Source organism: Equus przewalskii, chromosome 3, assembly GCF_037783145.1.
Source record: "Equus przewalskii isolate Varuska chromosome 3, EquPr2, whole genome shotgun sequence".
Classification (NCBI taxonomy): Eukaryota; Metazoa; Chordata; class Mammalia; order Perissodactyla; family Equidae; genus Equus; species Equus przewalskii.
The window spans coordinates 87,549,209-87,656,246 of record NC_091833.1 but is presented as its reverse complement, the minus strand read 5'-3'; the positions used below and the strand labels follow the sequence as shown (position 1 = coordinate 87,656,246).

Genomic DNA, 107,038 nt, shown 5'->3' with positions numbered 1-107,038 from the left:
TAATGTACAGCATGGTGATTATAGTTAATAATACTGTATTATATACTTGAAAGTTGCTGAGAGTAGATCTTAAGAGTTCTTATCACAAAAAAGAAATGGTAATTATGTGACTGGATGGAGGTGGTAATCATTTTGCAATATATAAATGTATCAAATCATCACATTTGTACCCCTTAAACTTACCCATGTTATATGTCAATTATAACTCAATAAAACTGGGAAAAAAGGCCTCCATTTTAACAATAAAGTTGTTGAATTACTGTCTGAAACTCTATATTTTAGAGGAAATCTTGTAAATAGGGTACTTTGTAGTTATTATTTGTTACATAAGAGAACAGCCAGCTATAAAAATTCTTTGGAATAGGTAAAATATTTTTAAAAGCAAGGTTTTGTACTAAATTCTCTATGATATATTTTAATAAATTAATCCAAAAATACTAACTTGTAATCATAGTGTTTAATAGCACTGATAGATAAAGGTAATGTCAGGAAAGTTGATGTTCTGAGCAAGAAGAACAGGGAACAGAAGGTGTAGTGACAACAGATGACAGAGAAAAAAGCAGAATTCATCAGCTCCCACTTTGCTTCCATTTTCCATCACCAAGAATTATCCTCAAATTAGAAAGAGTAGGACCTACAAAAGAAAGAGAGAATTTAAGTCCAAGGCAGTAAAGACGTAAAACAGCGTCCAGGTCCTTAACACAACTTCACCTGTCTGGTTTACTGAAAGAGTTTGAAACGTGGTGGTAACTTTGTTGGGAACAGAAGAGGTGCCAGAAGCCTGGAGATGGACAAATGTCCTCGTTTTCTAAAAGAAGAAACTGCAAGCCTGTAAGCACATTTTTCCTTGGCAAAATTCTGGAATGGATAATTAGACAAATGGCTTGTGAATCTTTAGAAAAGTGGCGAAAACAAGGCACAGCATGAATTCACTAAAAAATAAATGGATCTAAATGAGGCATTCCTCCTTTCTGATAGGGTTCCTACTCTCCCTGGTTTGACCCCTGCAGCGTCACGCAAGGGAAGAGAGCGGGCCTTGGAGTGGGAGGAGGCTGAATTCTAATCCCAGCTCCACCACTTACTAGAGGTGAGACTTGGACACTTGACTTCTCGGAGCCTGTGATGTAACCCAAATGTGATGGAGCTTCATTGGGCCAGCTCTGCTCTTACCCAGGGCCTTCCTTGAGATCAATCTCACACACGTGGGCTTATTACAAAACACCAACAATTCAAACTTTGAAGTCATTGAGAAATAATGGGGACTATGTTATACACGACACAACAAAAACTTCATAAAAATCCTCTTATCTAACCTGGCTCTTGCCTAAAATTCCTCCCCTAGGGAATCTGCGTCATCTCCTTCACCTCTCACTTCCTCAAAAAAACAAAACAAACAAACAAAAAAAACCCCCACCACTTTCCCCACAGCTTCTCCAGGCATTCTTCTGCTTTTCCACCAGCCAGTAAAACAACAATATTTAGAAAAATAAATATGTGGTTAGCTAAAACCAGACTACACTCATGTATGCCCTAGGGAGCCCGAATTTTTCTACTATGGCAATAATTAAAATAATAACACCTACCTCAGAGAGTTTTTGAAAGGACTAAATTAAAAATAATATGAATATTATTTTTGATATGATAATTTTTCATGTGATATTCATATTTTTCATATGATAATATGAAACAGCGTGAAAAAGTTTTGGTCACTCAATAAGTAGTAGCCATTATTATTCATCACTACTCTTACTACTATGGTAGATCAAAAAAATGGTGTAGACCTTGCATATCCTTTTTTTGAGGCATTTGACAAATCTTCATGGACAAGGCGGATTGGATGATAGTACAGTTTGTTAAAAGTTGAAACGATTTATACAAAGGTGAAATAGAAATCTAGCAGTTTGTCACAGGCCTCTGGCCATATCCTGTTAAACATTTTCATGAGTCACTTAACATGAATGAGCATATTGGAAGCATGCTTATCAAATTTGCAGATAATACAAAATGTGGAGTGATTAATAGGTGATAAGCTGAATGTCAAAATGAAGATTCCAGAAGATCTAAAAAGGCTGATCCAAAAAGTAATTTGAGTTAATGTAAAACTGAGTATGTGTGCTTAAAAAAATAACTGCTGCTCAAAAACAGAATGGTGAGACTTGAATTTACTTGTATTTCAAGTGAAAAAAAACTGAAACATCTTCTTGACTACAAGCTCAAAATAAGCATTCACTGTTGTCTGAAAGTTAGACAGCAATCACAACAACTAGAAATAGAACTCAGAGAGAGAGGTGTCTGGTTTTGATTTATGTTCCCATTTCTCTACAGCATAGGGTAGTAGGGGCATAGCCTCAAGATCCCAGGTTCTAGTCTTGGTTCCAACACTAATTTGCTACATGACTTTAGCAAGTTGGTGAACTTTTTGGGAGCTTCTTCATCTTAAAATTCCAGAGAGGTGGGGAGGGAAGTTTGGACTAAATTAATTCTAAAAGAACTTCTGGCCATGAAATTCTATTTCAATTATTTAACTCGAGGCCACTACCTATGTTATTTAGCTTAGCAGATTAACTAACTGTCACTTTAGATATGAGAGGTATATTTGGTTGTAAATGATGTAAACTCAATTCAAATTATTTTAAGCAAAACAGAATTTTGATGTCCACACAAAGAGACTTTGGTTCCGAGGGAAGTAGGATTTAGAACTGGTTACTTGATTTAGATGGGAAAGCCAGCCTGGGGTGATGACTTAGGGAAACAGCATAGGAGCTAAGCTTTGTGGAATGTCTACTATGTGTCAGATTCTGTACTAAGCTGTTTCAAGTCTGCTATCTCCTTTAATCCTTACCCAAAAGTACAGAAACCAAAGTTCAGAGTAGTTTAAGAAACTCACCTAAAGTTAAATAATAGAACTGAAGAAATGACCATGGCAAATATAATTTTCCATGGTTTGGCCTAAGGATGCTTGACTAATAATATGCTTGCAAATGTTACTTAATAATGGTAGCTAACACAGTTATAGTACTTACTGTGTAACAGGAACTATTCTAAGTGCTTTATATATGTTAACTTTTTAATAACTTTTAATTTTGAAATAATTATAGACTCACAGGAATTTGCAAAAATATTACAAAGAGGTTCCACATACCCTTCATCCAATGGTTACCTCTTACATAATTATAGTACAATAACAAAACCAGGAATTTGACATCAATATAATTCATGTGTATAGTTCTATGTGATTTGCTCACATATGTAGATTTGTGTAACCACCACTACAATCAAATTTATTGGTGTTGACATTTTACCTTACCTCCCTTATGTTCCTTTACCCTCTCGCATTTATAATATAACTGCCTTAAATATTTCTTCTACATACATGGAGAACCACATTAGACGATGTTATAATTTTTGTTTCAACTGTCAAACACATAACTTAGAAAACCCAAGACAAGAAAAGTCTATTATATTTACCTACATTTTTGCTCTTTTCATGTTTTCTTCCTTCCTGATGTTCCAAGATTCTTTCTTTTATCATTTCCTTTCTGTTTAGAGGAGAACTCCCTTTGGTCATTCTTTTAGGGTAGGCCTAATTTGGTGAATTTGGAGTCATATTCTCCTAGTCTTCCTTCATCTGAGAATGTGTTTATTGATCTTTCATTTCTGAAGGATATTGTCTCTGGATATACAATTCTGGATTGACCGTTCTTTTCTTTCAATACTTCAAAAGTGTGCCACTTCCTTCTGGCTTCTGCAGTTTCTGATGAGAAATCTGCTACTCTTCTAATTGTTTTTTCCCTATATGTAATGTTTCATTTCTCTCTGACTGTTTTCAAGATTTTTCTTTGTCTTCAGTTTTCAGAAGTTTGGCTATGATGTGCCTTGACGTGGATTTCTTTATGTTTAGCCTGTTTGGAGCTCAGTCAGCTTCTTGAAACTGTGTGTTTATGGTTTTTGCCAAATTTGGGAAAATTTCAGCCATTATTTCTTCAAATACTTTTTCAGCCCTTCTGTCTTCCTCCTCTCCTTCCAGGACTCTGATGATGATAGTCCCATAGGTCCTCAAGATTCTGCTATTTTTTTAAATCCATTTTTTCTTGTTTGTTCAGACTGGATCGTTTCTATTCTTCTATCTTCAAGTTCACAGATTCTTTCTTCTGTACTCTCCATTCTTCTGTTGAGCTCATCCATTAAGATTTTTATTTTGGTCACTGCATTTTTTAGTTCTAAATTCCCATTTGATTCTTGATGACATATCCTATTTCTTTTCTAAGACTTTCTATTTCTTGCTGAAACTTCCTATTTTTTCATTGGTTTCAAAGCATCCTCATAATTGCTTGTAGAAACATATTTATGATGGCTGCTTTAAAATCCTTGTCAAATAATTCTAACATCTGTGTCATCTTGTTGTTGGCATCTGTTAATTGTCTTTTTCTCATTCACTTTGAGATCTTCCTGGGTTTTGATACGGTTAGTGATATTTTATTGAAACCTGGACATCTTGGGTATTATAAGGCTCATAAGTCTTTAGATCTTGTGTTTTAGCAGGCCTCCTCTGACATGGCTCTGGTGGGTAAAGGGGGATGCTACCTCATTACTGCCAGGCAGGGGTGGAAGTCTTGGTTCTCCTCTGTGATACCCTGGGTAGGAGAAGGGGCATTTCACTCCTGTCAAGTGGAGGCGGGAGTTCTGGCTCCCTATGGGGCCTCTGCTGACACCATGGAGGCATATATGGCATTGTTGCTCCTGAGAGGGGATGAAAGTCCTGGCTCTCTACTAGGCCTCCTCTGACACCACTCAGCAAGGAGGAGGAGGTGTTCTATGGGTGGAGATGGAAGTCCAGGTTCCTCATTTGATCTCCACTGATAGCATGGAGGATTCGGTACTGTTTACTACCAAGCAGAGATGAAAGTCATGGCTCTCCATCAGCCTTCTCTGACACTTACCCTGGCAGAAGGATTGAGATGACTCATTCCAGCCTGGAAAGAGTAGAAGCCTAGGCTCCCCACTGGTGATTGTGTGGGTGGAGCCACGGTTATTTTCTGTGATGTTTGCCTAGAGTAGAGCAGTTATTGTTTAAAGGTTTTCTGTCTTGCTAGACTAATCCTTTCCTGGTTCTTTGGCTAAAGACAGAAGGCTTTTCTTAGGGGCATTATTTTTTTAATCTGTGTCCATTGGTATTTCCAGGTTTCTGGCTTCTCCAGTAACCAGTGTGGAATATACACAGTGAAAAGAAAACCTAGGAACTTGCCATCACTTATTCCTTGGGTCCTGACATCATTAGCTTGTCTGCTTCCTCCTCTCCACTTTTCAGAGTCTTCTTGTATTTTATTTTATATAGAATATCCAGGGATTTTAGATGCACTTAGTGGAAGGAACAATGAAAACTACATCTATTCCGTTTCTTCCTGGAAGTAAAAGCCTATACTAACTTTTAAAATCCTCATAACAATCCTATGAGGTAACTTTTAAAATCCTCATAACAATCCTATGAGGTAACTATTATTATAGCCGTTTCATATGGAGAAAGTGAAGTACAGAGAGGTTAAGTCATTTGCCCAAGATCACACAGCTAGTAAGTGAGGAGATGAGATTCAAACTGAGGCAATCTGCTGTCAGAGCCTAAGCTCATGACCACCATCTGGGCTTATGACAGCCATCTATTTATTCATCACTTCATTTTAGTCAAAGTACTGTCACATTTCATTTCATTCATTAATTTAAAAAGTATTTCTTGGGTACCCATTATGAAGCATGTTGTACTAGATATGAAGATACAACATTGAGAAGACATGATCCCTGGCCATAAGATGCTCACAGTCTAGTAAAGAGTATAAAAATATAAATAAATTATCATAATAGAACGTCACGAGTACAATAGTAGATATAAGTGGTAGACATAGTGACTGGCTGCACAAAAGAGGGTATAAGTCTGTTTGAAGAAGGAAGGAAAATTTCACAGATGTTTAATTTGGCTCTTGAAGAATGGGATTTCAGTAAGTGGATGAGACGGGGAAGGAACTCTAGGCAGAGAGGACAGCATATGCAAAGTCAAGGAAGCATGAAAATAGATAGCATCAGGGGCTGGCCCAGTGGCAGAGTGGTTAAGTTCACATGCTCTGCTTCGGCAGCTTGGGGTTCATGAGTTCAGATCCCAGGCATGGAACTACACACTGCTCATCAAGCCACGCTGTGGTGGCATCCCACATACAAAATAGAAGAAGACTGCCACAGACGTTAGCTCAGTGACAATCTTCCTCAAGCAAAAAGAGGAAGATTGACAACAGATGTTAGTACAGGGCCAGTCTTCCTCACCAAAAAAGAAAAGAAAAGAAAAGAAAATAGATAGCATCTCTTGCTTGAGAAGCAGTAAATAGAATGACATAGCTGTTGTGCATGGTGTATGTGGAGGAGTAGAAGATGAGATTGTTTTCCCCAAATTATTCTAACACTGCTCATTAAACAATTCATTATTTCTCTACTAATTTGAAATGCCACATTTATCACATACAAAATCTTTATAAATGGTTGAGGTGGTCTATTCTGGCTATACTGTCTGTTCAGAAAATTGGTTTGATTCTTAATAGCTTTAAAACACTTTAATATCTTAGTGTCTTTCTTTTTCAAAATATTCTTAGATTTAGAATGAAATGGTTTGGTTGCAAAAAAAAAATCCCCTTGGAATTTTAGTTGGAATAGCATTAAATTTATGTTATTTTGAGGACATTTGGAAATCTTTACCATTTGAGTCTTCCAGTACAGAAATGTGTCTTTTAATTCAAGTGTTCTCAGTAAAGTTTTATGCTTTTTAAAAGATTTATGTGCTATATAATTGTAATGTTTATTGCTAGATAATTATTTTAGTTTTACTTTGTGAAAACATAATTCTTAAATTGATTTTTAAAACTATTTTATACACAGATAGTGAATTCATGTCAAAGCTTTATTTAATTCATTAATGAGAAAAATCAGTAAAATTCTGAGCTCCTTTGGAAAAGGAGAACTAGAAGTATATAGTTAGTGGGAAAGGAATGCTGAAATAAGATTGCTAAATGAGATACAAAACTGGTCAGTGTCCTAAGGGACTATAAAATATAACCTTTGGGCTTATCCTCACTTCCAACAGAAAGAAAAATATATCATTGCATCCTATTCATTTCTATAAATTAAATCCAACTGTCATAGGATTGGAAAACATCTGATCCCTAATCGATTATTGGTCAGAATTACAATTTCTGAGTCAGAAGATCTTTGGGCAGGTTATTAAAAAATGCTCTTAATAAAAAGCTCTAGCACAGAATAGCTAACACAATACTGAAAAAGAGCAAAGTTGGAGGATTGACACTAGCTGACTTCAAGATGTACTATAAAACTACAATAATCAAGACAGTGTGGGGGGCCAGCCCAGTGGCCCAGCAGTTAAGTTTCCACGTTCTGATTCTCGGCTGCCTGGGGTTCACCGGTTCGGATCCTGGGTGTGGACATGGCACCACTTGGCAAAAGCCATGCTGTGGTAGGCGTCCCACGTATAGAGTAGAGGAAGATGGGCATGGATGTTAGCTCAGGGCCGGTCTTCCTAAGCAAAAAGAGAAGGATTGGCAGTAGTTAGCTCAGGGCTCATGTTCCTCAAAAAAAAAAAGAAGTAGTGAAGAAAAATAAATTAAAAAAAAAAAAAAGAAATAGCTATTAAGCCAGGAAGAGACATAGAAGAATCTTAAATGCATACTGCTAAGTGAAGGAAGCCAGTCTGAAAAGCCTACATACTGTATGATTCCAATTATATGACAACCTGGAAACAGTAAAAAGGAGACAGTTAAAAAGACCAGTGGTTGCCAGAGAGAGTAGGAGGGGGTGGAGGAGGGGTGAATAGGTTGAGCACAGGATTTTTTAGGTCAGCGAAACTATTCTGTATGATATCGTAATGGTGGATACACGAAATTATGCATTTGACAAAACTCATAGAACTATACACAAAGAGTGAACTCTAATGTAAACTGTGGACTTTAGTTAATAATAATGTATCAATATTGGTTCATCAGTGATAACAAATGTGCCACACTAATGCAAGATGTTAATAGTAGAAACTGTGAGGGGCAGGGACAGGGTATATGGGAACTCTCTGTACCATTTACTCAATTTTCTGTAAACCTAAAGCTGCTCTAAAAAACAAAGCATTAACTTTTAAAAAATGCTTTAGTGGGGCTGGCCTGGTAGCATAGTGGTTAAGTTTGCATCCTCCGCTTTGGCAGCCCGGGTTCCCAGATTTGGATCCTGGGTGCAGACCTAGCGCTGCTCATCAAGCCACGTTGTGGCAGCGTCCCACATAAAACAGAGGAAGATTGACATAGATGTTAGCTTAGGGCCAATCTTCCTCACACACACACACACAAAAGCTTTAGTATATTAAAAGGCCATGTAATCATCTTTTTGCTTTATTTCGAGGTTTTGGATAATTTTTCCTGAATAGACTGCTATGTGAACAGAATTTTTTACCTACTATACTCTCTTTTTCTTTTAGAAAGCCAATTTTTTTCAGCTTTATTGAGGTATAATTGACAAATCCTACTATACTTTCTAATTGGTTATTTTTTGGTGAAGGAACAGTTATTTTATATAATCTCCTTGTAATCAGCTACCTCACTGAACTGAATATTTCCAAAAATTTTTCAGTTAATATTTTTTCTCTCTTTTGTAAATAGTCATAGCATCCACAAATGATTGTAATTTTGGCCCCTATTTTCTGATCTTTGTAATTTGAACATTGATGTTAAGGGTGTAGGCTCTGGAGTCAAAAGACCTGTGAGAATCTTGTCTCTTTCATTTCCTCGTATTTAACTTTGTGTTGGACAAGTTACTTGCCATGTTTCAATTTCCTCATCTGCAAAATGAGATTGTTGTGAGATTAAAAGAGTTAATTTACATTTTAATAACTTAATCATATGTGTAAAGCACCTAGAAGTATGCCTAACACAAAGTGAGCACTGAAAATGTTCCCCTTTTTTCTCGGGATTTTGAACTATTTAGAACTTCCATTACACTGTTAAATAGTACCCTCCCTGCCATAAGATAGATGGCTGCTGCAGTTCCAGCTCAGTGATATTCAGAGGCAGGAAAAAGGGAACGATCTTGCTTTGTGTCCTTTCAAAGGATTCCCCTTCTTCCATCTCAGACCCCCAGCAGATGTCCCTCATTGCTCACTGGCCAGAATTATGGCACATGCTTATGCCTAACCTACTTAAGACAACCATGATTATTAGGCCAATCAAGAGTCACCTTTTGGGTTTGGGGAGGGCCCCAGACTCCCTTGGCTACATGGCCACATGGAGGATGAGTACAAAAGGGATTCTGCTAAGAAGGAGGGTGGGGCAGGTGAGGGCAATGGATTTGGGTAGGCAATTAATAGTGTCTGCTTCATAAATCAGCTTAGAATGTAAAAAATTGAACTCAATATCTTTCTTTCTATACCTGAACCTCTTCCTATTTTCCCTATTTCTGTTTATAGTAACATTTTTTTTGAGGAAGATTAGCCCTGAGCTAATATCTGCCACCAATCCTCCTATTTTTGCTGAGGAAGATTGGTCCTGAGCTAACACCCGTGCTCATCTTTCTCTATTTTATACATGAGATGCCTGCCACAGCATGGCTTGATAAGTGGTGCATAGATACACACCCGGGATCTGGGCCTGTGAACCCTGGGCCACTGAAGCAGAACGTGCAAACTTAACTGCTGTGCCACCAGGCTGGTCCTATTTCTGTTAATGACACTAAAGGAAATCTGAGTTTTCTTTGCTTCCTTCCTTCCTCTCATCTTTTAAATCCAAATTGTTTGCTGGAAATATTTTCCCTACACGTGTAAGCTTTTCTCCAGTCCCATCATTACCATCCTCTTTCAGATACACATTGTTTTCTCCTAGAGCAATGGTTCTCCTATGTTCTCCTGCATCAGAATCACAGGGAGGATTTATTAAAACAAAGATTGCTGGACCCCAGTTCAGGGTTTTGATTCAGTAGGTTTGGGGTGAGAACCAAGAATTTGCATCTAACAAGCTCCTAGGTGATGCTGATGCTGTTGGATACCACTGTTAGGAACCACTGTTCTAGAATATTTTAACAGCTACCCAGGTAGCTTCCCTCTTCCAGTCTCTCTTCATTTCAGTCCAGCCTACTGAAAGCTGCCAGTATTAATCTTCCTAAAACACAATTTCAATATATAACAACCCTAATTTAAAACTTTCACTAATTCACTGTTGCCTCAGATATTAAAAAATCATACTGTTTTGCATGGCTTCAGATAGGATTCTATAAACCTAGGAGAAACAAGATGTCTGCCCCAAACAATAGTTCCTTCTGGATTAATGATTGGTATCTTTTCTTTTCTTTCTTTTTTAATGACGGCTTTACTGAGATGTAGTTCACGTACAATAAAACTCACTTTTTTTTAGGAGTGATGGGGCTGGTGAGGCTGTCTATTTTTATTTATTTTTTAAATAATACCTTTATTGAGACACAATTTACATACCATACAATTCACCCATTTAATGTGTACAACTCCACGGTTTTTAGTGTACTCGCAGAGTTGTACAACCAGTTTCAGAACATTCTCATCACCCCAAAAAGAAATCCCATGCCCATTAGCCATCACTTTCCATTCCTCCCTCCTCTCTTCCTCCTCTCCCACCTAGACTTAGGCAACCAGTAAATACTTTCAGTTTTTGTGGATTTCCCTATTCTCGGCATTTCATATAAATGGAATAACACAATATGTGGCCCTTTGTGACTTCTTTCACTTAGCACGTTTTTAAATTTCATCCATGTTGTAGCACGTGTCAGTACTTTCTTTGAATTGCTGAATAATATTCAATTGTATAGATATACCACAAATTGTTTATCCATTCGTCAGTTGATGGACATTGGCACTATTTCCATTTTTTGACTATTATGAATAATGCTGCTATGAACATCTTTGTACATACTAATTAGTATCTTAATATTTAAAATCTATTCCTAAAACACAACATCTGAACTGCCAAACATAAAATTTCTGTGCGACTTATTTTAAAATTATCATATGCTATCCTCTATTTGTATTTGTCTTTTAATGAAACATTCTATGTCCTCCAATAAATTGGTCATTTCATGAACAAAGTCCCTATCTTATTCCTGTGTAGCCCTAGCATCTAACATAGTTACTTGCACACCCATAAATGGTGATATTAATAGTGGCTTTTCTTCAATGTAAAGCTTGGCCTGGGAAAGATAAGAATTACCTTCTGTGGTTAAAAGCTTGAGATGATCCCTCACACATATGGTCAAATGATTTTCTACAAGGATGCCAAGACTATTCATTGGGGAAAGGACAATCTTTTCAACGAACGATGCTAGGAAAACTAGATATCCATGTGCAAAAGAATGTAGTGGGACCCTTCTCTTACACCATATACAAAAATTAACTCAAAATGGATCAAAGACCTAAACATAACAACTAAAACTATAAAAGTCTTAGAAGAAAACATGGGGGCAAATCTTCATGACATTGGATTTGGCAATGATTTCTTAGATATAATGCTAAGAGCACAGGCAACAACAACGAAAAATTAATTGGACTTCATCAAAATTAAAAACTTTTTGCATCAGAAAACACTATCAGGCTAGTGAAAAAGTAACCAAAAAAATGGGAGAAAATATTTTCAAATCATACAGCTGATAAGGGATTAATAGCCAGGACATACTTTTTTTAAAAAAAAAAAAAAACCTCCTACAATTCAACAACAACAAAACAAACAATCTGATTCAAAAATAAGCAAAGGACTTGAATAGATTTTTCTCCATAGAAGATACAGAAATGGTCAATAAGCATATGAAAAGATGCTTAACATCAATAATCATTAGGGAAATGCATATCAAAACCACAGTGAGATACCATCTCACACCCATTAGGATGGTTATTATCAAAAAAAAGCAATAAGTTGACAAGTGTGGGAGAGGATGTGGAGAAATTGGAACCCTTGTGCACTACTGGTGGGAATGTAAAATGGTGCAGCTGCTGTGGATAATGGTATGGTGGTTCCTCAAAAAATTAAACGTGGAATTAACAAGTGATCCAGCAATTTCACTTCTGGTTATATACTCTAAAGAACTGAAGCAGGGACTTTTTTTGTTTTGTTTTGAGGAAGATTAGCCCTGAGCTAATATCTACCGCCAATCCTTTTCTATTTTGCTGAGGAAGACTGACCCTGAGCTAACATCTGTGCCCATCTTCCTCTACTTTATATGTGGGACGCCTGCCACAGCATGGCTTGACAAGCAGTGCATAGGTCCACACCCAGGATTCGAATCTGTGAACCCCCGGCTGCCAAAGTGGAACGTGTGAACCTAACTGCTGCACCACCGGGCCAGCCCCTGAAGCAGGGTCTTGAAGAGATATTTGCACACCCATGTTCATAGCAGCATTATTCACAGTAGCCAAAAGATGAAAACAACCCAAGTGTCCATTGATGGGTGATGAGTGGATAAACAAAATGTGGATACATACAATGGAATAGTATTCAGTCTTAAAAAGAAAGGAAATTCTGATATATGCTACAACATGGATAAACCTTGAAAACATTATAAGTGAAATAAGCCAGCCACAAAAGGACAAATAACATATGATTCCACTTATAGGAGGTACTTAGAATAGTCAAATTCATAGAGACAGAAAGCAGAATAGTGGATACCAGAGGCTGAGAGGAAAAATGGGGAGTTATTATTTAGTTGGTATAGTTTCAGTTTGGGATGGTGAAAAAGTTCCAGAGGTGAATGGTGGTGATGGTTACACAACAAAGTGAATGTGCCCAGTGCCGTTGAACTGTACACTTAAAAATGGTTAAAACGGTAAATTTTGTTATGCATATTTTACACAATTTAAAAAAATAGAAAGCTTGAGATGAGGTGTTGTAAGGAAGCCTAGGGAGAGCCTGTACAGAAAGCCTTGGTACTCAGTTTTATTAAAGACAGAAATCTAAAAATCTAATTGTCTAGTGTGGTGAATAAGGTTTCATTGTTTTTAAAAAATAATTCTATTTAGGGGGCCGGCCCCATGGCTGAGTGGTTAAGTTCGCATGCTCTGCTTTGGCAGCCCAGGTTTTTGCCGGTTCAAATCCTTGGCGCGGACATGGCACTGCTCATCAGGCCATGCTGAGGTGACATTCCACATAACACAACTAGAAGGACCCACAACTAGAAATACACAACTATGTACCAGGGGGCTTTGGGAGAAAAAGGAAAAAATAAAATATTTAAAATAATAATAATAATAATTCCATTTAGCAGTAAGTGTGCTTAGTTTACATACCAGTCTAGACATCCTTAAGCTCTAATTGTTGTAGTATCTAAGTGCTTTCCTGAACTTTTCAGATGGGAAATATGAGGATGTACCTTCCCTAATCAAATAAACAAAATTGTGGAATAATAAATTACCAAATGCTATTTAAACTATTTTTCTTTAAAATTAGCCTCCTTCCTAATGTTAACTTAAGAAAATATTATGCTGATAGGTTAAAGATGTGTAAGAATTCATACTATTGTGAATAAATCAAAATCATAAAAAGGAGGATAAAATAGAATTGCATCAAATTCTGATCACAGTGCTTTTGCTGAGATGTTTGTATGATGAGTATGTCTTCTGCTACTTTGGAGTATGCTTTTCGTGACAGCTCTCTTATCCTGAGAAGCCTGGCCTCTGTAGGGTCTCCTGAAAGTGCCTAAGTGATGGTGCTGGCTCACTTCAGAGAGCACAGGGGAATTTCTTGTGCATATTCTTCCCTAAGCCTCTGGGAAGAGGGACTTAAAGCTAGATTGTTACCCTGGAAAGGAGCCATTCCTTAGGATAGTACAGTTGAATGGTCATCTATAGAGCCGTGAAAGTCGGCATGAATCTCCACTCCCGGCAGCACCAAGAAAGGGAAAAATATTTACCTACTCCTCATAGGGCAATGTCTTCAGTGGTCACTCTCAGGTGGCCCTTCAGAGCTTGATCTTCACTCTAGTGGGGAAAGTTGTTAACCCTGAGCTCCTTGAGTAATCCTGATGAGGAAGCTGCAGAACAGTAGAGACAGAGTCGTAATTTTCCTCAATAATAGCAACACCCAAGAGAGTAAGAAATTATGGTTGTACCTTGGTGTATCAGACAGGGTCTTGGAGGGAAGCAGGTGGTTAATTAGAAGAGTTTGTTGAGGAGACTATTTTTAAAAAGTTAAAGGAAGCTGACAAAGACTAACAACAGCAGGGAGCTCTTGGCACCTCCAGGCTTGAGGGGGTAAAGGGAACAAGATTATCAGAATCCGGAAAGAGCTACAGCAGTAGCCGTAGCTACAGCTGAAGGGGAAAGCTATTGGACAGGATGTGTAGCCTTTGGTAGGGAAATACTGCATTGTTAACCCTTAGCCTCATCTCCTGCCAGTGCCTCCCACCGGCCACACTCAACTAGAATCCAGAAGGTAAGGAAGTCTTGTTGATTAGAAACAACATTGTGGATCATACTTCCAGTATCTAGAGGCACAGAGTAGAGAATGTTGGAGAGTGGATTTGGAGGAGCAAAATGAAGATTATCTGGCTGACTTAATGAGGCTTACATAATTTAGGAAAATCTGTATTCTAAATAAATGATAAATAATTGACATAACTGAGGGGTTGAGTAGGTAGAAGCTAGTTGTGGATTTTAGTTAGTGAAAAGTTCCCATGTTGATGAGTTCATGGCCTTTGAGATGACCAAAGGAAGAGGATTTTGAAGAGGAGCTTCTGAAGGATTGGGATCTTTGCATTGGGGCCCCAGTGATTCTAGGCTCTAAATTAGAGGACTCTGGTTTAGAGGTCAGAAAGGAATTAACCAATCCAGCAAAAACAATTGGGATGGTCATCAGAGGGCAGTCTACCGGAAAGGTGGCTTGTGTCGTGAATGTGAAGTGTGAAGGCCATATAGCCATGTCCCACTTGTAGCTTCATATTCTTTGGACAAAGTGGGATTATGAGGTCCTTTCCTTAAAGAACTCCCACCTAAAGAACCTCTGTACCTGATAGGAACCTAATCAGTAATTTAAGACAAGAAAATATATTCTGTACTGTTAAAACCAGCATTCCACTCATGCTGCAGATACTTTGAAAGCCACAGTGGTGGGGGTTCTGATCTAATCTCTAAATTTGGAATAACATAGTGTGCATTACAATCCATCCTGTAGTGCCCACTGGCCTGGAGCTAAGTTTAGAAGTTCGGCTGTGGATCTAAATGCTGCTTTCCACTCTTGCTGCTCCAGCTTCTCACCCCAGCTGGGGCAGGTAGGGGAGAGGAGTTAACAAGATAGGAAGGGCAGAACTCAGTGAAAGAAAAAAAAAAGGCAGAATGATCTCAGAGTTATAACTGGGTGTTTCAAAAAGAGAGTTAAATGAGAGGCTTAGGTAGAATAGGCAGTGGTGAGAGAAAGAAAGGAAAAAAGTCTCACAAAGCAGGCAAAACACAAGGTCAGGAAAGAGCTGTAGAAAAAAAAAATCACTCTGCATTCAGAAGAACAGGAAATTTGAATCTGAACAGCAGTAATAATAACCAGCAAGAGCTACAAAAAGGAAGACTTGCACATTTCTAGCGTTGGCAATTATTATCAGGGGTCAGCAAAGCCCTATTACGCCTTGCTGCATTTTTTTTAATGTGAATCAGCACATCCAAACACATTGTTCTGTTAGGGGCAAGAGAAGAGTTACCAGATTAACTTTCCTCCATCATCTAAAACCAATTTTACAACTTCACATGTATAATGTTCATGTAAATTATATATTCTGAAAGTGTGTGACTTTTCGATCTAATCCTCGTGTTTAAGCAGTACTTGTACGCTCAAACATACTCAGGACTCCTTCATACTCTTCAAAAATATTGAGGATTCCAAAGCGCATTTGTTTATGTGGGTTAAACAACATTGTGTTAAAAATTAAAACTGATAAATTATTGAAACATTTATTAATAAATAACTATAATAAGCTCATTACAGGCTCACATAAATAATATATCTTTAGTGAAAATATATCTTCCAAAACAAAATCTCTTTAATGCCTCACTTAATAGAACACAGCTGGATTTTCGTATATGCTTTTGCATTCAACATGTTGCATATGTTGTTTTTATTGAAGTATATGAAGAAAATCCAGCCTTCAACATAGATGGAAAGGGAAGGAATATTTTAATAACTTTTTCAGATAATTGTGGATATTCTTCTTTAATATTACATTAAATCTAGACAAATGGTAGTTTTGTAAAGCTTAGTTGCAATGTGGAATCTAAAATGTTATCAATGAACTTTTTGTATTCTTTTACATTAAAATCCATTGGTCTATCTTGCACCTTGAGTTGATGTTTTACCCATGTGTGATTTTGCAACATCGTGTACTGTACATTTGGAAAATATTGATTCACAGATTTATGCAGGTCTTCCAAATGTTGACACATTTCATTGTATAATTCCAAGCAATCACATTTGCTGTTATCACCACCAATTTAATCAGAAACGCCTTTAAGTGTATTGGGACGTTGCCAAGTTACAGTGGCAGATATGTTTTCTAAAACTAATTTTCAGTTGCAAGTTTGAATGTTATCATTGGCAACAAATTCTGCCAGTTGTTTTCCTTGAAGTGTCAGGCCCACGTGTTCATTTTTGATAAAATGTCTGCCAAATAGCCAACCCTTAATAAACATAGTTTGTCTCAATCATTAAGTAAAAATGGTGTTCCATGAAAAAAGTGGCTAGTTCAGCTCACAACTCAACCAACTGGACAAGTGCTTTCCCAGGTACTTTGGTAGGCAGCAGAAGGCTATTTATGTATCCTTCCCATGCATCACACAGACTATTAAGAAGACATACTCAAAAGTTGAGGTTTAATAAAATCAGTAATTTCTACTGCTTCATCAAAGACATTTTAAAGCGGAACTGGAATTTTTTAATAGTGAGTGTGTGGCATTAATAAAATTATTACTAGTACAGTAATTTTTTTGCCCACTATAGCTTTTACATCATCAGTGCAAGGGTCAACACAGTAAAAAGGCAAATAATGTCTTAGTTTTATTATGATAATAGTTTGGGCATTGCAGACTGACCTCTGGAAACATCTCAGGGACTCCTAGATGTCTGCAGACTATATTTGAGATGAATTCTCCCCATCCCTGCTAGAATGTAAAGCCTACAATTTCAAAAGTTTGTCTCTTGTTCACTGATATGCCACCAGGGCCTAGAACATTTCTGGCACATAGTAGGCACTCAATAATTAATTAAGTAAGCAATCAATCAGAACTAGATCATAATAATCAAGAGCTTATAATCTGCATTACTAGAAACTCATTTTTAAAAATTTAGGTTTTTTTGAGGAAGATTAGCCCTGAGCTAACATGTCCTGCCATCCTCCTCTTTTTGCTGAGGAAGACTGGCCCTGAGCTAACATCCATGCCCATCTTCCTCTACTTTACATGTTGGATGCCTACCACAGCATGGCTTGCTTAACAGTGCTATGTCTGCACCCGGGATCCAAACCAGTGAACCCCGGGCCACTGAAGCGGAACGTGCAAACTTAACCGCTGCACCACCGGGCCAGCCCCTAAAAATTTAGTTTTGAATAGGTAAAATATACAACAGGATACATGGTGAAAAGTCTCCCACTTTGCCTTCTCCAAGGCACTTAAGTTGCTTTCTCAGAGATAATCACTGTTGTCAGTTTCTTATGTATTTTTCCAGTGATATTTTATGGATTCACAAGCATTATTACACAAGCATACTCCTTTCTTCCCTCACACATATGGTGGTATACTATACACATTATGGACTGTATAGTGCTTTTTTAAAAGTAAACTTTTTCTTTTGGAATAATTGTAGATTTACAGAAAAGTTTCAGAGATTTTTATATACTCTTCACTCACTTCTACTAATGTTAACATCTTACACAACCATAGTACCATGTCAAAACTAAGAAACAAACATTGGTTCAATACTGTTAACTAAATTTCAAAACTTGTTCAGATTTCGCTAGCTTATGTCCTTTCAGTTCTAGGGTCCAATCCAGGATACCACATCGCATTTAGCATAGTGCTTTTTTCCCCTTAAAATGTATTTTGAGGATTATCTCATATCAGTTAATATGCAGTTGCCTCATTTTCTGGAAGGACTGCAGAATGACTCCCTAGAAGTAGAATTTCAGGGCCAATAATATGTGCATTTAAAAATTACCAAACTCGTCTCCCCCAAAGAAATTACCATACCCTTCTTAGCAATTTCCCTGTGATTTGAGTGTTGCAAGTTTCTTTGAAGTTCGAAGATTAAGGCTGGGAACTGAATGAAGGTTATAAATGTAAAGTATTCAAAAAAATTTGGCACGCTTCGAAATAATCATTTTTACTGTACTAGCACCAATACACATATGTAGCATTGCATGATTTACATTATACCAATAATTCACTGTATGACCCACATATATAGTTGGTTCCTGTTAGGACCACTAGGGGGCTCTGCTGGAGGGTTTTTATAATTTATGTTAGTCCGGTTAGAGAAATGTTTCGAGATAATGCTTTAGAAATCTGAACTCTTAAAACTTGAAAGAGATCATCTACCTAACCCAGCTTCCTTATCATGCAGATGAGGAAACCAAGGTTGGCCAAGAGAGCTGGCATGGAGGAGAGCTGGAATCAAAAGTCCACGCTCTGTGCCTGTGACAGGAATTCAAGAAATTCTTTTTTGCCGTATGCCTCCACTGAATGAATCACACCAGGGGCTATTTCCTTTTTTGCTGCCACAATTTTAGTAAGCTTTGCTAAGACCGTAGATTTGCGATATTTTTCTAATAGGATATTTTACCGATGGGTTAGTGTGAAAGAAGTGCATGAAATATAAACTTTATGACTCATTCCAAAATATTCTATTCAAAGTACCTCTCAGCACCAAAATCATATTACTTACTGTAGACCTTGGCAACTACTTTCCAATTGCCTTTAAAACTTACTTTCCACTTAAAACATTTTACTTTTGTCTTTATTCATTTATCTTCATTCATTTTATCCATTCAATATTTATTGAGTGCTTATTAGCGCCAGACACCGTTGTAGGCCCTAGGCTTCAGAAGCGAAGCTGCCCTTCTCCCCAAAGAAGCACCTATTTCTCCATTTTTCACTTTAATACATAAACTATTTCCACAGGCCTTTGTTCAGTGGTTCTCATAGTGTGGACCCTGAACCAGCAGCAGGAGCAGCAAGCATCTGGGAACTTGCTAAAAATGCAAATTATTAGGCCCACTTCACACTCCAGGGATGGGGCTCAGCAACCTGTTTTTAAAATAAGCTCTCCAGGGATTCTGATGTACACTCAAGTTTAAGAACTACGGTTTTAGTTCCACGACTCGGTATTAACTAAATAGGTCAAAGATCAACATCTGGCTTTTAAACCCACCTCAGGCATCTCCATGGAATACCCGTCCCAAATACACCTGACAGGACCCAGCAGTGACCATGCTTAATTCAAAGATCTGTAGTACCTGGAATGATCGTAACAATAGTGACACTATAATGGCTTCAGAACAAAACCTGACTGCAGTGGATTTTCTGGGCCTATCCCAACAGAAAATGGGCCGGACTGAGTTCTGGGATAGTGTTTTCATAGGCTAGACACAGCCGAGCACATCAAGCCCGGGGTTCTGGGTCTGGCTGAGTCAGGCGGCGATCCAAGCCGCGTGGGGCCGCGTGAACCCGTCAGGGTGGACTCGAGCCTTCGGTCAGAGGTTGGGGGCTGGAAGCCCGGCCCATACCACACTGGCTGGAAGACGGGCGGAGGCGCAGAGACGCCCCGGGAGGCCGGGCAGCGCTGGTCAGCACGCAGGCCGCACCCTCCTGCCCCCAGACGCCGGCAGGGCGGAGCCACGCGGCGGCAGCTCGGGCAGCGGCGCGCGGCGCGGGCTCGCGGCTGAGGCGTATGGGGCTACAACGGGAGCGGCTGCGCCGCCCGGCCGGGTCAGCGTCGTGCGCATGCGCGGACCCGGCGCCATTTTGGTGGCCGGGCGCGGAGGTGATTCCACACTGAGGGGAGCGCGGCGGCCAGGGTGGCAGTGGCAGCGTTCCTGGGCTCGGGTGTGAATCGCCGAGGGAGGAGGCGGTGGAGGAAGAGGTGGCAGCGGTGGCGGTGGTCGTAGCGGTGGCGGAGGAGGCGGGTACGAATCAGCTGCGGGCGGAGACATGGCCAACATCGCGGTGCAGCGAATCAAGCGGGAGTTCAAGGAGGTGCTGAAGAGCGAGGAGGTCAGAAATGAACTCCCGGACATCCCCCACCTCAGCCCAGGGCGGGAGGGCCCTTCCAGCCGCGATCCCGCTGTCCCCGGTAACCCCCGGGTGGCGCTCCTTGCGGCCGCCCTTCTGCCCGCGGGGAAGCAGCAGTCTCCCCCTCCTTCCGCCGCCTTCCCCTCCCCTCGCCGGGCCCTGGGATGGACGGTCTCGCGGGCGGGTGGTCTGGAGAGGAACCCGGTTGGAGGGGCAGATGGAGAAGGGGGCACTTCTCGACGGGGTGTGAGCTCTAGAGAGAGCCCCGAGGCTGTGGCAACAGCTGGAAGTGTGGCTGTAGGGTGGGGAGGGAGCAGGCCGAGCCTGAGAAAACCCGGGAAGTGGGTTGGGGGAAGGGGAAAGGTGGTAACTGGATCCGGAGAGCCGCGCTGCTCAAAGGCCCACACTTTTAAGGGTATTCTGGGTTATACCCTGTCTGGCCTCCCCTGTCCTTTCCTTAGGGAAGGGGCGATGAGAGTCCGTAGGTATTGATGAAAGGAGAAGGACGTTCAGAGTTACTCCCTCTTAGTTGGATGTTGGGAGAGAAGGGGAGACATAATGGGATACTATCTTATTTGGGTGGTGGTTAAGGGAATTTTCACCTGGCATAGGAAATTAATTCCTAATTAGACCATTATTTCATTTTCACTTTACGCCCATTCCTAGGCCTCTTTTCTCTTGACATCTAGAGCTTTTTGACTGGGTAAAGGCAAGTAGTTTGATGTGTTAAAAACGTTTAAATATTTTTAGCTAGGAAAAAATAATAGAGTTTGTGAGTAGCTTGTTTCAAAATGTTGTTTACAAGTTACAGATCTGAGAGTCTTTCCTAAGACAATGCCTCTGACTCTGTTGTGTTGTACCATGAAACTTCATTATGATGTCCCTCCTAGTTAACTTGATTCTTACTTTTGAAAAACAGCCCTATTAAAAACATGGGGTTTCACCAGATTAATACATTGTTATATCTTTTTATTAAGTGAGTAGGTTTATCCCAAAGTACCGTATTTGAAATGGTTAAAAAATATTTTGTCTCAAGCTGCTCTTGAGTCCTGCAGTATTTAAATACTCTAGTGCTGACCACGTCTTATTTATATAAGATATTCAAAATGTTCTAGTAATTTGATTCAAAACTGTGGAAGTATCCGTAAAGTTTTTCATACCGAAATCAACAAGAATGCTAGGTTGTTTTTCCTCCTTGGATTTAACAAAGATTAAAAAGTAGTACTGAAAAGGTTATTTTTTTTAAGATGTCACATACCATTATTGAATGTTATCATTGCTATTTGTATTTTTCTGTTATGTTGGTGCTTTGATAATCTTAGTGATTTGTGAAATTCAGCATTCTAAGTATGTCATGAGTAATTGACGTAAGTCTGATAGCACTTGAGGTTTATTTGTGCCACTGAATCCACAGTGATTATGTATCTTTCTAATTAGAATGATTCTTTAAAAATGTTAAAAAGTGACAAATACTAACAGATTTATTGAATGTAGTAGTATGTAAGTAGTGATCGGTTTTACAGAGCATGTGTATGAACTCTGAGTTGTGTATTTGTTCAAGTGCCAAAACTCTGAATGGAAGGATGACTTTGTATTTTTGTGATACAGTGCAGAAATAGTCATAAATGTCTGTACTGATAAACAGTGAAACAATAATTCTAACTTTTTATTTAATAAGAAAATATATTCCAGGATAGTTGACATATAGATTCTTAATGAGAGATTGCAGCTCATATTGTTACCAAGAGACTAAAACATTTCTTCTATAATATGGTTATACAAGCCCAAAACTTAAAATAAGACTTCTAATGCCTTATTTTCTATTCTTAAAAGTGGTAAGTTACTGTTCTTGTAATTCATATGGTCTCTGCTTTTTGTCAGGTGGCTTTTCACCATGATATTCTTATAACTTAATTTGAAGCTTAAGAGATATCTTGTATTGCTCTAGTAATGCATATTGTTAAAATAATACTGCTTTTAATATGCGAGAGATGATGAAGCCTTGTTTCAAGTGTCAGTGTTTTTTAGAGGAAGAAAGAGGAAATGCAAACAAATTATTTTAAGAACAGTACCTTTATAAATCTGGAAGGAAACTTCTTCCAGAAAGTAAGTTGAAAGAACATTTAGGAATGGATCAGATAATTTAATCTTGGGATATAATCAGTAAATACCTTTATTTTCACCAATATTTTATTTCATCGCTGTTTTAGGAGGCCAGGTTCTATAAGTGGATTATGTTTATTATTTTCACCTCATTGAAGGACTTGTAGTACAGTCCATGTGTTTTCTTTTTAAGTGTGTAAATGCAGTATTTTGAGTGGCTGGTCAAGTAATCAGGTATTTCATCATGTCACCTATGTAAATCTCCAGTTTACCAAAGTTTATTTCATACGCTTGTGTTTACTAAGAATACTGGTTGATTTATGGACTTTTTTTTTTGGCCTTTTAAGTGCCTTTGTAAAGATAGCTGATATTTGCTGAATTCTAGCCTAAGAAGTTAGAAGTAGCCGTTCTGGGAGTGTGGAGTTAATTGAAATATAGCTTCAAGATAAATCAGATGTGAGAAGCAAGGTACAGAATAGTGTGGAGGAGGCCGCCATTTGTGTCAGAAGTGGGGAAATACGTGTATTTGTATAGGTGAAAAATTTAGTGAGAAATTGGTAAAATTGGTTGCTTCTGGTAGGAAGTTAGGGTGTCCAGGGCAACAGGCATCAAAAGATCCCTTTTGAATTTTGAATCATGTGAATATGTTATTTACTCAAAATCATAAGTGAGGCCCCATCTTGGCCGTTTTTTCCTTGAGACTGTCTTGGGAAATCTGTTCTATATCTGTCAGATAATAATTTTTAAATCTGAGTGTGAATTTTAAGTAATGTTTCAAAGTTGCTAGGAAAGGAAAATTGATTTAAAGTAGATTTCCTAGTTCTTTTCTGAGTTGAATTACATAAGTGAATTGATTGGGAGGATATAATAAAACCATAATCTGTATTCATGGGTTCTGTTATTTACTAGTATTAATTATTACTGCTGTTGACTAACAACTGTTTGTAGAGTGGCTCTCAGTACCATTTGTTTATACAGTATTGCTAATTCTCAAGAACAGGTCTTTGAATTAAATTTCTTATTTCTTAGATGGGGAAATTGAGATTCACAGAAGTTAAATTATTTCTCTACAAATATATAGTTTTGGATTTGGATCTAAGTTTGCTTGTGGTTATGTTGTACCACACTGTTATGACTTGCCAAGGATAGGCATGGTTTTAATTGTTTCAAAATATTTGAGCCTGGTTTGTATTGCTGGTTAAAGGATTTAAACACAACTAATTTGTTAGTTTAAACATTAAAATAATTATTACCTGTAATTAACTTAAATATTTACTTGCATTTCAATATGTAAAATATTTTTAAATTTAAAGCTCAATGAATTAAAATACCATTAAATCAGTGTACAGACTCTTGCTTGTTCTTGTTCTATGTGGTACCTGTAGTTTTTTCATATTGTAGCTGCACTTTGCTAACATTTTCTAGGATTCTCATAGGGAGTATTTAAATCCATGGCATTAACAAATTGGTTTTATGAAAACTGCTATTGTGTAAGTTTTCCTTAAGCATTTAGGTGGATTTTTGTATCTATTGTCATTTTAAATTTAATATATTTGATTAAGCTTGATCTAGATTATTCTTTGTAGAACTAGTTGCAAATCTTTAGAAGATAGTCTCTTGATTTCTGTAGACCATGATTTTTCAGCCTTGGCACTATTGACATTTTGGGCAGATAATGAATTCTTTGTTATAAGTGGCTCTCCTGTGCATTGTAGGATGTTTAGCAGTAACCCTGACTTCTATCACTAGATGCCAGTAGCACAGCCCTCCCTCTCCTCACCTCCTTACTCTCCCTGCCAGTTGTATCAACTAAAAATGTCTTCAGACTTAACCAAATGTTGAGAACCACTGTTGTAGATGAAACTCACTAGAAGAACGTTTAAGACTATTAACTATGTAAGATGTATAGTATAATTTATCTCAAAGGTGAATGGACAGTAAAGGTACAAAAATTATATAGCATGGCTACTACTAGCTTTGAAAGTTCTGGTTTTGTTTTTAAGACTTTGTTTCCCCTTTATAAACCACTGTTTATCTTTTTCTTTTAAACCTTATCCTTTTTGGTTTAAAGAAAAAGGTGATGAAATTGCCTGCTAAAAACTGATATAACCAGAATTTGAACAGTTATTTAACAGTTTTTAAGTGGCTTGTTTTTACAGTTATGTAAGTTATAGTTCTGTGTAACTTATTTAAGTAGTGTGCCTTATGGGGTTCTGGGTGTGGGTTGAGCAAGGAAAGCTTATAGATTGAGGGGGAAAAATATCAAAACCTGTCCAAGTAATAGTGTTAGAGGTGCATTTCTTGTTTTACTATTATAAAGACACTGCTCTCTGTCCATCAGGCATAGATTTAGACACATCTGGGATCCCCTGGCATGTCATGCTTTGTAAAGTACATATATTCTTATTTTCCGGTAAATATGTTAACAACAGTTATTGAACGTATTAACCATAGCGTGAAAAGACTTACCTGTTTGGAGAGAGATAAAAATGTCAGATGCAGAGAGTAAATGCTGTAGGAGTTCTGAGGGTATGTGTATGGAGGGAGGTTCTTGAGCTATGTTCCAAAGGAAAGTTAAGACTGACCTCAAATTTCAGAAGACAATTCCAAAAGAATTAAGGAATACTGTAATTTATAAGTGAATGATCTCTTCCGTAGGCACCCGAATTGGAACCAGGGATCAGAGATTATTGATAAAATTGGGCAAGAAACACATTTACATATTTAGAACAGAAAGGTTGCACAGCTCTGATATACACATACATAGTTGTGGAGTTAGAGCAGCTTTCTAAGTTTCTTCACTATCTTTGGGAATAAATACCTTTTTTCATATCAAAGTAAAATGTACATACAATAAAGTATGACCAGCACCCATATCAAGAAACAGTATTACCAAAACCATAGACACCACCTAACTCACCCCTTTCCAGTCACTTTCCTTACTTCTAAAGCACAGATTAGCTTTGAGTATATTTGAGTAAAAGAATTGCCATAGAAGTATATAATATATGATTTTTTTAATTTTGAAAGTTTTCAAAAGATTCCTTCAAAATCTTTGTTCAGGGCCAGCCCAGTGTCATAGTGGTTAAGTTTGTCCACTCTGCTTCAGTGGCCTGGGGTTCATCCGTTCAGATCCCAGGCGTGTACCTACACACTGTGTATCAAGCCATGCTGTGGCAGGTGTCTCACATATAATGTAGAGGAAGATGGGCACCGATGTTAGCTGAGGGCCAGTCTTCCTCAGCAAAAAGAGGATTGGTGGCAGAATGTTAGCTCAGGGCTAATCTTCCTCAAAAAACAAAAACAAAAAACATAAAAATCTTTGTTCACAAAGTGAATTAATAATGTTTTAGAAAATGTGTTAAAATGCATTGAATATTAGAGTTGAAAGAGACCTTAGATCTAGGCCAAACTCCTCATCTTAAAAATCAAGAAACTGAGGCCTGGAGAGATTAGTTGTTGCTCAGTGACACAGATCTGGTTAATGATGAACCCAGGCTTTTTGCATTCCTGGACTCTCCAACCATTATATATGGTTGCGTTATGGGGCTATCTTTCTCATAAATGATACTATAAAAGCTGAATGCTAATAAAACTTTTAAGTACAATTTGTGACAGTTTCATGTTGATTGTTGTTTTTAAGTGGTATTTTGCTTTTCTTTCTTGGTGTGAGAACTTAAATTTACCAGGAGGCAGAGATATTTAACTCCTTAAGCATAGTACAGTAACTTAGTGATTAAGAATGTGGACTTGGCAATTAGATTTGCTTTGAGTACTGGCTTTTTTCTGTTTAACACCTGCAGCACTGACTCTATCTCAGTTTTCTTATCTGAAAATGTAGAAGATTAAGAGAATCTTTACAGTACTTAGAGCAATGCCTGGGACGTATTAAACATTTAGTAAATGTATAGCTGTTAGGATATCAAAATTAACTACACTTTCATATTCTGCTTATTGTTCTTGAATCCTAAAGGTTTCCTTCAGTGGTTTAGTGATAGCTATGTGTGAATTTGCCTGAAGAAAAGACGTAAGATGAGGGGCTTTAGTGCTTCTGATGATGTTTCTTTGTCATCTGTGTGCAAACAACCCGTGGGACTGGTGGCCAAAGGGAATACAAAAGAAGACATGTGGGCCTTGTTCTCAAGGTGTTGGTTAATCATTTCTTTAGGAGACAAAGATAAGTTGGAGAAAAGTTTGTGTTAAAATGTGACCTTTCTAAGTGAAAAAAGTAAATTATTTGGAAGCCTTTCAGATAATAATAGAGTTATGGGTTATTTTGGATTTCTTGAAATGGCTCTGATCTCCTTGAACTGGACCAAGGAATCCAGATTCTAATCCTATGACATGTAAAGTAATCTTAAATCCCTTTGTAAAATTTATTTTAAAATTGTATCTTGGAAGCTAGAAAGTCGTGGGTCACATCCATCTGACATCCATGGTGTTCATTTATGTAATTCTGAAAAGGTGAGAAATGAACTTCATTTCATTCAAAACTGTGTGCTTTCCCTCTCTTTAGTTCTTTGCTTCTATGGCAAATTTAAAGTATTAATTACCTATAGTTGAATGCCTACTGACATTTTATATATATGGCAGCCTTATGAGATTGATGTTATTCTATTTTATTACAGATTAGAAAGTTGCAACTCTGAAGAAATTAACTTTGTTTCTCATATCAAGTAACTTGTTGATGGAAGAGGAGTTTGAAACTAGGTCTCTTGACTCCAAAACATTTACAGATCATGGTGGAAAGAATAGTGTACAATTATATCTGCTGCTTGCTTCCTGTTCGTTATTTTTAAAGATTTTTTTGAAAATTATGAAATATTTTACACTTAGTTTAGAAAATAATATAGGAGCACCTTTATATCCATGGTCCAGATTTAACAGATCTTACCCCTCTCATACTGGGTTAAGTCCCCTCCCCCAAGAAATAAAACAAAACATACAGACAAAGCTCACTTTGCAACTTTTCCCTTTTCTCTTCTCCTCCTTTCTTGGAAGTAACCACTATGCTGAAGTTGGTATATATCCTTCTCATTCATATTTTTGGTTTTACCATTGATAAACATAAACATAGTATTTTGAGTGTTAAAACACTTTGCAGTATTTTAAAACTTTATTTAAAAAACTTCATAGATGATTATAATATTCTACATTTCCTGCAGCTTTTCTTCTCAGCATTGTTTTATTGAGATTTATGCATTGTGACAATGCGTATTGCTCTATTTCTTTAATTTAAACTATATAGTATTCCATGTCACAGGTTTTTTTAATTCATCCTACTGATGGTATGTAGTTTCAACTTTTAGCTATTATAAAAAAAGGATGCATTGAACATTATTATGAATGTTTTCTTGGGCACATAAGAGTTTTTCTAGGAAGTGGAATTGTAGTTTCTGAGTGTGTTTGCATCTTCTGCATGACTGGACATTGCTTCATTGTACTCCTGATGATTGTATCAGTTTACACTTCCAGTAGCAGTGTTTAAGAGTTCTAGTGACTTGATGTTTGTAAGACTTAGATGTTTGTCAGTCTGATGGATGTGAAATGGTAGCTTATTTAATTTTTATTTCCCTGGTCAGTGGAGATATTAAGCATATTTTTGTGTTTATTGGCCATTAGGCTTTCTTTTGTGAATTTAGTGTTTGCATTCCTTACCCACTTTTAAAAATTTGGATGGTTTGTATTTTTCTTATTGATTTATAGGAATTCTTTATGTATTTACATAATTTTGTCTGCTTACGTTATGTGGCTTGATTTTTAACTTTGTCTTATTTTATGCTCTTTTTTTGAAATTGTGGTAAAATACACATACCATAAAACTTACCGTGTTGTATATTTTTAAGTGTACAATTTCAGTGACATTAAGTACATTCACATTGTTTTGTAACCATTACCACCATCTATCTCTAGAACTCTTTTCGTCTTGTAAAACTCTTTTCATCTTGTAAAACCTATAAACACTAACTCCGTACTTCTCCCATGCCCAGCTCCTGTCAATCATCATTCTACTTCTGTCTCTCAATTTGACTACTCTATTATACATTGTTTGTCCTTTTACGACTTGCTTATTTAATTTAACTTTGTTGTATCTTTTGTCTTGCTGAATTTAATCTTAAAGTAGCCACATTTTTCTATCTTTTCCTGTATGGTGTGCTTTTTGATTATCATAAAGATATTCTTCTATATTTGGTTCTTAAAAGTTAATTCATTCCTTAACTTCTGTGCTCAAGCTTTTATCTCTACCATATTGTATCAGCAGTGATAATAAAACATTTGTGCTTCGTTTTTCTTAAATCATTCTGTAGTAGTTACTTCATTAAAAAAAAATTTATATAGAATATATTGCAGTTTATGCATTTGTCTATTGGACATTTGATTACTTCAGTTTCTTGCTGGTGCACATGTGAAGGATTTTGGGTGTATATCTGAAAGTGGTATTACTAGGTCATCGGGTGTTTGGATGAGATTTTAGGTGGTTATATATGTCAGACATTTTTTTATATCTGTGGGCTTGACCATACTTTGATTATATCCTTAGGGTTTACTTAGGTGCTTTATCTCCATCTGTCCATAGGAACTGTAAGTGAGGGTAGAGACCTATTTTACTGATTTTCAGTTCTCCATTGCTTAGCACATTGATTGGCAAGCGAGAGGCACTTGTCTTCCTGAATGAGTTTAAGGATTTTCTTAAGCTCCAGGGAGCTCACCTCCAACCACTATGACAGTAATACCTTTTGTCCTGCTTCTGGGACTAGGAAGAGTTGAATGTGTTGATAAAGGTAGGCTCCATGTGAAGTTGGTGTTCTTGTTCCATGTAGGTGTTGATAAATCAGTCAAGTCCTCAGTTGGGATGAATATAATGTCCAAGCCAAAAACTGGGAAATAAGATGGTGGGAAGGGACTCCTTTTGGTTTATTTTGTAGTTTTCCCCTTTCAAGATCTCAAGAGGCGTCTGTTTAATATTATATGTGACGTCATCTGGATCCCTATGGTTTAACTATTTAGTTTAATTCTATATTTTTCTTAATTTATTCAACAAATATTTATTGAATGCCACCTGTGTTGTTAATAAGATAGACATGGTCTGTGCTGTTATAAAATAAATTATGATCTGGTAAGGCAGTGAGACATTGAACGGCTAATTATATGCGTGTGTTGACTTTAAGTAAGAACTGTGGGGGTGGAGTAACCTGACCTGAGGGAAAGAGTTCCTTGGGGATAACCCTTAAACTGATTCTTGGGTTGATAAATTGGAATTTAGTCAGTCATACATTAGGATGATCAACTCTTAGATGCAAATAGAAAGCTAGTAATCATTATATAGTCAAGAATGTAGAACCATTTAATTGCTTTTCCTTTTTAAATAAATAGCCAATTTCTGTGAATATAAAAGTTAGAAATGGGGGCCGGCCCCATGGCCGAGTGGTTAAGTTCGCATGCTTTGCTTCAGTGGGCTGGGGTTTCGCCAGTGTGGATCCTGGGCGCGGACATGGCACCGCTCATCAGGCCATGCTGAGGCGGCGTCCCACGTAGCACACCCAGAAGAATCTACAACTAGAATATACAACTATGTACTGGGGTTCTTTGGGGAGAAGGAGGGAAAAAAAAAAGATTGGCAACAGATGTTAGCTCAGGTGCTAATCTTTAAAAAAATTAGAAAAATAAAAGTAACATGTTCACTTACTGTTGAATTTTGGAGAATACAGGAAACTATATTAAAGTAAAAATTATCTGTAATCCCACCCTCAGGGATAATTTTTTTCTTTAAAATGTTTTTGTCTATGAAATATTTCAAATATACAGAGATACATCTTAATTTTGTTATTTCCATCCATTGTTTTTTCTTTGTACATATAAGAGCTTTGAATATAATTCCCATGTAACTGTAAACCCAAATCTGTAATTTTTAATATTTTTTAGTCATTTGAAGCTGTTTTTCCCTACTAGATCTGAGCTCCTCAAGAGTAGGCATCATGGTTCATCCATCTTTGTATCATCAGTACCAAGGGCTCTTTAATTTATTTAACAAATGGTTGAGGGCTCCTTCTATGCTAGGCACCATGATATGTGCTGGGGATATAATGATGAGTTGGGGCAAGGGAAGACAGACAAATAAACAAGTGATAAATGCAATGCAGAGAAACAGAATAATATTGTACACATGAAAATAATTGGTTGTTTTTGACTGAGTGTTCAGAAAAGGCCTTTCCTAGGATTTTAGACTTAAATTGAGATCTGAATGATAAAGCCATCTCTATAGAGGAAGAACATTCCAGATTAGAAGAAACAGTTAATGTAAAGGCCCTAAAGTAGGAATGAATTTGCTATGTTTAAACAACCAAAAGTAGGTTATTGTGGCTGGAGTATTGTGGGTAAAGGGGGAGAATGCTGCAGGATGAAGTTGGAGATCTAAGCAGGAGCCAACCACATAAAACTTCCTAAGTCCAAAGTAAGGAGCTTGGATTTTAAATTACTCTGGAAGCCACTTGAGGGTTGAAAGCAAAGGACAAAATTTTTGTTTTTAAAAGACCACTTTGGATGTTGTTTAGAGAATGAATTGAGATTGAAGATGTAAGGGAAGAGAATTTAGAAGTTAGGGGTTGAGTTTGGCTGGACGTACCAAAAGAAATGGTAGTGGGGGTTTAAACAAATGGGAAAAGTCTGACGGGCAGTATCCCAGATTTGCTTGGGTAGCAGCTTTACGATGTTAATAGACTACTTCTTTCAATTTGCCGTTCTTAAGAGTTTGACCCTTGTCCTTAAATTCTCAAAATGGCTATTAGAGGTCCAGACAACATGTCTGAATTTCAGAAAGGGAAAGGCATAAGGCACATGCCAACTGAGTTCACTCCCTTTACAGAACTTTCTGAGAAGCCTCATTCAGTGAGCTCTGTTTTTATTTTTTTATCCAGGATTGTCATAATCTGTGCTTGGTTTAAGGGTGGCTAGGAAATGTATTTTATAGCTGAGCACATTGTTCCCCAATTAAAATCAGGATTTTGTTAGTAAGGAAGAAAGAGAAAGGAAATTGGTTAGGCAGCTTGCCGTGTGGCAGTGGGGAGGTAGGAATGAATTCAGGAAGATCATTTGGGAAGCCTTTCTAGATAGCCTAGGCAATAGATGATTATAGTTTGGGGTTAGGATTGAATAGGGGACTGAAGAGAAGTAGAAGTTTTTTTAATATGTTTTAAAGGTGGAGTCACCAAAGCCTGCTGATGCTACAGAGGAAAAGTGAAAAAGCTGGAAAAAACATTTAGATTTTTGTCTTTAGCAACTAGTTAGATGGTGGTGCTAATTTCTGAGGTGGGAAAGAGCAGGAGGAGCACATTGGGGATGTCAAGGAAGATTAAGAGTTTTCCTTTGTTCTTGTTAGGTTTTAAGGTGGGGAAATAAACAATTAAATATTGTGAGTCTGGAGTTCAGATGTGGAGAGAGATTTGGGCATCATAGATTGTCTATTTAAAGTTTAGACTGAGTGACTTAGCTCTAGGAGAGTTTGGTTTGAAAAGGAGGGGGCCTAGGGCAAAGTCCTGAGTCCCTAGCACATTTTAAAGTTGAGCAGATGAGAACCAGCAAAGGATAAGGAGAGGGAGCTATTAGTGATCTATTAGGAAAACAAGGAGAGTGTGGTGTCATTGAAGCCAAGAGAAGACGAGTTCCAAGAAGAGAAAGTGGTCAACTTTGTCATGCTGCTGAATGAAAGAAATGACCATTGAACTTGCAGTGTGGTAATCATTAGTGACCTTGACTAGAATATTTTCATTGAAATGGTGAAGATGATTGTTGATTCAGGTGGGTTGCTAAAAGGAAGTTAGGTGAGGAACTGGCAACTATGGTCAACTTTTTAAAGGAATTGTGCTTTGATAGAGGAATAGAGAAGAGGGGGAGCTGGAAAAGAAAATGGCTTCAGAGATCTTTTAAAAATTTTCTGTTGGGTATTAGAGTACGTTTGTGTGTTGATGGATGGGAAAAATTGATTATGCTAGAGAGAGGTGGAGTTGAAGGTCCAGAGTCCTTGGGAAGAACAGAGGGGTGGTATTCCTAGTGTAAGTGGAAGGGTTAATCTTTAATAGGAGCAGAGACACTTGGGGCAATGCTGTTTCCATTGGGATTTGTTGTCTTCACTTGAACGTGAGACCAATTAGTGATGGTTGTGTTTTTTCCCCAGCAATGTTGCTTGGGCCAGACACAGGAAGATAGATTTTTTTTTTAGTTAATTGGGGAATGAGTTTAGCATTGGGGCTTTGCCATGTGAGTACATTGAAGGAAGAAAAGCATCAAAGTTGTCAAGAGTATTTGCAAGGGAGTGATTATAATGAATGCCCGTGGAATCTAAACTGGTTAAGGAGGGAAGTGAGGTCGTTAGAGGTGATTGATAATGAAGAAAAGTGTTGATGTTTCGATGAAGCCAGCTAACAGCTGGGTTTGGAGTACTAAAGTGAATTTAATCTGAGGAAGTTGAGAATCTGAGAAACTGGAAATGGATTTCGGAAAAGGTGCAGTTTTGAGTAATGACAAAATCAAGGGTATAACCATGGGGATAAGAGCTTACTACTACTGTTTATCAGGAACACAGACAGTTCTTGTCGTCTTGGTCTTCTATGAAAATTTGGAAGAAATGTGCAAAGATGACAAATGTAAGCAACGTTCTCTCATCAACCACAGATAGCTTTTGATATTAGCATTCTTTTTTTCTTTTTACCAAATAAAGATCTTAGTATGTATACGGTTTTGTATCTTTTTTCTCTTAATATAGCTTGTGTTTTCTTCATGGCATTAAATATTCTTTTAAAGTTCTTTTAAATATTAAAATTAAATTAAGTAGTATTTATATATTTAATATTTAGTATTACCTGACTAAACCATTCTTTTGTTGAACACTTGTAAGTTTCTGTTTTTTCCCCACTGCATATATGCTGATTGGAATTATCTTTACATAATAATTTTTATCTGAGTTTATTTCTTTAAGATAGATTTCTGGAAAAAAGTTATGGGTCATAGTGTCTGAACTTTTCATGTTCTTGTGATCAAAGTGCTTTCTAGAAAGGTTGTTGGAAATTACTCTAGCAGTGGCACTGCATGAGACAGCCTGTTTCATCATATTTTCACCACTAATACAATCTTTTTTTTTTTTTTTTTTGCTGAGGAAGATTCGCCCTGAGCTAACATCTGCTGCCAATTTTCCTCTTTTTGTATGTGAGCTGCTGCCAAGCATGGCCACTGACAGACGAGTCGTGTAGGTCTGTGCCCGGGAACTGAACCCAGGCCGCCAAAGTGGAGTATACTGAACTTAACCACTAGGCCACTGGGGTATTTTTTTAAAAGAAAGTCAAATAAAAAAATTAACTGTCCCATTTTATCTGTTCCTTTTATTTAATTTTTTCAGAAAGTTTTCAAAGGAAAAGTTGAAAGAACAGTATACTTGTGTCTCTACTACCTACATTCAGTAATTGTTAATATTGCTATTATAAAAGTAATTCACTATGAAAATCTTGGGCATCCTTCTCCTAAAGATAACATTCTTTTACATAACCTATGTATGATTATCCTACCTAAGAAAATTGTTAATTCCTTAATGTCTAATACACATATTTCTCCAGTTAACTAAAAATGTCTTTTATAGCTTTTTTCTTTTGTTTTCTTTTTTCAAAGCAGGCTCCACTTAAGGTTTACAAATTGCATGTAAATGTAATTTTTAGTCTTTTAAAAGTTACAGTGGTTCTCTCACACCCGCCCTTCTTTTTTTCCTCACTGTCTCATTAGTGCCGAAAATCCTAGAGAATTCCTCATAGTAGTGCTTTAACTTATATTTCTTTTTTTCCCCTAATATTTTATTTTTCCTTTTTCTCCCCAAAGCCCCCCGGTACATAGTTGTGCATTTTTAGTTGTGAGTCCTTCCAGTTGTGGCATGTGGGACGCCGCCCCAGCATGGCTTGACGAGCACTGCCATGTCCGCACCCAGGATTCGAACCTGTGAAACCCTGGACCGCTGAAGTGGAGTGCGTGAACTTAACCACTCAGCCATGGGGCCGGCGCCTGACTTACATTTCTTATAAACTGAAAGTTTAGATGTATGGTTTTGACTAGATTCAGGTTAAACATTTTTGGCAAAAATACTCCAAGTGTGATGTTGTAGACTTGATATTGAATCCTCTTTATAGATGTGAAATATCAGGTTGTTTCACTGTTAATTATGCTAGATCATTTGTTTAATTGCTTGATTAAGATGGGAGCTACAAGATCTCTTGGTAAAGGTATGTTTTATTCCTTTTGCAATTAGCAAGTAAATTGTGAGTTAATACTTTGGTATCTTATTCTCCACTTCTCCAACGTCCTTTCACCTGATAAAGATCATCATCCACCATGATCCTTGCCTGAATCAGTTATTTCATTAGGGGTTGCAGAAAGTTGATTTTCCTAATTGTCAACTTTACATTTACTTAGCTGGAATTCTCCTAAACAGGAGAGCGTTCTATCATCAACTGGTGTAATAGTCATCTCCAATGGTGACAGATGATTTTCCCCTTTCTCTTTTATTATCATTATCAGTGTGTGGATGTCTTAGTCAGCCCAGGCTGCCATAACAAAATACCACAGACTGGGTGGCATAAACAGTAGAAGTTAATTTTCTTACGGTTCTGGATGCTGAGGACTTCAAGCCTCAGGTTTAGAAGTAATTTGAGATTTATCCCTGTTTGAAATTCTTGTGGTTAAAATAACATTTATGAAAAATACATTTGTCTTTGTTAGATTTTATAGAAGTTTATCTTTAGGTGGAAGGATTAAGTGGTAGCAGTGATGGCCGATATTCTTATCTTTTTCCTTTTTTAAGGAAAATATAGTTTTGTCTCAATTTTAGATACATGTTCTTTGTCAAATTAAGACCTGTATTTGTCAAATTAAGACATTTCCGAATATATATTTTGATAAAAGTTTTTATAGAATTAAATCATTCTTAAATTCTTGAAATAAACCCCTCTTGGTCATAGTGAATAGTTTAGATTTGTTATAGTATGTTAACCAGAATTTTGTTTAGAATTGTGTATCTTTTTAGTGAGACTAGCCTCTATTCAGAATGTGCTGGGTAAGTTTGGGGAATCAAAGCCATATTTGCTTATAAAATGTGTTTATAATAATTCTATCCCTTTTATTGTTTTGAAACAGTATGGAATTATTCTTTGTAAGTTGGGATATATAAGAGGTGGCTTATTTATTTATTTATTTTTTTGTGAGGGAGATTTGCTGTGAGCTAACGTCTGTTGCCAATCCTCCTCTTTTTTACTTGAGGAAGATTAGCCCTGAGTTAACATCTGTGCCAGTCTTCCTCTGCTTTGTATGTGGCATGCTTCCACAGTATGGCTGATGAGTGGAGTAGATCCACACCTAGGATCGGAACCCACAAAACCTGGGCTGCTGAAGTGGAATGTGCGGAACTTTAACTACTTGGCGATAGGGTGGGCCCCCCCAGGTGGCTTTTTAGAGAGTGATTGCTAAAAGACATTTTTTGTGGATTTTTCTTTTTCTGTCTTAATGTTGTGTTCATGTTAAAAATTTTTGTCAGTTTAGGTGTTGTAAAAAAATCTCTTGGGGCTGGCCCGGTGGCAGAGTGGTTGAGTTTGCAAGCTCTGCTTCAGCAGCCTGGGGTTTGCAGGTTCGGATACTGGGTGCAGACCTACCCACCACTCATCAAGCCATGCTGTGGCAGCGTCCCTTATACAAAGTAGAGGAAGACTGGCTCAGATGTTAGCTCAGGAAGAATCTTCCTCAAGCGAAAAGGAGGAAGGTTGGTAACAGATAATAGTTCAGGGCCAATCTTCCTCACACACACACACACACACACACACACACACACACACAAATCTCATAATACATTACATTTATTATTTATGATCTGTTTTTAATGAGGAGTAAATAGAGGGTACCATGTACCTCATTTTTAGATTTTCTTTTTCCTGCCTTTAATTTACTTATTCTCTGTTTTTTGTCAGTTGAGCCCATGATGACTTTTCTATTTTATTTTCTTTAATTTTATTTCAGTGGGTCACTGGTTCCATTGCTTTTCTTACCTTTTGTTTGTTTCAGTTCTTTAGTTTTATTAATTAATTCTTTCTTTTTTTTTGCTTTCAGTACTTTGTACCCTTTTAAATTCCTTCTTAAATTTTCTTAGGTGATATAGGAAGTTGGAAGATTAAAAAAAAGTTGTTTTAAATTACTTAAGGATACAGAGTCTCATTGTTAAAAATTTCCAAATATAGGAATATACAGAGTAAAAGTTTTTGACACCCATCCACCCTTTTCTTTCTCCTCTCAATCCTAATACTCTCTTCCAGAGAGAACCTTTAACAACTTTTTCTATGCATTTATATATTTAGAAAATATAGGAACTTTCAGGTTATGAATTTTCATAAATACAAACAAGACAACAGCCACACTAAAAGTATTTTAGCTCTGTCTGATGATAGTAGTTGTAAAGGAAAGTTTTTGCAGTATCACAAAACTTGTGAACAAAGAGATCTAAGAACAGCCTTTTGGCATGCAATGAGTTTGTAAGAAATGAGTTTGAATCATTTAGATTTTTTTTTTCCAAGATTTTTATTTTTCCTTTTTCTCCCCAAAGCCCTCCGGCACATAGTTGCATTTATTTTTTAGTTGTGGGTCCTTCTAGTTGTGGCATGAGGGATGCCACCTCAGCGTGGCCTGATGAGTGGTGCCATGTCCACGCCCAGGATCCAAACCGGTGAAACCCTGGGCCACTGAAGGGGAGCACATGAACCTAACCACTCGGCCACGGGGCCGGCCCCTAGAGTCGTTTAGATTTTGACAGGAAATTGTCATTAACTTTGATTAATAAAAATTAAAAATATATATCAAAAATAAATTTTTAGTTTTGATTTTGTAATGTTTTATTATGCTATTTCTGAACAAATTACTTGAGTATTTTTATATGGCCATATACTGACTTCCCTCTTCTTTTTTTTAATTACCCTATGGTATGGACATGTTTTGTTGCCCGTTTTATTTACAAAGTAATTTTGTATTCCCCTAGGAGATGCTCACTTATTTTGCGAAAATGTATATGTTTGGGGCTGGCCCTGTGGCGCAGTGGTTAAGTGTGCACGTTGCATGTTCTACTTTGGTGGCCTGAGGTTCACCGGTTTGGATCCTGGGTGCAGACATGGCACCACTTGGCAGGCCATGCTGTGGTAGCCGTCCCACATATAAAGTAGGGGAAGATGGGCACAGATGTTAGCTCAGGGCCAGTCTTCCTCAGCAAAAAGAGGAGGGTGGGCAGCAGATGTTAGTTCAGGGCTAATCTTCCTCAAAAAAAAGAGAAGTGTTTGATGAGCTGTCCTTTTAAATTATCTTAGTGTACCTGCAAGCTTTTCTGTTGTATTAATTAATACATTGCTTATTAATTCATTGGTTATTTGTTCATTTTATAAAGAAATGTTGACGTCTTTGGTTAAAATTATGTTTACCTTTTGTATTTCTGCTTGTTTTTCTGATGTTAGCCAAGGTATTATAGTATTTTTGATGTGCTTGTTGTTTCTCAGTGCTTTTTTAGAAGATATGAAATCAGTGCTTTTTAGAAGATATGAAATATGAAAGCTATTCTTCTCCTCAGACTTGTTGAGTTATTACCAATTCTTGTTTTTTAGACTTAAGTGTGTATTCCTTGTATGGAATGATTACTTGACTTTGTTTTTAGTATATGTAGTGACACATTTGAAGAGTTCAGTGACACGTAAATTTATTGTTGAAATTGGTAACTTTGTGCTTCTTTCATTCTATCTTCTTTTTTTTTTTAAAGATTGGCACCTGAGCTAACAACTGTTGCCAATCCTCTTTTTTTACCTGCTTTTTCTCCCCTAATTCCCCCAGTACATAGTTGTATATTTTAGTTGTGGTTCCTTCTAGTTGTGGTATGTGGGACGCCACCTCAGCGTGGCCTGATGAGCAGTGCTGTGTCTGCACCCAGGAGCTGAACCGGCGAAACCCTGGGCCACCAAAGCAGCGTGCGCGAACTTAACCACTCAGCCACGGGGCTGGCCCCTATCTTCATTTTTGTTCTTCCCGTAAACTCTTTGTTTCTATAAAAACAAGTTGTAAGGTAACTTTATGTTAACAGAATGCATTTTATTTCTCTGAAGTAATTAAACTTTTAGTTGTTTAGATATATTAATATCATTAGGTAGTTGTCAGTATTGTAATATACTTGTCCTTCGAAAACTTATTTCACGCCTCTCTTGTGTCTGTAGATATGGTAATTGATTGGTGAATAATTTCGGATCCTCCAGATCTTGAAAATATTTTAGTGGCCAAAGGATAATTTTCATCTTGGCATTTTCTTTACTCAGGAATGTTAAATCATATCTTGTCTCTTTAACCTCACATATAAATGTCTTTTGTATTCTCAGTACATGTGAATCTCTTAAAAAATATTTTCTTATGCAAAAGTACCATCATTATTAACAAAATTCACTAAAACTCCTTGGTGTCATGTAATAAAGTCCGTATTCACATTTCTCCGGTTGTTTTAAAGACATGCAAAAGCTTTCTTGCATTTTCATAATCTCCTTTCTAATTTTTATTCTTCAAATTTATTTTGTGTAGTTATAATTATAGTATAAATATGGTGTCCTGTTTTTTTCCTTCTCCCCAAAGTCCCCCAGTACATAGTTATATATTCTAGTTGTAGATCCTTTCTTTTAGTTCTGAACTGTGGGACGCTGCCTCAGCCTGGCTTGATGAGCTGGTCTGCGCCCAGTATCCAAACTGACAAATCCCTGGGCTGCCGAAGGGGAGTGCACAAACTCAACCACTCAGCCATGGGGCCAGCCCCATGTCCTGTTTTTTCTTCTGAACACTTGGAAGATTGGCCCTGAGCCAACATCTGTGCCAGTCCTCCTCCACTTTACATGTGGGATGCTGCCTCAGCCTGGCTTGATGAGCGGTGCACAGGTCCACGCCCAGGCTCCAAACCTGCGAACCTCAGGCCACCAAATTGGAGTGCACAAACCTAACCACTACACAACCAAGCCAGCCCCAAAAGATTTTTTTTTTTTTTACAACAGTCTTAGGTCTACCACAAAATTGAGAGGAGGGTAGAGAGGTTTCCCATACTTCCTGCCCCCACACATACATAGCCTCCCCCATTATCAACATCCCCTACCAGCATATAGGTAGATTAATTACAATTGATGCACCTGCATTGATACATCATAGTCACCCAAAGTTTATAACTTACCTTAGGGTTCCCTCTTGGTGGTGTTTATTCTGTAGATTTGGACAAATGTATAATGACATGTATTCATCATCATGGTATCATACAGAGTATTTTCACTGCCCTAAAAGTCCTCTCTGCTCTGCCTACTCACCATCCCCCAACCCGAGGCACAAACTGATCTTTTTACTGTCTCCATATTTTCCTTTTCCATAATGTCATATAGTTAGACTCACACAGTATGTAACCTTTTCAGATCAGCTTCTTTCACTTAGGGAGGAAACTTAAATGCATATTACTATCTCTTCATGGCTTGATAGCTATTTTTTGTTGCTGGATAATATTCCATTGTCTTGATGTACCACGGTTTATTTATCATCCATTCACCTACTGAAGGATATCTTGTTGCTTCCAAGTTTTGGCAGTCATAAATAAAGCAGCTGTAAACATACATTTACAGATTTTTCTGTGGACATAAGTTTTGGACTCCTTTGAGTAAATACTAAGGAGTGTGCTTGCTGGATCGTATGGTAAGAGTATGTTTAGTTTTATGAGAAACTGCCAAACTGTCTTCCAAAGTGGCTGTATAATTTTGTGTTTCCACCATCAGTGAGCAAGAGTTCCTGTTGCTCCACATCCTCGTCAGCATTTGGTCTTGTCAGTCTTCCAGATTTTGGCCATTCTCATAGGTATATATTGGTATCTTGTTTTAGTTTGCATTTCCCCAATATCATATGATGTGGAGCATCTTTTCATCTGCTTATTTGCCATCTCTGTATGTTCTTTGGTGAGGTGTCTGTTAAGGTCTTTGGCCCATCTTTTAATTGGGTTGTTTTCTTACTGTTGTGTTTTAAAACTTGAGGAAGATTGGCCCTGAGCCAACATCTGTGCCAGTCCTCCAGTGTATTTTTTATTGCAGTCCTTTATCAGATATGTCTTTTGCAGATATTTTCTCCCAGTCTGGCTTGTTTTCATTCTCTTGGCATTGTCTTTCACAGAACAATTTTTTATTTTAATAAAGTCTTACTTATCAATTAGTTCTTTCATGGATTGTGTCTTTGGTGTTATATCTAAAAAGTCATAGCCATACCCCAGGTTATCTAGGTTCTCCCCTGTGTTGTCATCTAGGAATTTTATACTTTTGTATTTTACATTTAGGTCTGTGATCTGTTTTGAGTTAATTTTTCTGAAGGGTGTAGGGTCTGTGTCTACATTCTTCTTTTTTTTTTTTTGGCATGTATAAATCTAGTTGTCTCAGCACTATTTGTTGAAAAGACTATTTTTGCTCCATTGTATTGCCTTTGCTCCTTTGTCAAAGATCAATTGACTATATTTATATGGGTCTATTTCTGGGCTGTCTATTCTGTTCCATTGATCAGTCTATTCTTTGGCCAATACCAAATTGTCTCTTTTTTTTTTTAAAGATGTTTTCTTTTTCTCCCCAAACCCCCTGGTGCATAGTTGTATATTTTAGCTGAGGGTCCTTCTAGCTGTGGCATGTGGGACTCCACCTCAACGTGGCCTGACAAGCAATGCCATGTCCACGCCCAAGATCTGAACCAGCGAAACCCTGGGCAGCCGAAGCCGAGCACGGGAACCCAGCCACTTGGCCACAGGGTCCACCCCCCAAATCGTCTTGATTACTGTAGCTTTATAGTCTTGAAGTTGGGTAGTCAGGCCTCCATTTTTTTTTTAGTTCTTTGATATTCATCAGAGTTTTGTAGTTTTCCTCATACAGTTCTTATACTTGTTTTGTTAAATTTATACCTAAGTATTTCTCTCTTTTTGGTGCTAATGTAAATGGTATTGTATTTTTAATTTCAAATTCCATTTGTTCATTGTTGGTATATAGGAAGGTGATTGACCTGTATAATAGCCTTGTATTCTGCAACCTTGCTATAATTGCTTATCAGTTCCAGGAATTATTTTGTCACTTCTTTCAGATTTTCTGCTTTGATCATGTCATCTGTGAACAAAGACAGTTCTATTTTTTAAATGTGTACAGATAGGGAAGGAAAAAATAAAACTTCCTTATCTGTACAGCTTTTATTTCCTTTTCTTGTCTTATTGCATTAGATAGAACTTTCAGTATGTTGTTGACAAGGAGAGAGAAGAGGGGGGTATCCTTATCATCTACCTGATCTTGGTGAGACAACTTTGAGTTTCTCACCATTCTGATGTTAGCTGTCGGGTTTTTTGTAGATATTTTTATCAAGTTGGGAAAGTCCCACTCTGTTCCTAGTTTACCAAGAGTTTTTATTGTGAATGGGTGTTGGATTTTGTAAAATAGTTTTTCTGCATCTATTAATATGATTATGTGGTTTTTCTTTTTTAGCCTGTTGATGTGATGACTTACATTAATTGATTTTCGAAAGTTGAACCAACCCTGTATACCTAGGATAAGTCCCACTTGGTTGTGGTGTATAATTCTTTTTGTATGTTGTTGGAGTTGATCTCCTAATACTTTGTTGAGGATTTTTGCTGTTTATCAGAGACGCTGATAACAGTCTATCGTCTTTTTTTTCTTGTCATTCGTTTGTCTGGTTTTGGTATTAGGGTAATGCTGGCCTTATAGAATGAGTTAGGAAGTATTCCCTTTGCTTCTATCCTCAAAGATACTGTCAAGACTTGGGATAATTTCTTCCTTAAATGTTTGGTAGAGTTCACCATTGACACCATCTGGGGCTGGTGCTTTTTTGAGGGGAAAGTTATTAATTATTGATTCTGTTTCCTTAATAGATAGAATCCTAATGGGATAGTCTCTTTGTCTTTGTGTGAGTTTTGGCAGATTGTGTCTTTCAAGGAATCCATCCACTTCGTCTCGGTTATCAAATTTGTGAGCATAGAGTTGTTTGTAATATTCCTGTATCCTTTTTATGTCTATGGGATTAGTAGAGGCAGCCCCTCTTTCATTTCTGCTATTTAGTCATTTGTATCTTCTTTTTTCTTAGTTAACCTGTCTAGAGGTTTATCAATTTACTTGATTGTTTCAAAGAAACAGCTTTTGGTTTAGTTGGATTTTTTCCTGTTTATTTCCTGTTTTCAGTTTTATTGATTTCTGATCCAATTTTTAAATTATTTTTCTTTTCCTGCTTTGTGCAGTTATGCATCACTTAATGATGAGGATACATTCTGAGAAATGTGTCATTAGCTGATTTTGTTGTTGTGCGAACATCATAGAGTGTCCTCGCACAAACCTAAATGGTGTAGCTTCTACATATCTAGGCTGTATGGTACTAATCTTATGGGACTACCATTGTATATGTGATCCATCGTTGACTGAAACATCGTTAAGCGGCACATGACTCTGTTTAATGTGTTCTTTTTCTAGTTTTATGAGATGGAATCTTAGGTTATTGATTTTGGATTTTTTGTTTTCTAATATATGCATTCAACGTAAATTTCCCTTGAAGCACTATTTTTACTGCATCCTACAAATTTTGATAAGTTGTATTTTTGTTTTCATTTAGTTCAGAATATTTTAAAATTTCCGTTAAGATGTCTTCTTTGACCCTTGTGGTATTCAGAAGTATACTGTTTAGTCTCCAAGTATTTTGAGGTTTTCCATCTATCTGTCTGTCACTGATTTCTAGATTAATTCCATTGTAATCTAAAAGCATGCTTTGTATCATGTGTTCTTTTGAATTTGTAAGGTGTATTTTATGGCCCAGAGTATGGTTTATCTAGTGATTGTTCTATGTGCGTTTGAGAAGAATGTATATTCTGCTGCTGTTGGATGAAGTAGTCTGTAGATGTCAGTTAGATCCAGTTTGATTGTTGATGTTGATCAGTTCAACTGTGTACCTTGATTTTTTCCTGGTGGATCTGTCAAATACTGGTAGAGGGATGTTGGAAGTCTGACTATAATAGTGGATTCATCTATTTCTCAGTGTAGTTCTATTGTTTTTGCCTCATTTATTTTGAAACTGTGTTGCTATGCTTATACACTTTAAGGATTTTTAGTGTCTTCGTAGATAATTGACTTCTTTATCATTATGTGATGCCTGTCTTTATCCCTGGTAGTTTTCCTTTCTCTGCAGTCTGCTTTGTCTGAAATAAAATGACCACTTCAACTTTCTTTTGATTAGTGTTTGATTAGCATACTTTTCTCTGTCCCTTTACTTTTTATCAAAATTGTGATAAAATACACGTAAAAGTTACCATCTTAACCATTCACATTGTTGTTCAACCAATCTCCAGAATTTTTGCATCTTGTAAAGCTTAAACTCTGTACCCATTAAACAATAACTCTCTATGGTCCTCTCCCCCAAGCCCCTGGCAACTGCCCTTTTACTTTATGTCTCTGTAAGTAGAATCATACAGTATTTGTCTTTTTCTCACTGGCTTGTTTCACTCAGCATGATGTCTGTAGGGTTCATCCATGTTGTAGCATGTGTCAAATTTCTTTCCTTTTTAAGGCTGAATAGAATAGTATTCCATTGTATGTATATACTGTGTTTTGTTTATTTATCTGACAGTAGACACTTGGGTTGTTTGCACCTTTTGGCTATTTGAATAATGCTGCCATGAACATGGATGTGCAAATTATCTGTTTGAGACAGTGCTTCAGTTTTTTTGAGTATGTACCCATAAGTGGCATTGCTGGATCATATGGTAATTCTGTCTTCAATTTTTTCATGAGACAACACACTGTTTTCCATTGTGGCTGCACCATTTACATTCCCACCAACAGCGCACAAGGTTTTCAATTTCTTCACATCCTCACCAACATTTGTTCTTTTCAGTTTTTTTGATAGTAGCCATCTCAATGGGTGTGAGGTGGTATCTCATTGTGGTTTTGATTTGCATTTCCCTGATGATAGTTACGTAGTGATGTTAAGCATCTTTTTATGTGCTTGTTGACCATTCGTATATCTTCTGGAGAAACGTCTGTTCCAGTACTTTGCCCATTTTTAAAATTGGGTTGTTTGTCTTTTGTTATTGACTTTAAGTGCTCTTTACATATTCTGGATATTAACCCTTTGACGTTTACATAATTTGCAGATAGGTTCTCCCATTCCATAGGTTGCCTTTGCACCCTGTTGATTGTGTCCTTTGATGCACAGAAGTTTTTCATTTTGGTGTACTCCAATTTATTTTTACTTTTGATTCCTCTGTTTTTGGTGTCGTATCCAAGAAATCATTGTTACATCCAATGTTACACAGCTTTTCTTTTATGTTTTCTTCTTAGAGTTTTATAGTTTTCTGTACCTTTAGTGTTAATATATCTGTGTCTTTATATTTAAAGTGGATTTCTTATAGACAGCGTATAGTTGGATCTTTTTAATATTTGCTCCAACAATATCTGTCTTTTGTTATATTTAATATTAAGATTGGTATAGTTGGATTTGTTTCTACCATATTTTTTTTTATTGTTTTCTATTCTTTGCCCTTGTTGTTTCTTTCTCTTTTGTCTTCTACTCTTTTTCTGCCCTATCTTTCTTTTTTCCCCCAGTTATTTTAATGAGGTCCTATTGTGACCATATAACATTGTGTAGTTTCAGGTGTACATTATTATACATCTGTTTCTGTATAGACTACATTGTGCTCACCACCAGTAATCTAATTGTTATGCGTCTCCGTACATATGTGCCCCTTTACCCCTTTCTCCCATCCCCCCTTCTTATCTGGTAACCATTAACCTGTTCTCTTTATTCATGTGTTTATTTATCTTCCACGTATGAGTAGAATCATAGTGTTTCTTGTTCTCTGTATGGCTTATTTTGCTTAATGTAGTACTTTCAAGATCCATCCGCATTGTTGGAAATAGGATGATTTTGTCTTTTTTATAGCTGAGTAGTATTCCATTGTATATATATACCACATCTTCTTAATCACTTCATCAGTTGATTCGCACTTGTGTTGCTTCCATGTCTTGACTATTGTGAATAATGCTACAATGAACATGGGGTTGCGTAAATTTCTTTGAATTGGTGATTTCATGTTCTTTGGATAAATAGCCAGTATTGGGATAGCTGGGTACTAGAGTATTTTTGTTTTTAGTTTTTTTGAGAAATGTCTGTAGTGTTTTCCATAGCGGCTGCAGTTTGCATCCCCACCAGCAGTGTATGAGGGTTCCCTTTTCTTCACATCCTCTCCAACGTTTGTTATTTTTTGTCTTGGTAATTATAGCCATTCTGAAGGTGTAAGGTGATATCTCATTGTAGTTTTCATTTGCAGTTCTCTGATAATCAGTGATGTTGAGCATCTTTTCATGTCCCTGTTGGCCACCTGTTTATCTTCTTTGGAAAAATGTCTGTTCGTATCCTCTGCCCATTTTTTATCGGGTTGTTGGTTCTTTTGTTGTTGAGTTCTATGAGTTCTTAATGTATTTTGGAAATTAACCCCTTGTTGAATATATGATTTGCAAGTATTTTCTCCCAGTTGGTGGATTGTCTTTCCATTTTTTTCCTGGTTTCCTCTGCCTTGCAGAAGCCTTTTAGTCTGATGTAGTCCCATTTGTTTCTTCTCTTTTTTTTTTGGAAGATTAGCCCTGAGCTAACATCTCTGCCCATCTTCCTCTATTTTATATGTAGGATGCCTGCCACAGCACCACTTGACAAGCAGTGCATAGGTCCACACCTGGGATCCGAACTGGTGATCCCTGGGCTGCCGAAGCAGAACGTGCAAACTTAACTGCTGCGCCACCAGGCCAGCCCCTGTTTATTTTTTCTTGTGTTTCCCTTGCCCGAGTAGACATGGTGTTCAAAAAGATGTTGCTAAGACCAGTATCAAAGAGTGCACTGCCTGTATTTTCTTCTAGGAGTTTTACAGTTACAGGTCTTACATTCAAGTCTTTTATCCATTTTGAGTTAATTTTTGTGTATGGTATAAGATAATGGCCTACTTTCATTCTTTTGTGTGGGGCTCTCCAGTTTTCCCAACACCATTTATTGAAGAGACTATCCTCTCTGTCCTCTCTCCTTTGTATGTTCTTGGCTCCTTTGTCAAAGGTTAACTGTCTGTAGATGTGTGGTTTTATTTCTGGGCTTTCAGTTCTGTTCCATTGATCTGCATGTCTGTTTTTGTACCAGTACCATGCTATTTTCATTACTATAGCTTTGTAGTATATTTTGAATCGGGGATTGTGATGCCTCCAGCTTTGTTCTTTTTTCTTGGGATCGCTTTAGCTATTTAGGGTCTTTTGTTGCCCCATATAAATTTTAGGATTCTTTGTTCTCTTTCGGTAAAGAATGTCATTGGGATTCTGACTGGATTGCATTGAATCTGTAGATTGCTTTAGGTAATATGGACGTTTTAACTATGTTTATTCTTCCAATCTGTGAGCATGGAGTATCTTTCCACTTCCTTATATATTCTTCAGTTTCTTTCAATAATGTCATACAGTTTTCAGTGAAGAGGCCTTTCACCTCCTTGCTTAAATTTATTCCTAGATATTTCATTCTTTTTGTTGCTGTTGTAAATGTGATTGTATTCTTGAATTCTCATTCTGTTAGTTACTTGTTAGTGTATAGAAATGCAACTGATTTTTGTAAGTTGATTTTGTACCCTGCAGTTTTGCTGTAGTTGTTGATTATTTCTAATAGTTTTCTGGTGGATTCTTTAGGATTTTCTATGTATAGAATCATGTCATCTACAAACAGTGAGAGTTTTACTTCTTCCTTTCCAATTTGGATACCTTTTATTTCTTTTTCTTGCCTAATTGCTCCTGCCAAAACCTCCAGTCCCATGATGAATAGAAGTGGCCAGAGTGGGCACCCTTGTTTTGTTCCTGTTCTCAGAAGGAAGGCTTTCAGTTTTTCCCCATTGAGTGTGATGTTGGCTGTGGGTTTGTCATATATGGCCTTTGTTGTGTTGAGGTGCTTTCCTTCCATACCTGTTTTATTGAGAGTTTTTATCATAAATGGGTGCTGGATCTTGTTAAATGCTTTCTCTGTCTCATGAGATGATTATGTGATTTTTATTCCTCATTTTTTAAATGTGGTTTATCACACTGATTGATTTACTAATGTTGAACCATCCCTGCATCCCTGGTATAAATCCCATTTGATCATAGTGTATGACCTTTTTAATGTATTGCTGTAGTCAGTTTGCCAGTATTTTGTTGAGGATTTTTGCATCTATGTTCATCAGTGACATTGGGCTGTAATTTTCCTTCTTTGTTGTCCTTGTCTGATTTTGGTATCAGGGTGATGTTGGCCTCATAGAGTAAGTTAGGAAGTGTTCTGTCTTCTTCAGTTTTTTGGGATAGTTTGAGAAGGATAGGTATTAAATCTTCTTTGAATGTTTGGTAGAATTCTCCAGAGGAGCCATCTGGTCCTGGACTTTTGTTTTTTGGGGTATTTTTGATCACTGTGATGACTGCCTCTGTGTTCGACAGGACTGGCTGATATGTTGTGTGCCAGGCGAGAAGGGTGCCCATGTGGGGGCTGATCAGCCCCTTTGACCCGTGGGCTGCTGTGCTCCTTGGATGGGCTGCCTTCTGAGCAGGAGGGTCACCTTCTCACCTGTGCTGTGCTAGGGGGAAGGGGCACCCACATGGGGGCTGAGCTGCCTCTCAGTGGATCCCATAGGCTGCTGTGTTCTGTCAGCAGCAGTGCCTTCTTAGCAGGTATGGTGCCTTCTCACATGTGCTGTGCTTGAGGCAAGGGGCTGCCACTTGGGCGCTGAGCTGCCACTTGGTGGATCCAGTGGGTTGCTGTGCTCCATGGGCTGGGGTGCCTTCTTTTTTTGTTTGTTGTTTTCTTTTTTGTTTTTTTGAGGAAGATTAGCCCTGAGTTAACATCTGCTGCCAATCCTCCTCTTTTTGCTGAAGAAAACTGGCCCTGAGCTAACATTCGTGCCCATCTTCCTCCACTTTATATGTGGGACGGCTACCATAGCATGGCTTGCTAAGTGCTGCCATGTCCGCCCCCGGGATCGGAACGAGCGAACCCTGGGCCTCCGAAGCGGAACTTAACCGTGCACACTTAACCTAGGGGTGCCTTCTTGCCTTTGCTGTGCTCAGCGAGCAGGAGCTAACATGGAGGCTGAACCACTGCTACTTGGTGTAGAGTGTTCCCACCACTTGCAGGCCGGGCTGCAGCTGCAACTCTGAAAGTGTTCACCCAGGCCGATGTCACTGCCTCCTCTTATAGTCATGCTGGCTGCTGTGTGAGGATATGCAACATTACTCGCTGCCACTGGGGAGGGAGGGGGTGCACTCACCTATTTCCACTGCCTCCTGGGGATCCAGTCCTACTACCTTCAGATGTATAGCTGCGTGGATCTCTTGAGACGTCCCATTGTGCTGTGCATGGAATCCTCTGCTGGTTAATGAATGTCCATTTAGTTGTTCTGAAAGGGGAGAGTCTAAGGGAACAACTCACTCTCCGTCATGATGCTGACGTCACTCGCTCCCTTATCTTTTTTGACTGAGCATTTTATGATTCCGTTTTTTTCTCTCAGCATATCAATTGTGTGTGTGTGTTTTTTTTTAACTTATTAGTTGCCGTAGAATTTGCTGTACACACTTACAAGTGCTCTTTCAAATTACACTATACTATTTCATGGGTAGTGCAAGTACTTTGTAGCAGAATTCACATTTACTCCCTCTCTTCCCTTATTACATTTCTGATGCTTATTTCACTTATGCATAAGGTATAGTCATCAAATACTTTGTTGTTATTTTGAACATACGGGTATCTGTTATATCAATTAAGGATAAGGAAAATTAAAGATTTTATTTTAGCTTCATTTATTCTTTTTCTAATGCTCTTCCTTTCCTTATGTAAATTCCAAGTTTCTGATCTATATCATTTTCCTTCTTGGGAAGAATTTTTTAAATGTTTCTTGGAAAGCAGATCTACCGGCCACACATCCTCGATTTTTGTTTGTCTGAGAAGTCTTTATTTGTTCCTCATTTCTGAAGGATAATTTTGGTGGATAGAGTTCTAGGTTGTTGGGGCTTTTTCTTTCAACACTTTAAATATTTCACTCCTTTCTCCTCTTGCTTCTCTGGTTTCTGAAGTGAAATTTGATGTTATTCTTATCTTTGCTCCTCTATAGCTAAAGTGTTTTTTTCTTTGGCTTCTTTCAAGGTTTTTTCTGTTTTTTATTTTCTTCAGTTTGAATTATGATATGTGTAGGTGTAGTTTTTTTGGGATTTATCCTGGTTTCTACTCTCTGAGCTTCCTGGATCTGTGGTTTGGTGTCTTTCATTAGTTTATGGAAATTCTTAGTCATTATTACTTGAAATATTTATTCTTTTCCTTTCTTCTTCTGGTATTCCTATTACTTGATGTTACACCTTTTGGATATTTGTTCTTTTTTAATTGTTTTTCCTTTGCATTTCAGTTTTGCAAATTTCTGTTGACTTTTTTTCTAGTTCATTGATTCTTTGTCTGTGTTCAACTACTAACGAGCCTGTGAAAGGCATTTTTCATTTCTGTTACAGTGTTTTTTATTTTCTAGCATTTCCTTTTGATTCTTAGAGTTTTTGTTTCTGCTTACATTACCCATCTCTTCTGGATGTTGTCAACTTTTTCCATTAGAGCACTTAGCATATTAATCATAGTTTTAAATTTTCAGTCTAATTTCAGCATTTCTGCCATTTCTGATTCTGGTTCTGTGTTTTTTTGTCTTTTGTATGCCTTGTCATTTTTTTCTTGAAAGCTATGCATGATGCCCTGGATAAAAGGAACTGAAGTAAGTAGGCCTTTAGTGTGAGACTTTACATCTGTCTGTCTAGGGATTAGGCTATATTTACTGTTTGCTGTAGCTGTAGGTGTAGAAATCTCTGATGTCCTTGTTTTTTGTTTCCCCTGTTGTTTTAGGAACTTAGAGACATCTTAAATAAGATCTGAGACATGAAGTTTTTTGAATTGTAATCTCTTACTATACAGGAGCCTTACTGATGTGTAGGTAAGGTTTAGGGGGAAGGGAAGTGTTCTGTAATCCTCTAATTGGGTCTCAGTCTTTTGGTGAGCCTTTGCCTCTAAGCTTTGGACTTTAAAAGTGCTGCTCAGTCTCCTTAGTCTTTAGATGAGATTGAAGGCTAGAGGGGGCTGGAGTTGGGTATTTCCCTTCCCTTGGGTCAGTTAGATCTGTTAAAATCTTAGTCATTTATGCTCTGGTGAAATAGTTTCTCTTGAGGGCAGGCTTTATTAAGAACAGACAACTCTGGGCTTATTTCAAAATAGCTACTTCCCTCCTCCTGCTGCCAGAAGCATGAGGGCATTTTTCTCTGATCTTTAATGTGAAAACCTGGTAAGGATCCTGGAGGTAAAAGCTCACAAAAGTGGGAGGGCCCCCTGGAAGTTTTTCACTCTGAAAATTCATCCCCACTGAGCCTCTAGCATTTCATCAGTTCCAGTTTAGGTTTTCCTACACAAGTAATGGTTCATGCAGAGGTGCTTTTGAGCTTTTGGTCCGGTAAGGTTTGATTCTCTTTTTCTGCCCTGTCTCTCCAGTTTGGGGGGCAGCAGTTTGCCTTGTGGCATCAGTTCTCTGGTGAATCTAAAAGTTGTTGAGTTTTCGTTTGTTCAGCTTTTTTCTTTGTGCATGGGAGCGACGACTTCCAAGTTTTTACATGCTGTATCAGAAACATGAAGTCTAGTCATTTATTTTTGTTTGTGGTATTCTATTAAATTGCACCATAATTCTTGTAGATCTCCCTCAATTGTTCAGTAGTTTATTGTCTTTCATTTATGTAATGCTTCAGTGATTTCTGTTATGATTATAGTTCTTTTCTATCTGTAATGAAAGATTTCCTTAGGTAGTTTCTGGGAGTGGGAATACTCGATTAAAGAGTATGGCGAATTTTATGGTGTTAATACTTTTTGCTGTATTACTTTTAAAAAAGGGTTGGTTAGCTTTATTGGTGTCACTTCGACAATACTAGTTATTGAGTATTAACAATTTTGCCAGTTTAGAAAATGTAATAAAAGTTACTTTGCACGTGGATGTCCAGTTTTCTAGCACCAGTTGTTGAAAATACTATCCTTTTTCTCCATCAGCTTACTCCTTTGTCAGAGGTCAGTTGACTGTATAATTTTGGCCTGTTTCTGGGCTTCCTTTTCTGTTCCATTGGTCTCTGTGTCTGTTCTTTCAGCAATACCATGCTGTCTTGATTTCAGTTGCTTTAGAGTAGCCCCATCAGAAGTAGGGCTTACTTCAGCGAACAAATGGAAAAGGGAAGGTGATTGCTCTCATACAAGATGAGGTGAAGTAGTGTACAAATGTGGTTTTGGGTGTCATTCTTGCTGTACATAAACTGATGTAATCGTGAATGTTAGAAAATCTTAATTCAGGCACATTACTAATCTGGGCATGTACTTCTTTTACAATTTAGAGTTTACTTAAGCCAATTTTCCAAAGTATTGTTCTTAGAGAGTACCAGGTACTGAATTAAATTTAGAGCCTGTTTTTAAATTGGTAATCTCTCTCCCAGTAAGTGAGCCTTAAAAGACTCACTCACTCAGGATGATTATGACAGGGGTCACAATTAAGACTTGATTCCTGAAGACTTAAATAGCCCACACTAGTAGGGTGGAAAAAAGTTCAGAGTTTATCAAGGGTAGAAAAGCAAGAAACCTACACAGCTACATTCACCTGCATCTATTTTTTTCTCTTTCTTTCCTGATATAGTTTGTGTTCCATTCTCTTACCTAATGCCAATCATTTATTCTTTTCATTCTGGATCTCACCCATTCTACCCCCATTCCATCTTGTTCATTACATTATCTGCAGTCCTTTATTTTTGACCTCTCACTTACCATAGCTATCCCACTAGCATTTAAACATACTGTTTAATGGCTATGTTATAAAAAGAACCAGTCTTTTAGTCTCATTCTTCCTTCAGCTACTGCCCTATTTTCTCGCTTCCCTTTCATAGCCAAAATTTGGAAGAGTTATCTCTCATCGTGGTCTCCAGCCCCTCACCCTTCGTGGACTACTCAATTACAGTGGGTGCTTTTACCTTTTCACTTTGCAAAGACCTCCCTGTTGCTCAGTCACTTTAAATCATCAGCCACTTTAAAGTGTTTTACAGCAAAAGTTATATATGTATGTGTTTAAAATAATTTTCAAACACTGCCATGATCTCCCATCTACTTCGGATCCCTAATTCTTAGTTTTCCTACCCTAAGGGAACCACTGTTGCCAGTTTCTTACATATATATATTTTGGAAGTATTCTCTGTGTGTGTGTATACACACACTCACATATTCAGGGCTTTCACTGTGAGGAAAATAATTGTTTTGCTTATTTTTTCTTTATACAATCTTAAGAGTGATGTATGTAAAGTCTAAAAGTCTCTTTGAGTGAGTAAAATAAAAAGTTTAAATGATAAAATATTGTGTCCCAGTGTAAGTGGTGGTGTTTTTTTCTTATTGGCATACATTGGGGCAGCCTGTAATTGATAGTGTCTTAGAGTCATTGAAATGGAATGTATATGTCTTGGCTCGTAAGTCACTTTTGAAACTTGGCTTCACTAGTTATTAGCTGTGTGACCTATTTGTATCTCAATTACCTTATTGTTAAATGCGTTAAGATTGTTATGAGGGCTAAGTGAATTACTACGTATAAGTCAGAATGCTGTTTATGAGGTGTTCTGTAAGTTTTAGCTATTATTATTAATCTCTCAGCAACATTAGCTACTGTCTCCTTAAAACATTTTCCTTCCTTTGGTGCCCGTGATAACAGACTGTCCTGACTTTTCCCTTCTTGTTCATCATATCTTCAGCCCAGATCACTCCTGAACTCTAGACCTGAGTTTTCAATTGTCTGCTTGGCACTTTGGATTTTCATTAGATACCTCTTCTCAACGTGTCTAAAACTGAATTTTTTTTCCCTCCCCCCCCAAACTCTGATCCCTCAGTTTTCTTATTATCTTATCTTCGTTTATTGTACTATCATCCACGCAGTGGAAAATCGAAACTATGAGAGTGATCCGGGGCCAGCCCTGTGGCCGGGTGGTTAAGTTCACGCACTCCCCTTCTGTGGCCCAGGGTTCTCTGGTTCGGATCCTGGGCGCGGACCTTTGCAGACATCAAGCCATGCTATGGAGGCATCTGACGTGGAAGAACTAGAATGACCTACAACTAGGATATACAACTATGTACTGGGACTTTGGGGAGGGGAAAAAAAAAGAGTGCTCATGTTCCCTCAAGATCCTACAACTTTTAGTATGTAATAATTAAGTCCTACAAATTTTACCTCCTCTCTCCCTTAATTCATCTACTTGTCTTCATCTCAGTGGACTTTCTAATCATTCTCGCTGAATTTCTAACTTTTCTCTCTATATCTCCTTTAATTTCCCTCCATGCATTTTTCTCCCTCGCTAGAGCCAGGTTGTTCTTTAAAAGACCCAAATCTGATTATCATGTCACAACTTTAAATGTTTCTCATTGTTCTTCATGACTCTGCATAATTTGGCTCCTGCCTACTTTTCCTGCCTCATTTCTCTTCTTTTAGTCTGTGTATTCTAGTCACATTGGTGGCTTTTCAATTCCTAAACATGCCAAGCCCTCCTTTGCTTCTATTTTGCACAGGGTTGACTTTCTGCCTGAAATGCTGTCTTTGGCTTTGCCTCGTTAAGTCTTTTAAAGATAGTTTCCTTGGAGAAGCCTCTTCTTACCCTCCAGATTCTCTCTCTGTTAAATATTACTCTTATGATATCCTGTACTTCATTTAAAAATTATGTAATTTGTTGTTTAATACCTTAGAATGAACATTTCTGGTTGGTCATTTTACAACCAGTATCTATTTGCTTTGCAGATAGTGAGTACTCAGTAAATATTCATGGAGTTAATATGTTCAGAACTTTAATTATTCTGAGTTGTTGATTGTGTCAAGTATGATGACAAAAGCAAAATTTTAATGGCACACTTTGCTGTAATTGGAAAGGCTTTTATTTCCTGATTCTCTAGAGCTGCACGGTCCAATACTGTAGCCACTAGTAACATAGGACATTTTTTCTTCAAGTTTTTAAAAATTATTTTTGATTTTTAAAAGTGTACTATTCAGTTAAGTCTGTTTACAAGGTTGTGCAACTATCACCACTAATTCCAGAACATTTCATCACCATAAAACGAATCTGTACCCATTAGCAGATCCTTTCCATTTCCCCCTCGCTCCTCCTCCCTTAACAACCAATAATTTCCTTTCTATATCTGCAAATTTGCCTATCATATGTGGCTTTTGAACACTTGAAATGTGCTATAATTATAAATTACACACTGGACTTTGAAGACTTTATATTAAAAAAAATGTAAAATATCTCAGAAATTTTAATTTTGATTACATGTTAAAATGATAATGTTTTATATATTGGAGATGATTAAAATTAATTTGTTTCCTTTTACACTTTTTTTTTTAATGAAGATTAGCCCTGAGCTAACTACTGCCAATCCTCCTTTTTTTGCTGAGGAAGACTGGCACTGAACTAACATCCATGCCCATCTTCCTCTCCTTTATACATGGGACGCCTACCACAGCATGGCTTTTGCCAAGCGGTGCCATGTCCACACCCGGGATCCAAACCAGCGAACCCTGGGCTTCCGAGAAGCAGAATGTTCGAACTTAACCACTGTGCCACCAGGCCGGCCCCTCCTTTTACTCTTTTTAATGTGATTACTAGAAAATTTTAAAGTACGTTTGTAGCTTATGTTTTATTTCTTTGGACGGCACTGGTCTAGAACTTGTTTTAGTGAGGACCATAAGTGTGTTCTCATGGTCTCAGTTTCCCATTATCCTTCTAGTCTCTTAGTTGCTATCTCAACCCTGCTTTGGGAATGTGACACACGCCAAACTCCAGAATTTTTTTTTTTTAATTGCTTAGAATGTGAAATCTTGGGCTGGCCCCATGGCCGAGTGGTTAAGTTTGTGCACTCCACTTCGGCGGCCCAGGGTTTTGCTGGTTCGGATCCTGGGTGCGGACATGGCACTGCTCATCAAGCCATGCTGAGGCAGCATCTCACACGCCACAACTAGAAGGACCCACAGCTAAAAAGAAAATATACAACTATGTACCAGGGGGTTTTGGGGAGGAAAAGGAACCATAAAATCTTTTTTTTAAAAAAAAGGTGGAAATCTTTCTTATTTCCTGGGCCTTAGTAGGGGAAAGATAAGTCATTTATATTAAATTATGAGAAAGTAATGGCGACTGTTAAATCTTTTAAGCCTCATTTCCAGCAAATTAGGAAGAACTGAATTTCACATTTATTTGCATAATAATAATGAGCAGTGCTGCTAAATTTTGATAGTTGTGATTTGACTAGGAAACAAATTAATAGTTTCTGTATAGCATATGAGAATTATCTATACCTATAGGTCTCAGAATTATATTTGTCTTGTCTGAAATTTGGATTTAAATTTTATTTTAGAACAAATTTTCCAGAATAAATAGAAGTGAGACTAATGTGATAAATTATCCTTTAAAAAATACAATATTTGCTTTAGGTGGAAGTTTTCTGTTTTAGCATCGTTATCAGAAGTCAACATATTACAGTGTTAAATGGGTACTATATACACTCAGCATTCACTGTGTGGCAGGCATTGTTCTACATACTGTATTAATTCATTTAATTCCCCCATGAACTATTTGTGGTAGGTACTATTATAATCCCCAACTGACAGAGGATGAAACTGAGGTATGGAGTGGTTAATTAACTTGCACAAGGTCACATAGGAAGTTTTAAATAAGTTAAATAACAATATAATTTATACTTATTGCTTATATCATAAATCTTTCAATTTTTAGTTTTTCTCACTAGAATGTAAGCTCAAAGTGGGCAGGGGCTTAGTTTTGTTTACTAACAGTAGAGATTGCTTTCTGGCATATAGTAGACCTTGGGAATTATTTGAAAGAATTCTGTGGTGATAGTATCAATTCACCAAGAGAGTTGGCCTTGGACATCTATTAGAATTGCTATAAATTTTGCACTGTTGCTTGTTAGTAATAATCTTTGTTTATTTACCACATCCAAATTAGCTTTAACATTTTGTGCTATTTTGCATACTTTATATATATCTTAATAAAATAGTTGAGTTAAGAAATGTTTACTAGGAGCTGTAGCTTCTATTCATCTCTTTACATTTTATGTATTAGATATGTATTGGAAGAGGCCAGCTGGGTAGCGCAGTGATTAAGTTTATTTGCTCTGCTTCAGCAGCCCAGGGTTTGCTGGTTCACATTCCAGACGTGGACCTATGCACCACTTATCAAGCCATGCCGTGGCAGGCGTCCCACATATAAAATAGAGGAAGATGAGCACAAGTGTTAGCTCGGGGCCAGTCTTCCTCAGCAAAAAGAGGAGGATTGGTAGCATATGTTCGCTCAGGGCTAATCTTCCTCAAAACAAAAAAAAAAGGAAAGGAAAGAAACACATTGGAGCCACAAGAGAGCATCAGAAAAACCAAGACTACCGGAAGTCCCACTGTGTGTTTAGCTGAATTGGAAGAAGAAACTATAGGAAAGCAACTTTGCAGTGTCCCCACAAAAAATGTAGTGCAGTGATAACACAATTCTTCCAGGTTTCATCCAAAAGCCTTAGCCTCCCTTGTTGTTGTAGTCATTAAAATGAATAACACATTGTTTTGTTATTTATTTTTAGAAATTACATTTCCATTCTTAGACTGGAAATAGAACTGTTAAATAAATTTTATAAAATAGGGCTTTGAGGGCCAGCCCTGGTGGCCTAGTGGTTCAGTGCGTTCCACTTTGGTGGCTTAGGCACAGACCTACACTGCTCTGTTAGCAGCCATGTTGTGCTGGCAACCCACATACTAAAAAACATAGAGGAAGATTGGCATGGATGTTAGCTCAGGGCAAATATTCCTCAGCAAAAAAGAAAAAAATAGGGCTTTGACATCAAAAGTTTTTGTAATTAATATTTTTAGGGGAGGAGTACCTATTGCTACTTCTCTCCTAGAGATTCTCATTTAATTGTGAGGTATATATTCTCGTTTTATAATAATAAAATGAAGAGTTAGATGTTAAGTGACTTACTTGAATTAGCACCACAAGTAAGTAGCAAAACTAGGATTGAACTCACATTTGTCTGACTCCAAAGGCCATTCCTTTTCTAATACTGTCTGTCATCTTTTGCCATTTTCTGTGTCTTCCTTACAATTCTTGAGTCTTAAGTGGGATTTTAAGTTAGTTTGTGGGGACACTGGGATTGGAGTTTTGGATTGTGGAATAACTGGATGTTTGAATTAAACTGTGGAGGTAATAAAGGATAATTGTTGTGTGATGGAAAATTTAAGCTATGAAAAATCTTTAACTTTGGTTTTTTTAAAAAAGAAGAATCTGGGGCTGGCCCCGTGGCCGAGTGGTTAAGTTCACGGGCTCCGTTTCCAGAGCCCAGGGTTTCACCAGTGCCGATCCTGGGTGCGGACATGGCACCACTTATCAAGCCATCCTGAGGCAGCATCCCACATAGCACAACCAGAAGGATCTACAACTAGAATATACAACTGTGTACTGGGGGGCTTTGGGGAGAAGAAGGAGGGAAAAAAAAAGATTGGCAACAGATGTTAGTTCAGGTGCCAGTCTTTAAAAAAATTCTAAAAATCTTTGGCTGTATGCAGATAAAGACCACTCTAGACCATATAGAATGCTTCTTTATAAAGGGATTCATCAGGTGATTGTATTTTCTTGAGCTGATTTAGTAAATTTTTCATATACTAATAGTGCTCTTTTTCTAGAGTGAAAAAAATAAGACCCATTTTTCTCTGAATTATAATTTGGAGTTAATAAGGACAGAAGTATGAAAATTAATAATAGATTATTTAGAATTTTACTAACCAGACAGTTGAGGGCAATCTAGAAAGCAGCTTTTCTAATTTGTTACCTCCTTCTGCCCTCCCCAAAACTGTAGTCTACTCACTTCCCTTAGTATCCTTACATTTTAGGGTTATTTACGTCTTTTTGGGAAGCAGATATTGTGGGAACCTATAGAGAACTTTGAAAGCATTGATGTTTGCAAGATGCAGTTACTTGTTTTACTTAGAAATCTTAGGGGGAGAAATGGAAGTCTGTAGTTAAACTTGTGGCTTCTTAAATTGGTCAGTCAAAGTCTGATGCCTCTGATTTTCATTTTAATTATTCATTCTTCTGCATACAGGACAAAGTATTTTACCATTGCTAAAATTGTACATTTCATCCTCTACCACAAGTACTGAGGAGGATGATGATTTTTTAAGGCGCAGAAAGAAGTTTCCCATGATGCATATTTATAATTAATTTTATTTTGGAGGTAAAATTATCTTCAGAAAAATATGAACTACTTTAATACCAAATGTAGAAAGGTTGTGAAATAAACCAGTTTTTAAAAAATACATAAAGTGGGGCCGGCCCCGTGGCCAAGTGGTTAAGTTCACGCGCTCCGGTGCGGTGGCCCAGGGTTCGGATCCTGGGCGCGGACATGGCACCACTCATCAGGCCACGTTGAGGCGGCGTCCCATATGCCACAACTAGAAGGACCTGCAACTAGGATATACAACTATGTACCGGGGGGGATTTGAGAAGATAAAGCAGAAAAAAAAAAAAAAGATTGGCCACAGTTGTTAGCTCAGGTGCCAATCTTTAAAAAAAAAAAAAAAAGTAATTTTTAAGTTCTCTGTTCTTACTAAAAGATGTTAAGAGTAATTCGGAGTCATATGACATCCTTGAAATTTGTTTTTTATTTATTTTTTCTGTACTTAACATTCTGTAGTAAAACTGTTTAGTACAGAAAAAGAATAAAAATGGTATCTTCTGTTAGGGGTGGGTGGAGGAAGCTGAGGACCTTAAAACAGTAATTCTTACACTGTTCCATCCAGTAAAAGTTTAAGAAGTTTGGTTCTAAAGCAAAAATTTAGGCTTTCTCTCATAAGAGTATACATATGTTTTGTTACTTAGGTAAAAATATGAATTCCCAACTCAAAATTGAAAACATAACTTGTGTATTAAGGATTTTTGTTTTTAAAAATTGAGAAAAGGAGAGGACTTACTGTATTAGGAGTATAGCCCAGTAAGCTACTAGTGTAGGTTAGAAAACATAAGTGGGGAGCCCATTTTCAGACAGGTACTTGTGAACGTTAATGTGAATCCCACTGGAGGGTTTTCTAAATCATTTAAGATCTCTGTTGACTCTGAGAATGGATTGAGAGATTGAAGTGATACTGTAGATATGAAAGTACTTTGAGAAGTGTAAAGTGCAAAATAAATAGATGTAGATAAATTTAAAGTAAAAATCTGTTTTGAAAAGTAGGTAGTTATTATTGAAGTAAACTAAGCAGAAAAACTAATTGAAGAAGGCATTAAAAGATTCCAGTGAGGCATTTAGGCTTCAGGAATTTTCATGGAAAGGGAAATTAGATGCTTAGAACTTTCACCATCCTGGTGGATGGTGTAGTATTTCACTTAACCTAAAGTTTATCTAGAATTGTCATGCTTTAGTTCAAGTGACAGCTTATAGCCTAAATGGCTTTTAATGACCTTGAATTTTCTGTTTATATGGATAGAACCCATATAGCCTCGGGGTATGGTATCTACAGATGAATAGATTTATCACTTTGGACCTAACATACATGAAGTTAGCAAATATAAAATAGGTGCCTGCTATTTTTCTCTAAACATTCCTCTAAAGTCAACAAGCTGTTGTATTATTGTTCAAAGTGGTGTTATCTCATTAAAAACATTGAAGTGAAAATTTCTTAGTTTTATTGTTTTTAAATATTCTTAAAACTGGCTAATTAAGTCCTAGAAAAGCAACGGACTGTTATTTTTACTAGAGCAGATAATCAAGCTTATGAAAGAGGGGGTTTCAAGATTTTTTTATAGGTGATTCTTTAAAATAGGCTTTTTTCTTGCTGATATAACTAACATTTATTTTCTGTTTATTTTTAAGACGAGCAAAAATCAAATTAAAGTAGATCTTGTAGATGAGAATTTTACAGAATTAAGAGGAGAAATAGCAGGACCTCCAGACACACCATATGAAGGCAAGTACTTTTTTCTGTATCAAAATATTGTGCGTATTAGAACTTGTCTGAAATATTAAATCAGAATAATCTTAAGCATCTGTAAACTACGTGGAAGGTAACTTCATCTGGCTTAGGATATATAGCAGTTTTTAAAAAATAAATTTAGATACTTATCAAGACTGATTTTTCTTACTGAATTTTAGCTAATTTTTTTCTTTCTCTAAAATAGGTTTAGTAGAGCCAAGTTAGAGGTTATATAGGTTAGAATTTAACAGTATAACACATCTAGCTTGTTAAGCTTCTAGCTTATATGGACGATAGACTCTTAGTTACCCTTCATATGATATCTATAATAAACCTTGCCTGAAATTTCTGACTGATAAAATGTTAATTATTTTGAAAAGCTCCTCTCCCGTTTGTCATTTAGCATTTCATTCACTCATATGTCTTCATACAGGCTGTATTCCAAATATTTAATTTTCTTTATTCAGGAAAGCTTTGAGTGATCATTTCAAGAAATATAGAAAAGAAAAGAGGCAGCCTTGCTGAACTTTGTGTTCATAAACTAAGTCTGTAGCTACTTTAGATCACGCAGTTGGGTGGTAAGATACAGAAAGAAGCTTTATAGCTTTTTATTTCCTCATTACACAAATCTTCAGTAATGAATATTATCGTAAATGTGGGTTATGTAGCATAACCGAGGTTCTTGCGTATAATAAGCATTCAAGTATTTGTTTAATAGAAGTCATATAACAGAATATGTAGTAGTAGCATTTATTGAGTTTTTGCTTATTAGAGCTTTACATGTATTTTCTCATTAAAGTCCTTACAACAAATCTTATGAGGTAAGTACAGTTATCACTGTTTCATAGATGAAGAAATTTAAGTTCAGAAATTAAATAACTTGTCTAAGGTCAAACATCTAAGTGGAACAGCTGGGATTTGAGACCTAACAGCCTTTGACTTCAAAGCCTATGTTTCTAATCACTTTCTCCTTTTGAATAAATCAGGAGTAACTGAATATTGAAAGTGGTGGTTATGTCTACTTTGAATGTGGGGATTCTATAATTCTGTATTGAATAGTTACCCAAAAATTTTCAGAAAAATCCAATATTCTAGAATATTTTTCTGTTTTCATTCAAATTTTTAAAAACACTAGAATGTCTTTAGCATTTCCTACCAAATCTTAAATGATAAAATTTTATATTCTGTTTTGTAGTTCATATGAGCCACTTCTAGACATCATTTAATTTTTTATACTGTTTCCTGAGTGCTTCCCATTTGCCAGGCCTTGTCTGAATGCTTTCATGGGTGCTATTCATTTAGTCCTTTTGACAGTCATTAGATGGAGAAGAGAACTTTAGTTATCTTATAAAAAACCAAGTTCTTGTGTTAAAAGCAGATGTATGTAATGATATACTAGCTTTTTCTTGAAGGCAGACGTTATAAATATTCTTAAATAACTTTTTTCGGTTGTTTAGATGTATTTTTAAAAGACAGTAGGGCAGTAGCATCATCATTCTAGAGCTCTTCCAGCAAATTGATATTTGTAAACAAGGCATCTCCTGAACTAGGATAGGCAGAATATTCGTTACCTTCTTAGAAACCCTTAATAAAGATAGATGAATTCTTAAAAATTGGATAATATACACTTATTTATATGATGATTAAATTACAGATATTCCATATTTGTTGATTAGAAACAAGTTTGGTAATTTTAAGTGCTTATTTCTGCTGCTGCCACTAAATGAGACATTAATCTTTGGTAAGATTAGTTTTAATATGCTTTTGGGGTATATATTTGAGATAGATTAACTTAAATTGTATTCTTTCTTCATAAAACAATTGAAGAGAAGTTGTTTGTTTTGTTTAGGAAAAGCACCATTCAAGGGCATAAACCTAAGATAGTCTTTTTTTGAAATATGGACATGGGTAAAAATATTTTGGTAATATTTATGGGAGGGTTCTTTCTAGTTTTTGAGGATTTTTTTAAAATCTCAATAGCTAAGGTAGAAGTTTACATGTGAAATGTTAAACTGTTTATAACCATCACTAAGCAATGAGCTATTTTATGTAGTGTTTAAAGTAATCAGATTGAGAAGTAGAATATCCATGGAAAATTTACCATATTGCACATGTTACTTAACTCAATTTTCTTCTTTTGCCTTAATAGCTCAGTGGCAAAGGAATAATTTAGTTCTTGAGCCTTTCTTCCTAAGAGTTGTTTTGAATTTGTGGAATCATTCTTGTTAGGTTTTAAAATCTCATCCCTTCCCCAACTCCCCTTTGGATTAAGTTAAATCTAAAGATTATAAATTTTTGATATTAAAAGTTGTTCTTCAAGAAGTAAATGTTTTATAGTGAAAGCCATTTTAATATGAGTAAAATAGTTATAAAGCTCCCTTAGTTGTGTTGCTCTGATATATATCAAATAATGCTATGGTTAATAACGCTAGTGGTTATGTATTGAAAGTTGTCAGATAATAATGCAAGACAGAGCATATTAATAGCATATGGAGTAGAAATAGGATTTGCGGTACTCTAGGGTCCAACATTTGTATAATATCTCTGGGCTCTCACACTGCTCTTGAGAGATTGTTTTGGACATACAAAAAGGAAGAACTTTATATGAAAGGTTAGAGACAGTAATCTGGAATTTAATCAGAAAAAGTAAGATTCTTAGGAAGGAATAAGAAGAACCTACATATTACTCAGCCCAAATTTATGATACCTATATTTGAAGCTAGCATTTGTAACTGAACATAAACAGTTATCTCTGTATTCCCCCCAAATTTCCTCAGGTTCTCTTCTCTCATCCGTCTTATTTTTTTGTTTTAACGACTTCCCTTTATATTTCAGTGCTACCATATGCTCTGTGGTTCAGGCATCTAGTTCAATTTATGCATCATGCTCTATGAGATTCTATTAAAAATAATTAGGAAGAAAAGAAGAATTAGAGAACCAAAAAGGACTTGAAGAAAGTGGTACCAAGTGAATTGCTCATTTGTTTTTCTCCCAGATTCAAATTCATCTATTCCTAGCAATGGAGGAGTGGATTTGAGAGAATCCAGATATACTGAGAGTTGAATGTATTGAATTTTGAAGTTAATAATGCTCCTAGCACACAGCTTTTGTTTTATTTTACTTTTTATTATGGAAAATTTCAGGTATATACAGAAGGCGGCAAATGATATAATGAAACTTCTGTGTACTCTTCAGCCAGCTTTAATAACTATCAACCCATGGCAGGTCTTTTATCTAATTCACCCCTTACTTGTTTTGAAGCAAATCCCATAAATATTTCATATGTAAATGTTTCATTAGCACAATTTTATTTGTTGTATTTTGGAATAGTGAGTATTCTATGTTAGTAAGTCATAAAATCTTAGAATTTGAATATTTCTTAGAGTTAGAATTCAAATCCAGCCTCTCATCCAGTGCAAGACTTTCCCCTTCAGAATTTCCTGAGAGGTAGTTATCCTCCCCTTGAATACCCCAGTCATGGCAAGCTAGATAAACTTTTTAAAAATACATATTTAGCTGCTAGTTGTTCAAGATAACTTCAAACCAAAACAGAATGTTGCTTTCTATTTATATAATAATGGTTAGAACAACCCCTTTGTAAAATTTGCATTTTGTATACCCATTTTGAGGAAGCAAATAGTTTTTTTATCTTTATGCCTACCTCTGGTCTTATTGTTTAATTTTATTTTTAAATTTTAACAAGAAATGTTAGCATTTAATTTAGGGCACAAGTTAAAAGTTTGGGACATTTTTGCATTTGAGAGAACCAGTTAGTAGTAGATCTTTTTCAGTTTATGGCATAATCTGTATATCCTTTTGCTGTGTATGCCTTTATGCCTCCCTGCCTTCTTTCTTGTTTTCTTTCCATTTTTCTTTATTATTTAGCAAATCTTTATCAGTGTGGACTAGAGGAATCAAAAGGAGATGGAACCTACACTACTCAGTTGTCCCAATGAAATCTTTGGCATTGGATTGTCTATGGATTTAATGTATTCATCTATCTCTAGCCCTATTATTTACTGATAAACTAATACAGTTGTATAACATGAGTATTCTGTATGCTTTAAAAAAGCTTTAAATTAAAAACCTAGTACTTTTGATTATTTCCTTTTTGGATTTCAATTTTAAAATGAATTTGTTGTAATTGAATATGAAATAGTGCATGTTTTGTCAAGTTCTATCACTATATTTTGCTTCACATATTTGAGGTGAGCAGCATTCTTAACTTTCTGTTTTCCCTGTTTTTTAGGAGGAAGATATCAACTAGAGATAAAAATACCAGAAACATATCCATTTAATCCCCCTAAGGTATTGTAAGCCTAATCTTGTGCATGAACTTCTAAAATATATTTCTTGGTTCATTTAATTAATATATTTTAGTGCTTATTAAAATTATAGCTTTTTGAGTTGTTGACTGTAAATAAGTGTGGATAACATTTCGGGTAATGGCAGATGGTTTGCTTCTGGAATTAGAATGAAAAGCAGGGTTACTCAGAGGCAACTGGTAGTGGCTCTAGACAGGATTAGGATGTGCTTCTGACAATGGCTTAAATTCTAGGTCTAGAAAAACTTGCAGTATTCCCAAATTTAGAGAACTCTTATAAAAGTTCTTTCTTGCCTCAAAGAAATACATTTTTTAGGGAAGAATGTGTTCTGAATTCATTTAACAATTAGAGTACTGTGTGCCAATATAGCAATAAATAAGACTTATACTGTCTTTGATTTCATGGAGCTTACGTTCCAGCAGGAAAAAAAAAATGAACAAGTAATTACAATTGTGATGAATGTTGAAAGAGGAAACAGCATGCCCTAGGATCATGTATAGCAAGGGGAACTAAGCTAAACTTATTTTTGACTGAACAGCTTCCTTTATGTCTGTACTTTTGCTGTCATCATTGCTTTAGTTTAGGCATTCAACTTTATTACTTCCCTGTTTTGCCTATTATTTAATCACCCTTCCATCTTTGCCACTCCTCTTCATTCTTTGCATTGCTGTTCTGTAAATCTTCCTAAAATGCAGTTTTAATCATGTTTCTTTTCTTTCCTTGTTAATAATGTCTAAACTCCTTAGCTAGGCATTTAAAATCTCCTTTAACCTGATGCCAGTCTTCTTTTCCACCCTCACCTTCAACATGGGTCTTATTTTCCACTCTGTATTATTTGCTATTTGTAGATGATGCTTATTCTTTCACAGTTTTCTGTCATTTTCGCTTGGATCATTGTCCCTATCATTTAAAATTCTAGTTTTCTTTTGAGGTCTGGGTTAAGTAATACTTTCTCCATTAAGTTGTGCCCATCAAATTGTTTCTCCCTCTACTCTCAATAGCATTTTATATAATTTATATAGTACCAACACAAATACAATACCAATTAATGTATTCTATTATTTGGGTATGTTTCTTTCACTTTCTTTTATACTTATGAGGTGAAGGACTATGTCTTTGTATTTTCTATGGCTCCTAACAGTATAGTGTCCCTTCAGCTTATGATAGTAGTTACTGAGAAAATGTTCTGGAATTCATTCATTCAACCTATGAGTTGTTTGCATTTAAGAATAGACATGGTGGGGGCCGGCCTGGTGGTGCAGCGGTTGAGGGTTGAGTGCGCAAGTTCCGCTTCGGCCGCCCAGGGTTCACCGGTTTGGATCCTGGGTGCGGATATGACACCGCTTGGCAAGCCATGCTGTGGCAGGCGTCCCACATATAAAGTAGAGGAAGGTGAGCACGGATGTTAGGTCAGGGCTAACAAAGCAAAAAGAGGAGGATTGGCAGCAGATGTTAGCTTAGGGCTAATCTTCCCCACAAAAAAAAAAGAATAGACATGGTAATGGAAGTTCCAGGGTGATTTGAGTCACCTACCAGTTTGGGGTGCCTGTTATGCTGTTGTTTATGTGTATCTATTTTCTCATAAGCCTGGTAGATTTTTTAAAATTATGTTAAAATATATATAACATAAAATTTACCATTTTAACCATCTCTAAGTGTGCAGCTCAGTGGCATCAAGTACATTCACCTTGTTGTGCAACCATCACCACCAACCATCTCCAGAGCTTTTTCATCTTCCCTGTTAAATAATAACTCCCTGTTACCCCATGCCCCCAGCTCCTGATGACTACTGTTCTACTCTCTCTGTGAATTTGACTAATCTAGGTCCCTTATTTAAGTGGAATCATAACAATATTTGTCCTTTTGTATCTGGCTTATTTCACTTAGCATAATGTCTTCAGGGTTCATCCATATTATAGCATGTGTCAGAATTTCATTCCTTTTAAAAGCTAAGTTGTATTCCATTGTACATATCTTCCACATTTCGTTTATCCATTCAGTCATCGATGGACATTTTGGGTGTTTTCTACTTTTTAAGTCTGGTTGTTTTTTTTTTTTTTGGTATTATAAAAGTAGTTTGTGTTTTTTGTAGACAGTTGAGAAAGTTATATAGTGAAATATAAAAATAAGAAAACATTTTTTCAATACAACCACTTAGAGATGACCACTGTTAAGCTTTCATCTTACATCTGTGACTTAATTTTAATTGTTATCCTGGTTACCTTCTACTGGATTCAGTCGAGGTGGTCAGTGTTATCATTAGAATGAGTAGTCATTTGAGAGTACTTTAATTGTAGAATACCATGAATGTAAGAAAAGATTTTTAAATGTTTAGAGATAAGGATGACCTCATAGGCTAAAAAATTTTTTTAATGGAAATAAGAAAGAAAAGACCTTAAGAGAGACTACTTTCAACCACTACATTTTTATAATTAAATAATAATTGTAGCAGCCGTCACTTGCTTTGTGCTAAGAATTTAATATCCCTTTCCTGAAACAGTTTTTATAATAATTGAGGGAACTGAGGCTTTGAGTAAATAGAACCCAGATCCCATAAGGCCCACTGTGTTCTAACTTTCTTGATCCTGATGAGGAAGGAGTGAGGATCTCTGAAAAAGTGAATATGACTCTACCAAGAACAAGAACAATCAACCACAGTTCAAATCTTCTGCCATTTAACTGGCTTTGTGATTTTAGGCAACCTATCCAACTGCTGTGTGCCTCAGTTTTCTCATCTGTAAAATCCTCTCAGGGTTGTAAAGATTAAAGGAGTTAATCCATGTAAAGAACCATATTTCAATACTTCTATGAAACATTTTTTCACATTTTTAACATCTCTGAAATCGGGATACATCTTTGAATGGATGGTGTATTATAATTTAATTGGCAGACTTTTTTTCTTTCTCAAAGGTCCGTAAAATAATGGTGTATTGAATAATTGATGGTACCTGAGTTTTAATGAAATATGATACTTAGAATACTGCTTGCGCAGAGTAAGTATTCTGTAAATATTAGCTAGCACTAACCAATGACTACCACCTTAAGAGGCCCTTCTTGAAGTAGTCTGTTGGCTTCCCTCTGCAACATCATTTTAAAATACAGTAGCATTGACAATTAAACTTTCTCTGTAAATTGAAGTTCTCATACAGTGCTGGTGGGAATGTAAAATGTTGGAGCTGCTTATGTCCACACAACAACTTGTACACAAATGTTCATACCAGCGCTATTCATAATAGCGAAAAAGTGGAAACAACCTAAATGTCCCTCCTCTGAATGGATAAATAAAATGTGGTATACCCATACCATGAAATATTATTTGGTTATAAAAACAAATGAAGTATTCATCTGTGTTATAAGATAGATGAACTTTGAAAACATCATGCTGAATAAAAGAAGCCAAATACAAAAGGCCACACTTTGTATGATTTCACTGATATGAAACATTTGAAGGAGCAAATCCATAGAGACAGAAAATAGATTGGTGGTTGCTTAGGACTGGGGGAGTGTGGGGGAATAGGTAGTGACTGCTGATGGTTATGTGGTTTCTTTTTGAGTTGATGAAATGGTTAGAAATTAGATTGTGGTGATGGTTGTACAACTCTATGAATATACTAAAAACTATGACGTTCTGTACTTTAAATGGGTAAATTATGGCCTCAATAAAAGTGCTTAATTATTTCTGTCTAACGACTGTGTTTAGCTCTTCAGTGATTGTATAGTCCTGGCTCTGTTTTATGCACTTGATATATTATTTAATCCTTGAAATCACTGTCTTATCACCACTACCACCACCTCTTATTTTTAGTACAATGAGAAAAATAGACTTGAAATATAAGAACCGAGGTCTGTCTGATGTTTTTGCTACTAGTTTGCATTGCTCTTCAGGCCACTACTATCCTAATTCCAGCCATTCTATATTGAGGTAGCTTCAGGCTTTAGAAAGATGTTCCTTCAGTCAACCCAAATTTGTCTCCCTCTGGCTTAGTCGTAGTTGGAATTTAGAGTTCTTTTAAATATGGCACTAATCCCATTTATGGCATTAAGCTTTTGCAGTAAATGTTAATGAACATATGATAAATATGTTCTAGATATGTACTATATTGATTTGAAGTTTTACTGATTGGTTAATATAATGGAAAGATTGGGGAATATTTGTGCGAATTTCTTGCTGTATTATGTTCACATTTAATATATAGGTTTAATTTTACTCCTTATGAGGTAAAAGTATTGAAGTTAGCTGTTATATCCTCTTCTCATTACTGTGCAGCTAAAATTGCACAAGATTGCAAACTTAGATGGATTTATATTAACATGGCCACACTGTACTTTCTGTTCATTATCCTGCAATAAATTATTGACCTAAAGAGCAGAAGGTTAACTTCTAGATAGAGAAGATATATCTTTGAATCAGCTGAATATAGTGTAGAAGGAATTTGATTCAATGCATACAACCAATGTTATTTCTAGAGTAAATTATAATATATATTCTGTTAATGAAAAAAAACCATTAAGTTAGGAAAACTCTAGGGGCCGGCCTGGTGGCGCAGCGGTTAAGTTCATACAGGGTTCACCGGTTTGGATCCTGGGTGCAGACCTACGCAGCACTTGTCAGGCCATGCTGTGGTAGGTGTCCCACATAAAATAGAGGAAGATGGGCACAGATGTTAGCTCAGGACCAGTCTTCCTCAGCAAAAAGAGGAGAATAGGCAGCAGATGTTAGCTCATGGCTAATCTTCCTTAAAAAAAAAGAAAAAAATTAGTAAAACTCTAGCTCAGTGATTTGTCCAATTAAGTATTCAAGGTTAGGTTGTGAATTTTTCTCTTTTTCCTCGGCATAATAAACATACTTTTATACGTGAAATTGAGTACAGTCACGTGCCACATAATGACATTTCAGTCAGTGATGGGCCACATATATGATGGTAGTCTCACAAGATTAGTACTGTGTAGCCTAAGTATGTAATAGGCTGTACCAGCTAGGTTTGTACAAGTACATCCTGTGATGTTCACACGATGACAAAATCGCCTAACGACACGTTTCTCAGAATATATCCCCATCATTAAATGATGCATGACTATATAAATAGCAATAGTAATAACCTGTAATGAGTCTGTCCCTCTGCGCATGCATATTTAAAATAAAATAGCATTTTCTTTTGTACAGTAAATTAGTTAAAGCTCGTTTAGCTATTGTAACATTGAGTTCCAAGCTTGAAACTGGAAATTCCCAATGGAAATATGAGCTCACATTTACTATGAAATAGTTGCTGAAATGTTTGTTGAACTAAAGAGTGAATGAACATAGGATGCATCCTGTAGGAGGAGATAAAATTACTGATGATGGTGTGCCCATATAGGTAACTAAAAATAGTCCCCTTCCTTCATTTCGGTCTGGTAACATTGTTAAGATTTTTGATTCTATTCTTTGAGTGCTCCTCAAAGCTAATGGATGTTCTGATGTTACCTAGATGGTGCTAGTGTGAGTTTCATTTGTGAAAAAGAGACTTGAATTGTTGTTAGTAAGTGTTTTAGTACTATAAACCATCCCACATCTGTTTTGTAATCGGAGTCAAATATGATTCAAATAGGTCATAATAAATGTCATTGTATTTTTACTTAGACTTATACTTCATCCCTTCCAAGTTCTTTTGATTCTTCATTTTTGTCGATATATAGGAGAAGGATGATAGCACTATGGGAGAAAGTGACAAACACAATGGACATGAATTGGGTATAGAATAATAGGACCAAATTCTGGGATACATGTGAGTAGTACTGGTGATATTAAAGCTTGAGGAAGACAAAGAAAAAAGTGAAAAATGTAAGAAAGGAGGTAGTTGGTGAAGAATAACAAAGAAGAGAGAAATAGGAGATAGAGTGGTAGACCATACAAAGAACTACTTATAAAATAGTTATTTATATCTATAGTGGTGGATAATGGAGTGTTCTCTTGAAAACTAATTTCTTTATTAGATCATCTGCAAATTCAAAAATATTTATTCCTAACTGTAGATTTAGTACAAAGTATGAAAGAGTTTAATAATTTCCTTGGTCCTGCATATGTGCATATTTGTTTTCATGTCGAGTCTGTGGAGAATCATGTATTGAAGACTCTTTAAAAAGCAAGTTACAGTTCGCACAGCCTTAGATCACCTGCCTAAACCATAAAACTTCTGACATCTTCAGTAGTAATTTAAAATTCTGATTTCCAATCTTGTTGAAAATATTGAACCAACTTTTGTTTTAAAGTCACAAAATGCTGTAATGTCCTCAGATTATGGAAATTATGGTGTATGGTTATTTTGTATCTTTATGCTTTGAACTCAGTGGTAAAAATTAAGATGTGAATATTGTCTTCTGTCTCTTATAAAGAAATGTTTGTTGTACATAAGCTCTATATGCCTGTCTTATTTGACCTGCACTATATTTGAGAGGGATACTGTTTAGCCCTATAATAACAGGTTTGTCATAATGTTAATTGCATATTCATTCAATGTAAGTCTCTCTAGATACTTGGGGTGCTCTGGTAAGCAGGATAGATACTGTGCCTTTCAAATAAGAAAGAGATTAAAGAAGTGTGATCAATACTATGACATAGGAAAGTACAGGGTGCTGTGGGAACTAATCAGGAAGAAGCAATATGGAAGCTGTAACTTGGAAGATAAGTTACGAGTTAGCTAGGAGAAGAGAGCATCAAGACATGTTATTGAAAGAAAGAAACACATCTGAAGGCCCTCAGGCAAAAAAAATTTCTTTTGAGTATGACTTACTGAGCAAGTGCAGGGAATGTAGGGTAGAAGTGAGGTTTGAGAGGTAGGCTAGGGCCAGTTTAAGAATGTGGGCTTACATAAAGGGAATGAGAAGTCATTAAAGAGCCTTAAGTAGAGTAGTGACATGAATGAGATTTGTTTTAAAGGGTTCTCTTTCATTTTAGTGTGGAGAATGGATTGTTGGAGGGAGCAAAACTGAAGGCAGTAATGTCAGTAGACTGTTCAGTAACCCAGGTGGAGAATGATAGTCTCCTTTAACAAGATGATGGTTCTGTAAATGGAGAGAAGTAGGTATCATTGAAAGCAGAAAGATTATTTTAAGAATAAAAAAGGATCCAGGAAAGTACATTATTAGCGTTTTGAAGTCATTGGGGACTTAAAGTGCTTTTTCAGATGGCATATAAGTTAGTGAGTAGTTGAGGAGGAAGTAGAGACAGGTAGTATAGACAAGTCACAAGGAGAAAAGTGGAAGCTATCAGTTTAGCTTCTTCCCATAAATAGTTTAGATTTGAAGCATATATTGATAAATTATTTTTTGTAAAGCACTTAGAACATTTCTTGGCTTAGAGTAATAATCTATTGATTGTTAAAAGAATTTTGACTTAATACTATCATATGTGTCAGATATAGTGATAATAATAATAATAATGGTCTTCCAAAAGCTCATAAGTAAGAGTTGACGAATTAGATTTTATTTCATGGTGATCTGATACAGTTGGCATTATCACTTTGTTGGTTTCTTATTCTTCCATGCTAAGACAAATGGTGAGGTGGGTAGAGATTCAGAATCTGAAATCAGATTGTATGAGTTTACATTTTGTTCTGTTGCTAACTAGTTATTTGATTTTGGATAAATCTCTTAAACTCTAAGCCTCAGTGTCTCCTTAGTGCCAGGCATATAATAATAAGCCTTCATGTGGAATACTACTCAGCCATAAAAAAGAACAAAATCATCCCATTTGCAACAACATGGATGGACCTTGAAGGAATTATGTTAAGTGAAATAAGCCAGATAGAGAAGGACAATCTCTGTATGACTCCACTCATATGAGGAATTTAAAAATGCAAAGAGAACAGATTAGTGGCTACCAGGGGAAAGGTGGGGTGGGGGTGGGCACAAAGGGTGAAGGGGTGCACCTACAACACGACTGACAGACAATAGTGTACAACTGAAATTTCACAAGATTGTAACCTATCATTAACTCAATTAAATAATAATAATAAGCCTTCATGTATTTGTTAAATTATTTTTAAAAACTTTGAGAAAAGAATTGTTACAGAAAAATTAGGATCAGTCTTATAGCCACGTCCTACTTGTGCTTCCATGTACTGATTTTGCTTACTTTTTCTTTCAAACCTATTCTACACCTTACTTCACACTAAAAAAGTTGCCATTTACTGTCAGTATTTTGACTTATGTACTACTTTATCTACCTAAATGAATTTAAGTCCATGTTTGTATTTCTCATAGCATCTAACATTATGCTGGGTAAATTATACACACCTAGTAATTGTTGGGTTTCTTTAAAGGCAAAGCATTTATTAAAAGATTTAAAAAGAATGCATGTCAGTGACAACATTTGGCTTACTGAATTCTTCTACACTCCTCTCTTCATCTAGGCAAAATGATGTGATGTGTAAATACAGACATTCTTTTTAGATCCGAGGGTTTCATTTTACTTGTAGTTCTACTTAAACTATATGTGTTTTATTTATTTTACATAAAAACTCAAGTGTGCTTTATATTCTAGGTCCGGTTTATCACTAAAATATGGCATCCTAATATTAGTTCCGTCACAGGGGCTATTTGTTTGGATATCCTGAAAGATCAATGGTAAGAGATTTTGAATTCACTTTCTCCCCTTTCTCATATGAATTCCAAGACTATATTTAGAGTGTTAAATGTCTGATTGCCTCAAAACATAAGCATGTATTATACTTCCTCTTCTTTGGATAATAATTTTAAAACTTTATGAAAGTGTGTTATAATTGAGATCACAATCTATTTTTAAATAGTGACTTATTAGGTAATGTCAGATGCTAGCTTTACATCTTGAAAAGTCTTGGATTTCATTTGTTATTTTCATAAATTTGATTCTTTGCTGTCTCAGGAAGATATTTGTGAAAGAATAAAAAACGTTTAAGTATTGAAGTAATCAGCTCTGACTTGGATGGAATCTAGGCAACAAGAATGTTATGCAAGTTGTGTTAATTGCACACAGTAAGGTTCTCAGATTCCAAGAACGAATACCTTTTTACGTAATACCTTCATTTGCACAGCCCTTTATAGTGCTTTCACATGTTCTGTCTGATTTGATCTTAGCAGCATATTGTTTTAAGAGTTCTTACTCTAGAGCTGAGGGGTTTGAATCCTGGCTCTGCCATTTACTAAGCTCTGTGATCTTGAGCAAATTACCTAGTCTTTGTGCCTTAGTTTACTCATCTAAAAAAATGAGGTTAATACCTGCTTCATAGGGCTATTGAGAGGATTAAATGAGTTGCTTTATGTAATACTCTTAGAGTAGAGCCTGGAATATTCTAACAGTATGGATGGAAAAACAAAGACAAGAGGTATAAAAAGATATTGGAATGGAGGAAAATAGTAGTAAGTTATGTGTTTGATTTGTTAAGAAAGGGAGAGAATTGAACCTGAACAAGGTAAAACAAGAGTGACAGCATACGGTGTATGAGTGATTTGGTTTATTTAGTAGTAACTGGATAAACAGATGAGAGTTGCTGGTTTGGTTTTGTTTTCTTTTTTCCATTCTAATAGCATATCTGAGTAAAGACTCTCCCTGAGTAGATCATCTCGTGGAACATGGTTTCTTGATCTGTATTCCATACTGTTAAAAACATTGAACAGTGTAGAACAGACCTAACTTTATCTTCTGTCATTCTTTTGATTTCTGACTTTTCACAATTTATTGAATTTCTAGGCCTCAGTGTTTTTATCTATAAAATCATCTCCAAGGCCCCTTACAGCTCTGTCATTCAGTGATAGTAATGAATAGTTGCAGTATTAGAGACATCGTACTTTTTTTGCTTGGTTTCCAGAACATCACTTCTCCTCCCCTTCCTATGCCCACTCCCACACTCCTTAACCATGTAGTTCCTGCTGCATCTCCTGGAGCTTTGCACATGAGAATGCCTCAGGGCTATCTTTTTCTTTTAAGATTTTATTTTTCCTCCTTCTCCCCAAAGCCCCCAGTACATAGTTGTGTATTTCCAGTTGTGGAGCCTTCTGGTTGTGGCATATGGGATGCCACCTCAGTGTGGCCTGATGAGTGGTACTACGTTCGCACCCAGGATCCGAACCAGTCAAACCCTGGGCGCGCGGTAGCGGAGCTCACCAACTTAACCACTCGGCCACGGCGCCGGCCCCAGGGCTAAGTCTTTACCTCTGCTCCTTTCCATCTATATTCACTTCCTTGGTAAGCTCATCTGATTTTATAACTTCACTGTTTATATACTAGCAACTCACACATTTTATCTTTACTGAACTCCAGACTCATGTCCTGCTGCCTGCTTAACATCTACATGTAGATGTAATGGACATGAATATGTAATGGACATCTCAAACTTAAATGTGTTGAAAACTGAACTAATATTCCCCTAATCCAAAACCTGCTTCATCCCATCTAAGTTATTGGCAACTATATTCTTGCAGTTGTTCAGGCCAAAACCTCATCATGATCCTTGGTTCATCTTTCTCTGGTATCCTCTGCCCTGTCTACAAATCCTGTTGGTGAAACCTCCAAAACCTCAGCAGCTTCACTACTACCACCTTGGTCCAAGTCACATTACCTCTTGCTTCGATGACTACAGTAATCTTGCCCCGCTGCTTCTGACTTTGCCCTCCTCAGAGTATCATTTTTCAGCCAAAATGATACTCTGCCTCCCCCGACTCCCCTTTAAAAACAAATACAGGTCCAGACTAAAATCTTCCACTGACTTCCCTTTTTGCTCTGAGTTAAACCAGCAGCACTACTGCTTCTGATTATCTCCCTATAGGTACTTGAAAGATTATGGTGTGTATATAGGGACAGAACTTGAATTTTTGTACCAAAATGCCTTTTATCAGCTATTCTCATTTCCTAAGGCAGGTGAAATAACTGAATTTAGTCTTGTTTCATATCTATATAATCAAAATATTAAAAGACACATCAGATAAAATAGTTGAGATTGGATATACATGGATTTGTTCCCTCCCACCCCCAGCTTTATTGAGAATTAATTGACATTCAGTGGATATCCATGTTTAAGAGTGAATATTTAGGCTTTAGAACTGGAATTTGATAAAACTACAAGATAGTAATCTTAGGAAAAATAAATTGAATAAACATTGAATAATTTGGGACAGGTATGCTAGAAAACAGTTTGTTAATCTTGGTCTTTTATTAATACATGTGGATGATGATTTACCTTTAATATTTAACAACTTATGTTAGTATGGTTTATTTCTTAACTCCATTAACTCACTCTATGTGGAAACTATTTTCTAATGTTTTCCGCTGACACCCATTGTGACTAAAGGTGTCTGTTTACCTGGGGAAGAAAATGACAACACGAACAAATTGCACTCAGTGATACTGCCTTTCCAAAAGACTCGAACAGGCGGAGAGAATATCTAGATGGCTTATAAGCTATGCTTAGCATCATTAGTTATCAGAGAAATGCACATTAAAATCACATTTAGATACTACTACACACTTGTAATGGTTCTCATGCATTGCTGGTAGGAATGTGGTTCAGCCACTCAACCAGCAGTATCTACCAGAGCTGTACACACCTTTGATATGGCCCAACAGTTCCACTCCTAGGTTTAGAAGCCAAGAGAAATCCAAGAGAAATGAGTGCACATGTCCGCCAAAAGACTTGTACAAGAATATTCATAGCAGATTTATTTAAACTGGAAATAACCTAAATGTCAACAACAGAATGGATATATAATTGTATAATTGTACAATGGAGCACAGCATAGCAGTGGGAAAAAAAAGGAAAAAGCATATTGACCCAAACAACATGGATGATTCTCCCAGACATGTTGAGTGACAAAAGCCAGACACAAACGAGTACATAATGTATGATTCTGTTTTTATGAAATTCAAGGTAAATCAAAGCTAATTTATGGTAATAGAAATTAGGACACTGGTAGGTGAGGGTTGTGAGTGGGAGGGGCAAGAATGAGGCTTTTTGAATGGTGGTAATACTCTATTTTTTGATCTAGATGGTGGTTATGTGAGTGTATACATATCTAAAAACTCATCCAGCTGTATGGCATTTTACTCTGCTTATTTTACCTTAATAAATTATAACAGAAAAGCTGCCGTTATCTTTAAGTAGCATTGATTGTGTTTGAATAGATAATTTGTTGGTGGTCTTCTGGAAGACCCTTAACAGCAAAGTGAGTCCACGATACACAGACCTACTGAGTCCATATGGATAAGCATTTAATCAGGCGCACTAGCTGTGCTCATGGATTTGAGGTCTGAGCAAAATTAATTTACTGAAGACAGATTTGTAAGACTATCTCACTTATTCATATCATCCACTGATTAATTAAAATTAGCTAACACATTTTGAAATTTCATACTCCTGTTTGCCTGTTACGGTTTGTTTTTAATTTTTTAATTTTACACACTAAATCCTAAAAATCTCAATGCAATATAAATGCAATCAATACTTTGTGAAAAGAACAATGGAATAAAAGATTTTATTTTCAGTTGTATACTTTTTTACATTACTAAATTTAGATTTAGAAATTAATGTAGAACAGTCCAAAAATGTACATTTCTTTAAACCATCAAAGATGTTATAATTTCTGTAGTATTTAGGGCCAGAAGAGTAGGTTTTGTTTTGGTATTAATTTAATTACAACTAATTATTAAAATAATGTCATTGTTTACCGTTAATTGTATGTTCAGCTTCTTAAAACTTTGCATTTAGGTTTCTTTTTAGCCAACTAATTCTTAATGGTTTATAAACACCTCCTCAGCATTTTGTTAAGAAAATTTTCAAGCATACAGAAAACTTAATAACTTTTTCTCATTGAGATTGTTATGAATTGAATCTAAAGTTCCAGATTTTTCTATGAGTTTTGAGGGCAAACTATTCCTTTTAACATGTTTAACTTTAGGTCCTTAGTTTCTCATTTTTGAAGTGGTTAACTCTAGAGGTCTGTAGTAGTTTGTGTCTTCCCAGTAAAGACCCTGCAAATGAAAGAAATAGACATTTTTTATGCAATTATAAAATAGATGTGACATAAAGTTTGCCATCTTAAGTGTTTTTTTAAGTGACATATAACATTGTAATCTTAACTGTTTTAAAGTGTGCAGTGAGTAATATTGTGGTGCAACCAATCTCCAGAACTTTTTTTTTTAATAAGACTTTATTTTTTTAAAAAAACGGTTTTAGATCCACAGCAAAATTGTGAGGAAGGTACAGAGATTTCCCATATACTCCCTCCCCCTACAGATATAGCGTACTCCATTATCAACATCTTCCACCAGAGTAGTATATTTGTTACAGTTGATGAACCCTACATTGGCATATCTCAATCACCTGAAGTCCATAGTTTATATCTAGTTCACTCTTGGTGTTATATATTTTATGGGTTTGAACAAATGTGTAATGGTATATATATATATCATTATGGTATACAGAATATTTTCACTGTCCTAAAAATTCTCTTCCTCTTCATCCCTCTATCCTACCCCCCAGAACTCTTTTCATCTTGCAAAACTCAAACGCTGTACCCATTAAACAATAACTTCCCATGCCCCCCTCTTTCTAGATCATGATAATAACCACCATTCTACTTTCTGTCTCTATGAATTTGACTATTCCAGGTACCACATGAATCATAGTATTTGTCTTTTTCTTCCTGACTTCACTTAACATAACGTCCTCAGAATTCATCTATGTTGTAGCATGTGCCAGATTTTTCTTCCTTTTTAAGCCTGAATAATGTTCCATTGTATTTATTTATTTATTTATTTTAAAGATTTTATTTTTCCTTTTTCTCTCCAAAGCCCCCCAGTACATAGTTGTATATTTCTAGTTGTGGGTCCTTCTAGTTTTGGCATGTGGGATGCGGCCTCACCATGACTTGATGAGCGGTGCCATGTCCGAGCCCAGGATTCGAACCAGTGAAACACTGGGCCGCCACAGCAGAGCGCACTAACTTGCAAAGTTAACCATTCGGCCACAGGGCCAGCCCCTCCATTGTATTTAAATACCACATTTTGTTCATTCATCGTTTGATGGAAACTTGATTTGCTTTCACCTTATGGCTGTTGTGAATAATGTTTGTTAAGAGCATGATGTACAAAATACCTGTTTGAGTCCCTCCTTTCAATTATTTTGGGTGTATATCCAGAAGTGGAATTGCTAGATCATTTGGTAGTTCTGTGTTTAATTTTCTTGAGGAATTACCATTGCTGTTTTCTGTAGAGGTTGCTCTGTTTTTCATTCCCACCAACAATGCACAAGAACTCCAGTTTCTCCACATCCGCACCAACAACTGGTATTTTCTATTTTTTTGATAATAGTCATCCTAAAGGGTGTTGGTGGTATCTCATTGTTTGATTTACAGTTCCCTAATGATTAGTGATGTTAAGCATCTTTTCGTGTGCTTATCAGCTATTTGTATATCTTCTTTGGAGAAATGTTTGTTCACGTCCTTTCTTGTTTTTTAATCGGATTTGTTTTTTGTGGTTGAGTTGTAGGAGTTCTTTATATATTCTAGATAGTAACCCCTTACCAGATAAATGATTCGAAATATTTTCTCCCATTCTGTAGGTTGCCTTTCACTCTGTTGATTGTATCCTTTGCACAGGAGGGGTTTTTTTTTCTCTCTCCCTCTATGTAGGAGTTTTAAATTTTGAGGTAGTCATAGACCAGTTTCTCTGTTTTTTCTTTTGTCGCCTGTGCGTTTGATGTCTTATCTGAGAAATCATTGCCAACTCTAATGTCATGAAGCGTTTGCCCTAAGAGTTTTGTAGTTTTAGCTCTTACATTTAGGTCTTTGATCCATTTTGAGTTAATTTTTATATATGGTGTAAGGCAGGGGTCCAACTTCTTTCTTTTGAGAGCTCATCAAGTTTTAAAGAAAAAGTTTATTGCCTTGTTGAGATATAAATATATATATAGCTACCTATGTGATGTTATTAAGATTTTGCTAAGATTTACAGGATTTAGATGGCTTTTACTTTACATGCTTTCATGTTTTTATTGAAGGTTAAAATAATTATTGTGAGTTTAATAATCATTTTAGTATGAAATACTTCTTTGAAGATTTTTCTTCAATATTTAGATAAATTTTCTTGATGGAAATAATTGTATTAATTAAAAATTACGTAATTTAAGGTTTTGTTTACAGTGATGTCATGGATTTTTAAATTAGCATGCTTAAACAAGTCCATTGGGATATTAGAGTAGCCAGCTTAACTTCATATATTCTATTTCTGTGGTATTTTATCTTTTTCCTTTTGTTGAGTTGTCAGCTTCATGCTGATACGTCTAGGCAGCTTTTGATGTACGTGTGCCTTTAAACATTCTCTTTAAAATTACCCAACATAAAGTGAAATAACAGTAGTGTACTTATAATTAAGAAAGATTAGTCACCTTGTTATGGTGATAATGAAAGCACCGGAATGAACATTTAAGGTCTAAATTTGGATTTTTATGCTTTGACTCCAGTCTTAAAAAAAAGAATATTGTCCGTTCTAAAGGTATTACAACCGTTGGTTGAAAATAACTTGTGTAAGCTCAGGAAATTTAGAACCTTAGTCTAAAAAATAATATGTTTTCCTAGACCTATTTCAGAATTAGAAATTTTCATTACATAAAACTATATAGCAGTTAATAGCTTTTAAAATTCTTTTCTCTTTTTAATGCTAGTTTAGCGTTTCAACTAACTTTTAAATCTCATGACCAATTTTTTCCTATTCTTGTAGCTTCTCTAAGAGGATAAATTGATCAAGAAAGACTTTTATTCTGATAGCATTTTAGATAAATAACCATTTGTAGTGTAAATTTTCTCAAATATGTAAAATACCTCCAGATGTGATACTGATTTTGTTGTAATGGTTTATAGCAGCCTCTCTCAATTAGCTTAAGTTGCAATGCACTAAAGTGGTATTTCTCAAACATTAGCTTGCATTAGAATCGCTTGGAGGACTGGTTAACCCACCCCAGAGTTTCTGATTCAGTACGTCTGGGATGAGGCTGAGAATTTTCATTTCGTACAAGTTCCCAGGTGATGTTGGTGGGGAAACCACACTTTGTGAGACGCTCTGCCTTAAGACATCCATTGCTGGTAATAAATTAACTTTTCTCCTAAGCATCTAGGTATCTATTTATAGACCATGCTTGGGAAAATTGAGAGAGTAGTCACTCAGTAATTTTCACTGTTCTGTGGTTAAAATGAGGAACCAGGTTGAAAAGGACTGGATTGAATCAAATTTGTATGGTAAAAATGGGCATATTGTTTAACATTCTTGAACATTTTAAATATTTCACTATTATGCTTATTATATTTATAAATATTGTATATTAATTGGTCAGTTTTTTAACAGAAATGCTAAGAATCTTTGCTGGTTAGGTAGATACCAATTCCCAGATAAATATTTGCTTTATAAATACATTTAGAAGCATCAAGTGATATATTTTAAGCAAAAAGCTTGATGTTAAGGAATGATTTCAGGCTTTCTTGAAAATAAAGGATATTTGCTTGATGGTATCTTATTTGTTTTTACAATGTCATTGAAAGAAAGTTCTACGTATTAGTTTATCACTTTATTTTAACTTTATGTCTAGAGAAATGGATAGAAAGTAAGTCAGTGAATAAAGCTGACCACGAGGATATTGGCAACAATGAAAAGAAAAACAAGACCAGTTCAGGACAGTTTGTATTGTCTTAAGAAATAGAAAGACACTTTCATTGTAAAATAAAGAAGAAAAAAAATATGATAGGCAGATATATAGTTATAAATTTCTATAACTTAATTACATGATTAGGGTAAAATCTAGCTAATTTTTAGCTCCAGTAGATTTTGTTTTATTCAGAAAACATCCACTTTGCTTTTGTTGTGCAGAACATTCTTAACTGGGATATTTTCCTATTTTGAATTTTAGGGCAGCGGCAATGACTCTCCGCACGGTATTATTGTCATTGCAAGCACTGTTGGCAGCTGCAGAGCCAGACGATCCACAAGATGCGGTAGTAGCAAATCAGGTAAGACAGCTGCTTTTGAAAGTCTTTCTGATGCTTACCTATGAGTCTCTACTTTAGTGGTTTGCAATGTTAACAAGAGTGTACTTCTGTCGAAACTAAATTTGGAAATGGCTTGCTTTCTTGCAGTAAGATTTTTTGTGAGAGGTAGTAGTGAAAATTTACTGAGTTTTAACATACTCGTTTAATTGGATATATGGTAGATGCTTTTTTTGTAATGTATTAGGAAAAATTTCAAACACACAGTGTTGAAAGAATTACACAGTGAACACCCATATAGATTGTATAATTGACATTTTATTAGACGTGCTTTATCATGTGTGTATCCCATCTGTCTATCCCTTCATTCAGTGATGATCCCTCTTGATGATAATTTAACCAGCTTCTGCTGAAGTGGCATGGTAAAGGTTACCAAGGACCTTATAATTGCCAGATGGAATAAATATTTTTTACTTCTGATCTTTGATCTTGAAGGCAGAAGTCAGCAAATTATGCCCAGACTGACTGTTTTTGTAAATAATGTTTTATTGGAACACAGCCACACCCTTTTGTTTACCTTCCAGCTACAGATGGCAAAGTTGGATAGTTGCAACAGAGATGAAATAGTCTGAAAGCCTGAAATAATTATTATCTGGTCCTTTAAGAAAGTTTCCCAACCCCTACTTTAAGCCATTAGGATTTATTGAGCATTCTTTTTTTTTTTTTCACCTAGAAATTTTTTCTTCCCTTGACTTCTGAGATGCTACTTTCTTCTCTTCCTATCTTCATAGTTGGAGTTGTTTCTTCTTACTTCCTACAGTTATTTCTCTTTCTCCTCCCTTTTAAATGTAGTTCCTTGGTTCTGACATCATTTCTTTTATTTTCTATTATATACTCTCACGTGGATGATCATATCCACACTGCTGTTACCACCTCTGTGTTGATAAAGTGTTCAGGCTTGACCTCTCTCCTGAACCCAAGAGCCGTTTTAGAACTGAATAGCTCTGTATGAATGTCCCATGGATACCTCAGCACAATATTTGCCAAACTGAATGCAGAATCTTAAATCCTACAAAACTGTCTATCCTTCTGTGATGCTATCATCAATTTAGTTAAATATCTAAGTTACGGTCTTGGAGTTCTTCTCTCTCTCTCCTTTTCTCTTGTTAATTGCATTCCCAGTATCTTTCTCTCATCATACTTCTCTGATTGCCTTAGATCACATTTTTAAAAATTTCTCATTTCACCTGCTCTGATAGAGCTCCCTTCTTCAGCTCTTCCTTCCCTCACCTTGTATGTTGATACCGGTTAGCTTTATAAAGTGAAAACCTTATTTTACTGTACTACTAAAAACCTATTAGTAGCTCTGCTATCACCTACTTGGTAAGTCCAAATTCTGAAGTTTGCAGAGTTCCTTCATGATTTGAACTGTATGCAAACCCAGCTTCATCTCGAGATCTTAGCGTTCCTCAAACTCATGCTTTTTCAAGAGGGTGTTCATGTCTGCAGGTCCTTTCACTCAATATACCATGTTTCCTGCACCCAAGGAAACTTCCTCTTAGCAAACTTCTTCCTTTCCCTTGAAAAGCTGTTCATGCCTTGTTTTATGTATATTTTTTTTAATATGTCCTATTCATCTCAGAGTGCTTAAAATTATGGTTTTCCATGTTTTATATATATATGTGCTGTTCATTCATTTTTTGCTAGTCAGAAGCACAGCTTGAGTCCCAGCTTTGATTTCCTGTTGAGTTCTGAACCTCAGAGGTTGAGATTGGACTCACAGGTTTTTCTAGCTCCTAAAAACAGTTCAATAATTTGACTTATTTCTTGTTAAAATTAATGGTGGAAACTAGATTTGTTGTTTTAATATATAATGAAAATTCGTCAGTCTTAAAATATTCAGTATGTGTAAAATACTTTAGGAAGTACTACAGTGAATTGAACAGTTATTTTAAGTGTATACTTTGCTTTATATTAAGTAATACTGCCCCGAGAATATTTGAGAATAAAATTACCTCTTTCCAATGCATATGGGAATTCTTACCTTTTAAAAGTATCGTATGGTGTGTTCATAATCATCTTAACACATATGCTGTAAGTTTGCATATAGAGTGTTCTTCAATCACTGTACATTAATACAGCTCTAGCAAAACGATGAAGTCTAGTTGTATTCTAGCCTAGCTGTGGTTAGTACGAAAGTTGGTCACATTTATTAGTTAATGTCCACATAATTTTAGAAGCTAGTAATTCTGTTTAGTTGTATGATGTTTGCCATTGCACAGTGTTTAGAAACATCTCTAATACCTCACTTCACTTAGTATTCGTTTTCTGCCAGATTTGTTGAAATTGGAGATTAAAGTTGATAAACATTATTTGTCTTTGTTTTTCTTTTGTCAACGCAACTTGTGAATCACAGCTTCACAGGTTAAACAGTCCTTACTTCAGTGACACAGTTTGTTTGCAATGGAAAGTGAATTAATCACATTTTAAATGTAAATTAGTTTTATTTACAAAAACCAGATTCTTAGGCAATTAAGAGCTTAGCCACTGTATTGACTGTTATAACTCTATTGTCACGTCAATCAATTTTTTTCCCCATATAGTACAAACAAAATCCAGAAATGTTCAAACAGACAGCTCGACTTTGGGCACATGTGTATGCTGGAGCACCGGTTTCTAGTCCAGAATACACCAAGAAAATAGAAAACCTATGTGCTATGGGCTTTGATAGGGTAAGTATGTAAAGGCATGTTGATTTTGATATGTTTATTGATTTTAAATTATTCCTGCAAATCCTTGGCTGAGCAAAGTAGTTCAAAAATACTCTAAATCTAATTTTGATGAACTTTGTTATTAAAATTAGTGATTTTTCTTTTCCTTTTGCTTTTCCAGTCATTGGTTTTAGAAGCTTTTTATGCACAAATGCAAGGCAACTTAAAAAAACAAGGTGTGATTTCTCAGTATAATGACAGTGAGTGATTCAGTATTTTAGAAATATTTCCTTGAGGGACCGGCCCCATGGCTGAGTGGTTAAGTTCTCTCGCTTCACTTTGGCGGCCCAGGGTCTTGCTGGTTCAGATCCTGGGCACGGACATGGCACCGCTCGTCAAGCCATGCTGAGGCAATGTCCCACATGCCACAACTAGAGGGACCCACAACTGAAATATACAACTGTGTACTGGGGGGTTTTGGGGAGAAAAAGCAGAAAAAAAAAAAAAAAGAAGATTGGCAACAGTTAACTCAGGTGCCAGTCTTTTTAAAAAAAAATTCCTTGAGATTTGATTTTTTTCTTCCCTTTTCCTCTCTGCAGAATGCTGTAATAGTGGCCTTGTCTTCAAAATCATGGGATGTAGAGACTGCAACAGAATTGCTTCTGAGTAACTGAGGCATAGAGAGAGAGCTGCTGATATTAGTCAAGCTTGCCCCTTCTTGAGGAGCATCAACATCTGTTATTTTTAGGATTCTGCATAGATTTCTTTTAAACTGGCATTCTTGCCTAATGATGTTATCTAGGCACCATTGGAGACTGAAAAAAATCCTTGCTCTGTAAATAAAGCTAATTAAACGTCTGTGTAAATTTAAAAAGGGGAAATACTTTAATTTTTTTCTTACTTAATAGTGTAAAAATTCTTTGAGCTAAGCTAAAACCATGGAAAAAACATGCTACTTTAGTGTTTAGCAGTGTACCAAGACTAGCGAGAGTTTGCTTCAGGATTTCGTTGAATAATTAAGATAATATTTTGAGTGTGTCAGGGCCATTTAAATTGTTGGTGTTGCATCACAGCTACCTTAACTGTTTTTAACATGGATCCTCTGTGCCTGTGAATTTACTTGCATGCTTGTACTTGACTTCTTAGGATGGGTAGCTGAAAAGACCACCATTTTAAGCATTTTGAGAATTCTTAAATATGAGGTTTATCCAGAATTGAAGATGGTGACCTATTCAGAGCCTTTTTGTCCTTGTCAGCAGACTGGGGCACCATATCTGTTTTTCCCCTCTTGCCACACAAAGCTAATACTCTAATAGTAAACTTCTCTGTATTGGTGGGGAAATGTGCTAAGGGGCAGTATCCCTTGCTACACTTTTAGGTCATCCATTCGGAATGTTTTGTCACAGTTCTTCACTCTGAACACTTTCCTATGTAAGCAAGTAATAATGTAGAAATGGAGCTGCCAATTTTGTTTCTCTTACAAAAACAGTCAATACTTGATGTTGCAGTATTCCTAAGATTTAATGAAAGAACCCAACTTCATATTTCAGTGAATTTGACATCTTTCTATTTTCAAGCTGATGAAATTTTTCTTTGAGAACTTGCAAGGATGAAATCAACTATTTGCAATTTTTTAGCCTAATTTTTGCTTTATGGAGATTGCTTTATCAAATACTTTAAAAGTCACTCTTGCTTACATTTCCCCCTATTAATACATGAAAGCTGTGTTGGCGTTTTACTGTACATACTTCAAATGCACATAGGAATAGAAGTGTGTTATAAATCTAGCTTTCTTTATGATGTTTCTGATAAATATAAGAATTGAAAACTTTACCTTCTCTTGTACATAGTCAGACTTTCTATTTGTATTAAAGTTACATTTCATTCTAAGTTCAAAAGTTTGAAAATTATTAGTTTTGTAAGCTCAGACATTAATGTGACCATTTTATGAAGGTTGAAATGGATTTATGCAGGCAGTTCTATACATAGAGACACAGTTCTTATTAAATTTTCAGGACCAATGCAAAATAACAAAAATGTAATGGAATCAGAATGAATTAAAGTAAGGCTGTATATTGAAACTCATATTATAAAAGATTTGCTTTCTTCAAGTGTTATTTATCCTAAATTAGAATCATTAAGTGTTTGGAAAATAATTTTGAACCATAAATTTAGCATAATTTCATTTGACTTCTCAATAATCTTAGAAGCAATAAAAGAACCGTTATTAAATATATTGTAATGTTAAAGATGTGAAGGTTCTTCCAAAAACTTGTCTTTCCTAATCAATAGTAAACTCTTGTAGTTGATGTTTTTGCATACTAAACACAAATTGCTATGTTTTTTCCCCCTATATGTTTGCTTAAGCATAAATTTCTTTATATAATCACCTCCTTTAATTGTTGTAGTTTAGTTACTTTCTAAAGATGCCAAAGGAAACATGATTTTTCTTTATTTATTTTAAATAGCTAAAACCTTGTACTTTTGTTTATATTTTGAAGTAAGGTTGGAATTGTGTGAAAATGTGGACAATTTGTTCCATTGTTGGTTAGAATTAATTTTTTGTTTTTACTGGAGGGCAGCTTGGTAATATTAGGATTATTTTAATTATCAAACACATCTACCCAGTTTTACTATTTGCCTATGTTATCAGGGTATATTTAATTGTCCTGTGGTTAGACAAAGGCGAGAGAGAACTCAGAGGTTACTAAAGGTCAAGCATTACGTACTTAGCTCTTGGAGACAGCTATACCTTGCCTTTGATTTTTATGTACATTAGCCCCATAGAGTGTCTACTCATCTAACTGTAATTAAATATCCCCAGTGCCCAGAAAATCGAAAGGTAAAATATTTGGTATGAAAGGTTTTTCATAATGGATTTTTGTTTCAAAAATTTATTTACCTCATTTACATTTAATGTGATAATCCCTCTTTCCTTTCTGGTACATTTCCCACTGTCCTCCTGTTTTTTGTTGTTTTTCACCTCTCCACAGGTAGATTCATTTCTCCAAACAAAGAAATTAAAGGAATTCCTATTTTCCTCTGGTCTTATGTATGTTTGGAAAAAAGACACTAAAAGTGCAGGTCTAGGAAAAAGGTACCCTGGTGGAAGTTGTTTTTATAATTCTCAATTGTTTGTGATTTGTCATTTTTAAAGACCTCAGAAATTATGGTGTGTATATATATATAGTGATATCCCATTTAGGGCAGGCACATTTGCTACAAGTCACTGATACTCCAGTAGGCTTTTAACTGTAATTGGGTCCATTTCCTAGCATGTGCCTGACTTTTGAAAGAACAAATAATTAGTTGTATAGTAGTTCAGTACAGATTACTGACTGAATGAATAGCAGTTTGTGACCCAAGTAAGTATACAGGAAGTAGTATATATAAATATTTGAGGAACTGGATACTAAATTAGATGCTCTGAGTTGGCTCCCCCAAATGTTGTGACTATGGTTTACTTAAATACGTAACATGTTTAACTATATATATATATATATATGTTTGGATTCTGAGTATTTTGCTTTTGAGGAGAGTAATCTATGAAATGAAAGTAAGATCGATTTTTTTTTTATTTGGAAGTATTTCACATTTGTGATTGTTGGTAGCGCTTGAAACTATGCAAAATAATTTTTTAAAGTATAAGAAAGAATTGGCAGTTAAAGTGGATGTTGCTCATTTATGCACTACAGAATGCAGCATACCTTGTTACTGTTTAGGCTGCTTAATAAGTTTATCAATGTGAAAAGCAGATCTTGGCTGTAAGTGTATGCCTGATTTGAGCTTTTAAAACTCTGCAGTAGGGGTATGATAATGTTTCCACAATCCTTGTAGCAACACAGGAAATAAAGCATTTTCGTTGTTGTTTTAAAGATTTAAGATGGATTCGGTCAGGGAAGAGTTGGAGCCAGGTATACTTTCTTGTACATACATGGAAACAATGTTTGAATATGAAAAAGGAAGCCGTCTGTTTACAGTTAACTTTATTTCATGGACTTGCAAGATGATTTTGTATTAATCACTTTTCTAGTTCAAGAAATTTGAATTCCAGGGTACAAACCATTTCCATTCTTTTAGTACCAGTTTGAGACAAATGCTTAACATAATCAGCTACTCGCTATCACTGGGGAAGAAGGCAACTTGAAGTATTTACTGAGAAATAGCCTCTTCCCATATGTGACTTTACTGCAGTGTCTACATGTTGTGTCACGTGTTCTTTTTGCACTGTTGCAGTATGGATCAGAAATCTTGTGGCGTAGGGATATGGGAGTGTCAGTATCTCCCTTGTCCTGTTTGTTCTGTTACCGCTTTATTGGACTGATCTACCCTCATAAACCTGTGATCATCACTTAAATGTAAGTTGTGAATGTGTCACCTTTCGCTTGGTTATTTCAACCATGCTGCTATATCTAATCAGGTGTGGCACAGTTTATCAGTTTGGTTCTAGGGGATGAGTGGATACAAATCATTGCACTGTGCTGTTAAACGATCCTTGTGTGCTTGCTCTTACCTACTTTTTACAGGCATCATAATAAAAGCTAGACTATTTCTTTGGGGGGAAAGAGACTTATTTAATGTAATTTAAAGACTTTTCAAATAGAAAATGAAATACTATTGAAAATAATATCTATTTTTTAGCTTTCAGCAATTGATGGTGCTTTGTTGTGGTGTCTGCTGGAAGTCTACTGCCATTATAGGGATTCTCATTAACCTCACCGAGAAAGAACCTTGCCTGTTAGCTTCTCTAGATCTCTATTCTAAACAATCTGTTAGTGATAAATTCTGTAGGAGGGTCTATTCTGAGCCGTTAACTTCCTGTAAGGGGAAAATGGGTGGGTTACCAGAAAGACCATTGAAGCAGGGTGGGTTGTGGGTGGAGGGTTGGGTATTTGTCTTGAGAATTAAAAACTACAAAACACTTTTGTACACAACTGATTTTTAAAAAAATAAACACATTTTTAAAGATGTTGAATTTTTTTTCCCCCACTTACTGGGAATTCTTAAAAATAAATGCATGCATGTTTTCCCCTGAAAATGGTTTATATCTTCTTTCTGGGTACTCATCTATGGTTAGGCAGTTAAGCCTCCACAGTACTTTAAACAAGAAAAAGAACCAGGTAAATATTTCTCCTAGGTAAGTTTCATAGTGATGACTGTATAATGATAAATACAGTAAATTATATTGTCTTTGAATTTAAAAATTGGTTGAAATTATTTAATTCTAATTAAAGTTAGTTATTTCAAAATAGAACACTGTTTGGCTAGCTTCTAAACCAAAATTTAGAGTAATCCAGGCTTAGTTGGTACTGAAAGTAATACTGTCTTTATTTTTTTCATATATGCATACAAATCTTTGTGGAAAGGATGCCTGTTACTGTGGAAAGAAGTCCGAGTTGTTTCAGAAAGTCTTGGGTTTCTGTCCTTGGATTACCCCCGCTTGTAATTGGAAGAGGCTGTATTAGTTCATATTTGTACTAGTTATTTCATGTGGCAAAACTGACTGTTACTTTGTGTCTCTAGGGCACTGATGGCCAGCTTTCACCAGGCCTGTGAGTTTCTGTAGCCTGGAGGTGGAATTGCCCCTGACTGGAATACTAGTATGAAGTGCTCTTAGCATGGTGCAAGCTGGATCTTTACATATTAAAAATCAAGGGTAACAAATGGAATTCAAGTGAGCTCTCATGCTAATCCCTAGCAAAGGATGGTCAAATTTAAAGGGTAGCAAACACTTTGTACATGTTTTGTTTCAATCATCAAAGGATTAAAGATTTTCGGTGAATAACATGAATTCTTTAATAAGCTTTTAGGAGTATATCCTATAGTAGTGTACTGTCTACTCATGTATTCATGTTCTGATGTTCATTTCACCCCATTTAATTTCAGAAAAAATGCTTTAAAACACAACTTTATCATTCTACTTTATCTTCCTGCTGTAAATTACCTTTTAATAAGATATTCCACCAAAATCAAGAAGGCCAACCTGTTTAAATACTCAGTTTACAATACTTGTAGAGACTTTATTTAGTATACATAGATAAAACAAGGCAAACACTGTATAGAACTGGACAAAATTTGACAAGATCAAAGTACGTTTTATTTCTTACTGAGTTAATACTCCTAGTACTTTGTTTCTCCCTTATAGCATAAAAGCTTTGCTGAATGTACAGAATATACCTAACTTGATTTGAGGGCAACTAGTAAGTGCCTTTTCTTCACTTACACATCTAACATTCAGCTCCCTAGTTACTGTATTTATTCCACAGCTCTTCATTTTTAATATGTGAAGTATACATATTTCTTTGCTATACACATTATTTGCGTTATCTTGATAGATGAATGACCTCTTGTCCTAAGCAATATTGAGGAACAGCATTAATGATGTCTTATTGGTATGTCCTAACCATATTCATATAATTACAGAATTTTAAGGGAAAAAGTGACCTTCCAGTCTCATGCCCTTCTTTTTTTTTTTTTTTTTTTTTTGGTGAGGAAGATTGGCCCTGAGTGAACATCTGTTGCCAAACTTCCTCTTTTTGCTTGAGGAAGATTGTTGCTGAGCTAATATCTGTGCTGATCTTCCTCTATTTTATGTCAGATGCCGCCACAGCATGGCTTGATGAGCAGTGCTAGGTCTGCTCCCTGGATCCAAACCTGGGAACCCAGGGCTGCCAAAGGGGAACGTGTGACCTTAACTGCTATACCACCAGACTGGCCCCTTCACTCCTTTTTTTTTTAATAGATTAGTTAAATGAGTTGGATATCCAGAGTCACAGGTTATTTTTGGTGGAAATTTAATAATATTGTTTCAGTGTGCCTACTAAACTTGGTAGCATTTTGAGACCTAGAACGCTATTCTTGTTTCCTTAAAAATAGGAAATGTGGAGGGATCATTTGTAAGCATCAAAAGGAAAACCTATTCAGGTGGGAGTAAGGTCCTCACTCCAAGGAAAGTGTACCCAAACCAGTCCTCATGGTGTGAATTGAACAGAATGTTTTGGTGAACTAGTTCAACTGTTTTTAAGGTGCCATGACTTAGGAAGTTGCTGTACATGCACCAGACTCTTTTTTCCTGTTTTTTGGAATAATAGAATAAATAGCAGTGTTGTTGGTTTATGAGACCCATAGGAAATGATCTCCTAAATCACAAAATCTAATTGGCCCTAGAAGTCATGTTACTCTGTTACAGGTACTGTGTTTCTTAACTGCATGATGTCATGCCTCTGTGTTTATGAAGAGAGGTATAGCTCCTCTTGGGTTAAGCTTCTTAAGATACCGTGATATAGAGGTAAAATCAAAAGGCAAAATTTTTTTAAGGAAACAAATTCAGGATAATAGTCTCCTGAGGTGATTATTAGTATGGTTGATTTTCTTTATTTAAAAAATTATTTTTCCAAATGTGTACTTTTAAAAATCAGCAGTAGTGAAGAGTTTGTTTTGGAAAATCTGTGATCCTTTTCCTATCACTAGTACTAATACATAGAGACGGTAGCTTTTAAACGTCTCTGATTTTTGTTTTTAGGTTCCCCCCAGGTCACTAAGCAAATGCTTATTCCTCTTGTAGTAAATCTCGGCTCCATTTGTAACAGTGAATCAGTTAGATTTCTGCTCCATCAGTTGTACCTGATAGCTCTTGACTCCCTATTTTTCTCTCTCTTCTTTTTCTTCGCTTAGGAATGGAATTGAGGTTGATGGAGGGCTGTTGCACGCACAAAAGCATTGAGAAAATAGGGTGACTCTGGGGGCAGGTTATTTATAGGTAGGGCACTTACGCACTGAAGCAGAAATTGCTTTGAACTGAGGTGGAGATAGAAAGTAAACTGACACAAGGAGACTATGATCCCTAGACTGAAGTAGTAATTAGAAGGCGACGAGGTAGTGGAGATACTATACAAGGAAGGAAGAAAAGGCAAGATGTGGTAGAAGATAGAGGCTGGGAACCTGTAGAGGGGAGGGTGGGAAGGGAAAAGACTTCCCGTAACCAAAAACCTTGGCCCTAAATGGTAATCCTTTTAATTCGTTCAAGTTGTGGGTCCTACCTTCTAGCCTCAGCTCTCAGCTTCACTCAGTACATTAATATTCTCTTCATGGGCGTTTCAGGAATTTCTTTTCTTCCCAAGGATACCCCCTTATACTCTTAATTAAATTTTTTGTGTGTATATGTGTATCATCTAGCAGTGCTTCCCCCAATACCTCTTCCCGTTAAACCATTTATGCTTTTATTCCCTCTTTTCCCTGCTGCACTTCCTACCACATTTACAAAATGTTGCCTCCTGAATAGTTTGCTTTCTTATCCCTTTCTTTATTGTTTAAATCTCACAATTTGGGCCTGAACTCCATCATAATAATAAAATTGGTCTGAAAATCCTGCAATCCTTCAAATTACAGATACAAACAGTTAAGGCCTTAATTTGCCCAGAAGTAATGAGATTAGTTAGCATTGTCAGACTGAGAACTTGAATTTTCTGTCCACTATATTTCTTGCTTTACTTTCATTTTTAAAAAGAATTTTAGTGATAAAAGTGTGCTCATTTCAGGAAACTTAGACTTAAATAAGTTCTGAGCTGGAACGCGGAACCACACCACTCATCTGTCAGTAGCCATGCTGTGGCGGCAGCTCACATAGAAGAACCAGAAGAACTTACAACTGTACACAACTATGTACTGGGGCTTTGGTGGGTGGTGGGAGGAGGAAGATAGGTGACAGATGTTAGCTTAGGGCAAATTTTCCCCTGCAAAAAAAAAATTCTAACTGTGCCTCGTAGAATTTACTTAATATTGGAGTATTCTCTCCTTTGAAGTACTGTTTTTACACAAGCTAATACTATATAATTGTCGATACTCAGCTTTTTACAACTGATAATAACAGTTCTTTGAAACTTCTTTATATAAATATTTTGGATGGCTATAAATAGGTCATTGGGTAGGGCTACCATATTTTACATCTCAGTTACCCTTTAGATGTGTAGATTGTTTCTGATTTTTCTGTATTACAAACTATGCTGCATGGACTTCTGATTAAACGTGTAGGATACCACAAATGCTTTAATACTAGCTGCCTCCTGAAACTCCACTGAAATATTTTTAAAGGTAGAAATCTATGGGGGCAAAGAATGGAAGAGAAGACAAAATGTCAGATACTTTTCTGGAAGATGGAAAGCAGACAGGAGTAGAAGCTCATTAGTGGAGGAAGTTCAAACCTAATTGTCTGCAGGAGGAGCACTTACATGGAAGCAAGCTGATTTGCTCCCTCAAACTCAGAGACCTAAGAATGGGAGAAAACAGACCCTGCAGAATACGGGGATGAGATTTTGTGCTGGGAGTAGGGATTAGTTGAAAATCTGTTCCTTTTTACCCCGTTAGGTGGGTAGCTGGGTTACTACTCTCTTCTTACCATGGAAGGGGAATTGCTCTCTTGAGAATTTGAAACAAGTTTTCAGACTGAGATACCAGTCACAGATTGAAAATGAAGATCGATTAAAATTCTGTGTACTTGGATGGTAGATTTCTCGTTTCTCAGAGAAAGAGGGGAGGATCCTTTTTTCTAGAAACTTAGTGGTCCCCAAAAAAAGACCTTCAAAGGGATTCAGACATTTGAAGATTTTCCAACGAGAAAGCTGAGTTCCAGTAAACTTGAAAGTATGAACAAATTCAGGAATCACCAGATTTTTGAAGATTACCCCAACGCTAATGACCAAGACCAAACCAGGATCAATACAGGGAGAAAACCTGAAAGTCTAACTGTCTTCAAAGATAAGATACTAATTACTTCCATGAAAAAGTACAAAGTGCCATTAAAAAAAAAGATTTTGTAAGTTAAATATTATACCTCAAAAATTAAAACATTTGGGGGCTGGCCCAGTGACATAGCGGTAAGTGTGCATGTTCCGCTTCGGCAGCCCAGCGTTCACCGGTTTGGATCCCGGGTGTGGACATGGCACCGCTTGGCAAACTGTGCTGTTTCAGGCATCCCACATATAAAGTAGAGGAAGATGGGCATGGATGTTAGCTCAGGGCCAGTCTTCCTCAGCAAAAAGAGGAGGATTGGCAGCAGTTAGCTCAGGGCTAATCTTACAAAAAAAAAAATTGCAGTTTAGGAAGTACAAGAAAGATTAAAGAATACAAAAAGGTGGAGTTTTTTTTTAATTACAGTACCACTTCAGAAGTTCCAACATCTGACTAATAGGAATTTCAGTGTTAAAAGAAATAGAATGAAGCCAAGTATCAAAGTAATCAAGGACACTCTTCTCCACTTTGAAAGAACCCATCAAGCACCCAGGACAGTGAATGAAAAAAGATCCACAGTAAGGTGCATTTTGTTTCAAAACATTAGAAAAATGAGAAAGTTCAAAAACTGGGATTGTAGTGTGAGGAACAGGCCCCTACAATGGGAATAAGAATGGCATGAAGTTTATCAACAGTGATATGGCCAGCTAGGGGACAGTGAAGCAATGACCACTAAGTTTTAAGTGAAAATTACTTCTAAGAATTCTTGGGGCTGGCCTAGTGGCGCAGCAGTGGTGTGCACATCACTTTGGCAGCCCGGGGTTCACCAGTTTGGATCCTGGGTGCAGACCTGCACACTGCTTGTCAAGCCATGCTGTGGCAGCCTTCCCACATATAAAGTAGAGGAAGGTGGGCACAGATATTAGCTCAGGGCCAGTCTTCCTCAGCAAAAAGAGGAGGGTTGGCAGCAGATGTTAGCTCAGGGATAATCTCCACCCCCCCCCCCCCAAATAATGATAAAGATAGCTAAGAATTCTCTTCCCAGCTGAGATGTCAGTGTAGAATAAAGATAGTTTCATATATTCAGGGTCCCCCCAAAAATTTGCCTTCCATTGTCCTTTTCTTGGGAAGCACCTGACTCATAATCACCAACATGGAGGAGTGAGGCATGCCAAAGAAAGACACGAGTTACAGCACAGGAGCTGATTATTTCTGGAATGATTGAAGAGAGAGCCAGAATGCCAGAGCAGCCGTTTCAGTACATAGAGGACCACAGGGATGATGACGAAGTCTAGAGGAAGATCAACAAAATGAAAGAAAAGAACTGATTTTCTGATATGTTTTATCATGTGTGAAATTACATTGGAATTAATTGGAGTGTAAAGAAAGAATTGGCAATGGTAAGTACACAGAAAATAGATAAAGATGTAACTTCAAGGAAAACAAAAATGTAAAAAAGTATTCTCATTAGGTGATCAGTAACTATACAGTCATAATGTAAACTATTTTATGAGAATTGCCAAATACAGTAGTACCCCCTTATCCATGGGTGATACGTTCCAAGACCCCCAGTGGGTGCCTGAAGCCTCGGATAGTACCAAACCATATATATTCTGTTTTTTCCTATACATGCATACCTATGATAAAGTTTAATTTATAAATTAGAGACAGAGATTAACAACAGTAATAAAATAGAACAATTATAACAATATATTGTAATAATGTTACTGTAGGTATTAACAACCTCAGCATGCGATTTTTTTTTTCTTATTGAGAACTTCCACCTGGTTCATTTAAAGGAAGTGCTTTGTGGCTTCTCTTTGGCATATCCAAATTGCCGGCATCATTACTCTTGCACTTCGGGGCCTTTATTAAGTAAAATAAGGATTATTTGAACACTAGCACTGTGACAGTCGATGTAATAACCAAGATGACCACTAAGTGACTACTGAGTAGGTAGTGTAGACAGTGTGGATATGCTGGACAAAGGGATGATTCACATCCCAGGCAAGATGGCACAAGATTTCATCACCTTACTCAGAGTGGTGTGCAATTTAACACTTAGGGATTGCTTATCAGTGGAATTTCCCATTTAATATTTTGGAGTGCAGTTGACCACGGCTGACTGAAACAGCAAAGAACAAAACTCCAGATAAGGGGGGACTACTGTACAAGGATGTGAAGAATGGAAATGGAGATGGACCGTAGAGGAGAGCTAAGTACTCTGCCTTGAGAAAGTGTGTTTTAAATCAATGAATACAAATATAGTAGTGTAAGCATGTTTTTGAAAATGCTTTCCTTGGAAGAATGAAATGGGATTTGTGTGTCAAGATCTACTGTCTATATGTGCCTTAGCAGATTTATTGAGATATAATTCACATACCATATTTACCCACTTAAAATGTACAATTCAGTGGCTTTCAGTATATTTGCAGAATTGTGCATCTATCAGCACAAACCAATTTAGACCGTTTTCATTATCCCAAAACAAAACTCTTCAGCCCTTAGCAGTCACAGGTTTGTTTTTTAAAATAGTCTTTTGGTAACATTTGACTTAAAATCCATATATATTAATTTGATGAACAATAAATAATGCCATATTGAGGCACTTTGTATGTCTTTGAGATTATTAAAGACAATCTGCAGACGTTTCTTTTATTGCTAAAATGCTTTCCCATGGTGTAGTACTAATAAATATTACCACTAGCATATATAAAAGGGTCACCCCATTCTTGCTGAATCTAAGTATTCTCTTAAAAAATACTAATGTGAAAGTAACGTGGGTTTGTTTTTAAATTAAGATTTACTGTGACTGCGCATCTTTCCCAAGGGTTAATTTACATTGATGTTCCCTTCTGTTCAGACCGTTGTTCACTTGCATTTTGCAGTTGTAATTATTTCTTAGAAAATTAGAATACTTCTTTAACTTGATTAAGACTAATCTTAGCATTGTTTTTCAAAGTGGAATAGGACTTAATATTGGACTTTCACTATGTATCAGATGGGATTTTAGATATTTTGTCTTATCTCGTTGAATTCTTCCAAAGTGGTTTTTTATTCCATTCATTTTACAATTGAAGAAACAAGATGAGCAACTGACCACGACTCGACCTCTATGACGTCCAAACTTGTGTTCCTATTTTACCATCCTGTTAAGAGACGTCTTAAGTTATTTTCCAAACTACATTGAACATCTGATTTCTCTTGTTGGCAATTCGATACTGACTTCTGAGTAAAGCTAAAATGGTTGGCACATTCATCCTCCATTTCTCCTAAAACTACACTTAAGAGAATGAAACATAAGCTGATAACAATGAAGAAAAAAGGATAGGCTCAACAATGGTTGAAAGCAAAACCCTACAAAGTAGAAGCCAAACACATGTGAGCCAAAGCTACCACAGCCTGGCTGGAACGCAGGGAGCTTTGAACTGTGGAGAGGGATAGGCTTTGAAGAAACTAGGCACTGTGTGACGTTACAAGAGGCTAAAAATGGGAATTAAATGATAATGGAGATATGTAATTCTCATCCCCCACCGTGCATGATTGTCTTTGATTAAAAAAGTGAGATAGCCAACAAACTATAGTCACAATACTACTACTTCTTCTCTTTTTTTTTTTTTTTGCTGAGGAAGATTCGCCCTGAGCTAACTTCTGAGCTAATGTTTCTCCACTTTTTATATGTGGGTCATTGCCACAGCATAGCTGACTAGTGGTGTAGGTCTGTGCCCAGTTCCAAACCCATGAATACAGCTGCTGAAGCGAAGCACGCTGAAGCGAAGCACGCTGAACCCAACCACTATGCCATGGGACCAGCCCAGGAATGCTTTTTAAATGCTGATAAAAATATTTTTCATTTAAATTTTCATTCAACTGTCAGTCATTAGTATGGAATAAAACCTTTCTTTTTTTAACATTCAAAGATTCAGAAATTTTACTTATACACACTATCTTAAGTTGCTTACAGATATTTTGCTGTCACAAAATGTAGTATATCAAGAAATAAAGATACTTGGTGTCAAACAGTGGATCTAATTCAGGAGAGTGATACAGGAAAGACCCATGAGGACAACACAAAAATAAACCAGCTTTCAGCCCAGGGTTCACTGGTTCGGATCCTGGATGCGGACGTGGCACTGCTTGGCAGGCCATGCTGTGGTAGGTGTCCCACATATAAAGTAGAGGAAGATGGGCACCGGCCAGTCTTCCTCAGCAAAAAAAAAAAAGAGGATTGGCAGCAGATGATAGCTCAGGGCTAATCTCCCTCAAAAAAAAACAAAAAAAGAAACCAGGTTTATTAGAGCGGGATAGAGGGCTTTGGGAGAGGGGACTCTTAGAAAAGAGGACTTGACAAAATATTTGATATGGAGACAGATCGCCTTACTGCATAACCTCATTTATTCTTCCCATGTGAGTGGAGCCCCTGGAATTATACAGTTCATGTCCTGCATGGATGGAACAATTGGAAATGCACAAGAGAAAGACAGTTGTAAACTCTAGGACAAAACCCTACAGTAATAGGAATAGCTAACATTTTTTGAATATTTACTAATTGCCAGTAATTGTTCTATATGCTTTTACATCTATTAACTAATTTAATCTGATTTTGCAACAACCCTGTAGATCCTATTATTATCTTGCAGATGAGGAAATGGGCAGAAATATTAAATAACTCGCTCAAAATTAACACAGCTGGGAAGTACCGTATCCAGGGTTTGAGCTCCAGTATGGTTGCAGAGCTGGTCTAATATCCTGTAGGTTATCTCAAGGGAAAAAATATAATTAAAATACACAACTTAGCTCTTCATGAACAACATTTTCAAGGCAATAAATACTGATAATCAATTTAACCAAATGTACTAAATCTATTGCAAGAGGTGGGGGGGGGGGTCTCTAAGAATGCCAAATTTTCATCTCTCAAAACAGACTGTAGATATGTCCAGAATTTATAAGTTAAGAAATAGCATTCAAAGCATATTATTTTTTAAAAGATGGCAACAATCTGAATAAACAGTTAAGAAAGTTTCTCTCTGAACAGTGAGACCAGGGACTGGAAAAGGCTGGGCAGAAGACTTATTTTCATTATAAGCCTTTTGTTTCTTTAACCACCATTCATTTATTCTTTTCGTGAAAATAAAAGTTTATATTAAAATATCTCCCATTTTCTCCCTCTAGTAATGTTTCTCTAAGTACGCATTGTGCTTCCTGCCTCTGTGCATTTAAAATTACTGTTTCTTCTTTTGGATATGGTTTATCCTCCATTTCTATAAAGTGAAGTCTTATCCTTTAAGTCCACCGCCATGAACCTTCCTAAAGCTGCCGTGGGACTTCCTAAGTGCCCAGGACTTGTGTGCGTTCTACCTTATATTCTTGTTACTTTACTGCAGTCGATTGTAAACTCCTTAAACACAGTCTTGTTGCTCATGACACAGAATAGGCACTCAATAAACTTTACGTGAATTAGGTGTGTACTGAAGAAGTACGTATCAAGAGGAGCAGAGGAAATGGGACGAAGGAGGGCACCATCAGCAACGTTAACGGCCGCAGGAGAGATGGAGCAGCTTAGAGTCGGTCATTGCGTTTGGACAGTTGTTTCAGCATTTTGTCAGTTTTCTTTGAATCTCCCAGCAGTTTTGGTCAAATGATGAGATTAATGGCTAGTTTAGAAGTTAGAGAGTGGTGAGCTAAAACTTCTTTCAGAAGTTTGGCTGTTTAAAACGGAACTAAAATACTTACCAAGTAGAGTCAGGTGAAGGTTTGTTTCTAAGGTGTGAGAAACTGGTGCACAGGCACATTTTGTAAGAAAAGGAGGAAAGTCTGTGGGGGGAGAGAAATTGAAGATGTTGAGGAAATGGAAAATATTCTTTTGGTGGTAAAAGCGGGATACAGAAGATGTATGGATTCTATAATCAAGAAATATGTAAAAATGGATATAAAATGCTGTATAGTGTATTGTTACTGCTTTGAAGGAATTATTGTCAAGTGTGGATGGCTACAAATATACCCTGTTAGTAGGAAGAACCATAGAGATCTTGCAGGCAAACACTCTCATTTTGCTAGTGAGCTCAAGCTGAGGTGTGATTTGCCTAAGCTCATGCATACATTGTTTATGAATCATGTAGCTGGGACCTCAACTATCTCCAAATCCGTATTTTCCTCATCTCCCTACCTAGTCTGAAATACCCTGTCTGCCTCCTAATGAAATTCTACTTCACTAGATGGCACTTTTCTGAAACCTCTCTTGTATCTCTCTGAAATCCCTCAGCTTCAGGCACAGTAAATTTTTTCTAGACTCTCAGTTCTTTGTGTAAACTTTTATTGTAGCACACATCACACTGCATTGGCACAATTTGTTTTCAGTCTTTTCCTCCTTAAGGGTTGGAATCATGTCTTTTCTACCTTTATCTCTAGCACAGAGACATGCTGAATAATTTCTTCAAATTGGAATTCTTGTTATGAACCATTTTAATTTTGTGGAAATAGTACCAAAGGTGCTATTTATAAGCCATGCCATATAAGTCAAAGAGATGCTCACGGACAAAGTTTTGGGAACATAAGGCATCCAAAATAGCCAAACAGAAATGTAAGGTGTCTCAACTCTAACGCCCCAAAGGACTTGGGTAGTTCTAGGTCTTAGTGATCAGATTCGAGGCCTCTGTGAAAGGCAGAAAGGTTGTTCTAAGAAATGAGTTGGAGAAAAAAGGAAAGTGAATTGAGTGTAAAATAGCGATGTTTGTAAGGGCCCTATATTGTATTTTTATTTTAAGGATTGATTTCTACTCTACCTTCATCACATATTTCTTTTTATTTATACCTTGACAGCATCAAATACATTTGAGGCAAGTTGTTTTTTCTCCCCAAGTCCCCCCAGTACATAGTTGTATATTTTGGTTGTGGGTCCTTCTAGTTGTGGCTGTGGGATGCCGCCTTAGCATGGCCTGATCAGTAGTGCCATGTCTGCACCCAGGATCCGAACCAGCAAAATCCTAGGCCACCCAAGCAGAGCCACGAACTTAACCATTAGGCCACAGGACCAGCCCCTGAGGCAAGTTTTAAGAGCAAGAAGAATACAGGCATACTTTGGCGATATTGTGGGTTTCGTTCCAGACTACTGCAATAAAGCGAATATTGCAATAAAGCAAGTCATACAAATTTTTTGACTTCCAAGTGCATATAAAAGTTATGTTTACAGGGGCCAGCCGGGTGATGCAGTGGTTAAGTACACATGTTCCGCTTCTCGGCGGCCTGGGGTTTGCCGGTTTGGATCCTGGATGCGGACATGGTGCTGCTTGACAAGCCATGCTGTGGTAGGCATCCCACATATAAAGCAGAGGAAGATGGGCATGGATGTTAGCTCAGGGCCAGTCTTCCTCAGCAAAAAGAGGAAGATTGGCAGTAGGTAGCTCAGGGCTAATCTTCCTCAAAAAAAAAAAGTTATGTTTACAGTATAACGTAGTCTTTTAAGTATGCAATAGCGTATATCTAAAAAACAACTACATACCTTAATTTTAAAATATTGCTAAAAAATGCTAACCACCATCTGAGGCTTCAGCGAGTCATAATCTTTTTGCTGGTGGAGGGCCTTGCCTTGGTGTTGATGGCTACTGACTCATCAGGATGGTAGTTGCTGAAGGTTGGGGTGGCAGTGGCAATTTCTTAAAACAAGACAACAGTGAAGTTTGCCACATCCATTGACTCTTCCTTCCCCGGAAGATTTCTCTGTAGCGTGTGATGCTGTTTCATAGCATTTTACCCGCAGTAGAACTCCTTTCACAATTAGAATCAGTCCTCTCAAACCCTGCCACTGCTTTATCGACTAAGTTTATGTCATATTCTAAATTCTTTGTTGCCATTTCGACAGTCTTCACAGTGTCTTCACCAGGAGTAGATTCCATCTCAAGAAACCACTTTCTTTCCTTATCCATAAGAAGCAACTCCTCATCCATTAAGATTTTATCATCTTAGGCATCTTAGGCATCTTAGGGCATCGTCAGGCTCCACTTCTAATTCTAGTTCTCTTGCTGTGTCCACCACATCTGCAGTTACTTGCCCCACTGAAGTTGTGAACCCCTCAGAGTTATCCAGGAAGGCTGGAATCAACTTCTTCCACGCTCTTGTTAATGTTGATATTTTGACTTCTTCCCGTGAATAACGAATGTTCTTAAATGGCATCTATAATGGTGAATCCTTTTCAGAGACTTTTCAATTTACTTTGCCCAGATCCATCAGAGGAGTCACTATCTGTGGCCACTATAGCCTTACAAAATATTTCTTTTCTTTCTTTTTTTAAAGATTGTCACCTGTGCTAACATCTGTTGCCAATCTTTTTTTTCTTTTTCTTCTTCTCCTGAAAGCCCCTTGGTGCATAGTTGTATATTCTAGCTATGAGTGCCTCTGGTTGTGCTGTGTGGGACACTACCTCAGTGTGGCCTGATGAGTGGTGCCATGTCCGCGCCCAGGATCCAAACCAGCAAAACCCTGGGCCGCCGAAGAGGAGTGCACGAACTTAACCACTCAGCCATAGGGCCAGCCCCCAAAATGTATTTCTTAAATAATAAGACTTGAAAGTTGAAATGAATTCTTCATCCATGGGCTGCAGAATGGATGTTGTGTTAGCAGGGATGAAAACAACATTAATCTCTTTGTACATCTCCATCAGGGCTCTTGGGTGACCAGGTGCAGTGTCAATGAGCAGTAATGTTTTGAAAGGAATCTTTCTTTTCTGAGCACTGGATCTCAACAGTGGGCTTAAAATATTCAGTAAGCCATTTGTAAACAGATGTGCTGTCATCCAGGCTTTGTTGTTCCGTTTATAGAGCACAGGCAGAGTGGATTTAGCATAGTTCTTAGGGGCCCTAGGATTCTTGGAATAGTAAATGAACATTGGCTTCAACTTGAAGTCCTCAGTTGTGTTAGTCCCTAAGAAGAGAGCCTGTCCTTTGAAGCTTTGAAGCCAGGCATTGACTTCTCCTCTCTAGCTATGAAAGTCCTGGATGGCATCTTCTTCCAATAGTAGGCCGTTTCGTCTACATTGAAAGTCTGTTGTTGGTGTGGCCGCTTTGATAATGATCTGAGCTGGATCTTCTGGGTAACTTGCAGTTCCTCCCTGCTTCACCCTGTACTTTGATGTTACGGAGACGGCTTTCCTTAAATGTCATGAACCAACCTCTGCTACCTTCACACTTTTCTTCTGCAGCTTCCTCACCTCTCTCAGCCTTCCCAGAATTGAAGAGAGTTAGGGCCTTGCCCTGGATCAGACTTTGGCTTAAAGGAGTGTTGTGGCTGGTTTGATCTTCTATCCAGACCACTGAAGCTTTCTCCTTATCAGCAATAGGGCTGTTTCACTTTCTTCTATTTCATGTGTTCCCTGGAGCAGCACATGTAATTTCCTTCAAGAACCTTTCGTTTGCATTCCCAACTTGGCTAACTGTTTGGTACAAGAGGCCCAGCTTTCAGCCTATCTGGGCTTTCAACATGCCTGCCTCACTAAGCTTAACCATTTCTAGCTTTTGATTTAAAGTGAGAGACGTGTAACTCTTCCTTTCATTTGAACACTCAGAGGCGATTGTAGGGTTATTAATTGCCCCAATTTCAGTATTGTTGTGTCTTGGGAATAGGAAGGCTCAGGGAGAGGGAGAGCGACAGGGAACACCCAGTTGGCGGAGCAGTCAGAACATATGCATTTATTAATTGATTTCGCCATCTCAAATGGACACAGTTCTGGCACCCCAAAACAATTACAATAGTAACATCAAACATCACTGGTCACAGATCACTGTAACAAATACAATAATAATTTAAAAGTTTGAAATATGGTGAGAATTATCAAAATGTCACACAGAGGTGTGAAGTGAGCAGCAGATGCTGTTGGAAAAATGGCGCTGATAGACTTGCTCAATGCAGGGTTGCCACCGACCTTCCATTTGTAAAAAACGCAGTATCTGTGAAGTGCCATGAAGTGAAATGCAATACAATGAGGTATGCCTGTAAGTTAAAGGAAAAAACATTGTTTTAGGGCCAAGGAGGAGAGAATACAGTCAAAACCAAAGTAAAAGAAGACTAACTAGGCAAGCATGAAATTGTTATACATGCCAAAGTGGTTATGTCCTCTCCAGGGGCCACATCAAAGTACTGTCAGTACTCTGTTGGTCCCAAGTCTAGGATCTCTGAGCAATGTCTGTCTCTTCTTTTTTTTTTTTTTTTTTTTTTAAAGATTTTATTTTTTCCTTTTTCTCCCCAAAGCCCCCAGGTACATAGTTGTGTATTCTTCCTTGTGGGTTCTTCTAGTTGTGGCATGTGGGACGCTGCCTCAGCGTGGTCTGACAAGCAGTGCCATGTCCGCGCCCAGGATTCGAACCAACGAAACATGGGGCCAGCCGCAATGTCTGTCTCTTCTTACTCTGATCCTGTCTAGATATTGTGTAACCTGTGGACTAAATTGAAAAGTTAACTGCCAAAGATACTCTAAATAAAATACTGCAGAAAAGTGGAAAATAATTTAAAAGATATAAATCTAGGGGCTGGCCCCATGGCCGAGTGGTTAAGTTCGCGCGCTCCACTGCAGGCGGCCCAGTGTTTCGTTGGTTCGAATCCTGGGCGCGGACATGGCACTGCTCATCAAACCACGCTGAGGCAGCATCCCACATGCCACAACTAGAAGGATCCACAACGAAGAATATACAACTATGTACTGGAGGGGCTTTGGGGAGAAAACGGAAAAAATAAAATCTTTAAAGAAAACAAAAAAAGATATAAATCTATATTATTTAAAACTTTATGTAAATTACTAGGGTATGTAAATATATGTTATTTAAATCACACAGCAGCAAACTATAGTTCGTTGCTGCAATCCTTATATCTGCAACTGGTCACGAGGCAGTAGCTGACAAGGATCACCCTTATGATGTCCCTATATCTGTTCCACATTCACCTTCCATTTAGCTGGCACCTCAATAGACTGGGTGTTTTTCAGTGTGACACTAGTCTCCCTGGGTCCTCTCACACCCCTCCCCTGCCACTATTGAACAGCAACTCATTTCCCTGTTTGATAATATAGATTAATTACCCCAAACATTACTGCAACATTTTTCTATCAGTGACATAGCCAGTGCATTCATCATCTGGAGTGGATCATTTTTTAACACCTTTATGCTACAAAATTATTTTCAGTAATTGTGAAACAATTTCTAAAAAACACAGTGAATGGGCCAGCCCCGTGGCTGAGTGGTTAAATTTGCATGCTCTGCTTCCACGGCCCAGGGTTTCACTGGTTCGGATCCTGGGTGCAGACATGGCACTGCTCATCAGGCCACAGTGAGCCGGCGTCCCACATGCCACAAGTAGAAGGATTCACAACTAAATATACAACTATGTACCAGGGGGATTTGGGGAGAAAAAGCAGATAAAAGAAACAGTGAAAATTTTCTTTTATTAAACTTAATATATGTATAGTTGTGTCACAAAATAAAATTTTACAGTATAAAAAAGGAAAAGTAATAGACTAATAGCTTTAAATTGCATTCATGTATTTTTTGATAAAAGAGAAAAACCTACATGTAATCTGTTGCACAATGAATTATATTGCAGTTTCTATTTTTTGAGCCTTCTCCAAATTTATTACTAATATTGTCAAAATTGGTCTTTGTATATTAATGTTCAAAAGAGTTTATACCCAGATTTGTCATCTGTCTTCACTCATAGTTGAGTGAAGAACACGTTTTGTTTTATTTATTTATTTTATTTTAAAATTTTTTTATTTTTTAAAGATTGGCACCTGAGCTAACAGCTAACAACTGTTGCCAATCTTCCCTTTTTTTTTTTTTTTTTTGCTTTTTCTCCCCTAATCCCCTCAGTACCTAGTTGTATATTCTAGTTGTAGGTCCTTCTGGTTGTGCTATGTGGGACGCCACCTCAGCATGGCCTGACAAGTGGTGCCATGTCGGTCCGCGCCCAGGATCCGAACCAGTGAATCCCTGGGGTGCTGCAGCGGAGCGGCGAACTTAACCACTCGGCCACGGGGCCGGCCCCAAGGAAAAGTCTTAAACATAAGGGTAAGTGTGTCAGAATTTCATAGAAGTCCCAAAACACAATATATTCCAGAAATTGCAATACTGACAGTGTCTTTGCTTTTCAGGATTGATTCAAACGACTTCAATTGAAAAAACTTCAAACATCGCTTCTCGGCCTTTTGGCTAAGATCCAGTGTGGTATCTCTTCTTATCAGTTTAATATCTGATATGTCCTCTATCCGAGGACAATATATTACATGTATTTTTGGAGCAGGGAGATGCAATAGGAGCTTGCTCTGTCCACTGCGCACATCGACCTGGTGTTGCAGTACCTCCAGGAAGGGTGCACCCCCTCGGGGGAAATAAAAAAAAAAAGAAAAAAATTCAAACAAAAAGGGTCCAAGTTGTCATATAAAATGACAAAATTGAAGTAACTGAAGTCCAATTTCTTTGATTATTTTGAATCTAGGGGCTTCTGTCTTCTGCCTGGAATGTAGAAAGCTGTAAAGAGGGTGGTTCCTACCCTAACAAGAAAAAAGCCAGATAACCCACAAAGTCAAACACAATTCAGTCCATAGCAGGCGATAATCTGATGAACTGTTTCACCACTGTGTCCATGGTCTGCTAAAGTCCCATCCCTTAGCACCTGCTGGATTTTCATTGCCTTCTGTCCTAACCAGGCCAGGGAGCTAATCCAGATTACTTCCATTTCCCCGAGC

The 107,038-nt window shown here is 36.8% G+C and overlaps 1 protein-coding gene, 1 long non-coding RNA gene and 1 other non-coding gene across 5 annotated transcripts; 2 read left to right on the top strand and 1 right to left on the bottom strand.

Moving 5' to 3' along the window:
• Positions 1-438: 438 nt before the first annotated feature.
• On the bottom strand, positions 439-19,538 carry LOC139082603 (uncharacterized). Its single transcript, XR_011538800.1, has 3 exons — positions 19,443-19,538; positions 13,951-14,070; positions 439-634 (listed from the first exon to the last, which is right to left on the bottom strand). It is a non-coding gene; the product is annotated as an uncharacterized lncRNA (long non-coding RNA).
• A 58-nt stretch (positions 19,539-19,596) lies between these two features.
• UBE2K (ubiquitin conjugating enzyme E2 K) lies at positions 19,597-88,463 on the top strand. Of its 3 annotated transcripts, none has more exons than XM_008532871.2 (7): positions 19,597-20,284; positions 60,470-60,563; positions 64,819-64,877; positions 73,416-73,498; positions 81,802-81,901; positions 84,481-84,609; positions 85,188-88,463. In XM_008532871.2, the coding sequence occupies exons 1-7, from the start codon at positions 20,222-20,224 to the stop codon at positions 85,260-85,262; spliced, it is 603 nt and encodes a 200-aa protein (XP_008531093.1). In that variant the 5' UTR covers positions 19,597-20,221; the 3' UTR covers positions 85,263-88,463. The 3 variants fall into 3 exon arrangements, with proteins under 3 accessions (XP_008531093.1, XP_070471221.1, XP_070471222.1); XM_070615120.1 differs by having other exon boundaries at positions 19,827-20,196; XM_070615121.1 differs by lacking the exon at positions 60,470-60,563 and having other exon boundaries at positions 19,949-20,284.
• Positions 88,464-106,482: 18,019 nt separating this feature from the next.
• Positions 106,483-106,673, top strand: LOC139082699 (U2 spliceosomal RNA). Its single transcript, XR_011538904.1, has one exon. It is a non-coding gene; the product is annotated as a U2 spliceosomal RNA (small nuclear RNA).
• The last annotated feature ends 365 nt before the right edge of the window (positions 106,674-107,038 follow it).

Bases quoted from the DNA above. Each gene is read 5' to 3' on its own strand.
- UBE2K (XM_008532871.2), top strand. From the start codon at position 20,222: ATGGCCAACATCGCGGTGCAGCGAATCAAGCGGGAGTTCAAGGAGGTG. The intron at 20,285-60,469 runs GTCAGAAATGAA...TTTATTTTTAAG, and splicing joins AGGTGCTGAAGAGCGAGGAG to ACGAGCAAAAATCAAATTAA. The intron at 64,878-73,415 runs GTATTGTAAGCC...TTTATATTCTAG, and splicing joins ATCCATTTAATCCCCCTAAG to GTCCGGTTTATCACTAAAAT.